Below are 127,277 nucleotides of genomic sequence, written 5' to 3' on the forward strand. Positions count from 1 at the left end.
CATACAGTCCCAATTGTGTTTGAGTTTGTGAAGTCAGTGCAAGTTACTGTTTCCTGAAGGGTGCCTGTACCTGGTGTAGGAGCCCAAGCAGGGCCTGTAGAGACCCCTAGCACCAGCCCAGGAGGAATGGGTCCCACCTGGTGCTGTATCAGACCCCTGGAGCTTAGGTGGAGATTTTGTCAAGTAGCAGCTGCGTTCAAGGGGGCCCAAAGTCCTCACAGGCTGCCTCTTTCCTTTCCCAATGTTTTTCTCCACAGCTGGATCAAGCACAGAGCCTGGCACAGTGGTAATCTTGAAACTCACCTAACAGCCTTTTCCTCCTCTGCCAACTTGTTGTGATCTCTGTACCCCTACCATGGTGCCAGCTGCAGAGGGATGGTGTGGGCAGAGGGCGAGGAGCACAGGGCACTGCTGAGCAGCCCTACAATTGTATACAGCTCAGAGCAGAAAGCATTTCAGCTCAAAAGCGTTTTCAAGTCAGTGCTTTTAGAGACTAGGATCTACTTCCACTTCTTTCCCCACTGGCCATTCAGTCCACGGCCTTAATTCTTGAACCTTTCCTCCCGTCATGACAAACTGATTTTTAATAAACCAGGCAAATAAGAACTTGGCAACGCATCAGAACGTTTCAGGAACAGAAACAAAAAGCCCACACTTTCTCCTTAGCACTTAATTTCTCCTTCCCTTTCCACTCAGGCACCTTTAGTTTAAGAATTTGAACCTGGCTGTCTCCAGTTGGTAATAGTACTTTTTACATCCTGGAAGAAGAGAAGAGTGGTTGATTAATACAGAATAAAACATAGACAAGTTTGCCATGAAAAAACTCATCACATTTATTTGATTAAACAAAAATAAAATAAACTGCATAGGAACATTTTAAAGTCCAGAGAGACACTGACTTTGTTTTAAGGCTGCCAGTAGCTGATACATCATCTCCTTGCTACATCCTTCAGCCTTCCCTATGGACCACAGAGATACATTCAGAAGCCTCCATTAACACAAAAAGAGTTCTAAATTTTGCTCACTTACTCTACATAAAAGTTTGCACATAACCTGTCGTGCTTTCCTCTCTGCAGTACTCAACATCCCACATCCAGGAATGTTGCTTTTTGTCCAAGTAGAAATGTGATGCCCTTCCTGGAGCATGGCAGTTCTTGTCACAGCCTGTTTCATTATCAATTAGATATAGAAGCTCTGAGCAGCTCATTAAAAGCAAAGCACTGTCTGTCCTGCTGAGACATTTTTATTATTATTAGGAGAGCAGCATGATTAATCACTAAAGAGAAACAACTGCAGCAGAACAGGAAACTACAAAACCAATTGTCTCAAGATGCCCAACATCCAAGGGCTGACAAAATCATTCTGGATCCCGATGTGAGCCTGCATTGAGGCAACACCAGTTATACACTAGTAATGAAGTTTTATTGGATGGGGCCATACATATACAGTCAATTAAATGAGGGGAGAAAATCCAAGTTTGTCGCACCGGTTTCAAGTGCGCGACCTCCATCTTGTCACAGGCTTCCAATTTCTACTTGACCAAGGCCAGAGCGCCTCACACTGCAGGCATGTGTTTGACACCCTTGCTGCGCCGACGGATGGCGCGCCAACCCAGCAGCACTTGACAGGTAATGCACAGCACGAACAAGAGTCACGTACAGTAAGATACCCCCACCAACTTAGGTGACTAACCACACCTTACAACCTAGTTAAAAGCTTCAGTCATTTTAGAAAAGAAACTAAAAACAAAACCCAGAAACAGACATATCTCCCTCTGAAGGAAAAAACTACTACGTCGTCTGAAAAGTACTCTACAAACCTATAAAAGGACTTTTTTTTTTTAAACTAGTCTGGTAGCTCAAAAGGAAGTTACTTAACTACATCACTACACAGACACTTAACATTCAGTCAGTAAGGCTCCATGAAAAGAGCTTAAAAAATTATCTACCTGAGTTTGTAAGTTGATACAATCATTTAATAGAAGGTCTAAGACCATGCAGGTACACAAAGCATTTTTAGAACCATTATTGGTTAAACAATGATGGAAAAAAGATGCCACTCTGGCTTGTTAACCCGTAAGATCACTTAGAGACATCAATGTACATTTTCCACCATAACATTTACCAAACCCAACACAGCCTATCATTATTAGGGAGTCTCTGTACCCGCTTCTGTCACCCCTGAACGTGGGGAGGAAAAAAGATCTTTCAATACAGTGATCTGAAAATGTGCTTCTGCAACTTTACTCCACAGGTAAAACAAGGGGCACGTTGCGTGTTGCCATTAAAGTTGCGTAAAAACCCAACACACTGGTTTTAAACTGCCTCTCCTGAGAATATCTGAACTTAAACCGCCCTCCAGGAATAGGAACTTGGTTGCCTTGTCATGGTGGAAAAAATCCCATTGTGTCAAGAAAGCTACTAATACAATCACCAAGTCAAAAAATCAGTATCTTATTCCCTTCAAGCATTTGGTACAGCATTGTGTTTACAGCAATCATAACATTAGTCTTTCCACACAGGAACAGGACATACTTGTAGGCATGCATAAAAGTTTCTCTTGTAGAGAGAAGACCTTTAGGTCTTATCGACATAAGAACACTGCAAATAAATGTGAAGTATGTCAGCTAGTAGTGTCATAATACTGAAAGGAGGTTACATTTCCATACTTCGTAGTGAAAACGGATCAAACTCAAGTGTTTCAGGTATCTCAGTCCTGTTTGCCAGAGTATATGAACATTTGGTTTTATTTACAGATTCTCTAGCAAGGGCAGCTTAGTATTTCCATGGGCAGGCAGAAAAAAAAAACAAAAGCAAGCCACCATATTGTACACATTTAATATCTGTTTCAGTTAAATGCTTGTCCGAAAAGCAGGATGAATCCTTCCCCCAGGCAGATTCTCAAGTATTTTTTCAAACCTGTCTGATGCTAAATTGAGGTAGATGATTAACTTCTGCAAAGTGAGGTAGAACTTCAAGAAAAAGATAGTGGCATCTTTAGTTGTGCATTTTGTACCACAAACTGGGTTTCAAACTCCCAAGGACAAAGACCAAAGGTACAATATTTGTCTAACGCAAGTACCAGTGTTCATTTTTTATACAGCTCCAAACTGTGTCTAAATATCTCTATTTTTAAATACCCTCTTACCTTTTGGCACCATTTGGCTTACACTCCTTTAAAAAAACAAACAAAACACTTTGGCACAATTTCTTTTAAACCAGAACTGAACAGAAGTCTTATGATCAAAGACATGGCCAGATAAGCCTATAAACCTGCTCTCTTCCAAAATTAATTTTGGTTTAACTGTAACAAAACAGACCGAGCCCATTTTCCTGCAATTACAAAGGAAGGCCACATCCAAGTCACCTTGTTCTTCTTTCTCCCAGCTTGGTTATGTCTGGCCCCAATATGCATTAGTTTTCAAGTGTTGTCCTCATTCACTAAATTTCTTTGTAGTTTGGGTTTATGGGCTTCAAGTTACTTAAAGGTACTAAATAAAAGGAGTGAATTATCTGAAGGACCTGCATTATCAAGTACTGTGTCTGCTGCGGTTTGGGACTGAAGTTCCTGCTTAACTGAGAAGGGACAAGATTGTTTCATAGGCTGAACCTGGAACAGCCAAACTGACCGCTGATAACATTGTCAAGCAAAAAGTTTGCTTGAGAGCCACTGTTTTAACCTGGTGTAGTGAAATTCCTTTGGGAGTTCTAGCAGACAGGTCTGTTACCCACATCTCATTTGCCAATGCTAGAGCTAAGAGAAAGAGGCACAAGCTCACCTTACCCTTTCTCCAGGCCATCATCTCCACTGGTTCAGAAGATTACTCTGACCACTTAGGCTTGTTTGGTTTGCAATCAAGCTTCAAAGCCTTGCTTTTTTTCCCTCTGTACACTTTCACCATGTATATTATGATACCGGGCCATTAACCTTAGAACATTCATAGCATGAGAACATGTATGGGAAAAACAGGACAAGGTTTGAATCTTGTTAATTAGCTACATATTACCCTATAAGGAACTTTAAAAAAGTGTCTGATGTTGGCATTGAACTTGTATATTATCGCTACTCATTCTCATTGCATATAAAACACTCCATTTTATAAGCTACACTACTGCTTTTCAGTGAGACCAAGTGTGCTTAGCACTATCTATGACAAAGATAAGGAATTAGTTTGGGTAGCTAAATAGTAGTGTTTTTAAAACAAAAAAAGCTCCCCAACACGTGAAGTCAAACGCTTGAGGCCTAATGGTTTGGTTTGTGAGCAAGTCCACCGAATTATGTAGACAACAACTTAAAAGTTAGCTATTCTCCCTGACAGAGCTGGACTGGTGGTTTGTGCAATGGCTCCACACCAAATAGCAGAGGGCAACTTCTGTGTGTCACCTTCTACACAGTGCAGGCTGGAAAAAGGCAAGAATATTTCTGTTCAACAATGCTGAACATACGCTTAGCCTTTTTTTTTTTTTTTTTAAGGCCTGGATAACAACTCCCTTCTCCCAGCCCCATAGAAGAAACCCAGTAAGCACTAAAGCAAAAGAGCATTTCTAGCACACTAACGTCAACAGCCACTCAGGTCAAGATATCAATACACCTGGCATTTTTATTAAGACATGATAGGTTAAATGCAAGGACACAGCAAACTAAACATTAAAGCTTTTAAAACCAATTTTCTTTGGTATCTAGATCCTGCAGATATTACTTTTCACAGCCCAAAATTGCAAATAACTCTTGGACTGAATAATATGAAGCAAACACTGACATCTGCCGTAAATGTTGGCCACCCCCAAGACAGGAGTCACGTACACAAGTAGAACTTGAAGTTGAAGGTAAACTAGGTTTCTCTCATACCCATATGATGAGTGGCCACACAAGCTTAATGACAGACATCTGTATAAAAGATTATCCTTTTGAAGACTGTTTTTAAAACATGCTATCCTAAGATTAAGCCCAGCTGAAACATACTGCCTTGAAGAGTTTGCTTCCTTGAGGCTTTGGCTGAAAGGCAGCACAGTTATTTAATTTAGGTGTTTTTCCTCACCCTTCTTTTAAAAGGTTTTGCCATCTCATTGAATTTGTCTGTTTCTTTCTGGTCTTTTAGTTTAAGCCTCCTCTAAGTGGAGGAAGTCTATATGCAACACATCAGGATTTCTACAAAACCCAGAAAGTTAACACTCCTTGGAGGGGAAAAGCAGCAAGAAGGAAAGTGCACCTTGTGATTTCTCACAAATTTATAGAGAGCCTTTCAATCTCAGGTTACTTTTGTGCATGATAGTTGGCAAAGGGATGAACCCTTTCCTCAGAGGATGGTAAAGGCCCTTCAGACATTGACCATGCTTATGCTTCAGAGATCTTCTCTTGCAAACAGTAATATAAATCCCATAGCATTTCCAAGGCAAAGACTACTGATACATGAATCCTTCTGTCACTGAGTGACAGAAAAGCCCTGTGCTCCCTAACTTTAACCATTGCCACTAAGTGCCTTATCCAGAGGATAAAGCAACAACTCCAGAGACCATACCTGCACTAACAGCTATATGTGAACTGAAAAATTTGAATAAAACTAAAGCTTCCAGGGCCTCAAAGTCCCTCATTTATTAGAAAGATATCTATTGTCCCAGAAAGTTTCTGCTTCTCAAAAAAGCATTTTTTTATATCCCTGAAAGGGCTAATTTCCCCCTGCCTCCAAGCTTTTAAGGATCATTAGTTTATTTTTTTTTTTTTTACACAGAATTCTTTGGTACTGCCCTGGAAAAAAAAAAAGTTTCATCTTGATACAGTTTGCCTTAGGCTGGAACGGGTAACTTTTCATTTGGATCTGTAGCAAGAGCTACATGGAGCTACAGGCTCACCCCACCTGAAATACTGAAGTAGAGCTTCTGGACTTTTCCAGTCCAGCTCCCTGGGAAAGCCAGAGGATGAAAAAAAGTTTCATCACTGATAGTTATTGCAATCCTCTAAATACAAGAGACTTGATTTTTCCAAAACTCACCCTGAATCTCCAAAGCTGTGCTTATTTCTTACTTTTGGAAATAGGTACCACTTCTAACAAATCCATTGAACTTTTTCCCCCTTAAAGTCTCTCTATGGGGAGGGCCAAAAAAAAAAAAAAGCTAGTCATTTCACAAAAAATTAAATCAAGGGCTTGATTTTTCCCTGTTTCAATGCTCCTCATAACTTCTTATCCAGATCAGGCATACATACTGATAAAAGAAAAAAAGAAAAAACTTTAAAACTAACTTAACTTTCAGATGAAAAGAATAAAAAGAAATACTCAAGGACAAGTTACACTAAAGGAAGCCTTGCTTTGTCTAAACTTTTTGACAACTGAACTAAGCCACTAAAATGAACAATTTGGTTTCAACTCAAAAGAATTTTTGTGCATTTTCATCAGCTTCTCTTTGTGCTGTTGGATTACTGTGTTTCAGAAAAGTACACAGAAATGCCAAAAAGATGCAAACTTGCTCTTCCTGGCAAGTGAATCCCACTCACTTTCACAAAAAGTTCAAAGTCTCCTGGGAACAAGACACTGTGCTCACCAGTAAATCAAACACACTGAGGTATAAAAAGGAGAACAGGAAAAAGTTCTCTGCTGCAGCAGCAATTCAAAAAAAAAATCCCCCTCCCGTGTCCCCACCCACAGAACTGCAGTATGGTCAAGAACACAAATTCTCTACAAATACCTACTACCATTTTCTCCATTAAAAAAACTTATAGCGCCTTTTTGGCTTAGCCTACAGAATATACCACACAAACCACCTAATGTGCACAGCAACATGTTTGTGCATGAAACCCCATGGGGGGAGAGGTAAAAATTTTCTGAACTGTGAGTGTGTTGGGACGGGGAGGAGGAGAGAAACTGGGGATGGAAGGGAGGACAATGAGGTAGATAGAATTTAACTTTACAGGCTCACTCCCTGCAGAAAAGATAAGTACATTCATCTGTAAAAAAATTAAAGATGAGGTAGGTTTGAATTAACGTTGTATTTTTTCATTTTCTCTTAGAAGAATTTCCCTGAGACAGTTTCTTCCTAATTCAAACACAGATTAGAAGATGAGAATTCGATTGTTTCCAAAGTCGACCACAACAATCATGCCATCAGGGGTGACGGCTATACCTGAAGGACGGTCCATCTGACCGAAGCCGCTTCCCTGAGTGCCAAACTTGCATAAAAAGCTACCATTTGACTCAAATATCTGCACCCGGTGGTTCCTGGAATCGGCCACAATGATGCGCCCCTCTTGATCCACCGCCACTCCCTGCGGGCGCAGGAACTGGCCGTTCCCGCTGCCCTCTGAGCCCAGAAAGCGTGCTGACTGGCAATCTGCGTGGATGACCAGGAGGCGATGGTTGTTGAAGTCTGTCACGACCAAGTGGCCCTCGTGATTGAAAGTCACACCTCTGGGGGAATCAAAGTGCTTCCAGAGTGCCCCTTCAAAGCCATACTTGTTAAGAAATGCACCATCAGGCCCAAACAGCTGAACGCGATGGTTCCTTGTGTCAGAGACCAGGATCTTGCCCTCTGCATTGACAGCCACATCCCATGGGTAATTGAATTGTCCGTTCTTTGTTCCTTTCTCCCCAAACTTCAGAATGAACTGCCCTTCGAATGTGAAGATCTGGATGCGATGATTGTCCTTGTCAGCCACGACGATCCTACGCGAGATGTCACAGGCCACACCAGCAGGCCGATCGAACTGGCCAGGCCGGGAGCCCAGCGTGCCAAACTTGTGGTGAAAAGTCCCGCACGGTTTGAACACCTGGATGCGGTTATTGCTGCGGTCAGCCACAATGATGTAGCCTTCTTTGTCTACACTAACCCCCCAGGGGCGACAGAGTTTGCCATCGCTATCTCCCTCACTGCCAAACGAGAGCCCAGGTAGCCCGATACCTATGTAGCTGCGCCCAGATTTCACCATGACTTTGAAGGGACTGTTCTCAATGTGTTGGTTGCACATCATCACGGATACCAGATGCTCTCCCTCTAGCTGTGGACGGTAGCTGACCAGGTAGGTCCCATTCTGTTGATCACTGACATCTGCCCCAAAAAGGTTTCCATCTGGACCCATCACCACTGCAGAGATCATGTCACCTCCTGAAAGGCGAGGCTCACCATCGTGGTCATAGCCTATCACTGTGAAAGAGGCTACTTTGCCCTGCAGTGCGCGCTTGAGGCCTTCCCCAGTGGCTTTGGTCAGAGGAGCAAAAGCCCCACTGCTAACAAAGCCCATTGATTTAATGGCCATATACAAGGCCTGGTCAGGGGGCGTGAACATGATCCTGTCATCCTCCTGTGGCTGGAGAAGGCCCCTCACATTCTTCAGCTCCTGCACCTGAGCCAGCATACGGTCCCGGGCCAGAAGAATATCCATGGTACGACCTTCCTCCAGGACCTGCTGAACAGCACTAATGGTGTTGTCCAGCTTATTTAGGTTCTGACGTAACTTTTCAACTTGCAGGTAGAGTGACTTAGCCTTGACTTGACGAATCTTTTCCACCTTAGGGGAGGAAGGGGGAAGAAAAGCACACTTATCAGGGAAAGACAACCCATGACACCCAAACACTTCCTAATGTTACTTCTACGTAAACAGTTATGTAGTTATTGCAGGATGCTGACACAGGATGTGATAAGATGAACTGTAGAACAAGCCTTTAGAAACTATGGCGCAAAAGAACAGAAGTGAGGAAAAGCAACTATTTATCCAAATTCAGATGATTGTTTTCTCCAGTCCTCCAGTTAAAATCATACATTCTTGCTCTATGGAACTGCTGCATCAGTATTCTATTTGTTCTATTTGAAAGATTTGCTTCTTTAGTAGCTAATGACGACTTGCTTCCTTAAAAGCTATTCTACCCCCTACCTGCAAGGTACTTGACAGATCATCAGAAGGCACATCTTATTTAGATTCTGAATACTGAAGTTACTGCAGCTCTCCATAAAGAGCAGAGTCCAAGGCATCTCCAAGAGGAGAATGGAGAAGAATTTCAGAGTGTGGGCTGTTATCACACAAGGCTGATGCTGAGTCGGCATCAGCTAATGGATATGGGCTCTCCTCATTCCCTTGCCTGCCCAAACTGTTTCCATGGGACTGGATAATATCAGACACCTATCTCCAGGAATTTTTAGGATCCAATTATTTTAATATTTTCTTCCAAATACTGGCAGTCACGCTGAGCTACTACTTTACAACAGGATGCCATAACATCACTTCAAAGGACAGACAGTTGCTGCCAGCCCCCACTTGGGCTGGAAGCTCAACCAACAATAGTTAGTTGTTTTTAAAAAACATGCTCATGTTTGTCTTTACTTGTCAAAATCACTTTTGACATCTGGCAAATACACCTGCCTTGTAAAATTAATGAAATAATTGCTTTATTGTTGCAAAAATGTATTTCTTTATGCCTGATACGTGTGTGGCTGCAGAACAATACCAGTGTATCTTGGTGAGGGACAAGTCAGTGTATAATGAGTCTTCAGACTTCACAAAATGAGCAGTTAACAGATGTACAAACACGCCATTTCATTTAAAATTAAGGGATAAATGTTTTTACATAACTGCTTCCAAAAAAGTATCAAATATGACTGGTAATCTTTTGGAAACTGGTGACTTTAGTGAGATATTGGAGGAAGCATAAGTACTTTGACCTCAGCTTCGGTACCTAGAATTATTCACTACCACTCTTCACATCAAGCCTAAATATGCATTCTGCTTTTTCTTTTTTGCTAGAATCATTTCTCACACCAGTATGCTATCAAGACCCATTTTTCCTTCATAAAAAGAAAACACTGTTTTTACAACTCAAAGAGAACTTGTTCTCAGTGCAGGCTTTTTTTTTTTTTTCCAATGCACGTATGCTGGGATACAAACAGCCTAGGAGCATCTCTTACTTCTGTACTAGTAATACCTCAAAAGAAAAGGCTGCCAAGTTTCTTGGGAAAGGCCAAGAGTGGAAAGTGAACTTATCTCCCTCAATCCAAGTATCTCAAGAAAGCAGCCTTCAGACAGTAACTATCAAGTTTGTTTCTATAAGAATGTCTAAAACCAAGAGAACTACAAAAACACAAACCTCTCCTTTATGAGATTAATCTCACTGTGCCTCACTGTACAGCCAAGAAATAACCCTTACCATTAGAGTGGTCATTTTGCAGGCAACAGATTAAACCAGAAAATTACTGTTCCAGTCTGTTGCAGGAGAAGAGGCAGGGCAGAAATAATTTAGCAGAATGTCACTGCCTCTTGACATCCAGTACCTCAACCATGTGTACAGGCCATCCTGGCCTGCACATGCTAATACAGGCAGTGGCCACACAGGACTTTTTTTTTTTTTTTTTACTATACTTCATCCAGTGCACCTGCTGGTTTACACTAGCACTTGAAATTTACTTGTAAGCTTTCCCACCTCTTTGCCACACATATTTGCTCCTTCCCCTGTACCAATTTCAGCAATCTTGCTGTCACAGAGAAGTTCGTTTGACTGGCTGGTCTAAAAGAACTAAGCCAACAGCAGAAAGAGCGGGTTTGGTTTCTGCTCAGTTCTGCATTGGGACCCAAAGGACCACTGCTGAACACTAAAAAAGCATGACCACTAAGTTACCTTTCTGGGTACTTCCCCCGTTGTTGTGTTCCCCCACCGTCCCACCCTGCACATTTATCACAGCTGAAGTGAATGCAGGAGTCTGAGATTACTCAAAGTACTTGAGTGCAGATACTGTTGCTGGGAAATATTTTTATTCTGCTAGTAAAAAAAACAAAACCCTGCCATATTACCTAGTTTCATTAATCAGAGGGGCAGCTACACTTTTTATACAATAAAGCAAATTCTTGGGTGTGTTGAGAAAGCCAGTCTTGCCAAATTTATACTAATCTGTTTCTAAGGACACAGCATATACAGCTTTACTCCTTTCCTTTGTGTTTGAGAAGTGGATCCTTCTATAAGAACGCCCATATACTACGTACTTAGTTATACAGAAACCTCTAAAATGTTTTAAAGGGACATTCATTAAACGAAGTGTGAAGGACATTCTATTTGTTATTCAGCACTGGAGATGTGATGTATTGCTGCTGAGCCAGCAGGGGGGGGTGCCCACCTTACTTGTGACGCTGAGCTTGCCTCAGGATATAGTAGTTCCTACCAAAAAACAAGTTTAAGAGATATCTCCAAAATAAAATCAACCAGTGCCAGAATCCAGCATCCTGCTTCCTAGAAAACAGTATTTCAATTGAAGTGGTATTTCAATTCAGTGTTCCAAGGAAAGATATTTGAATCTAGCCCTGTACTGTTAAAGAACACATTTCCAATTTCAAGTGTACGAAGCACAAATGTTTAAGTACATACCTTCCAGAGCAGCTCGCACTCCCGCTCTTCCAAGGCCTTCTTGTGTCTAGTTGTCACTGCTTTAACTTCAGACTGTACCACCTTAGCTTTCATCTCAACTTGCTCTGCCACCGCCTGGGCCTGTTCAATACTCAACTGGAAAGAAAAAGACACATTTAGGGAACAACCAAACCTGTAAGAACTGACATTTAACTACACCTTCAGGAGAAGGCACAAAGTGACACTTCTAAAGTTTTACCAGGCCTTCACCCATTTTGCACTTCAAAGCCTGAAAACAGATGTGATCTTTTTCTTTTAATAAATTTATTAGGCTCCAATGTCCTCCTTGTGCTGGGGGTCCCGGAGCTGAATGCAGTGCTCCAGGTAGGGTCCCACAGGAACAGAGCAGAGGGGGAGAATCCCCTCCCTTGCCCTGCTGGCCATGCTTCTTTGGGTGCAGCCCAGGATACGGCTGGCTTTGTGGGCTGCAAGTTCACATTACTAGCTCATGCTGGGCTTCTCATCAACCAACACCTCCAAATCCATCCTCCACCCAGCCTGTATTTGTGCTTGAGATTGCCCCGACCCAGGTGCAGGACCTTGCACTTGGCCTTGTTGAACCTCATGAGGCTCGCACAGGCCCACCTCTCAAGCCTGCCCAGGTCCCTCTGGATGGCATCCCTTCCCTCCAGTGCGTTGACAGCACTGCATAGTTGGTGTCAAAGTTGCTGAGGTAGCACTCAATCCCACTGTCCATGTTACTGACAAAGATGTTAAAATTGACATACACAAAAAATCCAGCGCCCTACCAACAATACACACCACTGTGATGGCTTGACAAGGAAGAATTTTACTTGTTGGCAGATGAGAAAACTCAACTTCATTTTCCACATTGCATACTGAAAGCCATGGAAACATCCATGACTATTTGTTTTTGAATGCGGAATTCTGATAGATTTTATGATTCCTTTTCCTCACTTTGGTTTGAAAGACTGGTACATTTCAGAACTTCCCTAAGCTATTTCAGACTAGGTGGCAAGGGAATGCTCTGGCAGAAAAATTTAAGTTGTACTTTGTGTGTAGTGTTACTCAAGATACCTTCTGAAATGCAGTCTTGATAGTTGATAAAGAGAACAAATGTAATTTAAGGGCTTCACATCTAGGGTCTTACAGAAAAGATCTTCAGTTTGATCAGTACACATGCACTTTCGGAATTAAACTGATACAATAATCCGTGAACTACCTGGTTCCAGCTTTGCCTATAAAGTTAGACAGGGCTTTTTGTTATCCTTTATGTAAAGCAGAGTTACTGGTATTTTCAGAGTCTGAACGGGCAAATTAACGGCATCTAATTTACACCAACAACAGGAGTATTACCTGTCAAACAAAAATAAAAAGTGTTTCCTCATTCCAGGTAATTACTCTAGAACAAGTTTGAGTTATTGAATTAAGTGTATGTTTCCAGGTCGTGTAGAAATACAGAACTGAAAGGAAAATGAAGACTAACTTCAGGTCATTAGCCCCTAGAGAAAAGAAGATGAAGACAAGCCTAAGAAAACAAGAGGACAACACAAGAGGACAACAGTTCTGATCTTTAATGAGGAGTCTCTTGCAAACTGCCAGAGGAAGACTGAAATGCTACTCTACAGCTCCTCTGCAGGACAGGGCTCAGGAAGAGAAGCATGCCGCATCTGTTCTGCCTTCATGCAGCTCTGGGTTAGAATCACCTGGGTTGTTCCCTGCTTCTTTTTTTTCCCCTCCAAATTAGAGAATTGAATTACCATTCAAGAACTCCATCACAACAGAACAACAGGAGATGCTGATTTTTCATCCATAGGAACCGGTTACAGTTTGGCAAAGCATCCTCACAATGCTTTCTGTAAGAACTGCACTCTATAGCATGAAATTGTCTACCAACAACTCATGGCATGTGGATTTGTTATTAGTCTGAGCCTAAACAGTTCAAAGCAGCTAAGGATGGCAAAGATGCTACAGCTTTAGCATTGTCCAGAACACTAGTTTTGTCTGGAACACTAACAAAGCTTTAGAAAATTCACATGATCCCATAACACTCTACCCAAACAGGCTGTAACAGCCTAGGAAGGCTAACCAGCCTAGGGCAGCAGGTAGTGGTATGTTGGAGAAGAGCAACAGGCAAATTACCTGCCTAAAGCAGGAACTAGAAGCTTTAAGGATAACTTTTGAGAGCCTTCACTACGTGGAAATCCCTCGCACTTTCTAGTTACTGTAAGGCATCTAGTTACTGTAAGGCATCACAACTCTGTCACAGTAAATCTCTCCTTTTGTTTAGCAGGCATTTTTATGCAGAACTTGTCCTCAGAGGGGTCAGATTGTTAGGAACAATGTTGAGAAGCAGCATTTCTTGTTCTGATCAGGCACATGATCTTTTTACAAATCCTTTTAAAGAGCACCCTGTACGCCATGCTTCATAGCATAATTATTCCAGTGCTTGTGAATGCAACGGTTAACAAGTTCACATGCTTCAGAAACTGGAGACAAGGACTGTGTTTAGGAGACCATCCACCAGTTCAGTTATCCATCACAAATTCAGTTACAACTACCATGGCTTCTGCTGTTGGTAGATACAGTAAGTTGCCTAATTGCAGCTTGCACTCACGTGAGTACCCAGGGGCCAAGGTAACATGACCAAGATATTTCCCATTCTGTTACAGATGTCACCAATGCCTTTTGTTGCTTAAAATAAAATTAAAGAAAGGACTTTGCAATGTATCTTGCAAACTTCAGACTGAAACTAGTACTTCCAATTTGTCATATTAAAATTCAAGTAATGACGGAGTGTGTTTAAGAGCCACAACAAATGGAAGCCTTGCAAATCAAGGTTCCAGGGGGGCAGACAAGCATGCTTTCACGATAGAATGCAATTCAACCCTGCAAACATCCATCACTGGATGCTGTTACCAACCCATTTCAGAATTTCTTGTTCTTCTCTATAAACCTACCCAAAAAGCAACACAGAACACATTCAGCGGAATAGGACAATGGCATGCAGTTCTACCTGTACTTTCAGATTACAAAGCATTTAATGAGGATTATTAAGTGCACAAGTCTCCTGGTCTCCGGACATTTTGTACAAGCTGAAAAAGACAACTCCATTGAACCCTCAAGGTAGCTATACCTATCAATTCATACAGCATTTTACATCATATTAGTCCTGGCTCTGCACAAACACATCAGTGACAAGTGTCACTGGCAGCCAGGGTGCCAGACCTGCATACAAACTGCTAATTCAAACATTCCTTTTCAGGGCTAAACTGGAAACACTAGAAACCCAGATGTGCCTGGCTAGTTTCTATATGCTCCAACCTGTCCTGAGTAAAAAGGCAAAAACAGTTGTTTTGAATCCCTGGTGCCCTTTAGGACACCTCTGCGAGCTCCCCTTTAGCTACATCTAACAACCCGCAAAAAACTTCCAGTAATGATCTTGCTACAGCGGTTCTGATGTGACAACTGGTTCTGCAGCACAAAGTCACGAGGAGCTGACTGCAGGAGTCAGAAGCAGAGAAGTAGTATGAGAACTCGATTGCGTTTCTGGATATCTGGGCTGACTGTGGAGGGCCCCAAAGCAGGATTTGCCATTTTCTGTTTTCAGCAGTTCTCCAGATTTCTTATCTTCTATTGTACATTAAGAATTGGTTCCACCAGGAATCAGAGCCTAATGTTAATGAAAAGCCTTCTGGAATTTCATCTTTGCTTAACTTAAGTTTTCCTATAACACATTTAGAAGTATTTTTCTAGAAATCACTGCTAAAGTTTTCACTAGTGCCACTTTTTAAAAGTTATGGCCAGAAGTGTGCAACACTCAGTGAGAACCCTCACTGTATGAGTTTCTGCAGCCTGCTACCCTAGTTATCTGGGTACACTCACAATTAGGTCCGCACAGTACACAATTAATCAAAGAGGCCAACCTAGGTCTCAAACAGAAGAGCCTCTTAATCCAGATGCTTAGCCATGATGTTGCATCTGATCAGTTCAGAAAGTTATCTGTTTGAACACAGCTGTACAACACTGCACTGTGTAGAACACGACTGTGGCAACACCATGCAACATGTAAAGGAGGTTTATGGTAATTGAATTGCTAACCATCAACGCTAAGCTTGCATGAGTGTTTAAAAGGTCCTTTCACAGATAGTGGATAAAGAACCTTAAATACCCACCTCAATATGGAAGACTTAAACCTTAAACACTAAGGAACTTAAGAGCAAGTTTATCCTACTTAAAGGATGGGGGGGAGGGGCTTTTTTCTTGGGAAGAAAAGCTTTGAGATACTCTGGCAAACCCTCTCTAAACTTTAAAAGCAACTTAAAAAAACCTAGGGAAGTCTTTCTGCATAACTCAGGGTAGCCCTCTTCTACCACACGCTAAGGGTGTTCCACCCATAAATATTTTTTGTTACCACAAGGAAGTGAAAACAGATAGAGGGCTGGTTTTACAGGATTTTTCCAATTGCTTAGGCCATAACAGCCAGCTTTCTCCATCAAGAACTGGATATAAGCTTCCTAGTGTTCCTCTACTACAGAAACTAACTGGAGATCTTATACAAAGTATAGCTACAGTAAGAATGTTAAGATAAATAGGCTTTGCAGTTGCTTTGAAGTAATATTGGTGTGGCCATAGCGCAAATCAGTTATTGGGCCAATTTTAAAGTTCATCGTGAGAAGCGTGAACGAACTAAGATATTCTCACTTAAAGGGGTTAAGGAATCTGAAAGAGTTTTGACACAGGGAGGGCTAGAGCCTCATGTTGCTGAGGTTAGCTCATGGCAGACAAACTAAACCACTTCAGTTGTAACGGGATTTTTGCCTAAACTTTAAAGGTAGAGCAGTAGCATGGACTTACAATGTAAAGTACCATGGACTTAAAACGTGAAAGTCTGTCTTCCCTGGTAACTATCTTCTTGTATATTAAACTAAGAAAGTCACTAAAACAATGTGCAAAATAACGAGTACCTAAAGAAATTCAGCCTCTTGATATAAAGGCTAGATTTACATTAAGGACTTAACTGACCATTTGTGAAATTGTATTCTGTTCTATATTTCCTTTCATCTGGGCTGCTGGAAAGAGTCAATTGTGCTTTTCTGTTTTGTTTGCTAGGCTTCATTTTTAGATTCTCCACCTGGCAAGCCTGAGTTCAAAGCCATGCACTGGGGTGTTTGAGCTTACTCAGTGTGATAACACCAAAAGGATGCCTTGCAGCACAGCAGTGCCATCCTTCTCAGCTATCGGCCTCCCAGCAGCAGCACAGATTCCATATGGGAACCCACAGGGAAGCTCCCACTGAAGGACAGAGACTCAGGATAACAGATCAGCTTCCTCCTCTGAAGGACCAAGTTTCCTAGTTACATCTCTCCCCCCTTCTCTGGAGGGAAGGTGCTCAAGGTCCACTTCATCTATTTCATACCACCTCCCCCTAATTTATTCCTGCAAGAAGAGACACTGCCTTAATGGCTGGCCCTCCTTACCAAATATCAAGCGTTTGATGCTGGAAGGCAAGTCACTTCCTTCCACGCTCTGCTAATGACCAGTCCCATGGCAGGCTTCCACATTTAAATTAAAGCATTGCCAAATACCCCAGCAAACACAGCCATAGGCTCAGCTACAATTAAAAAAAATAGCTATTTTTAAGACAGCTGACATACAAAGATCAAACTGTATTTTAACATGTTCACCTGGAAATTAACCCTAAATGGGAGCAAGCACTCAATGCTTTACTGTTACTCAAGTGCATTAAATTACACACATACATACGTATATACAATTACACATGTATAGATGTATTTTAAGAACATGACATTTTGAAGAAGCCATCTATCTATCATCATAACAGATTTACGTTCAGTTTGTGGCCCACTCCTTGGAAAAAATTCTGAAAGAAGACAGCTAAGTGTGCACTCTGATAAGGTAAAAGCAAGTCAGCAGGACAAGCTGATGGGTATCAAAAGGGAACAGTCCAGTGTGACACCCCCACCCCATTAATCTGATGTCAGCTTCAGCTTTCAGACCCTTATATGAATCAAGTCACTGAAAATGCTAGAAAATTATCTCTGCAAGGCGGATAGCTTTCTGATGAGATATGCCTGCTCAGAAAGAGGTCCTACAAGCAACAGGGCTGGGGGGTTCTGCTCTACTCCTGGCATCATCAGTCCCTGTAGCACTGTAGTGAACCAGCCTAGGGAGCTGACTCAGCCAAAAGAGTAATCCTACCGAAAGGTTATCCTCTCAGCTGGATCGGCTCACCACTCAGTTACACATGCACAAGTTCTTGTGTTGCGGATGGGCTTAGAAATGTACGCTCCAAGCCAGGACCAGGGCAGCACCAGGCGAGCAGCTTTCCTTTGCTGCAGAATCAATAAGGGGGGGGAAAAAAAGCAAGCCTCATGTTGCCAGGCTTACTGCTTGTTTTGGAGAAATTTGAATCCTTTGAGGAGTCAGGTTTGTTCTTTTCAGCATCTTGATTCACTGAAGCTTGATCTGGTCAGTCAGTCCTGAAATGTATCCTAACTCACAGCAATTCCCCCCACCCCACCCCCCCAAGTCTGAAAAACAATCTTTCCTCCAAAGCCACAGGAAGAGTTTAAATAAACATTTCTTCCTAAAAGCCTTCAACTTTGGTTAACCAGATACTCTCCAGCCAGTTGACTCCTGGCTTGATTTCCCCTCTCCTGCAAGGCCCTTAAGAGTCCACCTTTTTGCCTTTCCTCCCAGCCACCCCTCTTCATCCATCCTCAACACTGCATGTCCAAGAGGTATCACTTTCCTAGCCTATTAGAAAAGTTACTAATACAGCATTATGAAACAATCCCACTAAGAAGTGTTACTGCACCATATTACTTTTCAACCTGCCTTAGAACACCAGTCTGTTCCTCATATTGCAGCTTATATTGGCACTTAGTTCTACAGACTGCTTCCAAGCTTTAAGAAAAGCATTCAAGCCAATTTATTTTAATTTAGAGTCTAGTTAGTTCAGGGTTTGTCCTAAATTCATGCTGACATGCTGTCTCCTCCCTGGGATAAACACATAGCTTCACAGCCCTACTGTCCCAAGAACAAGGAAAGCTCTGCTCTGTAAAATTGCCTTGTGTAGCAGGCTCACTGCACCAGCCCTTGAGTCAGACACCTCTGCCTTTAACTGTGTCACAGTTCTAGTGGCTGCTGCTGTCACTTAGGTAGCAATACCAGAGTTGTAGTCTTCCCACATTCACTCAGATTACTACCTCAACTTTGTCACAGATATGCTCACTCAGTACCCCTTTTTTTCTCTGCAGAGTGGTCCAGATTAAAAGGACCACTGCATTAATAAGTCAGTTACTGAAAAACATCGTTTATTTCACAGAATTTTTCATACAAATCGCACAGTTAGCACTTCCAAGATGCCTCTTAACCTGCATGGACAGCATCTGGACCATGGCAAAACTAGACAAGCGTAATTCAGCTGAGCTATTTGCTTGAGTTACATGAGCAGTGTTATGGCCACCCACCCTTTACCTGTGCCATCATAAAGCAGTCAGCTCATCACAATAGCAGAAGCCTCCAACAGAAAAGCCAGAAGAGAACTGGGAAGAAAGGAGGAGAGTAAACCCAGTAGGAAGCGCGGAGGCACAACATCATGCCTGCAATACTAGCAGAGTGATACTCAGTGTTATTCTGCTAGTGTGTACTCCAAGAGACAGTCACTACTTAGATGATTTATCCAGACCAGTTAAATGATTAAGAGCCCGGGAGGTCAAAAGCAGTAATTTAATTACTAACAGACAAGCCCTTGTCCAGGACAGCCTGGAGAAATTTAAAACACTACACTACTGAGGTTCTTTAAACTAGTATAATCCCTTCCTTCTTGCTCATTCTGGGGACATGCTAAATGTTTCAGTATGGATTCTGCTTAAGAGCCTTACAATTCAGTTTAAAACAAGTCTTGGAAGGTAAGGTTTGCAGGATTCTGTGTTGACATGCAGTTTTAAATTAGCCATTCAGTTCCAAAACTTTTGCATTTGCTGTTCTGGTGTATGTAAGCTGTTAACACCAAAAGTTGAAGGGAGGTATCAACAGTTTAAAATCTATACCATCACAATACTTATTTCATCCCACAGGTACAAATTACAGAAAGTTTAGCTGCTCCTGATCCACTGAACAAGCTTCCCTAGAAAAGGTTATAGCTATATGACAGGATAAAACTTCGGGTTTATTCTTACTTATCAGCGAGGCAGGAAATTATCGTCTCACATCACAGAAAGGGATCCCAACTTCAGAACAGCCAGCCCTCTAGACACACAAGTCCTACACCTGCCCAGAGTACGCAGGAACTCTGTAGCACCACAAAAGAGCTCAGGAACACTGCTATTAGCAGTGACCACTCCCTTCAGAGGATGAGATTTAACAGATTTAGTAAAAAAATTTAAAAAGACCCACCCAAATACTCGTCTACTGGAAATAAGCAGTGATGAATGGAAAGCTTTTTCCTGTACCATGTATTTGCAAGGAAAGCACATCCAGTTGAGAATGCTTACTTCCTTCTGGTAGCGTTTACTCAAAGAAAAGGTCTTGATGGTTAAATCTCACATAGAAGTGTTGAGTATCCAGCTCAAAATTAAAGCATTTAAGGCTGACAGAACTAGATGGTAGTAGAGCAGAGAGTAGCATCACACTAAGCCTACCCTGTCCAAAGCCTCTTCTTGCAAAGAAAACTACTGATAACATTACAATTACTAGATACTACACAGCACAAGTTAGTTATCCACATATCCTCAGCAGGTTAATTCCCTGTGTAAATTCCTTCTGTAGACTGAAGCACTGTGCTATGATCCTTCTGGTTCTCACTCAGTATTTATATTTGCATTGTAAAATAGCCGAGGTAGGATGCAGTATGCACCTGTGTAGTCAGAGCAGTCCTTGTATAGAGATAACCAACCCCTTCCCCAGGCAGATTAGAAGTTCCACACTAATCCAAACAGCTGATTAGTACTTTACATTTGGTGGCAACATGAACACACATCAGACTTACAGGTAGTTACAGTACAGATGCCATACAGACAAGACAGACATCTGAAAATAAGCCTCAACTGTAAAAACAAAAACACGCTCAGCACTGCTACGTAAGATCAGAACTTGGTTCAAAATGCTTCATGCTCAAGTGTGTTTGGACAGATCTTCATATATGTTATGATTTGCATGACAGGATTACGCTGCAAGAATGCAAAATTCTTAACAGCACTTTTTTCACCTACACAGCAACTTCTGTCAGTTCTGGGAGAACAGAAGGGGTGAGAAGACTGACAGAAGAAGCAGAGAGCTTTTTGCCTGACACCTTGCCCTGTAACAAACAAGCTGTGGGGGAATAGAAGAGAAAAATCAAGCACTTCAGTTGGGAGTATCTTACCTGAATAGCTTGTCGTCCTTGCTGAGCATCTGCCAGGAGCTGGATGGTAAGAGTCCTGGAGTCCTGAAGAGCATCTTGGAGGTAGATAAAGCTGTGACCCACATGTCGTCCCATGGTACATTCCCGACATATGGGGACAGAGCAAGTATCACAGTAGAAATGCAGTACCTAGAAGAGAAAAACCTGTATCACTGTCTGATGAAGACTTGAAGGCAAAAAAAGGGACAGGAAAAAAAAACAGACAATTTAAAAAAGGTGGTTGAAGGCAGTAGCAATGGGCAAAGACTTCACAATAGTTTCTCCACAGAGGAAGAGCAATCCCTCCTAGTAAGCTCCAAATTGTACTTTAACAGTTAGATGGAAGTGTCATTGTTTTCTTTGCAATACAATACTAGGAAGAATGTCCACATCAGCTCCTCTTAAGAACGGAAGCCATCTGCCAACACTTACAGATTGGAGATGTCATCTATGGCAAGTTTCAGATGAAGACTTTTCCTGCATACACAACACTACATTCTCTGAAGTGGTCACAATAATCGCTGCGATGGAGAATAAATAGAGCATCCCCACCTTTCCCCCTCCCAGTGGAAAAACATTACGCATGCCAAGAACCATCCTCTGTTTTCTGAAAACATGTAAACCACTTCTACATACTCAGGGCAGCGACAGTATTAGGCAGAACTCCCTCCTGCCACAGTATTTCTACACTAGTGATACTTGGAGATGCTTGAGTTGGAGGAGAACAAGACAAGACAGTAGCGTGCCCAGAGCATTTTTGTGTTACGGGGAACTCAGGGTAATAACTAAATCCCATTCTACTCACAAAGCACTTAAAAAGTATTTTGAATTCACAATGAAAGTCTTACACAGGACATCAGCCCAGCCTAATAGGTGGATCCATTCACCAGCCATAACAGTTTCCATTCCATCCAGTAGAGGGAAGCAGCACACAAAAATAGCATCTTCCATGGAACTGTTTTCTTAGAAGAAAACATCAGCTGGTTTGTTTCCGAAGACACAAGTAAGGAAATACAAAACTTCAACACAAGAAAGTCTCTAAGAAAGTGTATGTTGCTAGGAGTAAGACTTTGAATAGTGTTAGAAAAATCTAGGCTACCACAGAAGAGTCAGAAAACCACTATGAAACCTTATTTGCCACTGTACAGTACAAATAATTTTTCCATCACCAGCTATTTAAGGTCTACCTCACAAAAGGCAGCAAGAGTAGAACAAAGCCTGGGCAAGTATTCGATATGCCTGTCTCCTCACAGCTGTCATCCAACCCCTCTGACTCCAGCTAACAGCCTGTGATACAGCGCATGACATCCCCATTTCCCTTCTCCCACAAAAGAAAGGGGGAAGGGGGACAGGTGATTCCCTCAGATTTCCTGTGTTGCATGAACTGCCATTTTAAGCTCCTGTAAGTGCAACAGCTGAAGTGGTATATGGATTAATTTCTCAAAGGGGTATGTGTGCATTTGTGCACGTGTCAGATTTTACTAAAATCCTTTTCTTGAAAGTTAAGTTTTGCTGTAGGGAAATTGGAACAGACTTCATTTTGCTTCTGTTCAAATACTAAACCCTTAAGCAGCGTCTCAGATCCTCTGTCTTTAAGGATGTAAAAGCCGCCTCGGTTCTGGAATGCATTTTTCTATATACATCTTCCTCAACTACAGGGTTCCTTGTCTTTACACTGTGGTTGTCTAAATCTGTATACAATGTTCACTTGCTCATGCCGTTCTGTAATTTTGCTGTTGAAATTACAGGGAATGTTTATTACATGTTGCTGAATGACTCCACTTAAGCAACTGAGAAGTTGAGAGAGAATGAAAACCAAGACAGGGTATCAAGTTAAGTCATATGAATCCGATATACTTTAAAAACATACAAGAGGGATTTGGGGCCTCAATCAAGCAGAGCAGCTGAAAGGAAAATGGTGACCATATGAACAGAAGTCCAAAAGCAATTTAAATCTGTTGTGAGCCCTCCAAAGTAGGCAACACCAGAAGCAAAAGCTAGGGTAAACACCACAGACCTGTCCCGCCAGCCAGGCATTCCTGTAAGGTGACCACGTCCACTGCAAAGAATCATCCTGCTGTTCAAGCCAAAGAGAAACTCAATTTAATGTTTACAGTTGCCTCTTGCCACCCACCATCATGTGGTGGAGAACATCCCTCTTCAATTTAGAACGAGGAGTGACAAGAGCCATAATTTCATTTCAGAAGTGTCCAGACTATGTAGGATGTGGGTTACAGTATTTTCGGTAAACACTACAAAGTCACTGACAAAGCCTCCTGTTTGTTTCTTTGTAAGTAGAAAATTTGTAAATAGAAAATGGTGAAATTACTTAGATTTAAGTCTGGGAGCAAAGGAGTTAACAAGAATCGGTAGAGAGAAGGGGAAGAAGCAGACAGATGGACTGATCTCCATCAGTATACTGTTGTTTAAAACAGTTCTTAAATACACATGTGAGAAAAAACAATTGCCTAATATCCCTAGGGCACTCAGTGGGGAATGAAGCTGGTCACCAAAAGACTGGAAGAGTCCCTCAACTCCTAGATGAACTAGGAACTGCCCAGAAGCTCCCCTCTGGAGGCACCAACCCCAAATGAGAAAACAACAACAGGAGCACCCAATAGGATGCACATCGGCTCTACCAAGCAGAAGGACTCTCAGCAATCCAGAGTTAAATTGGGAAGTACTCAGTTGTGCAGGGAGAAGGGGGATCTATGCCAGTCAGACCAACAGAGCTTGGAGCACAGCATCCAGTTTGTCTATGCTCACATCCACAGCCGCTCATTTATTGTTACACTCGAGTCTTTTCGCATCCCAGTCCCTAGGTCACGGAACAAAGGTTGGGTACTGTTAGGTAAAGCTTCTATGCATGCTTCAAAGTAGAAGGGGGAGAAAAGCAAAAACACAAACAAGCAACCTATCCAAAAACCAGTATACTGATTTTGTATTTTCTTGATATTGGTATTAGGACAATACAGGACTCCGCTCTCAATTCAGCCTCAGTGCATTTGCAGTGTACCTAGAAGCTGGCAAAGCCTCCCCTTCTGCCCATCTCAGCAGCAAGGCCACCCTGAATTTCACTTGCGCTGTTAATACAGCAACATACAGCTCCTTCTATGCCCAGATCACCACCTTTAAAACAGCGAGAAGAGTCTTGAACTGTGGTTGGGTGGGGGTAGTGGAAGGGAAGAGTACTACAGCCAAGTGCTCCAAAACAGGATCTGCTTATGACACACAGCCTGGAAAACAGCACTTAGAGCAAAGACGAAAAATCCCCCCCTCCACCTGAAGAGGCAGGGACAATACTAAGCAAGCTAAGGAGAAAGATCTAAACTAAGCAACCATCACCCTGTTAATTTCAGCATTTTCCTGAATGTATGAAAACATTTTGAGAGTGAAGCCTTCAACCATACTTTTTTTCCTCTAACACGAGTGTTCTGATAGGAAGGAAATAAGCGAGGAGAAAGCAGAAACGGATTGCTTTCAAAGAATTTCTGAATTGTGCTAGTTGTTTTTTTTTTTTCTTCTCCTATATAATTACCACAATTGTTTTTAGGAGAAAACTTACCTTATCAACACTCATTTCAGTAAAGCTTTCCAGTAAGATGCATAAGCAAGTTTAGTATATTTTAAAAGAGCTGTTTTGTTACATTAAATAGTATTTTAGAGTTTCATCAAAATTAAATGAAGAGGTAAAAGTCAGAAGCAAAAACAGAATAGTTTCAGAGATAGTTAAAAGTGATTTATTTTAAAGTAAATCAGCTATGGGTTGATTATTTCCCAAACAGGAAATATTTCCTGAATTGGTGGCACACAATTTTAGACACAAAACAATAAAGGGAGCCTACTTCAATTTAAACAGAATCAGTGAACCATATTACAGGGCTATTCATCTTTTACAGCCACAGCAGCCCAAGAAATACAACAGCAAGGCCATAAATGTGATTGCTTCAGGAAAGGCTGTACAGTGCACCGTAAAAACATTTTACAACAGCAGGAATTCCTGGGTGTCGCTCTCCCCATTTTTTGGTCCATCTGCTTTCAAAGGGGGCAGGGGGATGGGCGGAGATGTTGTTAAACGTCCCCTGGGACTGCACAGCAATCAATCATCATCTGATGAATGGCCACTAAAGTTAAACCCTGACCCCACTCCACAATTCCCACACCAGCGCTCCTCTCCTCGCTGCTGACCAGCTTCCAGCGCGCCCCCCCGCCCCCACCTTCCAGCCCTCACCAAAATTTCCCAAATACCAAGGCCAGACAAAAGCAGTGGAATGTAGTAGGCACCGGGACAGAAGAAAATGCAGCAAAAACAGCAGTTGAGGAGGCTTATCCTTAACCTGCATTTAAATAAACGGCCTCGCAGCGATCCTGCCGGTGCCGTTCATCCCCCTGCTTGCGAACACTTGATTTCTCTCATTTTAGAGCCCCTAAGAGCATGTATGCACACAATTGTCGGCAAAACATGTGGAATATGGCTGCATTGCACAAAAACACGCCGTCACGACATTTCAGAGCCCTGACAAGATTTTCTTTAAGCCTCCAGTGTTAGGAATTAGCACAAGGCAGCAACACACGAGGCTATGTTTTAAAGCACAAATGAAGTCTGATGCTCTGAAAGCTACCCTGTAATCTTAAACAAAAAACCCTACAGACAAAACAGTAGCCTCTTGGTTTTACCTTTTGGAAAAAGTAGCCAGTCTGAAATTTTCCATTAGTAAAGGTGTTTTATTATTTAATTCCCTTGACAATAACTCAAACACCAGTGGCTTTGTTAGGTACTATGCGAGGCTTTGAGCATTATGAATTTAGCATAAACTCGTTTTCCAGTGAATTTCAGTCCTTCTCTTCCACTATTTTTTTTTCCAGAAGATCTAGAAAAAAACTGTTGCCCCACATCATTCAAGCAGCAATATATATACATACATATAAAATACACACAGGCTTTCACAGCATAAATACATCACTCAGGAGAACTGGATCAGAGCCTGATGCAGACAATTGTTGCGGAGTTTAAGTGGAAAGAGGTAATATTGTTCACATTGCACAAAAACCTGGTTCTTAGTTCCCATTTTAATGGCAACTTTGGAGAATGGACCTGCAACAAATGCAAAAATTAGCTTGTGTCACACCACGGTCGGAGTAGCATTTTAGGTACCTTAGCTTCTCCACTAATAACGCCTGAAATTTGAATACTAAATATAAATACTGAAGATTAGCGTATCAAATAACTTGCTCATTTCCCCGCTGCATTTGGGATAATTAGCTTTCAGAGAGGTTTTTAAGAATTATGTATGCGTACCAGTGAACGAACAACAGCATGATTAGTGAACAAATACACAGGTAGCTCTTGTGGCCCAGCACACGAGGGGGAAGACCGAGCCCTGCCTAACCAGCAGTCCTCCCGGTGTGGAGCCGCAGCTCAGGGCTGTTTCACCCTACAATTACACCGCCCTGGTAGCTGGCAGCCGCTGTAAGAGGAAGCCCTGTACCTCCTGCATTCTCCTTTACCTCCACCCCCCTTCACCGCTCATGCCTTCCATCTCAGTTAAGAGATGAGGGGATCTTTATAAGCGGCAGAAAACTAGTTTTAGAAACTGGTTTATTCAATCTGACCTTGTGAACTTGAGATGAACACGAGCTAACCAGATTTGAGTCTGACAAACTAAGAGGTTTTAAAACCAAACGTATTACCGTGCCCCTACACGTCATGATTTTTACCTTTTCCAGTCTTGCTACTGTGTCTTGAAGCCAGTAAAAACAGCTGCATATTTTAGAGAGAGCCGATGTGACAATGTTGGTAGTTAAATCACTTACATTAAAAGGTTTTTTGGAAGATGCATAGTTCCACTAACCAAGGTCAGAAAAATCCATTGGTATTAATAGTCAGCTGGGAGTAAACAAAGACCATTTAAGTCGTCTTTGTGGTGGAAACCAGCATTTGCAAATTCAAAGTGTTAGAAGCAACAACCAAGTTCCACTTTGAAGGGCACATCCTCAGTGGCACAACAACGGTCTGCACAAGGAGGCAGCAAGTCACGCCCTTGGCAAAGCCAGTTTAAGGATCCGCTGGCTCCAGCACGCTACAAAATTTAATCCTGTGTTTCAGACCAAAATCTTACAACTAGAACTTAGTTACAGCCACCCGCCTGAAGCCCTGGAACCGCAGCATCCCAAGCACCTCACAGCAGCGCCTCTGCCAGCTGCAGGACCCCGGTCATCCACTCCAAACATGGGCAGCACCACACCACTTGCCTGGTATCTGTCTGGCATTTGGAGATTAACATCTCATCACCTAGCTTCCTTAAAGCCCTTGGGTGCAGGTTAACTGGGACATCTGAGCCAACATACTGCCTCTGAGATTCTGGTCATCGATAGACTGGAAAGAACATTTCACATCCGCCTTAAACTCTTTGCTCCAATTCTTCCTAAACAGGGATAAGCTAGGCTTAAAGTTGTTCTAATATTAATACTGAAATGGCACAGGTACAATTATCACAGTGGGTTATCAGTGTGTAACAGTAAATCTACATTCCAGAATTTTCTTCTGAAGAAATTGTTTGGGGTAAGAAAACTCCGTTTCTTTTGTCTTAAAAAAAGTCACGGCATCTGCTTCGGCAGTAAAGCAGGTAAAGTAGCCAGTCTGTGGGCAAATGCAATAGTATCAATAGCTAGTAGATTATGCAGCCAGTGATAAGTCAGCTCTTTTAGAGCTTTCAATAGGGTAGACCAGCCTGTGCTTCAGCATGCAACTCATTAGCTGTTTAAATGCAGCTTCTATGCCAAATCTACATGACACGAGTAGCAGCAGGGTGGTCTTGGCACAGGGGACAGTGGGCGGATCTAAATATTCAACAGTTCAAGAAAGCACATTAATAGTGCCTGCTGTGGACGCAGATATTAGAGTGGGTCAGAACCCAGTTCCACTTCAAGTCTGTTTTGCCCAAGCCACTGTCATGAGTCCCTACAGGTCACTCACTCAGCATCCCTGCCTCTTCAGCTCTCTAAAAAGAGAGCCTTGTTCTCTGCCAAAGCTTGCCCACGATTTCAGTGATGCTTTAAGTTGCAATGGATTGACAATTATTCTTTTACTATCACACATGAAGCTTTTTTTTTTTTTAAGAGAAAACCCACAAATCTCAACATCCCTATGAACTTAACACACTTCCCTCTTCTCATGCACAACTCAACATCAGAGCTTTTCAAGTTCTCCTCCATGCCCAGGAAGAGCTAGAAATAGGAGTCAAGATATGCTGGAGCTCCCAATTCCTTACCTGTGGGTAACATCAGTAAAGTTCTCACCCCTTCACATCTGTGTTCCTCAGCTCTGTCCTGCTCCTTGCCTTACAGAGAACACCACCTCCATTCAGGTCCTTGGCAGCTGTTGGCCATTATGGAGGGCCGACAGCAAGGATGCTATTATATGCCTTGCAAACAAATAGGTAGAAAGCTTTGTCTCGATGTACTAGAGAAACACCTTACCCCTTTTAATTTGATGGAGATGATGAGAAGACAAACTCCAAAGTTCCCAGCTTTCCTTCAAAGGCCAGCCCTTCCTCATGCAAGAGACAAGCCAATTGGGGAACATCTTAAGCTGATGGACTGTGCACAGCTTGCCAGAGCAGTTTCCCAGACCCAGCACAAACAGGTCTTTTGCAGGGTTTTCTTACAGAGCGAGCCTGTAGTCAAACCACTGCTACCTAAGAAAATTCTTTGGTGAGCTAAGTCTTATTTACACAACAGATTCCCATTAATATTTTTAGTGGGCTTCACTGGGGGGGTGGGCACACATGGCAGAGAACCTACCAGGCTAGACTTCTTAATTTCATAATGCTCAATTGTTAGGTAGTTGAGGAAACCAGCTGAGGGAAAAGAACATTTATCCAGAGAAACTGTGGCTTTGCAGATTTTTTATTTTCTAAAATACTGACAAAGATCCACACCATTTTTTTAAATAAGCAGTACTAGGAGTCTTGATTCAGAAGTGCATTTAGAACACAAATTTGTGTTTTCTCTTTCACACTGTAACGCTTCAACTACAGCATATAATATTTGTTGCAAGACAGAATATTGTAGTGCATATTTGAAAAATCCAACTGTTTAAACACCACATGAATTTAACCTTTAACTCAAACTACAGCAGCTATGGAATACTAGAAAACTATGCAACTATAAATTCCCATCTCCAGTTGAATTCTTAGCCTCCTTTGTGGCTTTATAGTCTAGTGGTTCCCCCCTCTTTGCTTGTATGGCAATAACGAGCAAGAGAACCCAGAGTCAAAACAACTAAGAACAGATATCCAAAGTAACAAATTTCAGAGATGACATTTCCATATAGAAGTGACATTGAAAAATAATCTAAGTATCAACATCTTTAATTTCTATCTTGAAATTTCTCTCTCCCAATTGGAGGGAGATTTGTCTGTTCCAGTTTCTTAAAAAATATTTTTAATAATATTATGTAATCTCTAGAGAATTCAAAAAGCATCTCTGTGCCTTTTTAAAAGGAGGATTTTTAAAAAGAGGATTTCTGCTAGGATGGAAGGAAAAATGTGTCAACTTTTAGGCTAGCTAACCTCAAAGCCGTTTTAACAAAGAGGACTGCTGATATAAATTTAGCAAAATGAAGCAATTCTGCTATCTAACACCACCACTACTAAACTCTGCTAAGAGTAACAGCCTTGTAGGCAGTATCAGCCCACATACTTGTGGACGACACTGTCCCTTCCCCCTTTTCCACTATCAGCTCTCCAACAGATTTACCTAGCATTATGCAAGCTAATATCACTACAGAGATAGCAATTACTGAAGGGATTAGGCTGCTTGCAATGACGCCTTGTGGTAAGACTCAAACACTTTTGCATATACAAGAAAGAAATACCTCCATCAGCTTAAATTTACAAACAACACCCTATTGCTACCCTATGACAATTTAAGCTGTGCTGAGTAAAAAACAAAGAGCAGCACTACTGATTTATGCTTTAGGGCATAAGCTGATCACCTGGATATTAGGAAGGAATTCCTCCTGCCTCTCACATTCTCAGAGAGAAACTGCCTGGTTGGCCAAGTGTGCACATGTTTGAGGTGGACAGGGGAAGGGGAAGTCTCACCCTTCTCTTCTTCTCAGCATTAGGCATTGTCTGCTACTGCAGATTGGACACCTGATGGGGAACAACAATTTGGCTGCTCCTCCTGCTTCTGCCTTCCAGCTCGGCTCTCTTTAGAGGAAAGCTGTAACAAGAATGGCCGTGGTACTGAACTCACACACAGCAGGAGCTGTTAATTTTTTTCTTTAATTGTGAAACAATCCATGCCTATTAAACAAGTCCAGTTACCTCCAAGTGCCATATGCACATCAAACTCAGGTCGAAGCAAATATGACCGACTGTAGCCTTTTATTAGGAAATACAGGCAAGACTTGTCTGGGAAAACTGACATATAAACCCATTCCAAGTGTTTTATACTGCAATGTTTTTAGTTACTGCTTATGTGGAACAGGTTTTGTGGAAAGCACAAAGGCAGCACTGAATTGGCCCACTCTTCTGTTCTTTGCCTTCTCTGCTCCTCTTGCCTCACACTGTCCCAATCACTATTTTTATAACTGTATACCCACATACAAAAAGTCCTTATTGGATGAGGTCTTTAAAGAAACTTACTGTTCTTCGCTGAAACCTAAAAATTGCTAACATGAACATTTGGAAGAAATCTTCTTTAAAAGCATTCAGTCTCTCCCTCTCTACCATCATCCTTCCAAACGCTCACACTAAAAATATGCAAGTGTAAAAACTTTACTAGCTTACGTACACATGTTTCAGAGCAGGAAGAAAGATTACAACATGTTGAGGTTTTGGTTGGGATTCCTCATAAATGAGGAAACTTAATTAAGCAAAAACAAATTTGGACTGCGTTGAAAGAAAAAAGTGGTGAGTCGCAGAGCCAGGCAGTAGCTTCTAACAGCATATTATATAGGCACCGTATCGGGGTTCCTCGGCTAATGCCATCTAATTGTACCATCCACGTCAAAATAATCATTATCTGCTCTCAGCATATGACTTGGCACATGTCTGTGTATCTTATTCAGAGAAATGATGTTGAACTTGAGGATCAAAGCTTTGCTGCTAGTAGTAGAATGCCAAGACCAAATTTATCAGATGAGCATGCTTGTTACAATTCCCCTTAATTTTAGAGAGGATTATACAATCACGTTTTATGAAAGACTCCTCACAAAAGCGTTACCCTTTGGGTGCTAGCGCACTATTACTTCCAAATGAACTCTAGTATTTAGTGTTTGTTTTGGAAGACCTAGCTGTCTTAACAGCCACAGGGCATTTCAATAATCATATAACAAACATTACTGCAGGTTACTCTTTAATCCCTTGTGAGTGAATGAGTAAATTCTTGTCCATCTATCATATAATGACACAGCTCTGCAGTTGCTGCCAAAAAGGTACTGTAAATCATAAAAGAAAAACAGATCTAAGAATAAGTAGATCTGTTCCTAGAAGGCAGATGTGTTTACTCAGAATAATTTTATCTCCATTACAGAACTGTAAGAACCGAAACCTTTGCTTACAAGCTGTTAACACAGAATTCAACATATTTCTTTCTGAAGGCTTCAGACAAGCCCTGATAGAGAATTCAAGCATGTCTTTATATTCCTCTAGCCGCTTGTCTCTCCAGTGACAGAGCAGAAGCAAGACCTCAGAAGTTTCAGAACTCTAAATTAATCACTTACCTGCCCTACTCTTCTTTCCAAACTGGTGAAATACAGGAACAAACAAGTTCAAATCCTATGGCTTCCCTTCCCCCCTCCAAGTTTTTTTTTCTTTGACTAAAGAGACAACTATGACAGAAGGACAGAAAGTAAGTACTGCAATTTTATTTTTATTTGCCCTCATGGAGAGGGTTAAGAATGCTTTCTTTTTGAATTTGGGAAATGAGGATAGAGACGTATCCCAAGATGAATATGATTAAACAATGGAAGGAAAGCAGAATAACACATTCAAACTACAGAGAAGATTTGAATTGAAGTGCTTACAAACAGTAAACAAATAATTGTGTTTTGTCATTGTGTCACAGATACGGTACTGAGTAGTATGTTCAGTCTGGGGAGACCAAAGACAAGCCTCTGTCCCACTCAAGGTTTAAGTTATGATTCACACACTATTTTTAACCCATTCCATGAGGCTCTCATGGATCAAATATGTAAGTGTAGTATGTAGTGTATATGTTCAAACTGCTGCCAAATAAATTGTTATAGAGAATTATCGTTTTGGCCTAACCAAGCTAAAATTGGTTTAGGGCCACCCTGGCATACTTCAGCAATATACCTCAGACTAAGAATTTGAAAGCATTTTGGTTTTCTAAAATGCTTAAATACTTTGAAACCTTAAGTGAAAGCATCGACCTTCTCAATAGCAACATCGACCTTCTCAATAGCAACATCGGCTGTTCCACATAACACTTACTAGCTTTAGATTGCTTCTGTATTGTTCAGGCAAGTTAACCTTATCTAAACTTCAACTGTAGCCTTGTTTGAGCTTTAAATCAGGATGAATGTAAATATAGAAGGTTTGTTCAATAGGCGACAGTAAAAACAAAAGAAAAGCTATCCAGGCAGAACTAGGGAGGAGAGTCAGATGCGGCTCAAAGGAAGAGGGGAGAAGGGATAACTGACACGGTTAACTCCTTGCTCAAGCCTGGGAAGAGAACAGAGGTAGTAGTCTTAACTCAAAAAAAAAGCTATGTTATGATGAAAATGTTATCTAACATACTCTTAAAAGGCCTTTTCTACTGAGCAAAGACGTGGAAGATGTGGAAGCACAACATCCACATTATGTCAAATATACTATTTCTGACAAGCACCAGGAGTTCAACTGCATTTGGGGTACCCAGTTTCACCAAAAGACTGGGTTTACACAAAGTAGGGTTTTGTCCTGTGGGGGAACCAGATAGGCAATGCTGAATAATTTTTAAAGACTGAGCACAATCAAGTGGGAAGTCTTTACAAATGCTCACGTACACACATCATGCACTACAGCCAGGCATAGCTGGCATTCAGTTACAAAGATTTTGACAAATGCATCAATTTGTAAAACACAAGTTAAGCAAAAGCCAGGATTCTGTTTTTGTAGTGTATTGCCAAGCTAGCCCTACATGTACCCTGCCTGCTAAGAAGAAAATTTCAGGGGATAGATTAGATTTTGTACAAAGATTTTCTGCAATCCTGGCAGAAGAACAAAACGTGTTTAACCACATTTCCAAGCACAGGTAAATTAATTTACTAAATTAAGTCTGCTTGGTTAAAAGACTCAAGGAAGCTACCTGCCTTCCTCTGCTTTAGCTTATTCATCTGTTTAATCAAGTCTAGCACAGGAACTCCTAAAGACAGCATGCTGATGAAAGAAAGGAGGAAGGGAAAGCTCCAGGGTTTTTTGACAGGGTCCTCATGCAGCTCTTTCACAGCAACTTTGTGCATTAAGCACTCTGCTGTGATTCCTCAGTCAGTTCTGAGGTTAATTTAAGACAAAAGGCTTATTGGGACAGTGTAATGGGGGTGCGTGATCAAAAGTGTGGGGGAGAATTTAAACTCTGTAAATTAACAGATGCTCACAATAGGTATTTCAGGAAACGCTGCGCCTCTACCTTTGTCCCCTACCAAGAGGTTAACTTGCTGCACCCTGCATACCACCTTCACCGTAATCAAAGTAATGGAGCAACTTTAAGAGCCACACACACAGGCAAGTACCTCTGGTAGCTTAGTACCAAGACAGACCTACTGCATCAGGAACATCGCTTCCTGTAACTCCCCTTTCAAGTAATAACCAGACCACTGATTCACTTAGGATTTAATGAGATTACAGCTTGAGGTGATTTGACTGGAGACCATAAAAGTTTTAGGAGCCCATCTGCTCTGCAAAACTAACCTCTCACACACAAGGCCGGGTACGAACCGACCTCTGAAAGCTGTGCTGTAAGCTCAGGCAAGAAGCAAGTCCTGGTACCTGATGGGCAGCCGGGTCAGGCAAAAAGGATTGCTGAGTGCTTGATGGAAATTCCTCTTTTCAATAAAAGACTAGTCAATTCAGGGTACTTTCCCCAACATTATCACACCATTAATAGCAAATTCAAACTGTGCCCGGTGCGGTGGTTGTAAAGAAACAGTGCAATTTTCACCTCACCATATACACCAGAAATCCATGACAAAGCACTGATACTTGATCAAGCATTGCCGTGCTTTGAAAAAAGGAAATTCCTAATCAGTAAAAGCAAAGTCATCACTGCCTTCCATCTCACACTTTCCCCCCCATCAAAAAACAGCACACACGTTTTCATGAGCCTACTGGTTTCTCGTGCTTCCCACTATCAGATCAAACATTGATTTTTCTTCCAATAAATATCATGAAGAAAAAAAACGATTTGAAGAGATTGAGAACAGAATGGGAAAGAGCTACTGTTTTTATTGTTACCTTTTACAGAGCTGTAAAAAGTGGCTTTTTAGAGACTGCAGTTAAAATACTTTTGGTCTAGATGCAAATGCTGGACAAATATTCACATTTTGTTATGACAAACCCGACTCTTCTACAGCCAGCAACGTCAAGCCTCACTGGGCAGCTGTATTTTGTAGTTTAAAAGAACTTAGGTGCTGTTATTTTTCCTTCCCCTTTTAGGCTGAGATGTTTTGTTGTTTTGTTCTCACTTCAGTAACAGGCCTCAATATGCAAGTTACATCTGGAAACAGACAAAAGCCAACTGCCCAGCAGTATTGGAAAATTAAAACATTGGGTCAGGCTCAAACGGACTAGGAAGCCAAAGGTCAAAGCAGCATTAAATCATTAGTTTCCCAGCTGCCACCAAGGCATGGAGTTGACCTTTGATTTTGTAAGAAGTGGTCCAAGCAATTTTCTGGTGGCAATATGGGCAATCTGGCACAGTGGAATATTATCCTTGAGAGGGGTGGGGGTGGAAAGGAGTTTACATCTTGCAGGCAAAGATTAAACAAACCCTTCCATCTCTCCAGACAAAATTTGCTCTGCTAAGCTGTAAGAGCAATTACAAAATTTTCAAACTTTAAGGCAAAGACAGTCAAGCATTTGAATCATTCAAGTAGCTTGTATTCATCTAGTAGGGAGAGCAAGGAGAGAGAGCAAGGAGAAATTAAAACCGCAATTAATACATTTTAGAGAATATCAGAATATCGCATTTCTTTCCTGGAATGATTTAAGTTCAGAAGTCACAGATTAAAGTCATTTACTTGGCTATGTATTGCTTAAAAATACATTTGTGGCCAACCATGGTTCTTTGGACTGAAGAACTAGAACACTTCATTTAACACAGCTAAAGTAGCAAAGATAGAAACAAAGGCTATCATCTCTCTCTAGTATCCAAAACCTTAAATTTTATCTGCTACTGCCCCCTCTGGTAAGAGGTCCCAACCTGGTCCTTACACACAGCCTCACTGAACACCAAGGCTGTGCACGCTCAGCTCTGGTCTGTCAGCTTCCAAGTTCCTAGAATGGGGTTGGTGCTACTGCTGCTTGGCAAAGGGCAGCACAGGTATTAAAAGGGGTTTCTGACACACCCGAGGTATATTTGAAAAGCATATTTGATTCTCCATTAGCAGCTGAGCACGTGCACACATACAAAACACTTTGCAGGCAATCAATTGTTAATATGTCTACACATTGCACAGTTTTAAAGCAAGATCAATCAATTTTAGTCTAGAAGGCCACACAGCCCAAACCCTAGTTCTTACGGTTGTCATAATAAAAGCTATTGCTTTCCTCTGTTCTAGGGAGCAGCAAGTTGTCCAAACAAAACAGCCCTCTCCCCAGCATTTGGGGATCAGCCACTGCCAACTCTTCCCACGAGAACCTAAGAGTCACAGCAGTGTCTCTAGGCATGGACTGAATCATATCCACAACCCTTAATGGCATGGGAGAAATATTTTCAGAAAACTGCAAGTAGGCACTAATGACTTGAGTGAAAATATACCCTTTGCTGCTAGCTACCTTGGTCTTTTTGGCAGTGAAAATACTGATTGCAACGGGAAAAGCACACCACCTGAGCAACTAAGGGTAGGCACATCAACCCCTCTGCTCACACTATTTCTAGGAAAGGTTCACTTTCAGACAGCCAGCATGCATATAACTGGTTCTGAACGCAGGTTTGTGTATGCAGGTCACACAGCTCATCACAGGAAATGAGACTTCTATCCAAACCTACTGTTAACTTTCTTAAGTCTGCTTTAGTAACAAATCCTACCAGAACAGAACGCAGGAAGACCATACCAGTAATTTCTTAAACAACTTCAAAGTTCATCCAGCTGGTAAATTAAAGAGCTACAGATGGGCTGTTTATCTTTTAAACCTTTTTGCAGGTACCCAATTTGGGTAGCACTGAAGGAACAGAATACCACAACAGATGTCTCCTACACAGAGGCTTGAGGGGACAACTTTGTCAAGACATCTCAGAGAAAGGTCATCTGAGATTCTTACTTGGTCAGCACTCCGGTTTAACCACATTAGCACATGCTCCAACCCACTCCTGAGACACCATGGTAGGCTGTTTGAAGTGAGTGAAACATGCACCCACTGTTTGCTAGAGGGAGAATAGGTTTACCACCACTGCTTTCCTTTTAAGAGGGACAGAGCAAGGTTTACATCAGGTCTGCAAGCTACAGCAGAAACAAGAGCTAACTCCTATGGCTGTTGCTGCACTGCCTTCCTGTGCCATGGTCCTGAGAAGAGTGTAAGATAAGCAAAGCTAGAAAAGGCCTTGCTAAAAGTAGCCATTCCCCACTTTTCTAGCTTTCCAACTTGTAGTCCTCTTGTAGTTAAGTTTTCTTGTATAAAGAGGTCAGATTATGTTAATGTAGGACTGGATAATACAGCTATTTTAGAATTGTAATTCTGGAAGTGGGTACCATATTGTGATGCAGCTTCTGATCAGCCCTGAGGAGAAGGACCTGGGGGTGCTGGTTGATGAGAAGCTCAACACAAGACAGCAATGCATACTTGCAGCCCAGAAAGCCAACTATCCTGGGCTGCACCAGAAGCAGCGTGGCCAACACGGCAAGGGAGGTGATTCTCCTCCTCTGCTCTGTTCCCGTAAGACCCCACCTGGAGCACTGCATTCAGCCCTGGGGCCCCCAGCACAAGAAGGGCATGGACCTGTTGGAGCAAGTCCAGAGGAGAACCACAAGGATGATCAGAGGGCTGGAGCACCTCTCCTGTGAAGACAGGCTGAGGGAGTTGGGGTTGTTCAGCCTGGAGAAGAGAAGGCTCCAGGGAGATCTTAGAGCAGCCTTCCAGTACCTATAGGGGGCTACAGAAAAGCTGGGGAGTGACAGTTTGTCAGTGAGTGTAAGCATAGGGCAAGAAGTAACGGCTTTAAATTAAGAGACAAGTTTATATTAGGTATAAGGAAGACATTCTTCACTCAGAGGGTGGTGAGGCACTGGCACAGGCTGCCCAGAGAAGCTGTGGATGCCCCATCCCTGGAGGTGTTCAAGGCCAGGCTGGATGGGGCTTTGGGCAACCTGGTCTGGTGGGGGGTGTCCCTGCCCATGGCAGGAGGTTGTAATGAGGTGATCTTTACGGTCCCTTCCAGTCCCCAAACCACTGATTCTACAGTTCTGTAAAAACCTACGGAATCCAGCTACTTAATATACTTTCCTGAGAAGGCCCTTCTATTTGAGCTAGATACAAGACAAAACTATACCGAAGAGCTCTCCAGGGACTGCTCTCCAGGGACTCAGGTATGCCTTGTGGACCACAAGGAGCAGCCTAACACTACAGGCAGCCATTTGCTCTTAAACAGAAGGTGCTATGGGAATGCAATGAGATGGTAGTCATCCAGGTGACTGACTGCCCTGACCTTACCTCAGCCCTATTCTGGCTGCTATGTGAAAGATAACTTTTCTACTTATACTAGAAAGATTTGCTTTCCATTACACCTCCATTCTCATCTCTACAAAGGGATCAGAGACAGTATTTCAAGATAGTTTCAAGTTCACATTTCAAGTTTACAGTGGGAGAAAACACCCTAAAACTCAAGACCATCCACAAGGAACTCCCAGAGAACCAGTAATATGACTTTGCTCAAGCACTCAGTCTGAAGGATGAAAATAATCTATGCATACCCCTACAGAAGTTGCTCTGAAAGAAAAAAAATAGAAAAGCCAATAGGAAATTCTTAGATTCTTAGATTGACTGATGATAGTAATGACTGCCAATACAGGCCATCGAGATAACACATGATAAGGGCACAATGTTATGCAGTATCCCCATGCCCTCCTCAGCTGAAGCAGTCCATTATCACCGAATTACAATGAAGGACCTTGTAGCCTTCTACAGGAGAAGAAAGGGAGAAGACAGACAGGCCTGTGGGAGTTAGACCAGGGGTGACCAAAGAGGCCCCCTTTCTGCAACTGCATGTTCCTCTTTGCTACTATGCCTCTTATCACTAGAGCCAGATACCGGGGAGCTGCTGGAGAGAACAACAGGCAGCAGAAGCCGGGGACAATAGCCTGGATGTTTGGGTGTGGTGGCCAACAGCAACCAAAACCAACTATTTACGCAAAGTCTTGGGCATGGCTGAAAGCACCCTCCACTCACACTCTTAACAGCTTCTGCAAGAAGCAGGAAAGGTGCAGCTCCCCCAGAGCTCCTATGCACAGTGATCAGCCTGAACTCCCCTTCAGTGCAGGTAGCTTGTTTTACTTGGGCTACTACCAAGCAGGCAGCAGGCCCACTTCCTCCTCCACAGAGGTGCTTTTATGAAAGGACCTCTTACCTCTAACTCCTTTGTGAATGCACACAAAGCAACAAAAAATTTGTTTTTGTAATGTGGTCTTTTTGCTTGGTCTGAACACGCTGCTTGTTTGGAAAGGAGAAGACAGTTTTTTGGGTTTTGTTTTTTACTCGAAGGACGATCCCATAACCCTACCTCAGGGCAGGAACCAAATTGGAATTCAGAGATTCCTCCAAAACAAATGGTTAATAAAAGCTAATAACCCCCACAGTTTCAGGAACACAGGGCTATTGTCTCAGCCTCAGCAGACTCCATGGGCTTAGAGGATGGGCTTTCTAGTCACACTGACCTCTCTTGCTCCATGGGAGTAACAGTTTCACTAGAGACAGAGTTTACAGTCTGTTTTTATTAGAACCACACTGAGTTACTTCTCAACTCATGATCCACTTCGGGCACGCTCATTTCCAACATTCAGAAGTGTATCTTCAGGTATATGCTTTGTCACATTTTCTTCTGGAGCCACTCCCCTGAGGAGGCCAAACTGGAGTGCCAAGACTGATCCCCACATAGTCCGGGCAGCACAAAGTGGTCCTGGGAGTGGCACTGGCATTTAGCACTGCACTGATCTTATCAAGGCCATGAACTTAACAGCTTACCAGCTGGCATCACTATTCACAGAAACAGTGACTTATTTCCAGGAAGTGTTAAATCCTACCTTGCCTTCTTTCCTGCTTGGAGAAGAGCAAAGGCCAAGATGCTTTCACCTCAAAGGCTAAGAGTAGAAGACTACCTAGGACATTACAGCTGCACAAAGAGTTCTGATGAGAAGCAGAGCTTTGTTTTTAAACCACACCAGCTTTCTTCAAGCCTCTTTCTCTCCGTGAAGCTGCCATTAACACTTCAGACAGTGAGCTAGAACAGAACAACTAGCTCAGCCAAGAAGTCTTAAGCCTGAAGAGGACTGCTCCTGGGAGCTTGGTTTGGCCACCAGTAACAGGCAGTAGGGGAAGACAGGGACCCTTGGGCAGTATGAACAGAGCAAGTATTCCTTCCTGCTACTGATGTAATTGGGACTGGCTAGCAGCAGACCTTTGTATCTAAGTCAACAGCTCCCTTAAAGGCCTAACAGATGCCAGCAAAAACAAACATCGAATTTTCTGTTAGGAGGTACCCTATACGACCTCATTAATACCCTTCTCTGCTGGCATAAATAAAACAGAAATGAGTTACATGCAGTATTCTTGATGCTGGCTTACCTATGGTAGAAATACTGCAGATAGAGAACATTAACATAGTGCTCTAATCTGGTAGATCAGCAGTGGATAGCCTCAGCTAAGTGAAGTTTAACTGTGACCTTTATAAGCAAAGCTGATCTTGCAGGAAGTTGCATGCTCAGAAAACATAATTCTAGTGAAACAGAGGCACTCAAGATGCTTGAGATCTGGAGCTAATACAGACCAGGAAGGGATTTCTTTTCTTGGGGGAAGAAGGGAGGAGTCAAGAAAAAAGGAAAAAAGCTTACTAAGAATGTTAACAGCAGACATTATATCTAATTTCTTTGCATTCCTTCCCCCCCTCCTTTTCCTCCCATTTTTAAAAAACAGGAGCAAACTTGTGAGTTAAGGATTCTGATCAATGCAACATGTTGGGAAAAGAGAGCAGGAGGTCAAGAGGAAATGATTAATCCTGTGCAGAAGACTGGCAGGATGGGTCCTGGAATGGCTTACCAGAACAATGCCCCCACTAATAAAGCAGGTCAAAAGACCCTTACAGTGAACAGAAGCCCCAGTTACACTGTACATTAATATTCTTCCCTTATCCCAAAGTTACATTTGTTCATTAAAGCCTGTTTCAAAAAAATAAAACAAGTGTTGACTTAGACAGGTGAAAAGCTGTGGTGCCAGACAAACAACAAATCTAAAAGATAAAGGACAACAACTTAACAACTAAGCGTTAATAGCGACATTGTAAGACCTACTTACAGAGAGCCTATGTAAATGGACGAATGGGGGAAAACCCACCAGTATAGATTTCAGTTGTAACACTTCTGTTCATGCACTGGACCAATGCTGCTGCTTCATAAAGACTGAGCTTGTGTTAACTGCACAGCTTAATGTGGAAGAAAAAAGGCCAAGCAAATTCACTGCAGGCAATGCTTTGGATATGAAGGTGAATGCGGTTCAAGGTTTACTCTAAGAGATATTTTTTTACTCCTGTGGTTTTGTGGTGTCAAGCAGATCCAATGCAATCCTGAGTGATTCTCACCCCCTGGCAATTACCCCAGTCCCACAGTTTCTTCTGTCTAGTTTCGTCAGCATTGCAAGTTCCTAGGGCTGCTATGTAGAAGCAGTCAGGGAAGTCAGCTTTAATTTCAGAGATCATGAACCTATAAAACAACATTACTCTATTTCATGATGAAAGCATGACCTCAGATTTATGCTTGCAAATACACAGCTGAAGTTTCACAACTGTTTCAAGGTATGACTCTCCTATTAAAGAGCAGCCCCACAGTTCTTAGTGAATCCCCTCATGCAGGCATTAGCATATCGCAATGCCATCGAGGAACTGATCTGGCTGAAAGCTGCCCTGAATCTATGAGTTGCTGACAAGTCAGCTCAGTTCCCTGATATGGCTTGCTGTACTGATTGTTGGAAGTACTGGGGAATGCTATTACAGGTACAAAAAGCTGCCAGAGTAAAGGCAAGTTGTGTGAACAGGCAGCTAGGAGCCAGGGGGCCAGCCTGCCCTGCCCCTCCTCCCGCAGCAGCATGCGCTTCGCTCCGGCCACTGCAGAACCACAGCCTGAAGGAGCAAAGTGGTGGGGAGGGAACGCCCTCCGGCAGCATTGCTGATTGCCTTTGTATCAGCAAACAGCCTCCATTTTGAGGAGCTGGAGGCTTTGGGGGCAGCCTGGAGAGGCCAAACATCAGCTTTCAGTGGCTAGGAATACAAATGGCAGGTCCGTGTTCATGCTTCCCCACACGGGCTATCATTATTGCCAGGGGGGTTCTCTCCAGTCACACGCTGCCTCTGTGCACAGGGAACATTCACCCTGCAGGTCCACTTCTCCAGCAACCTGGGTGCTGAGCCCCTCCTCCCACCCCACACCAGAGGAAGAAGGCGGCACACAGGGCTAAGGGACAAGGAGAGCAGGATTTCTGCAGCCAGACCAGTCCTTACAGCATCCTCTTGCTAAGTCAGGAAACGCAAACATTACTAAATTGAAAATGAAAGCAAGTGCTAATCATTTTAATTTATACACACCATTCTAATCTGCACTCGCTACCCCATCCCACTATTTCTGCAGGGCAAAGCCACAGATTGTAAAACAGTGCACAAGTCTCAAACTGGGGAGGTCCTGGGGATTAACAGGTCGTTTCAGATGGGGAAATCCACTCCTCTTAAGAGCAGTCAAGACAAAGCTCCAGTTTATTTACAAGCATGTGTGACTCTGTGGGCTCCACAGGTCTCTTGGTCATGATAAAATCCAGGTAGTATACACATCAGTTTGTGCCAGCACCTGAATCCTGCCAGTTTGGTGGGCACAGCCTATTCTAGTTTGTGGCCTCTCAGGTCTGCTGAGAATTAGATGTCAGGCCACTAATTCTTATTAAATCAGTGAATTAAGTTGAAATTTACCCCTTCAAGTGAAAAGGCTGTTGACTCAGTTATTAAATCCTTTTTTTTCTTTTTGTGAATCGAATTCCCTATTTAATCCACATTTTATTAGGAAAACGTTTTAAAAAGCATTTTTATGCCTACACTACTGGTTTACAACATTCTGCACCATGTATTAGGAGAGGCTGCCTTTTTAAACACATTCCAGTCACAAGTTTCAGAGTCTGTTCACCAAAGCAAGAAGCCTCAGAGCAAGGTTAGGTTATTTAGGTTATGCACCAGCACAGAATCACAAGCTGTTTTTCAGCAACACACAGTAATGAAAGGTAAAGCACCTGTGAGCTGACCAGGTTATTTTTCCTACACCTAGTGTGCCAATACATAAGACAGCCTTGCACTGCTGGTTCAACACGCCAAATACACAGATGTTAAAAAGCCAAATTGTTATCTGAAGCTCGGTGCACGTGCTGAGTTCAGTGCAAACATCCATTTTGCTCTGCCTCCCCACACAAAAGCAGGGAAAGTGGATTCCAAAGTTCAAGCACTTACTACAGATGAAACCCAGAAGAGTCTCACCCTCGCAATGGTTTGCACAAAGTTTAAAGAACCAAGTAACACACAAACCATTTAGGCTGTATCTCCTAACCCTGTGTAATTTGTTCGTACTCCATGAGTAACACACTAACAAGTGACCCTAACCAAAAGCTAGCACCTCAGAAGAGTCAGACTAACGTGCAAGTTGGGAGGTAAATAAATGCCTGAGAGGCTTGTTATAAGACAACCTCCTATTTTATATGTAACAAGATTTTATATAGTCACAAAATGGGTTTGTTTTGTGACTATAACTACATTTCATGAAGATGCATTGCTGCCCCAACCCCAGCCATTTACCTTTAAAAAACAGCCCCCCCCCAGCCCAACATCTAACACCATTCTTGACTGCCACAGATTGTCATTGTCCCAGCCTTCATCCTCCGCTTCAAAAATCAGAAGACTCCCCCAAAAAGGAACCACGCTGTCCTCCATCAGCCCTCACTGTCCTCCATCAGCCCCTACAGTTATTTTCTTGACAGCCACTATCTTTCTTACAACACAACCCGCCACAAAACATCAAGCAGTGCTCATACCCAAAAATCATCTTTTAATCCAGCCCTTTTTGATGCCCTTACAAAAGCCCAGCCTACTGTTAAGTGCAAACATTCTGTGGAGTTCCAGACCTCCCAGTCCCACCCCACTCCGCTTTCAAGCTTTCCCCAATGCCTGTCTCAAAGAGAGCCCTTAAAAAGAGTTTATTTCATCCAATGCGAAGTGGTACAAGGGGAAATAGCCCTGTGAACACCACCATACTTAACTCGTTAGGATCTAAGTGTTTTGGAGTTTGAGAGAGGGAAGAGAAGGCATTTACCAGCCCTAGCTGTGATTGATTTAAAAACAGTTTAGGCAAACAGGCAGAAGCAAGTGCAGGGCTTCCTTTCAGATCTGAAAAGAAACATATCTCGTTGTTGGCCCTCTGGTCATGGTCTGTGCTGTTTTTCCTTATGACCATCTAAGCAAGACAGATGTAGCCAGTATCCGGGCAGCAGCTGAAGCCTAAACACTAGAAAGGCACTCTGGGGTGGGGGGTGGAAGGGGAAAGAGGGAGAAGAGAAGAGGAAGCCATTTGGCTATAAAAAGGATCTTTCTTTCCTGTTGAAATGCAGTGGGGTAAAGAGTGTCAGAATGGCTTAAGGGTGGGGAGGTCAAACGTGTTTTGAGATGTTAAAAAACTCTCAAGCTTTGCCAGAACACTGCAAAGAAATCTTAAGGTAGGTTTTTGTTCTTCCATTCAGAAGACTTGCCACCAGAATAGCTGCAAGCAATTCTGAAGTTTCTGTGGTCTGCTTACTTTCACAAATGAACCAGAATTACTCAGTTAAGATTTTATCCTAGTGAATTTCTCACTAGGAAAGCATTTCCAGAAAACTAGTTTTTAATGCAATTTTTGCCAATCCTCTCCCCAGTAAGCCTCCATTTCAAAAATCAGTCTATCCTGCTTACACAGTATGCCTGACTCAGCAATAATGCTGCTGGGAAATGCACACTGAACAGCAGTTTTTAAGGACATGGCAACAGTACTCTGCATAATGCACTTTTACTCTATGCCATCAAAACTTAACAATTCTGCTACTAAACACAATACAAATATGTTAGGAACCATTGGGACCATCATATGACTTACTATTTAAATCCAAGAATGAGATTTCAGAGCTCTCCTATACCTTATGACTCATGAAGACAGACAACTAAGCTCTTAATAAAAGTCAAGATGTGAGGGAAGGCTTAGTAGAACTTGGTATCTTTTACCCTTTACAATTTCCTCACTCTAAATCTGCAAAAAAAGCATACATCTTTGAGTGAAACCAAGTTTGCTATGGCCATAGGGTTTTTTAAATAGCAACTCCTGCATATTTTGTAGTTTTTTCTGTAGTAACATGCTTTTTGTTTAACTCCGGTTAAAGAATTTAATGATGTGAAATAAGAGCCACTGGAGCAGAGTGCCAACCTAGACACCCTCCTTTCCTTCTGGATAGAAAACCATGCTCATCCTTGCTCTCTTGGAGAAGTTCCTGAGGTTTTGCTCTACAGCACTGAAGATCTCCCACAAGAGACCCTGACACCACCTCAGAAATTAGACTAGAAAATTCATTCACAGAACAGGAAATTTGATTCATGCCTGTCCCATCTTTGACAAGTGCATGCAATAGGGATACAACAGAACAAAGCTACTTCTCCACCATGACCTCCCACCCACAAGCCCCACACACTTGAAGGGGGTGGGAGTGTAAGAAGGAGACCTGACTACCTTTGGGAGAGAGTTTTAAGATGCAACTTCTGAACAGATGCTGGAAACCCATACCCGCTATTCCCCATCCCAGAGCTTAAGTTACACATCAAGAAATTAATTCCATTTGCTAATACAGAAGTCAGGATGTTATTAGCAACCTGACAATCCCACTCCACCAGTGCTGTCCTCTCATGTTCTATAAGCACCTTGTCTCTTTCTCAAGTTTCTGCATTCCCCTAAGACTTCCTACATGGGGTGGGGATTGCGCTGACTGGTATAACAGCCTTCAAGCCTATTCCCTTTGGGATACAGGCATTACTGTTCTTTGCATAGAAGAACTAACATAGTAGAGTCCTCAGAAGTGGTATGTCATGCTTCTCCCTCACTTGGGCAAGCATTAAGTCTTCCCAGCACCCAGCTGGACTGGCTACTCAGGAAGAGCCAGTGTCGGCTGTTCCTCAAGGCTGATTTCAGATCTGGTAGATCGGCCTGAAGTCACCCTTCTCTATACATTTTCAGGAAGAAGGCTCACCACAACCAAACACTTGGGTCAGCACAACACTGGACACATACAGGAAAAGATGCTGCTGCTCACAGCAACAAAGGCATTTGGGTAGAAGTGCAGCTTCCCTCTCACTTAAGGAAACTTCAAGAATGAAGAGCCAATTATAACCCCACTCAACACATGCAATACTAGAAGTGTACTATACTTAACAGTTCAAGCAGTTCCAGTGAGGCTGGCCATAAGAAACAATTAGAATTTAACATGTGCCTCCTTCCCCAACTCTAAATAATTCAGAATTTAGTATGTGATCAACACTATTTGAATTTGGTGAAAACAAGATCACTGAAAAATATTTCTCCAATCCCTTTTTAGGGAATAGAGACCAGATCCCCTTATGCCCGACATCATTACTTTCAGATGCCAGCACTACTGCCCAAATTATTTGGTCATCTAATTTAACAAGAACACAGCCCATCCTCACCTAATGTTTTTAAAGGAGATAACAGGTATGTCAAAAGTTGAGTTGCTAGAGGTAACACTCCCTCTTTCCTTTTGTTCCATGGTAAGATTAGTGATTAAGATTTCCATACAAAATCTCAAGCCTGTAGTATATGTTAAGCCTTCCACAGTCATCCTCATCCAATTACTCAGAAATATCAGAAAACATTGCAAGAAATTAGAAAAAATATTTAAAAGGTTGGGACAAAGAATAGCCAAGAGATGGCAGTGTTTCTATCTGGTAAAGAAGAATACTAATTGTTGTTAGCATTCTAGTAGGTTAGGAAGGCCAGCTACATAATGCTGTGATTGAGCACATGAGGTGTGAGTTTTAAACTGCTCTTCTTCCCATTCTTTCACCTGCAGACCAGTTAACCAAGAACTGGGTGTAGAGCTTAAAGAGACTAGTCAGTTAAAAGCAATTGTTCATAGTGATATACTACTGCTACTACTTAAAACATCTAGGTTTATAGTAACTGGATGCTTCTAGAGATGGCAGTGATATTTTAAGTTTGTGTGTACCAATAAATTAGGGCTACAGAAGGCTGTCAGTGTAGTTTAACATGACAAAATTCTGTTTTATAGTAATCAGATTTTAGCTTTTTCATTTTTGACTTGGTTACAAAAAAGAAAGAGGAACTGTATAAATCGGTACTTAAATTTCACTCGGCATTTAAGCTAGCCTAAGGAAATCCCAAGACTGCCTCACCTCTGAATTTTTAACACGGTTATTGAACACTGGAAGATGAAGTTTCAGTTCACATGTTCAGTGCAAAGGTCACAAGCTCTGCAAGACCATGATCAGAAACATTCCAGGGCAGTGTTGCTTAATTCATGGCAACAGCTTTATTTAACAAAAGCACTCAAGGAATGGTTTCCCTCCGTAACTCCATATGGGATCAAACATGAAACAAGTCAGCTTACTCCAAGAAGTGGCATCTTTGACCACATGAGCACTGGGTGTTTTGAGAATTTATTTGGTTGGTTTTGATTTTTTTTTTATTTGTTTAAACTTTGATTTATAAAGATATTTCATGCTAAAAAAATTTATACATACCTAATCATAATAAAAAAGCCATGCCATACATATTCGGCAGGAATTTCTCCCCTGCTTGGAGAAAAACAGATACCTGGAATAGGGAAAAACAACCCACGCACCATGATATTCTAACTCTCACCAATTTAGGAGAGTATCTTTCAACAACAGCCATTTGCTCTTAGTGAACTGTTGGCAGCAGTTTGCCTGGGTCAGACAGGGGTCTCTGAAGACAGGAGTTTCCTTTCTTAGATTGCATGTGTAGTATTTTATATCTTTTCACATCATACTGCTCAAGAGGCACATGCTACTTCACTAGAATACATGCACCCAAACCAAGTAACTAGATCTACAGCTGTGGAAGTCACCTTGGTTATTTCCCCTTCTTTAAGGGCAAGGAACTATATAGCTGTCTATCAAACCCAGTCTCTGCCACAGGAGCCGACTGGAAAATTGCCAGTACATTTCTAAAATGAGAGTCCACTAATACAGGTGGCAACTATTTCTTTACACAAACAAACCTTTAGTTTTCAAGAAAATCATAAGCCACAACATAGAATGCAATTTTTCTTCAAAGCAAGGAATAAACCAAGTTGTCAGGACTGACAGAGTATATTTTCATTACAATGAGTAGTTTGGCAGACTTTCATGCCAAGGTAAGCCATATCCAAATGCACATGAATTTCAGGAAGGCAGTAACTGCTCTTTCATATGCTAAGGAATACCTGGAAGAATAAATGATTTCCAAGACAGCATAGCATTTCAGTGAATCTCTCTCACCTGCTGATAGTATATTTGGATAGCACATAGTCATCTCAGCTGGGAAGCATCTCTCTACTCATTCTTTATTTTGGTGTTTGTTTTTAAATACAACACTTCCTCTTTCCAATCTACCCCCTAGCTTATGAGAAATGTTCCAGTTTGTTTCCACCTTACGTGGCATTAAAAGGAATTTAAATTTCAAAGGAATTTAAATTTCAAAGTAAAAACAGATGAAAATGCTGTCTTCTAGAGAAGATAAAGTTTCGTTTGCTGTATGGTATTTTCAGTTGAGACTATGTTTTTTGCTATTGCTCAGAAAACTGATACAAAAGACTTTCCAATGTTAATTTAGGATACAAATAAGTTACAACAGAAGGACGCCTTGTGAACTATTTACTTTAGAACTGTATACTTCACAGCTTCCCATATTTTCTTCTGAAGCATCTGCATTGAAGATTTAAGACAGAAGAATGGTTCTAACAGGACTCTGGTTCAATATGCTACTCTTAGATTGATTAACTATCAAATTTTATCTTTTAAGAAAAATCAGCCTGCCTTACTATGCTAGCCAAATCCTCATAAATACTATATAAAATATTTATATAGGTATACTGATAATATACAATCAAGACAGATTAACAAAAGCATGTTACTAAATAGAAGTGGTGTGTTCCATGTTTAGACAGTGCCCAGCACAAGCAGCAGTGAGATACTTGATCACACTTCATAATAAAAGGCAAGTTACCGCTTTCAACAAAAATCCATGCAAAATATATTAGTTATTTAATTCAATTTCAATATTTGGGTGGCTAGACTCATGGAAGAGCCAGGGAAGAAGAGCAAGTTTGGACAAGAGACAAGGGGCAATTTCAGTACGTGTTTGTCCTGCTTCCATACCACATTTACAGCTGCAGGGTTTTCCTACCTCTGTTGTCCAGTGAGTTCAGTCAGCCTGGCGTTTGCTTCCTTCCTCCTAGTTTTGAGCCAGCTCACCCTGCTGCTTTTTGCCAATGAATGGGTAAAGGGATCAGATACAGGATATACAGACTGAAAGAGGCTGAAGCACAGGAAGTTCAGATTTAGATGACAGGAGATACCTGTGCCAAGTGAGGCAACTGGCTGGTTCTGTGTTGGCCTTCTTGCTTTGCCTGCATATTAAACACCAATTCACTTTTTCCTCCCCAGAAAATACACAGCTTCCTCTTCCCACACTCCTCTTGGAGTCCACTCACCGGATGGTTTCATCAGCTTGAACGCCTCAGCAGTCCTATTCTTTGCTGAATACATACACTGGTACTAAGAATAGATTTCCAAAATGTTGTCATTTAGAGAATGAAGATATCCTCGTTGTTTTTACCAACAAAATGAAGCTATTAAGTTATTTAACATAATGACTTCTTGAACTAAAATATGGTCCTTTCTGCCAATACAAGACATTCAATTACTGTGCAGCATTTATGAACTGAGATATAAAAGCAAAACTATTAACTGAAAGAGTGGTTCAAGGTGAATTTGTGTTCTAACGACAAAAAGCATACTTTTGCAACACCTGTACTTATAAAACTAAGGTTCTCCCCTTTCTGCTCAGTGTCACAAGGTTTTTTGGCATCATTGCCAGGAGACCAAGCTATGAGGAACACCAGTAAGTATCTGGAGTTGAAGTACTCTATGATTACAGACTTTGCTAGCTCAGACAGCAGAGCAGTAATGAGAGAACAGACAGGGAAGTGATCAGGTAGAAGAGCAGCCTTTGGATCTGATCCAAACCTGAGTGTATAGTATGCCACTACAAGCTTCAGTGGCCAGAGAACCCAACTACTCAAGTCTTCACAAAGACATCCCCACCCTACCTATATCCAGTTGATGCCAAGGGCTCATGCAAGGGAAAACAAATGTGTGCACTGTTAATTCAGTGCTATACAGTTTCCAGCAGATTCTCTAACATTCCTTTGAAGGCTTATCATCTTGGATTGTACAGGAATTATTATAACAGCACCACTCAGTTAAAACCTAAAACCTACAATCACTCCTTGAAAAATATTTCACACCAAAGTGACTCCCTCCCATCTAGTTCAGCTGTTTGAGTGACAAAGATGTAAGATGCCAGCACTGGTAATTCTCAGGCTGCTAAGTGTTTTTGTGGTGACTGGTTACCTTCAACCTAAGCAAGGACAAAAAGAGCTAAGTAAGGAGAAGAGCAGGTGCCAGACATAGTTAGCTAGACATACCTTGCAAGCAAACCCCAAGGATTTAGTCACCTTGTTTCACCTTAAGACTGCAGCAATTCCTGCCACAAGCAGCTCTTCCCTCCCTTCAAGCCCACATGGAGGAGAGATTTCCTACCCTTGGTACAAAGACATAACTTACTACTGCGTGTCTGATCACTTACGCTGGCTCGACTCAACTGCTACAGTTAGCAGTTCAAATTCAGAGGTGCTTACTGAACTACTTTGACAAGATGCAAAAATGAGATATCACATTTACTAGGAAGGCAACAATATGAAGATAAATTATGTTTATTTTGACAAGTGACAGTTGTCCAAAACCTATCCCAGCAAGTATATCAAATTCATAGGCATCTGTATGCAGTTTCTCCCTGGCAAAAGTAGACCTTAAGAGCGGCCTGAGGTTTGGAGCAGATGGCCATCCAGCAGCATGCCAGATGTGCATAAAGAGTCAGTTCAAGACCCTCCAGACTTGTTTCCATTCACAGCAGCCTGCCTAGGCTGCCTGCTAACATCTATACTAGCCCTTCCACCTACAGCTATACAGCACACCTCAAGTAAAGGAGCCATGCCTCACACCAGAGAGCTCAAGGGTCATACACATCAGTTATCAGTTATTTCCGCTCTGGTAAGAGACCCACACTCCTTGAGAAAACAGGTGATGCTAGAACTACCACAAAACAGTATTGCTAGTTAAAATATACATCGTCTAGAATGTAAAAAGCAGCAGACACCTCAGCTCTAAGGAAGGGCACGCAGTTACCTTTCTGGACATTGTGAACAGCCCCTGCTTTAACCTTGACCTAACGCTTAATCCTTGGTACCTCCACAATACTCCAAAGGGAGGAGGAAGGGAAGCAAGAAAGTATTACAGTCCATCCCCACCCATCCTCAGTTGCCATTTTATTATGTAAAAGAGAAGCACTGGAAAAGACAGGGATCTCACTGTTCCAGTAGTTCATTCTTATTTCATTGTCTACAATTTTAAGATTGCCTGTTGTTAGTTTGATTATTTCTTTGAGAAATTCATCTACTCCAGACCACCGCCAGATCTCCAGTTCTGCTTTAGAGTTTGTTTTTTTAAATAACAGTCCCTCCCTTCTCTTCCAAAAATATTTGTCCATCCACTTAAACCCCTGTAGCAGAAGTTGACACCAAATGCATTGTGTCGGGACACCTTTGTCATGTTGCAGCTTCTTCTACAAGAACTGGAAATTATATTTGCCATTCCTTTGGTCTTTTATTCAGTTGATTCAATATAACTCAGGAGAATTTCTGTGTAACAATTTCTGTTACTTGCAAACATGTCAGTGGCAGAAGCAGTTTTTATTACCCCTACAAATAATGACCTCTCTGCAGAGATGGTTCTCACCGGAGTTTTGGCGGTCCTACCTATCAGTCACCAGTTACAGAAAGCTCGGCTGCCAAGCTGCCCACGTAGCCAGAGGAACGCTGCATCTGACACACTCGGGCAGCTCCTTTGGCAACCCGTTTCTTACAGAGAAGTGCCTTTCTCAAGTAACATCCTTGTATGGATCAAGTATTCCTGAAATCTGAGTGACTTTGTCTAGCAGGCTGCAGACCCCCTTCACGCTCCGACTTCAATGTATTAAATCCCCAGCGCCTTTGGGCACACCATATATAGCGGTGGGGGCGGGGGCGCTGCTGGGGGAGCTTAACCCTTCACCAGCAGGCCTTGGGAAGGGAAGGGGCGGCTCGGAGGCGTGAGGAGTCCTTTTGTTCTCTGAGGTTCTTCCTCAAAGGAACAGATGCACTCTGCTCCGTGCGCCTACGTGCTTACTAGGACATTTTAGAGCTCAATAGTTGACTTCCAAACGACAAAGACACAGCAAAATGCTGGAAGCTACCTGATCTTTATCTTGCACCCCCCATCACCCGATGTGGCATTACTCAATGTTAGGGAAGATCAGGATTAGTTACCTGGTCAGCTGACAGGGACCGGTACCAGCTAGTTCCCAGTCCAGCTACCAGCCCTCACCTAGGAGGGCAGCATCCTCTCGCTCCTTGGTGCGACACTGGGTTGGGTTCCGAAGCTTAAAGGCATCTACAGAGCAGACAGCTTTCAAGCTTTGCTTGCACTGAACATTCAGGCCTAGGGATTTTATGTTGTACACTTCAGTGACGGTATGGATGGCATGAGTAACAAGAAGCCATGAAATGAAGGGAAGGGGTGTGTTCTCCTAAATAACAGTTTGCCTTTTGTTCACCAAGATCAGCTGAAGAAAAAGCTGTATAAAAAAAAAGTCTTCTAGCATATGCCTGCCACTCTGGACAACAAGTACCCGAGTGTGCTAACAGAACCCAAGATGGCACAGGACAAAGGGAAGATACAGCAACAAGCTGGAACATTAAACTGGTGGCATTATAAGATGGTAGTTTCTGAATCAGAAGTCCCCGACAGTCCTTTAACCCAGCCAAACATCCTCTAGTAGTTAGGTATGTTGACAACACCTTAACCAGGGAAAGGAAATATTTACAGTGAATTATAGTTTATAACAACACTGCCTACCCACAAAATGTATGGGATGAACATTTAAGACCAACAGAAAACCATAAGGCTTAGCAAACTTGACAAAATACCTTTAAATATTTTGGTTATGCACACAGGCCAACATTAAAGGGAAAGTGATGCAACACAAGCTTATCTATTACCTTTAGCTCACCAGAGCTATCACCAGAGAGCATACACTTTCTTCTTCCCAGAGCACCAAGACCCTTGCAAGGGCTGGCAGTTGCTACTTGGCAGTCCTGGACAACACCGGGACCAGCCTTGGTGGTGATGGCGTGAACTTGGTGAGGATCATACCACACGGTAACCGACAGGAGGAAGACTACTGAGGTAGCTACAGGAATGCAGCAGCCTTTGACTATTCATTTGCTGCTTATTTCAGAAAAGATTTTTCCACATTTTTCCACATTTCTTTGGTTAGAAGAGACTATTTTCACAACAGTACTGATGGCATACCTCACCCTTCCCCAGATTTTAAGTATTCAGCCCTGAAATGTTATTTTTGCCTATTGCTAGTGACACAAGTTTAGAGCTTGCCTCAGGTAGGTGGAAAAGCCTACGTAGGTGGAAAGCAAGCCGTTTTCTGAGTTGCACCAAAGCAAATGCATAGCACAAAGCAAGCAGAATCATTTAATGAGAAGTTTCTCATTTAAAGTTTCCAGCTGAAGTCTTAGTCACTTCAAAAAAATTCACCTACTTTGAAGACTGCTGACTGGATATATCATCCTATCCATGCTCACCATCTGAGATTTTAGAAATGCATGCTATACACTCAAGTGAAACAGAGGGCTGGAGCTCTTATTTCCTGCAGCTGAACATATAACTATGAATTAATTGTTCTGAAGTGTCAGTATTGTCCACATAGCCAAAATGTAGCACAGCAATACAACACAGAACATACATTCATAAGCCTCATCTGTGGGTACCAAGTTTTTCACTCCTTTTCACACTGAAGAACTAAGGCATTCAAAACTGTTCGGCATTTTTAATTCACAAATGAAGTGATTAGCTATAGATGCCATAGTTGATAAATTATTTGAAGGTTGGTAAAGGAAAAAAGGGAGAAGTAACTTAGACTCAGCAAAAGGACTACTGTACGCACTACATACAATTTGTCTTTAAATTGAGAAAAGGAAGAAGGAAGAACAAAACTAAAATTGTCCAATATCATATTGCACTGTAAAGAAGCTTTTGAACTCCAGTTAGAAGTCAGACAGCATCACTGATTCTTTAGTAATCTTTCTTCTATTTCTGTGACTTGCGAAGTTGATTTGGATGCACAAACAACTTATTACACAAGAGGACAATACCATCCCTTCCCCATAGCCCTTCAGCAAGCACAGGAATGGAAATTAGAGAGCAGGTCAATGGATTTGTACATGCACTTGGCTGCAGCTCCTTCCATGTACAACACGGACATACTCTAAATGTTTTAGAATCAGGGATGTCCATTCTTTAAATTTAAAGAGTTCTTGCATTACCAAGCAGTATTTCCATTCCCATCCAGTATTTCTACACTTTAAAACTTAGTGACAGTGTACAAGCATTTCTAAGAATTATGTACTACATATTTATGATCCAAGATTATATTTTTAATTACTCTGTTGAACATGGATTACAAGTAAAGACAATAACCCTGTGAAATCTTATCTTTGGTAACAGTCCTATGTTCAGCACATCATTCATACAAATTAAGATCTGTGCTCTCAACACATCAAGATCCTTTGGAAAGACACAAACAGCTTTGCAGGAAGGAAGGGAGCATGGCAGGAGAACTAGGAAGAAACAGGGTCAAGACAGTATGGAAAGAAGAGTGATACCTTCTTAACTTTAAAAGAGATAACTAGGTAGTTTTCCTCTAAGGAAGCATGGTCTGGCACGCATGTTTACACGCTGAAAGGATACTCCTAAGCATGCTACAAGATTTGTTTGCCAAACTGATACAAAATTCAGATGCTCTTGAAGTTACAAGATACTGTAACCATGATGTCTCCAAGGGTGAAAATGAAATTACAAAAGGAATTTTCCCCTCAGTATAGAGAAGATTAGTTTCATGCCATTCTATATGCACGCATCCAGCCATACTTTCTAAAGTAAGTTATTATAACCTCATAAATCTATGCTGTAGTCTGTATGCAAGCTTCTACTGTACTGATACTGTTGGTTTCTGAGAAGTTTTCCAAGTAAAAACAGCTCATGAAAGTCCCTCAAACAGACAAGGCATTTATATTTATTCCAGTTAACTCACTGGAAAACATCTGAAGTCATGCTTAATTAGGCCAGGAACATAATGGTATCAGATTATCACCAGGAAAGGCTTCACTGTATTTTCCCTAAATGTTGTGGGTATTTGAATGTCAGTTGTACCAAAGTAGAGGAGAAGAAGGTAGGTTTTATTCTGTCCCATATGGTATTGCTAACTTTACTGGCTATGAAATAGGAATTACATTCTCTTACAAAGAAAACAGTTGAAGAAAATACCTTTTCATACAGGGAAGAGACAGAAGTTGAGTGCTTACTGAGGGAAAGTGCAACTGGAAGGAAAGCAAGGCAATTTAAGAGGTGAGCTGCTTAGCACCATGTATCTGAACACTGTCTGGAAGTAAAAAAAATAGGTACATGTCAATAGCTGTGTCAAATTAGAATTTTTAAAGCCCTTCAACATCCAGAAGATATTATGTCCCCATTACGTGGGCCATGTATGAACAAAGTAACTCAGGCATGTTCTGCTTTCTTTACTAGGAAAAAAAGAATAGGAAAACAAGTGTCAGGAATTTAATCTAAATTATTATCTTTAGATGGACACTTGCACATGCATTTGATATTTGAAGAGATGCAGCAAATATGATAAATGAAGGGTGCAGCAATATATAAAGTCTGTGCACAATTTATATAGTGGAAATACACATTTCTCTAGGTCATGTAGGAGTTGTCCTATAAAGCTAAAGGTACAGCAGGCACTACTATAAAGTACATACTAAAACTGATGCCTCCAGGATGTACTCTTAAGAGTTTAATTATTTGTTAGGAGGTAAAAAAAATCCCAATGATCAGCAAAAAACGGACAGGAAGATCCTGCATTTGAATCACATACTGCAGTTCCATACAAATAGACTTTGAGAGAGAAGTGGGGGGACAGGCATATTTCCCTTTATGCCAGCCATTCTGGTGAGACATGAGGGTGGACAACAAAGAGTGCCACAGAGCAAAGCTCAGTAGTGTTGGCAGCAATGGCAAACCACTACAAAGGGGGACCATATCTAACCTACACTTCCTTCCCAGGATCACTCTTCCTCCTTTTCCCTTGTAAAGTTTCAGTTTTAGCCAGATTCTTCTGTGATTCAAATTTGAAGTAATGCTAGAAGGAGGAAGACAAGTTTTCTACCACGTTAATCAGCTAAACTAGCTCAGACTCACCTGCTGAGCACATATAACCAAGCCTGGTGGGAAGAGGAAGAAATGAGATTCTCTTTGAGCAACCACGAGATGTTCTGACACAGCTCGATCTTGTTGTGGAATCAGAGAAGTACACTAATAAGAGCAGCTTAGGTATGAATTCAATCAGCAATTTTAACCAAGGTACCAGACTTTCAGCCGAGATGACAGTTGTTTGTATTCCTTCCCCTAGGCATACACAAATTCTCAAAATTTTCTTTTACAACCTGCAGAACAATAAATGTAATTCTTTGTTGTCTAAAGAGACAAATTTTGAATATACGCAACTCTAGGATTCAAAATAGCTGCCTAATTTCAGCCAGTCTTGCCCAAGAGCACTGATATCCCCATGAATCCATTTCAACTCACTGAACTGATAAGAAACTGCTAATGAGTTTGTGAATTAATCCAAATCATTAAAGAACCTGACCGAAACCATAACTGATGAACAGCGAAACCATAACTGATGCAAGCAAAAAGAAGGAACAGCATGGCTAAATAAAAGGGGAAAAAAATTGAAATCCTTTCTTGATGCAGGGGTAAGCCATGGTGCTACAAGGTTTTACCCTATGGTCTCTGAACCACTTCAGAGATTGAACCTGTAAAGCAATATGAGAACCATGGGGTCACAGACCATTAAGTTGACTGAATTTAGCCACTCTGCACTTTCCCTAGAAAGTGTTAGAAGTCTGCTATTGCAGTCTTTTGACCAAGCACCAAGTGATACTAACTAAACCATGTAACACAGCTGAGGACTGGCATAAAGGAAACTCCGCATCATTGGACTTGATACTTGCTGTGTCTTTCACTCTTTGCAATAGTGAAGTCATTTGAATCCACTTTTTCATCTTAAGAAGCCAAACGTCCTATAGCAATTCCAGCATTTTCTAAGCACCTAGTTTGGTTTGCAGTCTCATTGATAATTCTACAAAAAGAAAAATAGATGTGATCTTTCATGCCAAGATATGAGACAATCAGGTACACTGAAAACCAATCAGCTTATTTGATTTAATTATGGATTAGATTGAGGTAGAACCTTTTTCAAGGTAAAGTCCTATTCTACTGGCTTTTATCACATCATCCAGTTACTACTGCAACAGTTTTATCCACACAAACATGATCACACAGAAGAAAGCTTCAGGGCTGCAACAGAAGTATTGCCACCTTTGTAGAATGCCTTGAAATATCTGACCGAAATTAAGTATTCCCCTTGCTGTCCCAAAAGCATTTTATACCAGGCAATGAGGTTCCAAGTGTTAACTAGCCCAACTGGACCAGGTATCAACAGAAGCTCTGTTAACAAACACAGAAAGACTGGCCTTTACTTTTTCCCCAGGAACACAGTTCACTTTCCTTTCATGCATCTCTAGTATTTACAGGCACTATCCACCTTGAAAGCAGTGCCTGGAGTTTTGTTTTACTTAAGGAAAACAAAATATTTGCCTCCTAACAATAAGTTGTTACTGTTACTATTGTTGTGAGTGAAGTTGAGCTGTTAACTCATGTTCTGTGAGTGCCTGCAGTCACTTAGAATTTACTGACAAGTAAGAGCTGAAATCTTCATCTTTCTGCACTGAAAGGATAAGCAACTATGTTGATTTTGTCTAGTAAATGTGTATTGGTAGCCTTGTTCTGAGACTTGGAACACACCCAGCAAGCAGCCATCGACAGTGCTGTTTCCCTCCTTTCACTTGAGGGGGTCTCAAAATGGGGATATGGGAAGCAGGGAGGATTGGAACTACACAGAACTTCCCAGGAGAAGGGGAGGAAAAAACACTGAAGACTAGAACCAAAAGGTGACAAGTGATATACTGATGTTGGAAGGACAGAGGAATATCACGTTAAGAGAGGAAGAAGATAAGGGAGCCAGCTGCTTTGGCCCAGAGAAGCTGCAGGAACAGGGTCAGAGTCAAACTCTTTGCAAATTATCTCAAATAGGATGAGAAGGATATATCCTAGGGAAGCAGCACTCTACATCTGAGAACTACTGTTCTAGCAGCTTACAGATTAGATTGCCTGTGCCTAAACTTACCTGCAGGACACACATCTTTGAGGGAATATCCTGCTCTGTCACCAGCTTTTTCTACTTGCATACCAAGTAGAACCACAGTTCATAGCTACTGAGACCAACACTTCAAGCTACCATTCCAGCCTCGCATTTTAGGTTTGCTTTTACTTTGTTTGGCTGTCTAATAGTGCGTTTAGTGCATCACTTAAGCACTCTCTTGGAAGGCTGCCTTTCTATTTATCATACCTTTTATGAGGCTGTAAATAGCATTCTTTGAATTAAACAAGCAATAACCCTCACTGTTTTGCAGCCACCCTCTCTCAAAAGTTGTACATCTTGCATCCCAGATTTTTTTAAAAAAGAGTGAGAAAGATTTACAGTATAAACTGTTCTCATAGTCCCTCCCAAATGTTTCCCCTTGAGTTAATAATACTGGCAAATACTAATCAGGCACACCCACATTAAGAAACCACCAAAACTCACCAATCAAGAACAGCCATAGATCATTAATTTGCAGAATAAAAGGTTCTCAACAGGGGCTGAAGGCTTGAAAACATTCACTTGTTTTAAAACAATTTCTCGGTCTACAGGACACAAGGACACCCAAGACCAGTCTTGACACATGTACTCTTCTCCAAGCACACTTTTGAAAATAAAGTTACATAAAAGTTAACAAGCCTCCTTAGAAGTCTCTTCTAGTTAAGCTGTACAGTTTGAAGCCAGCCTAGGATGTCTTCCCTTTGGTGTTTATGCTTAAGAAGTCTACAAAATAACTTGGAGCTCCTGCCCCTGCCACTTTTTTGTTGGGTGGTAAGGACTATTCAACATCTACTCTAGGAGCTGCACACTTGTGATACAGCCACAGCTCATGCTCCAGCATGTCACTTCACACACTCCAACAAGAAGTTTTGGGTTCTGCAAACACAAGAACGAAAAGTTTTTAGCCCAAAGCTGCAGTCCAAAATGAAGGTAAACTGCAACTTTTTTTTAGCTTATTAAGAACCCTGTGTCCCTTCATTCCAGCATTCCCTATTACATATAGTTCCTTAGGAAATCCACTGCCAGAAAGATGCCACAAAAAGCTGTAAAAGCAGTCCAGTGGCCAGTAAGCTGGTTTTTGAAAACAAAACCTAAAAAGTTTCCTTGCCCCTCAAGCATGCCCTCTACCCCCAGTGCTATTTTAAGTTTTTTCCCCTTTCTCCAGTAAAATCCTACTTTCCCTCCTCAGTCACTGGGAGCTTTAACAAACAAGAAGAGGTCTTCCAGAGCTTTCTAGAAAGTTCAAGATACAGGAGCATTAGAGGAGTTAGAAGTGCCTCTGCTTTCAGTTTGCCCTTAAGGACATCACCACTTTTCACTACATTAAATGCTTTTGAGCATTTATTAAACAAGCATCCCACAGAAAACTCTTATACCTCTCATACTAGCCTGTCTTCAGCCAGGCTTCCCCTCTGAAGCAGCTTGTTGTGCTGATCCTGTACCAGGAGGAAAACCACTTCTCGCGCTGAAACGACTGGAAAATTCTAGCAAAGCCCCCCATCTTGACCCCCCCACCCCCCCAAATCAGAGGGGGGGACAGCAAACTACTATTTTCCACTTTGAGAAGAAAACCAAGTTGCAAATTATCGCAGCGACAAACCACATCCCAAGGAGACTTAACACACTTCCAGCACATTTTGAAGAAGCAGCGGCATTAGAGTGCTTAAAATCATTTGGAGGGCAGCTTTCAGGCAAAGCGCTTTAAGGAGCGACCACATAAAGCAAGCTCCCATTTTTACACAAGAAAACTCTCCTGTTAACCACCAGCGGGAGACGGAGGTGGGATGCACAGCGACGGACAACTTTGAGTCAAAAAATACGAACGACTTTACTAACTTCACAAGGAAAATACATTTTTTTTTTTTGACTCAAAGGGTTACCGTCCCCTCTTCACCCTCTCGGTTAGGATGTGCTCCGTGCCCACCGCCCCCCGAGGGGCTCGGGGAGGCTCCGCGGCCATTTTCCCCACCCCTCCCTTCCTCCCTCCCTGCGCGCCCACCCGGTGCCCCCACCACACACCCCGCGGGCCCCGTAACGTCCATTAACGGCTCTTAGCGCCCCGGGGGGGGCCCCCTGCGGCCGGCCTCACCTCGTCGTCGTGGTGCTGGCAGTAGCTGGCCCGGTCGGGGAAGACGGAGAGGATGTTGTAGGGCGAGGCGGGGTAGGGCGGGCTGAGGGCGAGCGGCGCGGCCGGCCCGGCGGCAGCGGCGGCGGAGGGGGGCGGCCCGGCGGCGAAGCGCTCGATGAAGTGGTCCTTGGTGAGGCGGACCCGCTGGTGCGCCCGCACGCAGTTGTCGCACAGGTGCTCCTGGCAGTCGAGGCAGCGGGAGCTGGCGGCGTTGCCCTCGTCGCAGGAGCTGCAGCGCGGCTCGCCCTGCCGGCTGTGCGGCCGCCGCAGCAGGAGCGCGGCCGAGGAGCCGCCGCCCGACGAGGAGGAGGACGTCGAGGAAGGCGCGGCGGAGGACGAGGAGGAGGACGAGGAGGAGGCGGCGGCAGGCGAGGAGCCCGGCGCGGCGGCTCGGTGCGGCGGGGGGCGGCCGTGGTGCCGGTTGTTGCCGCCGCCCACCCCCGGTGCCGCCCCGGCGGCGGGCCCGGTGCCGGCGGGGCGCCCGTTCTTGTGCTCGTCGGCGGCCGCCGCCACCACCACGACGTCCAGCAGGTTGCTGAGGAGGAAGTTGGAGGAGGGCAGCGCGTCCATGCCCGACGGCTCCGAGATCACCACCTTCTGGTCGCAGATGGGGCAGCGCAGCTTGAGCGCGTCCCCCGCGCCGGGGTGCCGCTGCGCCTCCAGGCACTGGCGGCAGAAGGCGTGCAGGCAGGGCAGGACGTGCAGCCGCCGCGGAGGGCCCCCGCAGGACGAGCCGCCGCCGCCGCCGCCCCCCCCGGAGGAGCTGGAGGTCTGCGAGGAGGACGACGACGTGGAGGAGTTGGAGGAGAGGGGAGCCGGCGAGCCGCACATCTCCTTGCACAGCGGGCAGATCTGGAAGTCGGACTCCGGGAACGAAGCCATTTGCGAGGGGCCTGATCCGGATGGAATTAAGGGGGAGAAAAGCCTATCTCCCCTCACACACACGCAAAAAAAAAAATAATAATAATAAAAGGAAAAGTGAGGCGGGGGGCGTGCCGAAGGTAGTTTTGCAAACGGCTTACGAGCAAGCTGGCATCGATCAGTCGTTTTGCCAAGTGGGATCGATTGGCCGGGTTTGCAAATAGGGTGTCATCGATCTGGCGGTCCGCAGGGAGCTGCTGGATCCTCGCCTCGTACCTCGCCGCCGGGGGGGTATTTTTGGTATCAAGGTGTAGCCGTCCCGCTCTCCCTCAGCAAATGGATCCTCTCTTCCCTTCCATGTACTTAACCCCCGATCCCCCGCTGCATTAGACAAATTGTATCGATCCCCAGAGCAGTCAATACCTCACGCAGTCTTCTCATTTCCCCCTCGGGTCAGCAGTTTGACAAGGCGCTTTGGTTACCCGTCTTCTCCCTCAACGGAAAGTGCATGGGCGCCGGGCGCCAGGTCCCCCCGCGGCCGCCGGGGCCCGGGCTCAGCTCTGCTTTGCTCTGCTCTGTCCGCTGCGGCTCCCTCCGGGCTGGGGGCAGCGGGGCTTACCGCGAGTTTCGCTCTTTCTTCTTGGGGCGTTGGGTTTTGTCCTCTTTTCCTTTAAACCTGTGCTTGGCGGGGGGGAAGGGGAAATTTCGTTTCAGTTCCCCCCTCCACTTTTGCAATCCAGAGCAGCTCTAGGAGAGAGAGAGGCACTGAAACAGAGCGGCCGGGCAGACTTCTCCGGCTCCAGTCCTCCCCCGCCGACGCCTGCTCCGCCACCGCATGACTGGGGGTGGGGATGGAGGGCGGCCTCGGTGCCCACCCCACCGGCGGGACCCAGAGGAGGAGGAGATGGATGGGGCAGGGAGGAAGAAAAAAAAAGGCTCCGGGGACGGCGAGGGAACAGGATCCGGCGGCTGCTCGGAGCCCCGGCTCCCGCTGGACCCTGCCTGCCTCCTTCCCTCCTTCCTTCCCAGCGGGGCTCCCCCGCGGAGGGCAGCGGCGAGCCCCCACGCGGTGCCCGGCCCCCGCTCAGCACCGCGGGCTGGGCTCGGCTCGCACACGCCGCGGCCGGGCAGAGGAGCAGCGGCAGGTCCCCGCCGGCCGCCCTGAATTATTCATGGGGGGTGGATTATATTCGCTCGCACAAATTGGAGCCGCTGTGCAATGCTATCCGAGAGCGCTCCGCTCGCCCCCTCCTCCTCCTCCTCGGTTCTCGCTCGCTCGGAGCCCCTGCAGCGCCTGGGATCACGTTTCCTTTGTCATCTCGCCTCTTCGCGTGGGGTTTTATTGAGAAAACAAAAATAATATAAAACCCGGGCAAAGGGAGGGAAGAGGAGGAGGGGGAGAAAAAAAAAAAAAACAGCCAACCCCCCCCCCCCCCCAAGCCCACCTCCCCCCGCAAAACGCCGGGCCGGAGCCCGGCGGCCCCGGGGGGCGAATTAGCAGCAATTACTCACTGATGCGGCGGCACCGTCCCGGCAGCCGGGGAGAGCCATCGCGCCGGGCGCCTTCCCCGGCCCGGCGGGGGTGCGGCGGGGCTGAGCCCGGCCCCGGCGGGCGGCTGGGAGGTGGGGAAGGGTCCGGGGAGAGGGGGGGGGGCGGCTCAGGGCGGGGGGCAGCGCATGGCCCGGCCTCGGCAGGGCTGGCGGCGCTGCCTCTGGCCCCGCTGCGGCCGCCGGCACTGGGGCGGCGCGGCGTGCGGGAGCCTTTTAAGCTCCGACGGCGCGGGCTGACTTCCGCCCGGCTCCGGGGGGCGGCCGGGGGGCGGCGGCGGCGGGCAGGAAACATTCGCCCTCCTCCTCCTCCTCCTCCTCCTCCTCCTCCTCCTCCTGCTGCTGCTGCTGCTGCTGCCGCCGCCCGACCTGCCCCCATCCGCCCTGCCGGACCCCCCGCCCTTTGCCATCGCTCCTTTCGGAGCCGGGAACCCCCAGCCGCGGTCGCCCCCCAGCCCTTTTTTCCCCTCTTTCCTTTTATTTTACGTATTTCTTTTCGTCTGGGGCTTTGCGAAGGCATCGGGGCGTTAAAGTGGCTTCAAACCTGCCACATCGCTCGGTCCATCCTTGCGCCCAGCCCGTTCTGCGCTGCTGCGGCCAGCCCCGGCTCTGCTGCTGGCCGGGGAGCGGCGTTTCCCCTCCCGACGCCGACCCGACGAAGCTAGCAAAAAATCAGCGTCCACCCCCCTTGCACCGCCGCGAAATCCCGGCCGTGACAGCAGCGGGGCGAGGGGGAGTTGCGCCCATCCCGGCTGGCTGCCGGGGCGTCGCGCCCCTCGCCAGGGGAAGCTCGGGCACGTGAAACCGGCCGAGGGTTGGAGAGCGAAGAGCTGAGGGTGGGAAGGGTACGCACAGGATTGCGGATGGAAGAGGTGGTAAAACAAACGAGAAAAAGGAAAATGAACTCAAAGCAAATGCGCGCCGAGCAGTGATAATAAATAAGGAAAAAAAGAGCGAAAAGGAAAACAGTCTATCAAACTACACGGAATGCCGTTCCTCCTCTCTTTAGGCCTTAGACATACAGAAAACGAGGCACTGACTGAAACTGTCTACTTAGAAATAAAAACGCCTTTTGTCTTTTACTGACAGGTCCTAAACACAGCATTGAGCCATGCCTGCGAGCATCTCCAAAAGCTCTTCAGAGACCCGAGAAACTCAAGAGCACAGTGTCCTTATGCCAGACCGTGCACTGGGAATCGCTGAAGAAGTCCACGGGGCAACTCCCATGCATTAGGTTATAAACAAGCATGAATATTTATCATGCCCCTCAGTAGTGTATGCAGCTGGGAACTTGCGTTATTTATCAGTAAAGGATTCGGCTCGGGGGCTCTGTTCTTTGTATCCCGTATCCATATGTTCACAGTGGAGCGTGCAGGTGAAACCCACCACGGCTTTGACTAGCAGAGGTTAAAAAATCATTGAGCCTTGACTCGACTCTGTTTATTTGTACTGTGGTTGACGCAGAGGATTATGATGCTGTGGAGCTTGTCCTTTTCCAGATGAAGCCAGTTAGTTGCGAAGAGCAGTAAGTCCCCGAACAACAAATGCCCAGCCAGTCTGTTTGGGTTTCCCAGATAGTGCCTTCCGCTAGCCCCCTCGGTTGAAATCCTCGCCTTTTGCATTCAGAAATATTTTAATTGGGCAGAAATCCCCAGATGCGTGTCTCCAGGCATATCTGACACCCCTGCCTTCCTCGGTGACAGCTGTTTGCTTTTCAGCTAGCCGGCTGAAGGGGGAAATTCTGTGCCTCCATGCTTCAAATGGCTCCTGCGGGTTCACGAGGCTACCTGCGTGTGGAAGGTCCTTTTCGCTGACAGGATCCACTGTGCTTGCGCCAAAGCTCCAGCACCTCGTGTACCGCTTAAACCCTCCCCGAGCTTGTAAAAATCTATAAGCAAATCCCTGTCCCCAGACAGTGGGTCCTTATTCCCCGACTGTCATCCTCGTGTTTGGGCACCTCTGTCTTTCTAGATCTAAGTCCCTCTTTTCTCCTCCTTCCACCACCCCCGAAGGAATGCAGTGTTTTGAGGCTTCTTTTGAGTATGGATGCCTTTCTATTTTCGTTATGAAAAGCACTGAAATAAAGGAATACACCACCTCATACTCGCTTCTGAAACATCAGCTGCTGGAGCACTTGTGTGCTCAGCGTCACTGCAGACAGCGCTGAGCATTTTTCTGCTTAGTGCATTGACTCGATGCTTTTCAATCCTATTAACTTCTTCTACTATAAAAAAACCCTTGGCTCTCCTCAGACAGAGCAAGGCCTCAATATATTTCATTTGTTTTCTAAGCCGACAAACACGGGGGTGAGTAACAGCGCGAGGGCCATAGGTGAAGTACGAGGGTCCTCTGGTTCCTCGGTAGACAGCAGGATGAGAACTTATTTTTATGATTTTTCCCTGGGAATCTCATGCTTCGCATCTACCCTTTTTGTTTCCTAAAAACAAAAGAACAATAGCTATCCTGGTTAGCAGGGCTATTGTCCCTCCGTGCCAAATAAATGAAATCTTACTGCTTACGTGAGTGTCTGAGGCATTTCTTGGCATTCTGCTCATTCTCCTTTGTGTCACTCTGCTGAGGTTTCTCGCATTTCTTCCCTTCTCTCCTGTATTTTTCACGCCCGTTTCTCCCATCTTTCTTTTGTCCCCCATTCATACACTGTTGCCATCTGAATTTGAAACGGCGTAGCTTGTTCTCGGGGCAAGTCCATCACTTAGACTGCATTGAAATCACAATTCTGCTGTGATCGCATCGGAGCTGTGTTAAGATATGAAATGTTAAAACGTTCTGACAATGTGAAAATCTGGGGACTGCTGGCCAGATCTTCAGAGACACCTACCTAGCCTCAAAATAGCTCTAAGGATTTTGGCCAACTTCTGCCTAATTGGAAAATCTCTATTTGGCAACATTTTTCTGCCTTTGACTAAGTGCCCAGCCACTGCAGCTGACCTATGCATTAAAAATACTTTTTTTTTTTTTCCTTTTCCCCTTTTATTTCAGAAGAAAATAAGACTTTAGGATGGAAGACTGCACCTGAATCATTCCCTAGCATCTGCTTCAAATGTCGGGATGTGCTTTCCACACTGTCCGTGCTTGGAAACTTTGTCTACTTGAAGGAAAGCATCTGCTTTCTGCCAGCAGCACGACAGGACAAACAGAACAGTGTTCCTGCCAAAAGCAATACAGCTGGAAAAGCCAGGGGTCTGAAGGTTAAAAGCTTTGTTAAATAGAACCAGGTACAGTAATTGTGGGTTTGGGGATATTTTACTGTAATTTTAGAGGCAAACATTCACATAAGGAGCTCTCCCCTATACCACCTGCGTGAAACGGTCCAGCAGCCGGGCGGTTTTTGCCCTGCTGTGTTGAGCACTACGGCAGCACGCAAGCTCAAAGCTCATTATGGCATGTGAACAGAAGAGGATGAGTAGCTGGTGAAAGTCCCTGAACACGTACACATAATAATAATAAACGTATAGAACCAAGCTTCTCTGTCATTGTGGCTTTTTTTGCACCTAAGGACCTGGAAAACATTTCTATCCCTGATATTGCTATACCAAAGGACTACACAGACATAAAAAGCCAAGCCAGTAGTTCATCACTTTAAGTGTTGTGTAAGATTTTCTAGGGATTATAAAAGCCTAAAACTCTCCCTGTCCTGGTGCACCTGAGAATCCCCTTCCTTCTTCATTTGTTAACAGTGACGAAGAGGTAAGAGACACAGTGCTGCATCCTCCATGGATCTTTGCCTCCTGCGCTCAATCCAGGTGTGAGGGGGTCACTTTCAGCAGATCTATGCCAGTAAAGGCTTCGGCAAGGCTTTGATGCTGCCTTCGTCTTCGAGGATTTCACATTTGTCAAATAGTCCCAAATAAGTGAAAGGGGAAGGGTTTGCTGTTGTTCCTTAGCTCACTGTTAGCAGCTTTTTCATTACACTCAGAGGAATACCCATCCTTTTTTTTTGGCTTTCACCATGACGGTATTCCATGGACAACTGTGCCACTTATATCCAGCCACTTTAGCACTGATTTGTGCTTTTTTTTCCCCCCCTTTCCTCATTTTTCCTCTTGCAAGCACAAACTTCTAAATTTGCCTCAGATTCCAAATTTGCCATGCCTGCTCTTGCACACTGACTCTCGCTCAACCATATATCTGTCATTGGATCCATTAGTAAGTACAGTAGTAAGTTCAACTTTCTGCATGTGTTGCTGAGCTTCCTGTATGGTATGCTGGGTCTTGAGCAGGGTGGAGGGCTGGGGAGTAAAGAAGCGGTAAAGTGTTGTCCCCACGGTATAAATCACTGGGAACTGGCTTGCGCAGCAATTTAATTCAAGCTCTTGATGCCCCCTCCTCCACCCATCCATCTCCCCTACAGCAGGGTCACCTTGAGTTTAAGGATGTGCTTGTTGGGATGCGGTAGGATCCAGAGGGGAACAGAGAGCCTCCCCTGTTCACATGTGCCAGTGACATTTCTAGATCTTGTTGGTGTGCATGCAACTTTGCGTCTCTGCACCCTTCAAGGGCTGTTGGGAAGCAGGGATATTGTGCTCGAGCAGCTGACAATGCTTTTAACCCCAGACACAACCAGGTTAGGGGATCGATGTTCTTCTCTCCATTCCCGAGAGCAGTAAGGCCCTACTGTCATGCCTGAGAGCACAGAGCCGATGAAAAGGTGTCATTTTTGCATTTGATAAAAGAAGTTTTTTCCACTTGCGTTGATAGTCTCACCTTTTATGCTTAGCTCTCCTGCTACTCGGTAGGAACCTGAAAACATTTTTTTTCCCCATGCATTCTGATTCCTTTCTTCTTCCTTTCAGAAATTCTCGCTGAAAATCATATATTTCTAACCACTCAAAGGGATTTACATACCAAGGACTTTTAGCACCTTTTTCTCCGAATAACTGCGTCTCAAAAACTAGTTTCCTCTTCCAGACCTCTCAAATCTCTCTGTATTCACCATCTGTTCAATCAGATCCCTTGCTCCACTGAGTACCTGCATTGGTTTTAATCTCATGCTGACAGCACAACTATTGCCCTCCAGGATGGGCTCAAGGCCAGAAGATGAAAATGTCTGTTCTCACCCTAGCCCTGCCCTAATCCTGTCATGGTTTTCAAAGGTGATGCTTGCCATTAAGAATGGTCTAAATCCAGGTTTGGGTGCACAAGAAAGTGACTGGATGTTGGACTATATAAAACATGCACAGAAACTGATGCTGAAGTGGTATTAAAACGGCTTCTCAACTCACCTTCAAAGAAAAGTCCCATTGGGTCCCCTTTCCCTTCAGGAAAATCTTGGCAGAATAGACACGTCTTGTAAACACGCTCTGCAGGTCAAGGAACACAAGCTCCGCGCAGCTGGGGGTAGAAAGCAGGTGCCAACATTACGGGCTAATAATTGCAAACGTTTCGTTATTAGTCTCCTGTTTCATGACAGCGCCGCTGCCCCGATACCTCCCTCAGAGTTTATCCTCTCTGCGTGCTTAACTCGGCTGTAACTCCCAACTCAGCCCCACCTTCACTCTCCTGCATGTCCCAAGGACCCTTCTACCGGGCTGGGGGAACACTTTCAGCTGCATGGGGTGGTACACACTGCTGCTCGGGGGAGAATGGCTTGCCAGCTGCTAACACTTCCACGCAGCTGTGTAAACTCAGGGTGCAAGCAGCTGCTCCCTCCAGACCTGCCGGCAGGAGCTGGGATGCTTGGGCACCTCGATTCTTTGCTACCAGCCCCCGATTTGGCCCCAAACACCCCGCAGCACTGCCACAGCCAGCCCTGTGCAGGGCAGGATGCGGCCCTTGTGCAGCCTGCTCAGGGGGATGCTCCCATCTTCGGTCTCTCCAGCTGTCTGCAAAGAGACATCCCCTACATCTCCAGGATAACTGAGATAGAGTGCTGCAAATCCCCTTACACCTCCTCATCATTCCCCAGGGACCACAATTCCTGGAGCATGGGTGGACCACGACCTGTGTAAACACCCGTGGCACCGATCCTGACCCCACTCTACCACAGGAGGAACTCTGACCAAGGCGGGTCTGTTGCAGAGGTGTGAATTGGATGCTGAGAGAGAAAAACGGAGGCGTTTTTGCAGTGTCCTTAGCAGAAAAATAGTCTTAGAGCTAACCCAGACCTCAAATGTTTAGGGTTTTATGTGTTGAAACCAACTGGTCAGTGACAGTACAGCAATGGTAACATGCTCCTTTACCAGAGGGAACGAACAAGCCGGCAGCCCCGCAGAGTGATAATCGAAGTTTCTGCTTCACTCGAGTATTGTAATTGGCTATAATTGCATTTCCTGTAGGGAAAGCCGTAAGATGGGCTCAGAGGAAGCTTTTGCTACCTTGCATCATGCGGTTCCTCCAGACTCAGGTTACACGATGAGGCTCTTGTGCACCCGTGGGACGTGTGAGAGGTTCGAGTCTCAGACCCCAATTCCACTGGGAAGGCTCCGACGCCTCAGGGGAGGCAGCTCCCCTCCTCACAGCCCTGTGAGGCTGCCAAGGAGGGAGAAGCTCTTGCTCAGACAGCTCTCCCTGGCCATGGGAAGCTCTTGGGGTGGTTCCTCTCCTACGTGGGACCCTGACAGCACTCATACGGTCCTTCATAAATGCCTTTCTTGCATGCTGATGGTGAAACACCCAAATTAGTCCCTTTTTTGCTACACCCTCCTTCCCAAAAACGTGCCCTGAGGAGCCTCTGGTTTCTTGGAGGCTCTCTGGTGTCCCTTTGCAGTGCGCCTCGTGTCCGCACACAGAGGGGCATGTTGGTGTAAATCCTTCCCAGTATACCTCCATCACGGGAGCTATAAATAGGCCGGGGGATAAGACAAAGGGAAGCTTTCTTCAAGCAGAGGATGCCACAGAAACTGTTTGCAAGAGCGGGAACTTTAAAGGGAAGGTGGCGACTCGGGGAAATTTTAGAGCCGTTGAGCCAGGACGCCAGGACTTGGCTGATGCTGAAGGTCTCACACAGGGGAACTCCACAGCTCTGAGTATCTTTTTCCTTTTTTTGCTCTGCTGAAGCAGGGTGTTGTCTCTCCTTCCAAATAAAACCCACGTACGTTAGGATGATGGATGGCTGCTGGGAAGAGAAGCTTGTGTGTCTTCTGTTTGCTCGCCACGGAGCGCTGGAGTTGTGTTGAGGCTGACAGCCCCTTTTGTGAGCCACTGCCTCGCCGTACAGATGCTCATTTGTTTAAATAAAAGCAGCCAAGGGGCTTGTGTGGTCTCTGCGGTGCGGACCCTACCCTTCCTCAGCATTTCAGAGCTACCAGCCTCTGGATGCTACCGCGAGGCGGAGAGGTAAAAATAAGGAAGGAGGGAGCGAGCCTCAGGAAGCCAAATCAAACGGCGGAGGCAGCATCTCAGGAAGCTCTCCCAAGGCGGTGGGGTGCAGGGCAGGTGAAGAAGATCAGAAGCGTAGGAAATCAGGGAAACAGATGTGGCCGTGCCAGGCTTAGGGGATGGAGCTCCTGAGATGCGGGGACGGCATTCCCATGCCTTCCCATCTGGCGGCGAAGGAAATTATGTAAAGTGGAGGGGCGAGGGGCCCCCTTTCTTTTTTTTTTTTTTTCCTTTTTTTTTCTCCCAATTCTTTTCTCCCCTCACTTCCCATGATGCAATTAAACATCCATTGCTGACATCACCATGTATGCACGCTGAATGCAGCCATTGTGTCTCGGCCGCGGCGCTGTACTATATATAGATTAGTTGCCAATCTCTGCTATGTATCAGCAGGGAAGACACCCAAGGAATTAAGCGAGCGGTTGCACTGGAGGGCTCCTGGCTTCTGTCCCGTGCCCTCAAGACACGATGGACTGCACGGTGGAACTAGAAATAATCAAAGATAAGTGATTTGGAGGCTGCGCCAGGAAACTTTTTCGAATGATTGATTTGCAGCAGCTCTTCTGTGGTGGTAGGAAGGCAGCCTTCAAGGTGGCGGTGCAGGAAGCAGAAAGACAGTTTGACCTGCAGGTAAAAGTAAATGGTTTGTCAGTAATCTCCCCTGGCCAGTCGCTATGCCAGGCGTCAATACGTAGTTGCAGATCCTGTTTCCTCGATGCCAGGTGGATGGAGGAAAACCAGCTGCCTGGGGATTCGCAGGAGGTGACAGGAGGTGGAGGGCTGAGGTCCTGGGCTGGGGTCCCTGAGCCACGCAGCCCCTCCCTGCTCAGCAGTGAGCTGTTAGATTGACATACATTGGCGGCAGACAACTCCAAGGTGTAAATTGACCCTGAGAGGAAAGCTTTGATGTTGGGGGTTTTATTTCTTCTTTCTTGTTGACTTCACTCCAGGCCAAATTCCAGCTATGCTGTGGCCAGTAGCAGCTTTCTCCATCGTTTCGTAAAGTCCCATTCCAAGGTGATGAGACCGAGTGTTGTCTCAGCCCTAGGCACTCACCTTCCTGCCCTCGTGCCACCCTTGGGCCAGTCACAGCTTCTCCATTCCCCAGAGGTGTTCAGCTCGTCACTCGGTAAATGGCACTTTTTGTTGCTCTGCTCTGGCTACGCGTTTAAGAATAAGCTGGGTAAAAATGTTTGCTTCTTGTAGTCCCTGGAAGAGTGGTGTTACTTTGGTAGCAGGCAGAGAAAAAGCTATGGGGGCGGGGGGGGGGTTGAAAATCTCCGTTACAGAAGTCCCCAACCTCTCTGCCCCCTGCTGCCTCCCCTCCACCAACACAGAATTTTTCCTTATGTCCAGGCGTGATTTCCTTCCCTGCAGCTCGTGACCGCTGCCTCTCGTCCTTCCAGTCTTTTCAGGCGATGCAGACCCAGCTCCCTTGCCTTTCCTTCACACATCATGCCCCAGTCCTCTAACCACCTCAGAGACCCCTTGCTCCCCTGAGCCTGTATCTTTTTTTTTTGTACTGGGAGCCCCAAACTGGACATGGTACCCACTTGCAGTTTCACTAATGCTGAAAACAGGGAAAGGATCACTTCCCTTGACATGCTTGCCAATCCACCAAGTATGGAGTTAGCTTTCATCATTGTGCAGGTTTTTGGTGATGGTGGTATAAAGTGGTTCTGGCCCATGGCTCATACCTGGCTGCCTGATGGACTCTGAACCACTGACAACTCCCTCTGGAGCCCAGTTTTTTGTTCACCTTGTAGTCTATCCAGGCAGCCCATACTACCTTGGTTTGGCTACAAGGAAGCTATGGGAGACCATGGTGAAAGCCTTGCTAAAGCTGAAGAAATCTACCTTCACTGCCTCCTCTACCACACAGATGGGTCACATTTTCCATCATGAGGGCAGGCAGGCTGCTCCCTCACACTTTCCTTTTGAAGAACCCAAGCTGGCAGTTCCTAGTCACTCTCCTGTCCTCCACGACATGGAAAGAGTCCCTCAGAGCTTGCTTCATAATCTTCCTTGGCACAGGGATGAGGCTTATCGGCTGTTCCTTCCCCACATTCTCCTTTCTGCCTTTCGTTTGAAGGCAGGCATCTTTCTCTGGTCATCAGGGACCTTTCCTGGTTGCCATGACCTTCCAGATATAAGAGAGTGGTCTCGCAGCAACATTGACCAACTTCCCCAGCATTTCAGGTGCATGCCATATGTCCCATGGACATATGTGCATCCAGCTTGCTTCTTTGGTGCTTAGCTTGACCATTCTCCAGTGTGGGGAGTGCTCCTCTCCCCTGTCTGTGGCACTGAGCTCAGACCTTGCCAGTAAAGGCAAGGAAAAGAAAGTATTGAATTAGTTTTTTTCCAAATCCATTGTCAGATGGCATCTAGGTAGGAAGCCATGTGCCTGGACACATCACAGCTTGGTGGGGTTGGTCCTCGCTCCATATGAAAGCCAAAAAATTAGATGTAATTTAAATACAAAGTAACTCACTGGAGTTCTTGCCTGAAAGGTGAACTCTGCCTTTCTCTTAGATGGTAGTTAAAGCTGCTACTGAGGAATAAAAACGTCTCATATATGGGCTGAGGGCATTCCTACTGCAAGCTGGTATGGCACCAGGGGATTCATTGCTTGGGTCTCACCCCAGCACCCAGCCCCCTCTTGCTGTGTGCTTCAGATGCTGGGACATAGCAGAGTGCTCCCCAGTTTAACTCCAAGCTATGGTGACAGCGAATGACTGCAGTTAAAATGGCAGAACTTTGCAGGGAACTCTCTATGACCAATCCACCGTGCCGCAGTCTATTTGTCAAACAAACACTTGAGAAAATCACCACATATATTACAGAGTGAGAGACACAAATTTGGACATGAGAAGCTGGTCTAGTTTAAGCCCCTGGGATGTGACCACCTTCACCCCTCAAAACAAAGGCAGCATCAGAGCAGACGGAGAGCACCGCGGTATTTCTGGAGGTACCAGGGAATGCTTTGTATTTCCTGGATGCAAAGACTATTTTTACTCAGCTATAGCAATACGGGAACCAACCTTTCTTTCATTGTCTATTTTAAACCCCAGATATGACAAACTTAAATTCTTTTTGTATTTTGTCTCAACACTGCTTGACACAGCACCCTGAGAGCTTCCACCTAACTGGGGAGCTACTTTTTGTTTTTAAGATGGAAATGTTTTAAGTTTTAAACTTCCTGCAATGTTAAGCACCTCCCAAAGATACTTTGAATATTGGTCAAAGGCCTGGCTGGGGGATGGCTGACTACGTGACTGTCAAAATAAAACTCCCCGTGCCCCTGGGAACCTGTGCAACTCAGAAAAATTAAAACTTCCAAGCCCCGCAGCAGTAGCTGAGAGTCCTGGCAGTTTCTGCCCTGTCCTTACTGCCCTTGGGCATCTTGCCATGGTGGCCGTGGCATGGAGCTGCTCTGAACTGAATTCACATATTTGTCGTTTATGATGAAGTTTTGTTGGACTTCTATCACTGTGTGGATCCAAACTGCAGCAGAAACCCCAGTACAAGAGGTGGTTCCTCAGTGGCTAAAGAGAAAAGCCCTACCTTTTAGCAAAGCCTGAAGTGCTGATTCTCTCCTGACATGATAGACTGGGGCTGTCTCAAGATAAGGTAAATAATTATCTGATCCCAGAACCAGTGATCTGCAAGGTTCTGAAGCCATCTCTGCTTTACAGGTTTCTGATAAAAGCACATTGTGTAATACCCCTGGCTCTCAGGTATAGGAACCGTGGCCAGCCCGTGAGGCTGAATGCGTATCTTATCCACCTTGAGGCCAAAATAGCCTGACCTTTAGATGATCTTCGGAAGATGATGAATAATGTATTGCATCTCCCAGAAGGCTGGTTCCTGCCCATACACTAACTGGCAGTTTTCCTGACATCAACCAAGCATGTCAACTTGTATCTTGTCAAAAAGGGTTCTGAGATTACTGAGGGGAAAAACCTGTATGGAGGGGGAGGACCACAGCAAAAAGAAGTCAAAAACTACCGCAGTTATAAAGCAGGAGTGAGTCTCGGGGCAGCCTTGCTGTTATGCAGCATCTGCAGAGCTGGGATTCTCCTGAGTACAGTAAAATCTATCAAAAGACCATCAGCAGGTCTAGAGAGAGATGGCAGGAACGGAGGGCTACGAGAGCACTTTGGAGAAGTTAATTAGTCTTCTGTTTGTGTTTGTGGCTGAGCAGACCTGTGAGTAAGGGTACTGATGAGATCAAGTAGAAACTCCCGTTGGCAAATGATGGCACTAAGCCACTGCTGACAAACCTACTAGCTGCTACAAAGGGTAATTTAGATGCCAGCCGTTCCAGAGAAGATAACTCTATGAGGTAAAGTCCGAGTCCCATGGTTCAAGGCGACCTCCAGAGCTGCTTCATCCTCTCATCATCAACCTTTTCCTGCTGAGGCCAAGCCTGTGCCCAGGAGCCTCAGCATGCCTGGGACAAGAGAAATGTGTCCGTGTGAGGGAACATCCCTGCGGGTGGTGGACGAGCACCCTCCCGAGCCAGGCGAGGCTCCTTCCCTGGGCTGCCACTAGCAGGGTCCAGGAACAGAGGCTTCCTGTCACGAGTCAAATTCTCAAAAGCACCAAAGTGACTTTTAAGCCTAGAGGAACTTTCAAAGTGATTTAATGCTTAGAAGTTTACACCTGTTCAGGGTACGGGTAAAGTTCCTAAGCCTCACTTTGGTGCTTTTGAAAGTGTTGTGCCATGCCAATTAGCCACAGACGTGTTTGCAGGGTAAGAAAGACGCTGCTGGAGTTTCACCTGCTTCTCCGGGCTAGACAACTTCCTGCAAAATGCCTGAGCTCTCGCCCTCAAAGCATGGGGGATGTTGTGGTGGCAGGAAAGGACATGGTTTGGGGGCACTGCAGCCCATTGATGCTCTGCCCTGCTCCCCTTGCCATCTCTCATGGTGCTCATCGCTGCTCCTCACGCTTCCACAACCAGCTCTTCCACCACCAGCCCTGCCAGGCTGTCCCTGTGGAGCCTTGTGCTTGCAGTGGGGGCATCTTAAAGGCTTTTAATAGTGGGTGGCTGCAGCGAGATGTGGCTGGTTCTCCAAGGGCATCAGCTGCAGTCAGAGCAGCACTTGTGAATGTAGTGACACAACCCCGGTGTGCAGCTCAGCGTTCACCTCTACAGTTAAAATACATACTTAGACCTGGAAAATGTCTTAGCAAAGGGGCATTTTGGGGAACAGCTACATTGCAGGGAGCCACATTTTCTGTCAGTATAACTTCACTGAAGGCAATGCAATAATTTATCCTAAAAAAGCCTGTGTGCCGGGGCTTGTATCCATCAGCAGGACTGGAACTACTTGGAAGTGATAGCAGTCTTCTTTCAAACAGTAATAAAAAGAATGCTTCTCTGTGACTTATTACATGTTCCTTTTGCCTAAGCTGACAACACTCATGATCCTTATGCGCTTTGCTCAATTACCATCTTAAGCACTTGCATGATTTTAAGCACCTGGAGAGCTTGGCTGGCTTCACTGGGTGGTGTTTGTGTTTAACGCAACGCCTCGGTTATGCTGCTGACATGCTACAGTCCAGCCAAGTCAAACTACTGGTTTTGACTCGAGCGTAGGTGGTCTCTTACTTCTCTTGGGGCTTTATCTTCCAGCATGGCTCTCTGAACTGAGCATCGCTCCAAGGACTTCTCCACGCCTTTGGAAGATAACATCCATCCTGCTGGGACTTGCTGCTCGGGCTGTGTGGGAATGAAGGGCCATCTGCCCCAGGGCTGCTGCCATCCCTCAGCACAGCAGCTTGGGTGACAAAACAAGAGCTCCCGGGGTGTCCCATGTCTGTGCTGCTCTGCAGAGAAGTGAAATGAGTAACTGGAGCAAAGTGGGCACCAGGGAGCTGGGAGGGCAGAGTCTCACCTCCGAGGCTGGTGGGCAGGAGGACAGCCCCAGAAATAAGGCTCTGAGTATGATGAGCAGTGATGGCAGAAGGTCGCTGAATGGGCTGGGGTAAAGCACACTTTGGGGAGGAGGTAAGGTGGACACAAACCTGCTTGCAGCCACTCTTCAGCCAGCACCTTCCATCACAAGGAAAGATGACAAATAGTTTGTTAAATTATTTAAGATGTTGCTGACTGGTTATGAATTATTCAAGTGTTTATTACTTACCATTGGGATGGCAACTCGGCCCAGAAAATCACAAGTCGTTCAAGAAACCTGAGGCTGGCCATGGCTTGCCAGGCCTCGCGGGGGTGGCCTGAGGTGGTCGGCACAGCAGTGTCGGCGTGAGGAAAGGCATGGCTGACGCCTGGAGCGTGTTGCAGCCTGCGCTGCTGCAGCAGGCTCTGCTGCAGTCTCACAACCTCCCACCACTCCTCCCAATGCTATTTTTATGTAATATTCACATGATGGCAGTGCTAGGAGCCAAGAGCCCATGGCACCATGTGCCATATACCACAGAGGCAATCCTTGTTCAATAGTTAGCTTCTATTACTGTGATTTTCTTCCAAAATTATCTTGAGGGAAGAGAGGCGCTAAAGCAAGAGTATGCTAATTCCCACCCTTAAATGCATATGTTTGTCTTACGTTTCTGCTCCGTTGAAGGTATTTGAAGTTTTTTATACTGGCCCTTTTTCCTCCCTTTCCACCCTCCCCCATGTTTTGGGCTCTTCCTTTCTCTTTTAGTTTTCTCCTTGCTTGAAACTGTAATCATGTGCTGGCCATTACAACTTCTGTTCAATGCATACTTATCCTTTGTGGTCACCATTCAAGAGAAGGAGATTACTGATCAAAGAAAGAGTGTACCTTATCTTCCAATGTTATTTTGAGAAAGACAAAGCAAGGAGATAAATGCAGCCCATTTTGACTCGCAGCTCTGCTTAACAATACCCTCCCGTCAGTGTTGAGACAGAAAGGATTGGGCATGTGGTTAAAATATAACTCTTTGGAACAAAAATTCTGCTAATGAGTTCTGACTACACAACACGGCTGTTAAATAATGAGAAGAGGTTCACAATTACACTTGTGAATGAGCAACACAAGTTTGATTTGCAGGGACACACACATCATGGCATCCAGCATCCACAATATAGTCAGCGATGGCTGGAAATCTCTGAAAGTGCTTGTGACTACAGTCAGCTTAATATGTTTGTCCTTGAAACGCACTGTTTCTTATTTAGTATCCTGTGTTCATTTTTCCTCCCTTGCAAACATTTCAGTCATTCAGCCCAGGAACTGATTAAACCTCCCAATAAACACAGTACAGATGTCAAAGTGAAAAATTCACAAGCTATTCATAACAAGCCATCTGCTGAAAATAATTTGTCTAAACTATTTGGTGAAAATTGACAAAGTAATGAAAATGCTCAGAGATATTTGGGAAGATTCTAATTACCAAAAATCGATAGAAGGCCTAATTACTTGTTTTGGATATGACTGAAATCTTCACAGCTTTTTGCAGGAGTTTGGATAATTATTACTCTTCGGCCTGCCTTGCTAGTTTTGCAGTTTTGAAGCAGATAAGTGCATTTCAAGTTCATGCTTATCCTATGAGAACGAGCAGTTTAGGTGTAGTCCATGGTCTGATTTATTGTCCCAGGGCAATAAAAGGCAGAACTCCCACTCATGCTCTATTTGGACTATTTGGTAAATACAGTCTTCAGAAATTCAGACAACCCAAACAATAGCATTCATTTTTCCTCAAGAAAAGGAATACCTAATCTTCAATATACTTTATTCTTCTCATTATCATTATTCAGGTAAATAATTTCTTCTGTGGTCTTTCAAACTGTTTTTGGTGGTGCTTTCCCTAATGCCATGTCCTGGCTTTCAGAGCTCTGTGCTGAGCCCCAGAGGTGGGCTCTTTCGTCTGCCTTGGCTCCAGGAACACATTTTTTTAGTTCTCTGCATCTCTTCTTTTACCCTGGTTTACATACTGGTGCTTTGACAAACACCTGAGATAGCTAAAGTGTTTTTTGTGGGTGAAGTGCAGATTCTGGCCACTGTGAGATGTATTTGTTGGTAGATCAGAGATCTCACATTAAAATCACAAGAAAATTCCTGAAGAAGGCTTAAAGTGAAATATGGCAAGAAAAAAAGGAGAAAGATCGGTGTCTTCAGGAGGCAACATTTTCCAGCACATTGCTTAAACCCTCCTCTCCCCCATAGGGGCTGACTAGAGATTAATTTCACAGCATATGAAATCCCATACAATCCACATTCCCTCAATATTCACATTTCCAGGAGGGATTCATCTGACTGAGCATAGCCCGCAGACACACAGAAAGGTGTCTCAGAGTTTAATGATTAGAAGTCAGTGGAGACCTAGGTCCATCCATCTCCAGTAGTCATAAAAGCAACACGGGGACACTGCCGTGAGGACATTGCTGCGGGCTATGGGGACCCTGCTGCTGTGCACGTGTGGGATGGGGGCTTCCTTTGTGGGGGATCATGCGGCACAAGAAGAAAGACTGCTCTGAAAGCCTGCATGAAGAGGTAGTTGTCAGGGCTTTCACTCTGGGATTAATAGTCTTGGGGTCAAACAGAGAGGTAGGTAGGTACCAATGAATTTTTCAGTAGATGTTAAATCTGAAATCTGTACTTACAGAGTCATTCCCATGTCCTGTTTCTTTTCTTTTTCTTTTTTTTTTTTTTTTTTTTCTTTTCAACCATCAGTGTAAATATCCTAAATAATCTGAAATTTCTGTGTATACTGCTGGTAGGCATAGAACTTAACAATAATTACCACAAGACATTTTATTTGACAGTTGCAGTAAGCACTTGCTTCCCATTTTTTATGTGAATTCTGATATTGTAGTCTCAGTTATGTACTTTCAGTAGGAACTGTGGGTGCTGTATGGAAAACAAGAGGTGCAAACCTGACAGTGCTCTCAGCTTGACGAGACGATGTCCACCCCACACAGCAAAACAGACAGTGGGTGCATCGCAGACTGCAGTCTGTGCATCCTTGTGAGAAGACAAAGAGGTTTTTTACCCATTTGTGCAGATTTATTAGCTACGACAGAGCACGTAGCTGCTCCCCAGTCCGGACACCACAGCCCTGACCACACGAGAGCCCTTTGGGACGGTGGTCGCAGGAATCTCCTCAAGGAAAGCATCACCTGGTGGCCTACGCCTCGGCACCTCACGTCCCTCATGGACAGGCCCGCCGCCCGCTCCCTGCCAGCCCAAGGAGAAGAAAGTGCCTCCATCCATGCCTTGCCAACCCACACCCGGTGGGCATGGCGGCCTCGAGAAGCTGCTTTTGGGGTTTTCCTCCTCCTCGGCAGCTGTTCCGGCGGGGTTTGGTAGGACAAGAGTGGCACCCAGTGGCTGGTTCCTCCATCACACTGATCTTCCCCTCAGCCTCTCCAGGCGGTGGGCGAGGGGGGACCACCGTTGCGAACACCAGAAAGAGAGGTTTTCCCAGCCTTTGGTTTTGTTCTGAGGAAACCCATGCGAGACGGGGACATGGGATTGCAAGACACAAACCGAAATTTTGTCTGCCAACAAGAGAAATGGAAGAGGAGGTAGTTGCAAAGAAACTCTGTCAGACTTCACCCCAACTCCTGATCCTCATCAGGAGCTGCCAATCCTGTCAGAGTGCCTGCGCTGAGACTGCTGCCTTTAAGAACAGATGTTTGGCAAAAATCATGTAACCCGTTGCCTTAGAGTAACAAAGACCACATTAATCATGCCTAGCAAGCAATGGTCTGCAAGTCCACGTGAACCAGCCCCAAAGCCTGCAGCAAGCACTGGTGGTATCTGCTGGAGGTGTGGAAAACAGCCAGAGCAACGCAGCCGCGGGAGCCCATGGGCCACCGAGCCCAGGCAGGAGGGAGAGCAGGATCTGGCCCATCACTCGTCTTCCTCTGTGGGTCTGATCCATAAGACAGCTCCAACAGAAACACTGCCAAATTCTGCCTTTTTTAATTCCTGCTGAACTCATAGGGTGAGCAGACCTCAGCCCTACCCCTATTTAGTGCACAGGATGTTGCTGTATTTGTAAGGACAGACTCTTGACAAGGATGATCTGGCTGTGTTGTTAGAAACGTGATAAATAAATGGTGCTCAAATGGCTGCATTTCAATACAAGTGGGGTTTGGTGGAAAAAATGTTTTAAGAAAAACTATATTTATTATTGGTTTTAATCTTTTTAGCATGACTACAGAGCAGCAGACAATCTACTTTTCTTGTGGTGTAAGAGAATCCTCCTAAATGAATAAAATATGGGGTATGTTAGAACTCAGCTTAAAAACTAGAGAACAGAGCAAAGGAAAAAGAAGAGAGAACACAGTCAGGTCCCTGTCTCAGTTCTCATTGCCATCTGAGAATTCATGGCTGGAATCCTATGAAAGAACAACCCCTGGTGGGACAAGAATTAAAATTAGAAGAAGAAGAAAAAAAAATACAAAGTGACCCATGAAACCTAGCACAGAAACAAGGAGGGCCACCAGAGGAAATGAAGTTAAGGATATGTTTGGAGGGAGTTTGTTTTCTCAAAGCCTTCCGTTTCACTGCAGCTGATTTAATGCGAGGGTTGTGTTTCAGCAGAACCACTTGTAGGAGGGCAAGAGGGGAGCCTGCCACCTCGGCCTCCGCCGGCACGCGTTGCACGTAGCTCTTTCTGGGACTAGGCTCAGAAGGTGTTCCTGGGACCAGACCCAGAGCAAAAGCTGCTCCAGCGGGTTTCATCGCCTGCAGAAATGTCCGTGAGCACAGCAATTTGAGCTGCACAGAAACCCAAACAGATTTCACGTGCCTGAGGAGCTGGTGCCAGCCGTTGAAACCTCTCACGTGATAAATGCTGTCTTGCCACTCATCGTCTCAGCTTCGTCCCTCCCAGATTAATGGTCTCACACATGTGCCCATGTGCTTATTTAATGAAGGTATTGGATGAAGGCATGGTGGTGCCTGCTGCCACGTCATGATGCAGGGACCTTTGTTTGCTTGTCCATGGCTCTGCTCCTGCCCCAGGCTCCAGCCCTTCTTGGGGGCATGATGGGGGTCCTAGCGGTGGAGGTTGCTGACACCACTAAGCAAACACATTTCAAGGGATGGTTTAAATCATAGATAAATTATGGGGAACTTTCTGCTTAACAAGGATCTTTACACTTGAAATACCGGTACTAACTGGGTCTGAAAATAGCAGCGTGGATGGGGAAAAGTAAATTACGCTCTCAGAAGCCGAGCTGAGTAAATGCTGCAGTGGGGATGTTTCAAGTTCATTAGCTCTTTACAAAACCATACTTATATTGAACAGAGTAGAAAAATATCTCCAGCGAAGGGCACAATCCTGCCAGTGTCATCTAGGGACCCAAGAGCCTGGTCGTCCCTCGCCACAGCACAGGTGCCTGGGTGCTGAGCGTTCGCTTTGCCTCCAGAGTACAACATCTTACTGCATGTCATGGCTGAGGACACTTTATTGCTTTCTGTCAACACCCTAGCACCGAGCTAGGAAGTAATATGTGCTTCTAGTGATGCGATCCCTCAGATGACATTTTAAATCAAGCTCCTGTCTGCAGGGAGGCATGAAAGATCCCATGGCACCATTTTTATTTCAAGAAGAATAAAGGCATTCATCTCTGCAACATTGGCGAGATTCACTGTGTTATCCCAATAGGGCATCTTCACATAAACACTTGAATTAAACTGCAGTCTGGAATAGCAGTCAGGGGTAGGAAGCGGGCTGTATCAGGCCAGAAACTCATGAACTAATTTTACCTCTTCACTAAAACTGTCTGTGTTTTATTACTCTGAAGGAGGGCAACTGGCAGTTTTTGGTACAGCTTCCAAATAATGGTTGCATTTTTCCTTGGACTCCAGAGTCATTTTTATTTGAATGTGGATGGCTGGTATTTATGTTTTCAAACCCAGCTGTGGCCAGGAGTGTGAGAAGAAAATCAAATGCAAGCTCCAACCCTTGTTTTCAAGGAATCTGGCCAAGTTGTGAAGGTCAAATTGCAGTTTAGAGCTTTGAAATGCAGTTTTAGTTCTAAAAGGAGAAAGATTACACCCAGGCAGCTTAAAGATGTGATAACGATTCTAATACCAGTGGAGACAGCTGATTTTACTTAAGCTTTTTCTCTCAAGGGAGAGACAACAGCCCTTATAAGGCCCACATCTCCCAGTAGTGGAGCTTCTCATGACCATTAATAGTCACTATCCTCCCAATAGCCATGCAAACTTTGAAAGCGTTACCCCCATTTTACAGCTCTGGAACAGTGGCCCAGGACCTCCCGAGGACACTCAGCAGTCCTGCAGCTGAGCCAGCAGTGAAACTCAGGGGAGTTGCTCCCATGCCCTGCTCCCTTGTCCTTGCCCTCCACGAGCATCTTCTGAAACTCACATCCTACCTCTCGGGCTGCTCAGCACTCCCAGCTAGTGAAGACTGCTTTGTGCCAGGGCAGAAGAACCAGAAAGCTTATTTGGCCTGGCTGATTTCAGTCTCCAAACAGCAGAAACCAAAAATGAGGAGGAAAAAGAAATCAGTGTGAAAGTTAGAAAGCAAAGTTGTTGAAGGATGTAGATATGTATGCTAACCACAGTCTATGGAGTACTTAAATAATGTAGCAAAGATTTAAAAAAACACAATCTTGATTCTATTATTTTGAAAGTAAGCATCACTTGTGAACATATGGCTGGATGAGTTAATCATTTTGTGTTATTTTTAGTTCTTTGAGTTGTTTATACGTTTTTAAAGATGTTTCAGCCTCAGTGGGTCTAAACAACTCAAGAGGACAGGGAAATGCAAAGCACATTATTCTTAGATCTATTCTTTAAAATTTTGCATTGGTTGACTAATTTTTTGTTTCAGGTCAATTGATATTGCTGTTAGTTTGGGTCTGCATGTGTGCATCCCCACATTATAAAGATCCAAAGCAGCGATCCACTGCTCTACAAGCCTACATTTAAGAACCACTTGGAGTTTTTTCATCTCGCCTTTTCATGGACTCATCAATTTCCCTAACTGTTGGCAGCAACTGGGGAAAAACATCTCCAGATGAACTGCACACAGCATGGCCTGCCCCATTCCCTGCATGGGACAGGGCTTCCCTGCCTTCCTCCTCTGTGCTGGGTGCTCAGGACATCGTGTTCCTCCTGGAACCCAGGAGGTCCAACCTTTGGGGTGCAGGAGACCTCTCCTTTGCGCCACCGCTTTTCCCCTCTCCCAAGCAATGCTTCTGGAGGGAAACAGAGGTTTAGCATCCCCCACCTGGCACCAAGGAGAGATGCTTACATGAAATATTCCCTCTCCATTCTTCCAGAAAGCCGCATCCCTCCCTCCCCAGGTCCGTGGTGGCCCCCAGGAGCAGAAACCCAACCCTGGGGCGCCGGTCCCGCAGAAACCGTACCTTGCCGGAGACGAGCGCTGCAGATCGCAGCTGTCGGAGCCAACTGGGAAGCAGCCGCCGGCCCCCACACGCCAGCCCCGCGTCTCAGGTGTCCTCAGGAAGGAGAGAATTAGCCAGGACTTTAATGCTGGATTAGGCTGCCCCAAGTCTTCCCGTCCTCTCCTACCGCCGGCTCAGGCCGGGAAAGCGAGCAGGCGGTCTCCGGTGTGGGTTACAGCCTGGGGCAGCCCCTCGGGCTGGCCACGTCCTCTCCTTGACCTGAGGCCCCGGCTCTCTGAGCAGCAGGAGGTGGCTGATATGAGGGGACCTGTGCTCGGCCCTGCAGAGCTGGCGGGGAACGTTTTGGGAAGGGGTCCTCCCCACTTTGTATGTGGGGTGAACATCAGCTGGGGCCCAAGTGCCCGACCAGACAAACTATCCTCCCTGGCATTTTCAGGCATTTCCCTTCCCTACAAAAATCTTAGGGATGTTTAGCCCAGCTGCAGCGATCCCTGCAGCCATTAATGGTCCTTCAGCCCCCGAGGACGGAGCAACACGAGGCTGCGGCCTTGCTCTCACACCGCAGAGGAACACGCGCCGTTCAGCCTGTGGTCACTGTCGCAACCATTCATATAACCACTAGGAAGCTGGAGTTAGAGTGACTTGTTGAGTGGTGTCTCGTGAGCTTCCTGGCTGGATTTGGGTAGCCTGGCAGGCTGCCCTCTCACAGCAGTCATGTGGCAAGCCGCACAGAAGATCTGGCTATTGCGATAATGCCGTATTTCTGAAAAGCCTGCTCAGTGGCTGAATGAGCTCATGTGGATTCGGGACAAAAATCCCACATTCATGCATCACAGAAACAAGAATTAGAGAAGATCTCATATATATGATTTTCCCCTGGCACTCACAGCTTTGCCAAAAGCACTGTGTGCCGAAAGCTGGGAGGACGTATAAGGAGAAGATCACTTTGCATTTACCCTGCTTCTCATCTTTCCTTAAACATCTGCTACTCGTTGTTGCTAGAGAGAGGGTTGGGGTGAGGAGACACATCAGATCTGTCCCACAGTCACCACTCTTGCTTTCTGCTATGTATTCTTCATGTTTTACCCCGATTCACTTTCTGAGAACAGCCAGATGAGATGTTTTCTTCCAGGTAATTCATCAGCATTCCTAAAAGGTAATTAAAGAGCTTTTGTTAAAATATGCCAGGTCTGTCTTGCGGGACTGAACAAACATTAGAGGTATTAATTTGTTGCACTGTGGCTTGCAAAACATATCCATGTCAAACAAATGGAGCATGATGACCTTGCTTTTGCTCAGGAAGAGCAAAATATCCAAAGTGGATATTTCCCTGATTCCTCTCCTAAACGCCCTTCACTACTGGATTCTTTTCAGCTCAATTCCTCTGATCAGGTCCAACATGCGGACCAAGGTACACCCAGCCCCATTTTAATTTGCTGAGCAAGGGTCTATGCCCATGGTAAAGCCAAATTGCCTTCAGGAGGGCATGGAAACAGAGGCAAAGCACCCATACAGGCATGGGCCGTACTCTGTGCCACACCACCCAGCTGCTAAAGGGTGAAGTTTCTCAAGGACAACCAGTGCAAGACACATAGCTTGGCAAGCTGGTGGAGCTTAAGGAGCTCATGCCAAAATGCCATGAGGAATCAGTGCTGTTCACGGCAAACAGACGTTTCCAAGTGCGCCCAATTCCCCTTTAGCTGGTGTGGTTTATCTCTGATCCCACACCACGACCATTCCCCATCTTGTCTAAACCAGGCTTCTCTTGGGAGGATTTTATTTCCAGCATTCACTCTCTTCATAGAAAGAGAATGAGGAGGTAGGGAAGCCTCATGGTACAAGCCCTGGCCTAAGCTGCAGGATACAGGAATCAACTGGTAGCTCGGGCAACAGCGCCTGTCTGTGCAACTGTGCCACTTGGAGCAGAAATTCACAGCAGGTGTGGCACAAACATGTTGGACATGTGCTGGGTGTGCCAAAAGCCCCGATGTAGCATTGACACCGGTGTGTGCCACCATGGCGTGCCAGAACCCACTGCACCACCCGCTGCCATCTCTTTGCCCCCTGCCACGTGTTGTCTTTGGTGCTGCTGTTTGCGGGTGAGCACCGGGGGCCCAGACGAGGCCAGCCAGCCCTGGGGAAAAAGCCTCGAGAGAAGCATCCCGAGCTCAGTTCCCCTCATGGCTCCTCATCGGCCTGCAGAGGTCATGTCACGCGTCCTGAGGTTTGGGTCTGGCCTCCTCACGTCGGCTCTGTGTCCATGTTTGAGCTGCCCAAGGTGCTCAAATGGGGCAGACACAGAGGGATTTTTCCTTGCATGAGTAAGTCAGAGTTGGGAGGAAGTTTTCCTCAGCTTTCAGGAAATGTTGCAGTCTATGCTTGTATAGATCCACTTTTTTTGGGGGGGCTGAACACATGGTAGCCCTGTGACTGCCACAGCACCGTGCACTTCAGCCATCACGTGGCCAATACGATGCAGTTTTGTGGGTGCCTGCTGACACCAGCTGGAAATGAGAGCCTATGGCAGCCCCATCAGCTTGCTGAAAGCAGGATTTCAACGCTAAAATGGCATTTCCTGCTAACCAGCAGTATGGGGCCACCAGGACATGGTAATCCAACACACAGGAGAGCTCAAGGGCATCAAGGCAGCAGCCAAAGTCTTCCTGCAGGCAGCCCAGGGCACTGCTGTCCCTGGGGGACCGTGGGGACTGGCAGGGTCTGGTTTTGGGAGTCCCTGCGTGGCTAAGGAGGGGCGTGAGCCCCTGTGGCACCCTGAGCCCCACGTCCCTCCTTAGGCCTGTGCCTGCTCCGGCACTGGTTTTGTTTCTGGTTGCTCAGAGGCGCATCTGAGCGAGCAGGGGAGAGGGCAGCAGCAAAACGCGTAATGCCATGAACGAGCATTCAGAAATAATTACAGAAATTAGAAGAACAACGCTGCCTTTCTGGCTGGTGCTGGTCCCTGGCCCACAAGGCTTCAACATGACTGCACACACGCCAGATTTCAGCACGTGCTGAGCGAGGACCTTTGTGGGGAGGCTGAGGGAAGACTTTGGTGCAACAGGTCTCGTAAAGAGGCCCTCAGTCACTCAGGATGCCCAGCAGTTCCCCACGGGATTTCACCAGGCACAGGCAGTGGCAAGGCCACATGTGAGCCCCCGGCAAGGGCAGGGGTTTTGCAGCCCCACAGAGCTCACCATGATCCTGGGTTTGAGCATGCCCACGGCCTCACGTCACACTTAACCACAGCGCCAAAAGCTCTTGCCACCCGCCTGGTCTCCAGGCTGACACTCTCCAGGTGTCAGCTGAAGTGACACTGCCTCCTACAGAAATTTTTGTTACCAGTTTGCACGGCAGATCCCATCAGGGCCAGTGGAGCTTCCCACTAGAAGGGATTGGCTTTGTAAATTTTTTTTTTTTTTTAAAGCAGCTCTTCGATTTATTTGCAGAGCTGAAGTCTTTCCAGGACCCTGAGGCAAATCGCGCCTCAGATGGTGGATCCTGGTTTTGCAGAGGAAGCAAATAAACATAAAAATGACACGCACCAAGTTTTCCACACATCATTACAGATACAGGCACGTGCCCAGAATAGATTTAAAATGTACAGAAGCAGAAAAATGCAGAACTGCAGCTTTCAGCCGATGAATGTTTTACGCAGAGACTATGCCCGCTTAGTAGATATTTCCTCTTGTGTGAATAAAAAGGGATATTACTCTGAATATGGTATTTCAGAGTGATTTTGCAGTGTTAACATTGTGAATTTTAAACAAGTATTGACCATCTAGTTGATATATGTGATATGTATGTTGATCTACTGTATCCACACAATCACAATGCAGTTGAAGAGCACAAGGCGCCACGCTGGTCCTGGGAAAGTTTTTTCTCCTGTACGCCGGCCACCACCTCCCTGTGTGGCTCGGTTATTTTGGGCGAGGATGGGTGGACTGGCACGGAGACGCCTGTCTTTGAAATCCTCCGCCGTGTTTTACAGGAAAGGATCGCAGGTATGCAGGATGCGGGAGGAGGCTGGACACAGGCAAGCGAGAGCGGAGCGCCGGGAATGTGGCGGCCGGAGCTTTTAGGACAAAGCAAGGGACAAGGACAAAGCGAGGGGACAGCAAAGCACTGAAGGTACAGTGCAACAGCTGAGTAGTTCACATGGTTACGATAACCATCCAGACCATTCAGACCTCAGAAATACTCCTGCTGCAGTAAAATCAAACCATGGAGTAAAACGCTAGCAGATGTGAAGATCTGCAAACGAAAAAAAAAAGCAACGTCCTGTGTTTTTGTTACTATGCCATCCTGCTGTGCACCAATAGATGGTTAAATACTGTCTTCTGCTGCTACTTTTGTGCATGCAGACTGGGGCTGGTGACTCTCGGAAGCACCGAAGTGTTCCCTGCCCTGTCCCCGTGCCCTTTCCCCAGCCACCCAGGACTCACTGCTGGTGGAGGCAGAGGATGGGCTAAGCGGCTCTTTGCTTGGACCCAGGCGGTGGCTGCTGTGCTCCTCCCTGCTCTGCTGCAGAAGGAAACACACAGCAAAGCATGTTAAAAAAAAATCACCCCAAAAGTTTAGAAGTTATTTTAGCAGGGAAAAAGCCAAGAAGGATGAAGGTATTTCTCACCAGCTGGGAAAAACAAGGCCGCAGTTGCCAAGACACTGTCCTCCGCATTCCCCATGCTGGGTCCTGAGTTCCCAGCACAAAACACGCCGCTTTAGTATTTTATGACTTAAACAAAGCCTGTTGGAGCAGCATGGCTGCACAGGCACACTCAGCCATCTGACCCTATAAATGGATGGGCTGGCTTTAGGAACCTGTTGCTTGTGTGCTTGCAAAGGGAAAAACCCCACATGGCGCGGGGCTCCAGCGCCCCAAAAAAACCCAACCGGCTCCAGCAGGGCTGGGTTGCAGCTGCGGGCAAGGAAGGACAGGCTGCAGGAGGCAGGAAAGCGGATGGGGAGCTGGGGAAAGGGGGATAAAAAGGAGGAAGCCCCTGGCCAGAGGCCACTGCTGACGGCCGTGCCCAGGGCATGCAGCTCGGCCACTTCTGGTCCGGAAACAGTGCCGGGAGGCCCAGCGGAGGAGAGCCAGGGCGGGAGAAAAGCAGCCTTGGAGCATGCCTGAGGTCACGACACTTGACCCGTTCGCTTCGCTTCCTCTTTGAAACCTGATTATGTCTATTTTTAGGCCCGTGCTCTGGGAAGGAGGGGGCCAGGGTGGCTGGACCCTGCCCGGCAGTGCGGCTGGCCTGGCGTCCCTCCCCTGCAGGTGCCCCCAGTTGCATGCCGAGCATCTCCGAGCCCGGGGGCACTCCCGGACCGGCGGCCGTCTCGTACAGGCCACGCAGTGCTGCACCCTGCCTTCCCTGCAGCTGCGGCCAGAAACAAGCCGGGACCAGTGCAGGTGGGGATCAGGGCTGTGGGCTTTGCAGAGCTTTGTGCTGTTTTGTAAATCGGGGTTTTGAAAAAAAAAAAAAAAGCTCAACACCCCTTTGGTGTTGCTGGTTGGGAGAGGAGCGGCTTGGTTCTCAGGGCTTCAGTCCTTGTGACTGTCACAGGTTTTCAGGCAAAGGCAAAAATCACATCCTAAAGGGACCCTTCAAACCCAAGAAATTGCTGTTTACCCTCACTGACATGACAGAGTCTCTCTCTGGCTCTTTCTCTCCATCCTTACTTTTATTTTAAAGCACAGGTTATTCTGTCTGCCTGAGACCTGGCATCACCCATGCAGTAGCACCTCCCAAACACATTCACCAAAAAAAACCAAATCACAGTTCTTCAAGCTAACACAACATTTACATGTTATTTAACATGCTCCTAACACGTGCACGTGCACACACAAACACACACAAAGCTTTCTGTTTTTTTTTTTTTTTTTTTTTTAAAAAAAAGGACAAGGGTATGGTCAACCAATTCTCTTGGCTGCTTAGCAACAGGCAATTGAAACTGCCTATCAATTCTCAGTTTATAATAACCTGAGGCAGACCTAGATTTTTGTTTTCCCTTGAGCTTTTGTCTTCCCGTCCCTCCGTAATAAATACCAGAAATCTATGGGCAGCGTGTGTCAGAGACGCCCTGGTGGAATATCTTTCATCGCGCTCGCTGGGCTGCTTCTCCAGCAGGACACAGCTCTGGTCTCAAGCGCCGCTCCCTTTGTTAAAGCATTTGAAAGGTTCGTTCTGCACTGGACCTCTAAGTAGATTTATGTTCAAAATAGATAAATAAATGTTAAAAATATATATTTTTTTTACTTTGTATTAAAGAAAAAAAAAGACCCAAGGAGTTCATCTGTAGAAGCAGACTGAATGCAATCCTCAGTCACCGGGATATACAGATAATCCAGGTATTTCTCTTTTTGATTGCACCATAAAAAGAGTCAGAATATAACTCATTTTACCAGCTGATGGAGCCACACTTGTCCCTAGGCAGTGTCCCTGCAGTGGGGCTGGTCTGGCTGTGCTCCTGGGCAATGCAGAGGTGGTGGCAGGCAAAGGCAGGAGGAGCAATGTGGAACAGCTCCACAGAAGTTAGCAGGGAACCTGCCACCTGAGACATTACTTTGCTGCCTGTGTTGGCCCCGAAACTGAGCTGAACTCGGTCCACACTCTCTGCTAGGAGGTAGAAAATAAAAACTTAAATAATAAAAGACTCCCAGTTCAACCCTGCTAGTGAACCAGGTGCTTATGGGGATGGTGAGAAGCTCTGTCCTGCAGGCAGATGCTGATCATTGCCTGCTCTCTGCTGTACGCTGCAGGACCAAGGGCTGTTACTCCCCAGAGCTTACGGCCCGAACGATGGTCAGAAACCCAATGGCTTTGCTTTCTTGATCGTTCTGTACAGATCAATGGGTACTTCAAATGCTGGGTCATGCTCTCCCTGGAGGCGACAGAGGTGAAAGATGAGGGAGACTGGGAAATCCAATAATATGCACGAATCTCCTCCCGCAAGGACCAGACTGAAGGATCATCAAAACCTTCCCCTTGCAGCAAGAACAGAGGGAAGGGCCAAGGTTTTTGATCCATTTGCAAAGCTGAAAGGGACTAAGACTGGCCAGGAATATTGAAAACTCCTCCCCAATTTGAAAATATACACATGGAAAGTAGGAAGACTGTGTGGGCAGTAGGTCATCTTGAGCCATACTAACTTCTAATATGAATCTGGATCAGTAAGAAAGTATGAGGTCTACAAATCTAGAGCTTCTTCCAGGAATACTGTGGGGGCAGGTGCTCAGCCCTGGCACTAGAAAGCATCAAACATCATGTTTGCTGAGGGGAAAAACCCATGGAGGTCATCTAAGATGTATGCAGAGGTTACGCTGTGCATGTATTCCTCTGGATCACAAACTCAAGCAGGGCTTGGTCACTGCAGCCAGACTGCCTCCAATCTTAACCTCTTTAATGAGTTCATCTGCACCAGGCCCAGTAGCGTTTGTCCTCTGGTTGGTTTGTCCTGGAAGTTATCCTCAACGCACCCTAGGAGTCTCCTGGATTGCGTACAGCCTGCTGTGTAGCTTTTCCCGCAGACGCCTGGGTGGTTGAACTCCCCCAATGAGAATGAGAGTGTGCAAGCACGATGCTTCTCGTAGCTGAAACAAGAAGGACTCAAGAAGCAAAAAGCTCTGAGTTCCCAGCTCGTCCAGCTTAAAAGTTGGGAGCTTGCCAGTAGGCAATGCTCTGGGGGGAAGTGCAGTGCAGCCTCTGTCACCTCCTGCAGAGCACGCCTCTCTTTTGGTCCCCTTGGGCTGCACAGCCCGTGCATTATCACCTTGCCGCTATTGATCTGCAGATGCTGTGGCGAAGGAGGTGGATAAAAGCAAATCCGCAGGAGAAATGAAAGGCCAGCTGTGCCAGCCTCCACTTCTGCCTCCGGCAGCCTGAGGCTCACCCCGGCGGCACCTTGCATCGACCCAGCCCTCCTGCCTCCTTCCCGATGGAGACCCCGCTGATCTGCTCCCCCAGGCCAGCGCTAAGATGTCACCAGGCTGTCACCTTATGGCACCAGGAGAGGAGCAGGCGAGCAGCAGCAGGGCCGCGGTTCAGCTGGGTTTGGACGCATCAGCTTTCAGCTGAGCACTGAGCAAATACCCAGAGGAGACGTAAAGGGAGGGGGCTCAGCGGGCTGAGCTCTGCTCTTGTGGCAGCAGCTATCCCTGGCAATGTGAACGGCAAAGACCTTGTGTGGCAGCCCTGCAGGAAAGCTGCACTGAAGCACTAAGGGCCAGGGTCAAGCGACAGTGGAGTTTCCTAATGATGATACTCGCCTTCGCAGGGGGAGCTCACTGGTGTGAAGTTCAGGGTACGGTGCTCTCCTCTGAACCTTGCTGAAGTGGGAGGGAAAGGTCACTTCTGTGGAAGGTCCAGTAATAAGTGTGTTGAGAATTGTACCAATCTGTGCACGCCCTCCATTAGGGCAGTAAAATCACAGGGAGAAAGCGCTACCCTACAAAATAAGAGGTTAATATATATACATATATATATATATATATATATATATCACAAAATTTGTGCGTCAGATCTGCTTGTAGCAGGAATTACAAATCTTTTAGATTAAAAAAAAAAATCTATGAAGAGAAATCCGGGATATTTGGTGTTGTATTGTTTGAGCAGAGATTGCTGAATTCGAAGCATCCAAGGGGGATCATAGAAGCACTGCACTCTAATGCCACACTTGAGGAATGGGGAAGTATTTTAAAACACATCAGCTGTGGTGTAAATCAAACACCTTCGCTGAAGCCACATAAGGGCTCATCTAAGCAAAATTTACAGCATTTTAAGTGTACGTTTAACTTCTGATAACTCTAGTGCAGTTCTGCCTGGGAACAGCGTTAGAGCAGTTAATACTTTTTCAGCTTAGTTATGACAAAATGTATATGTTTAAGGAAATACAGCAACAAAAAAAAAAATACCAGAGCAAGTATCCACACGAAGTTTTACTGGTTTGGCTATCCTGAATTCAACCTTGGCTCTCAAAACCTTTTTCCCAGATAAACCCTTCCTATAGACCCCCCTTTGCACCTGTACCTCCGGCAAACCAGGTGGAACAAGGCCCCTTCCCGGGGTGAAGATGCAGCACCAGCAGCTCCATAATTAAACAGCTTCCTTGAGGAAAACAGGTTTGCTTTTTAAAGCAGTCTCAACAACAACAGTGTCTAAACCAGAACAACACTGAAGATAGAAGAAACATAATTAGCAGTGCAAAGAGACGAGGAAATGGCTCTAGTGCACAAGAAAATGATTCATAACGATGCTGGGTAATTTGTGTTGAACTATTTATTATGCTCACACACATGGTGATATATTAAAATTCTTGTTGGCAAAATGTCCTTTCAAAATTAAATGATGCTTTAGCCTCACCACCAGGATTTTTCTCATCCCAAGTCATGTTTGTAATAAACTTTATTAAATGTGATAAAATATTACACAGTTCAAACAGAGAAACCCAATGGGGAAATCATGTCCATTTCTGTGAAACTAAGTAGCGGAGCTTTGTTGCTGGCATTAGGAGAACAGCTTTGTGCTTTGCTAGAGATATGTTCTAGAAAATCCCCATAGTTCTCCATGAATAATTGAAGACAATATATAACTGAGATGCTTGTTTGCTACCTCCAGAGTTGGATCCTCGAGGACCATTAAATTAATTTTTAATAACGTACGCTACGGCTAAAGTTATGGGACACAAAATTTCACTCTAAATATGTTCATCGTAAAAAAAAAATAAAATTAAATCTCAAGGTTACAACCTGGGTAGCAGGAGGTTTACAATGACTAATAAAGCAGAAAGGGAGACATTAGGAGAGCTTACTGTTACTCCAATTTGTTTCTCACATCTCATTTGTTATGCCTTAGGTAAGAGGTACGCGTCTAAAGACTTATTCCACAACTTTAGCAGTGCAGCACGACAGTAACACTCAAATTTTCCAGCCCTCTTCACTTACACAGTCAGTTTTTAATTTTTTCCCCCCAGAAGCAAGGAATCGTGCAGGCCTTTCAAGTGTGCCGGGCGCCTGCACGATCCCATCCGTTTGAGTTATTTGTCATACACGGTCAGCGACAAGGCAATTTCTGCCAGCGCCTCGGGGCGATGCTGAAAACGTTTCAGAAATTCATTAACCAAGAAGAACTCAGTATAATAAATTGTCTGCAGAATAAATTTGCACAGAACAAAATAACCATTAGGAAACCCAGCCCACTTAAAGTAGTTGCTAACTGCACCTAGACTGCCATTAATCGCTGCATAATAGCATTTCACCTAGTATTAACTCCACCCTCAAGAAAGGCTGGTTTATCTTTGGAAAGAAATGTAATAAAGCAAAGTAACAAGGAAAAATGGCAAAGCAGCACGATCTTTGGAACAAAAAGAGAACTTTTCAAACACCCTGTGTCACGGATAAATCAGTATTTCTACAGACTTTCTACAGAGTACCACTAACAGCAGAAAAGTGCTGGGATGTATTTAAACACAAGCACATTTTGTTAAGCTATGGTGGAGTTTTCTGATGTTATTTGAGCATGAGGTTTTAAGGCGCAGGATGACAGCCTGTACCCAGAGCAGCTTTTATTTCACCAGAAGCAGAAAGCAATTCTGGAAACTGCAATTTCTCGACACTCTTTGTTCCAGGCGATGGTCCCTGTTCACTCAAGAGAGAAGCCTTTGCCCAGCAGCACCAGTGCTGAAGGAGGCAAATGGAGGGGTAGAGGAAGGAGCAAGACAGAGACGTGCTCAACACCTAATCCCTTCCTCTCTATTCTTAAACATTGCTCTGTTTGAACATACATATTTAGAGCAAACTGGTGCATTACCAGTACCTCCCAAGAATAATCTGAGGGAGAAAACCAGCACCCACACGCCTGGTCAGAACTGTGCTTCTTTTCTCCAGAAGGAATTTCTAGAACCCACCAGGTCTGCATATACAGTAAGTTCATTATATATTCTAGTGCTTTACTTGATGAGAGGATCTTTTCAAAAGTGACCTTTGAAATTAAGACATAATTAAGTTTTAAGGCTTCTCGGGGGGATCTGTGAGCAGGGAAGGTCTGTGAGGACTTGTTCAAGACATCTGAAGATACTTCCAAAGGCAGTAAGGTCTCTGCGACTGCTAGAGGGCTGGCCACCCAGGTAGCATCACCAAGAACAACCATGTTTCTTTGGAAAGCCCTACCTATAGCACATGGCCCCATGGCCAACCAGTGACCAGATGAATGGAGATTACTAGCCAAGAGGAGGGAAACGTATACGTGGAAACACACAGATAAAAGCTTGATTCAGTTATCACTAGATATAATCTGGGATGAATTCATCTTTCTATTTGTGATCTTCTTGATGTCTCTTGTAGTTCTGTCTATTTTCATGCCATGTCTTTCTCAACTTATTATGTACCTGTATCTTTAATTTAAATAATGCCTCATAACAACACTTCGAGTAAAAGCTTTAAGAAGTTTTTAGAAGCCTCTTGTCCAGATGGGTATTAGGCTGATGAATTTACAGAACATAAATAATTTGTTGGAGATAGATCTGGTCTCAGGCAAAAATGCAAAAACCAAGAAACTAACAGCCATAACAAAGAACAATTTTTTTCTTCTAATGCATTATAATGTTGTCAATTTCAATATATTTACCTTTGAATATTAATGTGTTAATACACAAGTCAACAACAAGCTACCCGTATTTGCTGGTTGAGATACCAATAACAATGGGTATTTCAATTGACAATTTCATTTTTATTTGTCCAGGAAGGTGTCAGACCAGCAAGGCCTTTTGGTCCACCATTTGGTTTCATCATTTCAAAATTGAGATATGGGATTTTTGGCTTCTGCACAGATTTCTGGCCAAAACCAGAATGCATGTACACCCTGATTTATAGCACAGCTTATTTTTACTCCAAAATCTGTCATATCAGGACAGCAAAAACACATTTGCAAACACAGGCTTTTAAAGTCTGGTCCATTAATTTGATTTTTCTGATAACACAGGGTCTAAGAGACCCAGCTCTTACAGACTATCACCTCACTGCTCCAGGCATCATACGAATACAGTCCAAGACAAGATTCCCTCTTGCTTTGTAAACTGGTTAGTCGTATTTAAATTAAAGCTTCATGACCTTTACAGAAAGGTCTCACAAACTCAAAGATTAAACAGAGAAGAATATGCACGCGATCACGCAATACACCAACTGCCCTGTGTTTAAATACCACCTGTTAGAGGGATTGTCCATTTTGATAGCATCACCCAGCAATCTGCCCTTATTTGAAGTGCACGAAATTGCACCAGAGAATTGGCTCATAACACGATGAACTGTTACCTTCTCAACACTGCTACAAAACCAGAAATTTTCAGAATGGCCACTCCTCACTTTTTTTTTAATTTATATTTTTTAATGGGCCAGGTTCTTCAGACCACTCCACCAGGGAGGTTGCTGCAACTGGGTCTGCTCCCCAGAGCTGCGTAGGCAGTCCTGATGAAGACAGCATTAACTCACCTTTGGTAGCTCTGGGCCAACATTACCTTTGCAGATCCCTGCTAGCAAGGTGAGGCCCAAATCCTGTGGATTCTGTGCAGTGCTCCTCTAGTTACAGATTAACGAGAGAAATCAAATTAACGCTACCTGTAGTGCTCCCCATTAAGCACTTTCTAGTAATTTTAGTTAACTGTGAAATTTATGGATTTGCATTTACTCTTAAAATTTTTTATTTTTATTTTTAAGCATTCTTTGTGTAGAAGTCACAGCTCCAGCTCGATGGACTGTCTGAAATCAATGCAAGTGGAAAACTGGAGTCATCTATGCCCTTAGGTTACAAAACAAGTGCAATTCAAAAACAGCCTAGAACTATGACCCACTGACTTAACGAACTAGAAACATGACATTAAAAAAACAGCCCCGAATGAGAGGTTCCCTGGAGAATGACAAACCGATGGGTAAAACAACGTGCGGGTTGGACAAAGCGCTATCAAGGAAATGCCTTGATCTTGAACTGTGGCTGTCAGATCACAGGGCGGTCTTGAGGGAGGACATCGGGTTCTCATCCGATTGCTGCTTTTAGTAAATGGTCCCAGAATATCCAGTTACAGGCTGAGGGTGTACACAGCTACCACAGGCACGAGCTGACTGCTCAGCTATGGCCCTACAACAATCAAGCAGCAAAGCAGATGATGAAAGAGAATTAATCAAAAAGAAATTAAACTGACTGTGATCTTAAGCTACGTCAAATTGCCTTTTGTTCTCCACAGCAGCTAGGTGGGGATGTTGGAAACGAATTAACAAGAAAATTATAACCCTGCTCTTTTATCTAACCTCAACATTAAACATCATTTCACGTTGCTGTTGCAGCCAGCACACCTTTGGCGAAACGCTGGCCTCTGCCACAGTTCCAAAACCTTTTTTCTTCTGCTGTAGAAATCCAAGAGAAGTTTGCAAGGGGGTTAGCAGCTCAGTCTGGGGGGAGTAGGGCTATAGTTAGCACAATCCACAGCACAGATAGAGCCAGTCTAAACCTGTTCTCTTTTGATAAACACATTAGGAAAAGAAAAAGTGTTCAAAAAATATTTAAACTTACCAATATATGGAAACACACAACATCCAAAAGCTATGGAAACAAGACTGCAAGGAGACTTTCAGAATGTAAAAGCTAGCAAGAAAATATTAAATTTCAGCTCTACTGAATAAAATATCGTCAAACGCCTTTTTTTTTTTTTTTTTTTTTTTTTTTTTTTTTAAGACATTACTGAGATCCCAATCAATCAGTCTGGCTACTTAGACATACAGCGCCCCATCAGAGGATTTAGCAAAAATGAAGTACTAAATTATTCAGTATTTAAGCAATCATGTAAGGAATATGTAGCTGTAAAGGACAAACTGCAAAAGAAGATTATTTTCCCTGTTACTTCAATTTATACTGCAGTTTTAACAGGGCCTTCCAGGTAAAAATCTAAACATTTTTTCCATGCACAGAATTTAGATCCCAATTTAGCCACATATTTCAGTCAAATTCTTTCTGTATTTATATGCAACAGAAGAGCACAATCTGTATCTCTGAATTTAACTTATTATTTTTACTGTATTTACAGCTACGCTCTCTCACAGCTGTGTTGCATTTGATTTTTATTTATTTATTTTAAGCCTCCTCTGCTACAAACTCCCACACTTTTAAGGTTCTAAAGAAATACTAGGGAAGTCTTGTCTTTGGATACATGTACTATAAACATACAGTATATGTGTAAGCCCAAGGAATCACAAAAATAACGCTGTTCAGATGCACACTGTATTCTCAGAATGACAATTTTAAATGAATAAGCTTTAAAATTTCACCTTTTCCTCAAAAAAAGCTTTTTAGCTATAATGTACGCAAACTAGATCAGAACCATTCATGCTCTCCAAGAAAAGCTCTGATGCATTTTGAAACATGCTTAAATACATCAGCTCTAACCTTCTGCAATATTTACCATTTTAAGTCTTTTTCAAGATTCATAATCAACATTTTGAATGTCTGGTAGAATGTGCATACAAGCCAATCAGTCCCTGAAAGTGTATCACAGCAATTAATAGCCAGAATAACAGTGACCAGATGGGTATTATTTCACTTATTTCATCCAATTTTTATATATAGCTCAGAGAATCAAAATTGCATATTAAGCTGTTAAAATACATGTAGGAAACTTTAACACTGGAATTCATACAGAACTGATACCATAAAATGTTAAGCATACACCTGACAAAATGGAAATTGATGTTTGCCACTGCATGCATCTCCAGATCAAAGTATTAAACAGCATCAAAATAACGCATTAAAAGTGATTTTATTTTTTTCTTAAGTCCCCATGTCTTTTATTCTAGCACTAAATTTTTGAATTTCCTTCTGGCAACTGCGCTAAAACAATAAACCTTCCTGAGAGGCTGAATGACATGATCTGAGCATCGTGGTTTATTAACTCATGACGGATGACCAGCACACGTTTCAAGTCTTTGATCACTGGGAAAGATTTTTACTTATCTTTCAAACGTTTATTGCGAATTTCTAAACAGGAGGAGGAGAACTCAAATTAAGCCAAACATTAATGACTAAAACAGCAAGACATCAACTCCACCTAATTTGATATTAGAATTTGTTTTTAAAACAAACACTTCTTGAAACTTCATACTGAGCATGTTTTCAGTTGTTGGTCACAGAGCAAGCAGGAATTCTGTACCAAAAAACACCATGGTAGATGTTAATACTCATTTAAAACTATCACCACAACGAGCTGATAGCATACAGTCTGTTGAGCAGAATGCAAGGTGTTCTGCCCCATTTAAAAGCAGGTCAAAGTTTCAAATTCCCATTTCCACTCTGCCATTGTGATGAAAGGCTTTCAGAATTCTAGCCCCCTTTTTCTCCCCCTCATTAAAATACTGTAACATAAAATATAATTCTGACAGATTTAAACCATACACAGCTACCTAAACAGACAGTTCTGTTACTTTCAGGACAGTGTTCAAAATAAATCAAACTTGTCAAAAATAAAATAATACCTATAACATGCACGTTAAGTTCTTTTTTTTCCCCACTGCTTTTCTACATATATTTAAGAAAAAAAGGTTGTGAGGACAGTACGTTTGTAAACTCAACTCAACCGTTCTGCAGTAAAATTGAACTACAGAAAGCGTGCTACAAAATAATTCAGCTAAGATACAGAACTTACAATGTTGAATTACTGAACTAGAAAGAATCTTAATTTTGCCGTTGCTCAATTTTTGAGCAGTTTTTAGAGATTTTAGCATGCAGCCCCCTTCTCTGGGAGGATAGCAGCAGAACTGTGACTGGCTTATTGCACAAACACAAGAACTCAGCCAGGCAGTAAGCATCCAAGAAGCAGGCTGCCAGCCTTTTGGGGGCTGACACGTTTTGTCAGAGGATTTTAGCTACTTCCCTGCTAGAAGGAATGGTGAGACTCATGAGATCTATTCCAGACTGGAAGCGTCTAATTGCAATTATTTTCATTACTTCCACATTTAAACTCCATCATCCCATTCCCTCTCGCCTGTCCTTGCCTACTCCTATCACTGTGCCAGGCCAGGGTCCTGACAGACCCTTTAAACTTGCTGAAAGATCCCACATTATTTCATAAGGGCTCTTTACAGCTTACTTCTCCTTCTCCAGCCAGTTCTAGCTGCCATCTTTAAGGCTCAAAGAGAAGGTCCCTAAGTCTAGTCACTGCTTTTCTATGACATTAATGTCAGCCCTCACTCAATCCCTAGCAGGATTCCTGTCACAATCACATCAGGATCTTGATCGAGTCTACTAACCTTCCCTCATCAAACATTTTCTCTCTTCTACAGAGATTGGAGAGCTGCTTCCTGCCTGAATGCCTGTAAAGGGGCATTCAATTCAAGGGAGAAAAAATTGCTACACAGCTTTTATTACTGAAGCCACCCTACTTTCAAAGAGCTACAAGGAGTATTGCGAGGCTACAGGTGACAGGACTGGCTCATTTGCTTAGTTCAACTGGGACACAAACATTATTGTCAATACTAGGTGGACAGAGGGGGAAGTGTCATGCAATAGAAATTAACTGTTTAGTCAGAAGAAACTATCAACTGAACTTTATAACCTATACAGGAATTGCTAAAAATTTGGCTGAACTAAAGGCCCAAGAAACTCCAGTTCTGCCTCTCCATTTTAAAACAGACGCATTTGAGATCACAGTGTTTTTTTTTTGTTGTTGTTGTTGTTGAAGTTTGCAACATCATAATTTGAAATTGAACCTTTCAACTGAAAAACTGGAGAACCCAATAATTTCCTTCCTCAGTACAGGTGTAAATATAAGGCAGGTAAACATCAGACAAATCCTTTTTTTTTTTTTTTTGCCAGTTGTTATAGGTGAAGTCCATAAACATTAAGCTGTTGGATTCTCCTCAAAGGAAGTTTTGCAAAGTAGTAACCCAGATACAAAATACATCTTGGCATGTATTACAATGAAAAAGTGTCGACAAATTCACACACTTTCATTTTGTTTAAGCAATAAAGTACCAGTAAAGACACACGTTTGCTCTACAGAGCCTTACTGCAAGCTCCCTGCTCTCACTGAGAAGTACTTACACTTGCAGACAATCCCACTCAAATCAATGCTTCCTTTCCTTAGACGTCACATTAAACTACTCAGGCAGTAAGTGCCGTGAATGGGATTTGCAAACTGTTAGTAGTGTACAGAAAGATAAGTCTTCACAAAATTTGAATTGTATTTGCTTCACAAATACAGGAAAACAAAAATAGAATGACATCTCCTCTACAGTAAGCGCAGACAGTACAACTGGTGTATTTTGAAATTCTAAGGCAACAATATTGGACCAGCATATGAAACTGTACTACAGAGACCAAGTTAATGTACTGCTTTCTTCTGCAGAATAGAAGTACTTTTTTTTTTTTTAATTCATTAAGAGGTAGCAATATGAAATGCCAATATTGCCACCAGATAACTTATATACTCAATTTCTGCATTGAAAAAATCCATTAAGGTGATATGTAGTGTCTGGTTTGAGTAGTATACTCTATATTCAAGGAAGTCTGTCTGGCAATATTCGTGTGTATTAAAAACACACATGCACATTTTTGCAGACTTGCAATTTAATATCTTTTCACCGTTAACTACAAAAATGCAGTTTGACAACTGCTTTCATACACTGGGACTCCTACAGTAGTACAGAGAACATACAGCTACCTTACCTAGAACTTGCAATACTGCGCATTGTGCAAACTGTCTAGGACTCCAATCCTTTCTGAGCAGCAGTTAGAAGAAAATTTGAGGGTTGAGCACAGATATCAAAATACAGATTTAAATAATTTACTCTTAAAAACATTCATATTTATAGCCTCTTACAGAAAATAAACAATTCATCTGATTATCAGATATGTCCTCAACTTTTCCAGTTCCAGGGTATACACAGGTCTCCATCCTGCAGCACAGAGTAGAAGTGTGAAATGCAAAGGTGCATGCCTTGTAGGTAGGGTAACGATTCTTCCAGCAGTCGCTTACAGCAATTTATCATCTGTGCACTGGAAACGCTGGGTTCCTTATACAGCCGATCCAAAGAAAATTTTTCAGTGGAAGTACCAATTAGCTCTTTTTCTGTAATCATCATCCTAGCAAATGAAGACAACATACAGGGACAAAATAAGAATTTTCAAAAATCATTAACTTGAACCAAACTTTGAGTAACTACATTTACAGATTATACACATGTAAACAAAGGTAACGCTTCCTCATGTACAGGTATGGTACTGCTGTAATTTTTGTGCAGGTCAATACCCACATCTGCCTCAGAAGCTAAATTGCATATGCTTCCATGACCATGGGCAACAGCATGCCTACACACTTGAAAGCCCGCATCATTAATTTTTTTTGCTAACAAGGTAGTCATAAAAATACCAAAAGAAAAATTCTGTGAGGTCTATTTTTAATATAAGGCATGGAAGCACTCAAATAACCTACAAAGTATGAAGTTTAAGAGTAAAACTATGTTAATAACTACTCTTCTTAAGAACAGTACTCTGCATGCCATCAAATCTAATGGACGACAGGTACAGTCACTTGATGTGTATTAAATGTGCTAATAACTTACTAATTGTAGGAAGTATACAGAATATCAAATTCATAGCTTGCAGATGATTATTTCCATTCACTCCAAACAAAGAGTACTAAGACAGATCACACAGCAAAATTCAAGCTCCTCAGAAGTAAAGTTAATTTGCAGAATGAATTAAGATCACTGAAACTATGGATTGTATGATGCAGATTCAGATCGGATTCAGCAGGACTTACTAGCTCAGGCAGTATGCCACATTCGCATAGTTAAACTTCTTTCAGAGCCAGCTTGGTTGTAAGAGCAGCACCACTGCTGCCCTACAACTCGGACTCTGAGCTAATAGGCCTCTGTGCTGAACCTGGAAATGGAGAAGGACTGGAGAGTGTTGCTGCAGTTGTGCTGCACCTGGATCAGCTTGGGTACTGGCTAGGTCTGACAGTGCCAGCTGCAGAGGTGGGATGACTCTGTACCTGTTTGGTGAGGCTACATATTCCAGAAGGGATGAAGCTGGACACTACCACAAAAAGGCAGATTTGACAGACCCGGAGCAAGCCTGCCCACTCCACTGAGCATATCTGCACCACTCTCCTGAGCATGTTCTCTAATACCTGTGAGCCAAGCTTTCCTGTTCTGCAGAACCCCAAGCTCCCTTGAAGGATATAAAGTCAGCTGCACGTAATGACAACCGCAGGCTTATTTTTAGTCACTTCCACAAGGAGGCTTATACCTCTACCACAATACGAAACAGATACTTTCTGAAAGGGAGGAAGTGGATTCATACTAGAAGACTGACATTATCCACACAGGTAACACAATTCTGTAGAACAGCAATGTCCAAACTCTCCAGCATATCAGGTCATAGAGAATTCCAACTACACTATGCCATTTACTGCATGTAAAACAATCACCTGCATGTACAAAGTATATCCAGTACATCTCAAAACATTTTCCTTTATCTCAGATCCCCTTTACAACCACAGGATGCTAAGGAAAATCAGAAGTACAGAAAGGGTTCTGTTCAAGGAACCATTAAAAGGAAAAAGCAGTTTTCAGCTTCAATAAAAGGACACTAACAGAGAAATATGACATATCCACACACTAAAAGAACAGGTGATAAATACAGAGTGACTGTTTTCTATCACCTACAGCATAAGAACAAGAATGCCAAATGAAATCATCAGGCCATGGTCTATAAAATAAAGAATACCTCTTCCCTCCTTCAATATACACGTGGTAAACCTAATTCAACTCTGCAATTTGCTGCCACAGGATATTTTGAAGCCACAAAGTGTAAGCTGGCTCAAAAAATAATTAGACAATTAAGAAGGGAATAAAGATCTAGTGAATGCTTTTAACATGAGATAACACTTCCAGCTTCAATTACTTAGTCAAGTACAGACTGTTAGAAACTGGAGAGGAGTACAGAGTAAAAAGAACACCATAATTTTGCCCCATTCACATAGCCTTTCCACAAGCTAACAGATGAGGGGGTTTCAACAGACCTTTGATATGACCGAGTATAGCTGTTCTCAACTATTTCATACAAACCAGCAATCATCCAACACACAGAAGAGCTGAGATATTTAGCTTGCCTCTTACATTGTTACAACACAGCTGCTTATACTCTGAGGGGAGCCCCACAGTTCTTTCACTGTTAACCTAAAGATGTCATTATTCCTGGATGAGTGTCTTTATGATGTGGGGTAACATGAGGGTTTTGGGGGGAGTGAGTTACCAGATGCAAATGCATACATTTGCAACAACATCCCTCCCAACCTCTATAGACAACACTTTTCCAGCTGTCACATACAGAAAGCTGGATAGAGAGCTACTCAACAGTTATCACTGGCAAAAATAACCAACCCTTCATAGCTGTGCTTGGATTATGGAAAAACTCCAAAGAACCTCCATGCTTTACCAAAGTCCTCCCAGATGAGTCCTCCCAAGGAATGAGATCTTAACAGAACTAAAACCATAAAGTTTTCAGTAATGCTTATGCCTAAAATAACCTTCATAAAACTAGCTGGATCTTCTAGATCATAGATGTGCTCACAACAAAGTGTGAGGTTTCAACAATTCATTAAAAGCAGAAGGATAAGCTTGCAGTAATGACCTGTAAAAGGATAGTAACACCCAGTTATCCATCACAGTGTTTTATTCAAAATAAAATCAGCATCTCTACTTCACACTCTTCTTAATCCTCAAAGACACACAGAACATACAAGGTCAACAACAAAATTTACAAGTGTGCTGGATATTACATGTTATGGACTTAATATTAAGTGCTGGTACTGAGACTCACTGTAGTCACTCTCATCTCACAAGCATCTGTGAAAAAGTACCAAGGAGGTATTTTTTTCCATCATTCTATCCCTAGTTTTTCTCTTCCCCTTATTATGTGCTACCTAATCTTTTTCTCATCTGACTGACAAACAACTAGATATAATAACTCTCTAGTCAGTCCCAGCTGTTTTTAGTTTTATTTTATTGTTTTCTTGTTGCAATTTAAGTAACATTAGTAGAAGTATGTTGCTTTTCTTACTCTATAGAAAAGAGTAAGAGTTTTTCTTTGTTAAAAAAAAAAAAGAAAAACTCTTCTTTTGGGATGTCATTAAAAAATTGTCTTGTAGGCAAGGATCTGAATTTCTGAATAAAATTTCTGAACAAAGTACAATTTCTGAATAAAGTACAACTATTTCTACCAGCTGAAGGATGGGTATTTTCTGACAACTGTTTGTGTTCACAGAACACTTGAATTTTTAACTTAGTAAAGCAGGTAAGCACAGCTTTACTTTAGAAACAGAAGTTGGTTTTCCACCAGAAGAGCACAAATACTTTCTTCAAAGTTCTACAACAGCTACAAGTATACAAAGATTTTCATAAGCTAAAAGTACCAAGTCATATAAACACTTACTCTTCCTTTCTTTTCAGGTTCTCTCTTGCTTCCTGTGCTTTGGCAACAATAAACCATTGAAGGGTTGCTGGATCACAGACTGTTGGGATAGTAAAATGTCCAAATTCATGTAAGCTTGGTGTATATCTATCACTGTAATGAAACATGATGGAAATAAAAACCAAGGTATTTTTTTCATATTAGTATTGACATGAATTACTTTCAGAATGAATTCTAACTATGAGTAAGAATATCACTAAATCACATTCAGAATAGCTGGTAAAAAACAAATCAAGTTTGGCTTATGAGAATATAGAAGCATCATACATAAACCTTTTCATTACTTTTCATAAGCAACTCAGTCAAAAAACATCAAAAAATACACACCAACACCTTTATATGTAACTGTGTGTTGTTCTGACTGCACAAAACCTTTTATTGGTGGAATTACTCTTTATGTGAGAGAGCAACTGGAATGTATGGAGCTCTACCTCGGGGTGGATTACGAGTGAGTTGAGAGCTTGAAGGTAAGGAAACAAGGGCAGGCTAACATGGGTGACACTATTGTGGGTGTTTACTACAGGCCACATGATCAGGAAGAGGAAGTCACCAAGACTTCTACAGACAGCTGGAGATAGCCTCACAATCACAGGCTCTGGTTCTCCCAGGAGACTTCAACCACCCTGACATCTGCTGGAAAGACAACACAGCTAGGCACAAACAGTCCAGGAGGTTCCTTCAGAGCACTGATGTCAACTGATCTATGTGTGGTGGATGAGCCAACGATAGAGGTGTGCTGCTGCTCCTTGTAACTAACAAAAGACAAGTTGGAGACGTAAAGGTTGGTGGCAGCCTTGGCTGCAGTGGCCATGAGATGGGGGGGAGTTCAGGATCCTGTGTGGAGGAAGCAAGACAAGAAGTAGGATTGCAACTCTGGACTTCAGGAGAGCAAACTTTGACCTCTTCAGGAACCTACTTGGAGGAATCCCACTGGTTAGGGCCCTAGAAGAAAGGCGGGTGCAAGAGAGCTGGTTAATATTCAAGTGTAACTTCCTCCATGCTCAAGATTGCTGCATCCCTATGAGTAAAAAGCCAAGCAAAGTGGGCAGGAGACCTGCACGGATGAGCAAGGAGCTCCTGGCAAAACTCAAACAGAAAAAGGAAGTACACAGTGTGTGGTAAAAAGGGACAGGCCACTTGGGAGGAATATAGGAATGTTGTCAGGGTACGCAGGGATGCAGTGAGGAAGGCTAAGGCCCATTTCATTTGGAGTTAAATCTGGCAAGGGATGTCAAGAAGAAGGGCTTCTTCAAATACATCAGTAGCAAGAGGAAGACCAGGGAACCCTAGAGACAAGAAAGACAGACTGTAGAAAGAAAGATTTTCCTTTAGTTGAGGAAGATGGCGTTAGAAATCATTTAGGCAAAACTGATACCCACAAATCCATAGGCCTGGATGGGATGCACCCATGAGCGCTGAGGGACCTGGCTGATGTTATTGCGAGGCCACTCTCCATCACATTTGAAAAGTAATGGAGAACAGGAGAGGTGCCTGGGGACTGGAAAAAAGCCAGTGTCGCTCCAGTCTTCAAAAAGTGCAAGGAGGATGACCCACAAAACTACAGGCCAGTCAGCCTCACCTCTATCCACAGAAAGGTGATAGAACAGCTCATCCTGATGTCATCTCTAAGCATAGGGAAGAAAGAAGGTGATCAGGATTAGTCAGCAGGGATTCATGAAAGGGCAAATCATGCTTAACCAACCTGATAGCCTTCTATGATAGAACGACTGGCTGGGTAGATGAGGGGAAAGCAGGTGGATGTTGTCTACCTTGACTTCAGCAAGGCTTTTGACATGGTCTTCCACAACATCCTCATAGGCAAGCTCAGAAAGCATGGGTTAGATGAGTGGACAAATGAGGTGGACTGAGAACTCGCCGGATGGCAGAGCTCAGAGGGTTGCGACCAGTGGCATGGAGTCTAGGGCGAGGCCAGTAGCTAGTGGTACCAGTCTTGTTCAACTTATTTATCAGTGACCTGGATGAAGGGACAGAGTGCGGTCTCAACAAGTTTACTGACACAAAACTGGGAGAAGTGGCTGATACACCAGAGGGCCGTGCTGCCATTCAGAGGGACCTGGACAGGCTGTAGACTTGGGTGGAGAGCAACCTCGTGAAGTTCAACAAAGGCAAGTGCAGGGTCCTGCACCCAGGGAGGAATAACCCCGTGCAGTAGTGCAGGCTGGGTTGAACCTGCTGGAAAACAGCTCTGTGGAGAAGGACGTGGGAGTCCTGGTGGACGACAAGTTAACCGTGAGAGCCAGCAATGAGCCCTTGTGGCCAGGAAGGCCAGTGGTATACTTGGGTGCATTAGGAAGAGTGTTGCCAGCAGGTTGAGAGGTGATCCTCCACTCTACTTAGCCCTTGGTGAGGTCACACCTGGAGTACTGTGTCCAGTTCTGGTCTCCCCAGAACAAGAGAGACATGGAGCTCCTGGAGACAGAACAGCAGAGGGCTACAAAGATGATCAACAGACTGGAGCACCTGTCATATGAGAAGAGGCTAGGAGAGATGGGCCTGCTCATCCTGGAGAAAAAAAGTCTGAGAATTGATCTTATCAATGTATATAAATATCTTAAGGAAGGGTGTCAAGACGATGGGGGTCATATTCTTTGCAGTGGTGACCAGTGACAAGACGAGAAGCAAGAAGCACAAATTGAAACACAGGAAGTTCCAACTGAATATAAGGAAAAACTTCCTTACTGTGAGGGTGATAGCGCACCAGAACAGGTTGCTCAGAGAGGTTGTGGAGTCTCCTTCTCTGGAGATATTTAAAACCTATCTGGATGTGAATCTGGTGCAATGTGTTCTAGATGACCCTGCTTGAGCAGGGGGGTTGGACTAGATCTCCAGTGATCACTTCCAACCTCAACCATTCTGTCATTTAAACCAGCACAACACTGTAAGATAAAAACTCTAATTTTGATTCTTAAGTTGATTAAAACATGCAGAATGTCTTTCAGTCTAACTCCTTCTGAACCCAGAAAAAGGCACACAAAACCTTGAGAAATAAAAAGACTGACATCATGAAAATCTGAAATTTAGTTTTCTTCTTAGTGAAAGCAATAATCAGTTTAACAACAACAAAAAAACCCAAACAAACAGTAAAAGCTCTAGAAGGAAGAAATCTTCCCTATAAATACCTACCTTTCTAGAATCATTTGCAAGCCTCGCAGACTGTGAGGATGAAAACGTAGCCTACTGTCAAGTAATTTATTATAGAAAGAGTCCAGCGTCTCGTAGTACTCTTCTAGAGTCAACAGGGGTTGCAGCTCTTCTATGTATATAACTTGTATGCCTCCCAGAAGTTGGCTTATCTGATCTTCCAAAAACAGCAGCCTTTTCTGAAGTTTATAGTAATTTGGCAGTCTTTCAAAAATCTGTACAGGCACACACACAAACAAACATTTCCTACGTTACACAGCACATTACAACTGTAAGAATGAAAAAATTAACAAGAAACTATAAAAGGAGACACTGAACAGTGCAAACATACAACCCAAGGGAAAAATTAATCAAAGGATATAAGAAATCAGAAATATCACATATATACATTTTGGTACAAGATATAATGGAAAAGGTTTGTAAGTATTTTCAATATTTACACTATAAAGGCACCAAAGGCCATAACAAGATAGATGGATGTCCTTTATCTCTCTATCTATGGAAATTAATAGTCCCAGATCCCTAAACAACTATAATTTAAGGCCTATGTAAAATGTTTATTACCACAGTTACAGTGGTAGAGGTATTCTACATACTGTCAACAAGAGTGGTTCTGACAGACTGATTTATGTCAGTTCTAAAAAAAGGCAGTCTCTATTGCAGGAACAAGCACTTTCTAAGGATTTGGTTGATAACATAGTTTGTCTGGAGTCTGAAGGGAGGGGAGGGAAGGATGAGGCCTCTGATTTACACATCTACACCAGAAAAGATTAACAAATGTTCAGAATTGTGAGTCAAGACACAGAAGGTAGGCGACAGGGCGAAGGCTGGAACAGGGAAGAAAGTGAAAAAGGGAAGTCCGTAGCAGTCACTTCCTACCACCTACCCAATTATTACTAGAATGCCACTTTTCATACAAAAAAAAATACTGCCACTTGTGAAATTGTTCCAATCTCTCTAGAAATGACAGAGTAGTAGAATCCAAGTAGCTTTTGGCATAACTTCCACTGGCTCAGCATTTGCAGTTGTATGGAAAAACTGCAAAAATACTCTAGTTATCATTATCTATGATAAACCATTTTACGGACTGACATGGACACTATTCTATTACTTTCTTTTTTTAATAATTCCTAAATAAAGCACTTGAACTGAGGAATGCTTCCTAAAATGGGTTAGAATGCAACATAAGTTTCTACTCTCTAAAAACCAAGTAGCTAACCAGTCTCATGAAGATCTTCATCAACAGGAGGGCTACGAAGATGGTGAAGGGCCTGGAGGGGAAGACGTACGAGGAACGGCTGAGGTCACTGGGCCTGTTCAGCCTGGAGAAGAGGAGGCTGAGGGGAGACCTCATCACAGTCTACAACTTCCTCGTAAGGGGGTGTCGAGAGGCAGGAGACCTTTTCTCCATTAACACCAGTGACAGGACCCGCGGGAAGGGGGTTAAGCTGAGGCAGGGGAAATTTAGGCTCGACATCAGGAGGGGGTTCTTCACAGAGAGGGTGGTTGCACACTGGAACAGGCTCCCCAGGGAAGTGGTCACTGCACCAAGCCTGTCTGAATTTAAGAAGAGATTGGACTGTGCACTTAGTCACATGGTCTGAACTTTTGGGTAGACCTGTGCGGTATCAAGAGTTGGACTTGATGATCCTTAAGGGTCCCTTCCAACTCAGGATATTCTATGATTCTATGATTCTAACTTTTTCTGTGTATCGTTTAATCTTCAGTGCGCTTTAAAATCAAAAGCCCTTGTTTTCAGGTTTGAATACAGACCTCTTTGACTTCCAAAGCGAATACCATCACCACGTTTGTTTTGCATAACAAATTAGTTTGATTTACATCTAATCAGGAATACGACTGGTTTGTTAACAGGAGCAGCGGTAAAGATCTGACAGAGATTGTTAGTAAGAACACATCACAGGATTATATTTGGGATGCAATATACACAGTTATGCTAAACATAGCAGCTGCGTTATTTCCTTTAAATTACTCATCAGTGATCTGCAACAATTAATATTTTGGTTACAGTTTAAGAAAAGGATGTCAGAGCAGACAGTATCACTTGCTTTGAAATCTTACTTTGGTCCAGTGATGGTGAACATCCATGGTCCCCAGCATTATGTGGCCTGCCGCACTCATACCTGAACGGTCTGTGAATACCACTGTGCGCCCTGAAGAGCGAAGAAAGCTCTTTACTAAGTTTGGTTATTGTAATTATTCCCACAATTATTTAAGGTTTAGCCACGTATGTCATAAGCAACGCGTTTTCACTGCACAAAAATAAACGGGTGCTTTCCTTCTGCTCAAAATCTGAAAAAGTGATTCTTGAAAACTCTGCTTCCAGAATTTTTCCGTACCAACCTCAACTAGCTTTTATCTTTTCCCAATTTAAACAGATAGATTTGATAGATTTTTAGTTAACCAGACTTTTTCTTACAAAGACAGTTCTTAAAAAAAGAAAATTGCAGCAGACTGCATCTTCAAAGAACCTGTACAAATAATATATACCCAAAGAAATATATATGCTGTATACTTAAAGTATGTGGAAAAGGTTGGTCGAAGAACTATTAGCACAACCATTCAACACTATTTCCACAAAGCTGTCTACAGCATTCAAGCCATCAGGAATGCCTTCATATTAGGTTTTTTATTGGTTTGCTTTTAAGAAAGAATAAAAGCAACATAAAAGTCTAATGCTATTTTTAAGTGTAGCACAAAGATTCTCAAGTATTCTCGAGGGTAACAGCACAGGCAACTATTTACCAAAATAAGCTTCCAACAAAAGTCTTCAGTGTGATATATTAGTCTACAAGATAAGGCTTAAATAGAAGATCTGGAATGTACCAGACACCAAACCTAAAGAGCGCAAAAACCAAAACCAAATAAAACCACTTAACTTCACTGCAGTAAAACAACAGATGACAATTTCTAAGTTATGCAGCATTAACACTACATGGTTGGAAATGTCTAAAAGCACTAAATAAAATGCTGGATGCTGAACAAGCCGTAAGTTAAAGTAATGCTACCAGTAACTCCACAATAACTAATTCTTGAGATCAAAAGGGCAGGTGTTGTCTTTGTAAGGAATCATACTGGGTAACTGTAAAAAGGGAGCATCATTCCATCTTTGATGTTAAGCTCCACAAGAACTACAAGGATGAGATTGAAATAATTAGGCATCTCTAAGACAGGAAAAATCAGACAAAGAATAGAACATAATGGCTTCCAATTATGAGACCAGTTATTACTCTTCAAGAGTCTAGATGGAAAAGGCAGCTAATTATGTTGAAAACGTACCTAGGGGAAGAAAAAAAGCTTCTCTTGAACTCGCCTCTCTACCTCAGCATACAGACACTTGAACGTGCTCTCAGCAATCATGTTTCCAAAATACTTAAGAGCGAGCAACACTGACTTCTAGACATCTAGTCCATCCTCTTACCCCAAGGCAAGACCAACTGTACTTTTAGGTACTCGCTATTATTTGTCCAGTATATTATTAAAAACATTCGAAAATGGAGTCTACAACCAGGTCACAGGACAGACCTCTCTAGCACTTTACATCTTTACCATGCTTAGGTAAAGAAACTAATTTGAAATTTGATACAGTTTATACTTATTGTCCTACTCACTCTGTCTTTTGACAAAGGATTAAGTGAACCCTCAAATGAAAGCCACTCAAAACTGAGTATCTGGAAACAGGCAAAAAATGTGGAGTTACAATTATAGCAAACAGCTACTGCCAAGGCCAAAACAGCTGTATCAGAATAACAGTATGTCAGATTTACAGAATATTTTACTTTTTTCTGAGAAGAGACTTAATTGTGAGTGTTTTATTGAACACGCATGATCAGAGAAGCTAATACAATTTTAAAGAGATTCTATTAAGCACTCCTTATATTGAATGTTTAGAGAACCACTAGCATTTTTGTCTTGAATTTACTATGAGTAACAACATGTTGCTACTCACTATCTTTTCAAAGACACAGTCTGGATTTTTTGCATTTGTTTTTAGTACTTAGTCTTGTGCCCTCACCTCACTCCTCTTGCATTTATCAAGTAAAAAAGCTGAGTGTAGAGAATACATTGTAAGGAAGGGTCACTAAAAACAGAAAGTAGCTTAAAATGTAAATTCTCACCAGCTTTTTAGTAAGCTTGCAAGTTTTTTTTGCAGTTATCAGAAGCACTCATGAAAAATACTACAGCTCCCTTTTCACAGAAGAGTCATGCTAACCTTTGAATCAATACTCTATTAGGATATATGAAACAAATAGTGGAGATATACCTTTAACATTCTTTAATACTTCAGGTCTCTGTTGGACTAAGCGACCCAGACTGTGCAGTTGGCTACAGCGATGAGCAATACCCCAGCTTCTCTGCCACCTGGATAAAAACACAAATGAGAGCATTTCATTTTCAACTTTATAAAAAAAAGAAACACAGAACAACAACACACAAGCTGAGATACAGACAAGAACCTTATAAGTCAAATGATTCGAAGTAACACTTCTTTGACAGTAATAAAAGCAAAGACCTATCGAAAAGCTGTCCATGTCACGCTATTTGAAGAGATAAAAGTCTAAATAAAATTTCACAATCTCTCTTGAAATAAGTGCCAAGAACAATATAGGATAAAAACAGATAAGAGTAAACTTGTCTAAGAAAAATAAATATAAAAGCTGGTGGACAGAACAGAATTTGAAAATTAAACCTCTTGCCCAATAAGAAGGGGGTTAGTAAGCAAATAGCAACATACTAGCCAGGATTTGGTCCACTCATGTGGCATGCTGTTTCTGTTTGCACACTGTGTAATGTTTGTCTAGAGCAGCAAATATTGTATATAAAGGAAGCTGTCTTTTAAGTTCCTAGCTCAAAGTATCATGATTCTAGCAGTAAGTTGCCTTTTTTTTTTTTTAAACAAACAAACAAACATATTTTAGAGTGGAGTAAGTTTTGTTTCTATAACATCATCTTTGTTAAACCACTCAGTAGCCAGGTGTTACATTAGTGACTTTAATAAATGTAGTTTTGATTTGACTTAAAAACGTAGTTTTGATTTTGAATTTTGATTTTCTTGATCAGGAAGAAGAGACAAGCTATTAATTAAATTTCAGAAAGTGTTTAAATTAAAAAGTCGTCAGTCTATCAAAAAACGATGTTTTTCATCTTTGGAAGAATTGCTGGCTGATATTGAACTGTCTCGAAATGTGAAAGTGGCATTCCAGTATTGTGCTGTGCCTGGCTGGGATGGATTTCCTTATCTTCATAGCAGCCCTGCGCTTTGGATTTTTGACTAAGACCAAGGACAACGTGCTGATGTTTTGGCTATTGCTGTGTAGTGCTGGCACAGCGCTGAGGTTCTTTTTCTTCCACTCTGCCCCTGTCGGGGAGCAGACTGGGGGTGGGCAAGACACTGGAAGGAAACAGCCAGGACAGATGACTCCAAATGAGCAGAGGGACATGGCCATTTCTGGTTATGGCATTTGTCTTCCCAAGCAACCATTATGAGTGCTGAGGTTTGCGCTCCAGGAAGTGGCTAAACACCTGCCTGTCAATGGGAAGTAGTGCATTAATTCCTCATTTTGCCTTGCTTGCAAACACAGCTTTGCTAAACTTTTATCTTGATCCATAGATCTCACTTTTCCTCTTCTTATTCTCTTCCTCCCATCCCACTGGTCGTCTATGAGCGAGCAGCCGCCTGCATGCTTAGCTTATTTACTGTTACCCAACAATACCATTTTGGCTTTCAGTAGCACCAGACAAAGATATAAGATAGAATCTGTAAGCCACCTTTTTAACTCCATCTGTCCTAAACTTATACATGGAATAAAGCTAACAATCTCATTCAACCTCTGAACACAGGCATTAGGCTGGAGGATCACAAATAGTAGCTTCATATTAATACATTTATTTTTCAGATTCCTGATACTTGAATTCTTTTCTAAATGATGGAAGTCTAATATAAACCCTGGAAGGTGCATAACTCCTCAAAACATAGCAAACCTATGTATTTAGTTACAAATGTTAGGTCTTTTGGAGCAGATTGTAACAAGGAACTTCTGTCCTGCTACAATTCTTCTGGAGAAATCTTATTCAATGCAATAACAGTATCATACATGAAATACAGCTGCTGTGCCAGAATAGGCCTTTAAAACTCATGGCATGGTATTACACAATGCCTTGGTTTGGCTGTCTTAATAGAAGTAATTTATTAATAGAAGGTAATTTATTACCTGATATCTGAGAGCTGGAGTTGATGAGAAAGTTCATTTTTTAAACGTTCAAGTTCTTTTCTAAGTGGCAAACTCTTCTTTAGCTTTTTAACTGCACTTGCTTCATTATCATCTAGCCAGGATCTAAAAAAAAAAAAAAAAAAGGAAAAAGGAAAAAAGTAGAATGTTGAATTTTCTCTCTCATGCAAACAGTACATCTAACTGAATTCTTACTGCTAACATCGATGTTTTATTTCAAGTTACAAGGTAAAGAGATTTTTTCTTTTTTAAAGTAGAGGTCAGAAACTGAAACCACTAACTGCTTCCCATTAAAATATTTACAAAGGTAAACCTGGTGCTCTCTATCTTCAGGGGGACTAGGCAATCAGATTGAATGGAAAGACTTTGACAACGTTACAACTATAAAACTTTGAGAGGCGTGAAAGGTGTAGAGCAGCAGATTAGTGCTATTTATTTAGGGGAGCTGCTTCAGACGTCAGTGCTTTAATGAAAGAAGTTCCCAGTCATCTGTCTTTAATAAATAAATTATCCTAACAGACTGTCAAATAAAGGAGGTGGTACTAAAGGGCCAAGTTACACAACTCTTACAGAGCTGGAATGAGCACAGATTATACAGGTCAAAGTTTTACCGTTCTTTTGTCAGTAATCACAACCCTGGAAACACGACTTACAGAGCACATCTAAGGCCTTGAATAAACAGTTCATTCTATTTTTAGGAGAAAGCTACTCTTTAAGAGATTTAGCCTTGGCTGATAGCATGAGCTTATTCTCACACACTCGTTTTTACAAACGAATACTTCAATTCTTACAAAGTATTCTAAGGGAATACAGCAAACAAAAAAGGAGCCCAGCGCCAAATGGCTAGGTATTAAAACCAGACTGTTAATAGATAACCGTTCGTGTCATTTCTTGTCAATGTGTAAAAATAAGTAGAAATGTTGTCTACTTCCTAAATCCCAGTTGAATGTTTTACAGTAGTATGTAGTATAGTGATTTTCTTTGTGAAATGCTAGGTAGGGTAACGGGTTATTTTTTGCTCAGAAGATACCACCACCATAATGCTGCGTTTATTTCAAATGACAGAAGAGTCTCGTTATAAAAAAAAAGTTTTTGATATGCTAATTTTAACCCTTCCCCCAAAAGGAGCACATAAATACAGTTTATACAGTTTATAAACAACCAACTTCTAAATCATAACATGCTACATATAACACAAGTTTAGTATTTATAATTGATGGTACCTTTAGAAGCACAATGCTATGCCATCTGGCAACTTAAAACATTCTGACCTTAATTTTCATGTATTATCTTTCTTCATGTATTACTAGGTTACAAAAATAAAATCAAATACAAGCCTTACATACGTTAAAGTAGTTTCCACTCTTTGGGCTTGTTCTAGGTCTTCCTCAGGATCCTTGAATCCAGTAAACGAATAGTAAGTTTTATCCCATTTGATCGGTCTGTTCTGTGTGCTTTTTGCTTCCTTGTGGGGCTGAGAGTTCACATTCAAACTCTGAATATGCTCCGTAGATAAACTGCAGGAGTTGAGAATATCTAATACTGTGCTCAGGAGATCCCTAGTGTGTAGTGTAAAACTGACAGCTCGAAACCCTACAAAATACAATTAGCATTATTTAATTAAATTACTTTAACTGCATTCACATTTCTCTCATCTTAAAAGAGCTAAAATGAGGATGTGCATAGGCAGAAATTATTGTGACATTGTTTTTTTCAATATTCACTGCAAAATTCAAAGCAATTTAACCTTTACAATTGACTGTTTTGAAAACTATAAACATTTTAAAGTATCTGAATCATTGGACAAATCGAAAACCTAGCCGCAGATGCAGCAAAATCCAAGAAAATATTATTTTGCTTTAGCAGTGGCAGTCCAACAAAGAATTCGTATTATTACTGATCATCAATTTGCATGGAATTTGCACTTACACACTGGCTAAAACTAAGGTCCAGTAGCTAAATGACTAGACTAACTACCCAATAAGAAAGCAAGCCAGTACTGGAGTCAAAAGCAGAATGCTGCTGATAGTTCAACTGGCATAAATAGACTGGACATACTGCTACGATTTTCTTGAAACACAGTACAATTTTGTTTTCTGGCACTAGGGTACCTGACAATTTGCTCAAGTTCTTTGACTAGCAGAATACAGAACATAAAACTCATCTGTTAGATAAGGCCTTCTGATTCATCAGAGACAAATATGTAAAACAAAATTAATCAAAACCTCTATTCCAAATTTGGCAATATTGACTGTAGTCTCAAAGCTAAGAGAACACGTGGTAAATTAAAGCTTTAGATATTACATATGGCATCTGCTTTCAGAAGAAATTCCTGCCGATCCTACAGGCACCCTGATATTGAGTACTACATATTGTCTGCAAAACAAGGACCCTGTTGTTGTTCGAGTTAAACATAAATAACGTATTTAAAGCACAACAATTATCACTTACATCAAAGTGCGTTTTTTTATTTCATCATACTGTAATTTGACCTCAACCTCAAATTCTCATTCTTTCAATACTTTTAAAAGTTCAAGATGTTTAATTATTTAAGATGGTCTTAACTGGTCTGATCTAATACATATTTTCATGGTTTGACAGTATTTTATTCAGTTGAAAAGTCATCATGACTGCACAAGGCATCAAAGACTGCACAATGGTCTTTCTTAAAGAATTTTAATACAGTAAGATACATTCTGCATGATATAAAAGCACCTGAAGTACTGAAGGATTCTTGAACATTAGAAGAGTTTGGTTCTCTTTCTCTTACGTAAAAAGTAAGCTGAGTTGGCTTAAAAGAGCGAAATCCTGGTTTCTGTAGATTCTCCAAGTAGCCATTTAACCTCTTCAGAGAGTTTTCATTTACTTCCTGTTAAAAAAATAACAAATATGGCCAGTTCTCATCTAAACCTTTTTAATCTCAAATGCAAAATTAGTGTTATTTTTTTTTAAACAATCTGCCAGCTGCTCTGAATGACACAGTTCATATTCTCAGCATAAATGAATAATTACCTTGCATGAACACACTGTATGATGTACATACTTGTACATTCCTGTAACAGATGCCCCAACCCCATTTTTAGGGCTTTCAGAAAAAGGGCTTAAGAAAATAATCCATTGATTTCAAATATGATGCACAGCATTTCAAGCAATATTATACGTTAAATGGGAAAGATTCCGTATTTTCTTTACAAAAATTGTATAGAAAATATGACTAATAAAAAAATGTTTAAGGATCTATCCTTGCTAAAAATAAATTAAGCAGTGCATCTTTTTGTTCTTTTGTAACTGCATTCAGTTATAATGCTACCCCACCCCCACCCCGAAAGCAAGGAAAACAGAACGCTTTCACCCTTGATGTATGCCACATTTACAAAGAAATCCCATTGTAAGATTTTTACCCTTTCTTTGGGATGCTGGCCAAAGAAATCTGGATGCACAGCAAAATAGAAAGGTCTGAGAGCATTGATGGCATCAGCTCCTGACAACGTTCTCGACTGAATAATGCATTGTAGCAAAATCTTCTCCAGACATAACCTAACAAAATAATAAAATGTTTATGTATGATGCAACCAATCAAGTGACAAACTGATATAAATTACACTAGAATGTGACAGAATGGAGTAAACATTCTCAATTGCAAGTATAATCATTTAAAAGTGTTATTAGAAGTCTGAGTGCTGTTTTTTTTTCCCCTTGGGACTCACAAAACTGCATTTATACAGAGCAAACCTAACAGGTTCCAGACATGGTGGATGCTAATGGCTGATTAAAGACATTTAAGTACAATAACATTTTCCTCTAAAGTAGGCTCAAATGATAATTTCCCAGTCAAGTAGTCAGAATGATAAAGACTGGCTTTAGTGGCATTTTTTGCAGCTGTTCCTGAAGCTGTTCCTGAAAACCAACCCTTACATACTTTTGAACCTCCAAGTTAAAAACCCAGCCCCGCTTTTTTTTCAAGCAGTGCCAAGGACTATTAAATTTTTCCCAGAAATAATAACCACAATTCAACCAAAAAGTTCTGCATTTGTTCGAGGGTCACAATCATGTCAATTTTGAAACAGATTCAATCTAATTTCCCCAAACATACTCCTTTATAGAAGACGTCTAGTAAGATGACAGTACTTTTTTGTCCTTTGATCTTCACTGAAAGAGAAGGACAAAAACGAATTTCAGTGGTAGGAAAAGAAGAGTGTTTCAAGTAAGACCAGAAAGAAAAGTCAAATTAAAGTTCTAGGAAGCAGAGAAAGTGCAAAAGATTGAATACCTCCAATTATGCATAAATTAAACAACAGTTCTGCAAACAGCACATTTGTGTAACAGAAGACTGAAATGGAAGAAAAAACAAGATCTGAATTAAAGACCACCACCATTTCCTGCCGTAGCTTAAAGTTGATATTCAAGTCAGCATACATTACAGTGTATTTAAAAATGGCAAGAAGAGGCAAAGTGTGAATATTGAATGATTTCCTTTACCTAAAAAAGGTAAAAAAAAATTCAACTGACCAATCATTTCATCTGTGATTAACATTAATTTTATTTTGCAACTCTGAAAGGTAGGGATTCTGCTCTCTTAAGCAATATAATACTGTTTCACTCCTCACAGTAACATTCATTCAAACTGCAGGCAGTAAGCAATATATGGAAGGTAAGAAACAAAGCTGCTTCCAATTCACATAAAAAAAACCCAACTATATTAGTAATAGTAAGCAAGACTGCACAGAGAGCTATCTGCTCAGCATCCTACACCAGGAAATCATCTTTGGACACAGAAACATGTGAGACTGTTTCTGACTGCTATCATTAATTAAAACCCACCCCCCAAAAACCCTAAGCCTGTGCTCAGATGGTATTTCTCATACTGGCAAATGAAAACAGCCGAGTTGCTAAGCTGATGCTATGACCCTTACTTTACCTTTCTTCTGTCAACCTTTCCAGCTCTTCAATTAGAAACATAAAGCAGTTAAAGCTAATGGTTTCTGCCTCTAAAAGGAAGGCAAATATTGAATTAGCAGGTCTTAAAAGTCAGCTTGCTGAAAACAGGAAAAGAGTGTGTAGAGAAGTGGGAAGGAAAACCTGTAACGTAAGAAGAGTGATGAAATTTCCAACTGCTATGACTAAAGATAATTTTTGTGAATGCAATTTAAATGGAAGACAAAAGTCTGTCATTTATTACTGGCAAACATTTCTACCTCCTTGCTGGACACGTCTGAGGAAGGCTCTAAGACTACTCATCGCTATAGCTCACGACCCTACTCAAAATAGCAGGAGATGGTGAAGCACTATGGCAATATCGTGTTTTTATGGAGAGCGAAAGCTATCAATAACAAGAACGTGCCAGAGGTGCTCAGTGACAGAGGAAAAAACCTCTGCCTGCCCTGGCAAGAAAGGCAACAAAGCACACCAGATGGAAAGTCCACTTGGTCATATGCTTTATTATTTTGAACGCAGAAAGACAAATACAACTGTTTTGCTGAGAAAAAAAAAAGTTTTCTTCATATTTGTCTTCTGTAGCAAGTGGACGCAACAGCGAAAAAAATTATTTCCAGCAACAACAAAAAAGTAAATTCAGCCAGTTACCTATCCGATGGCAGCTTTTGATTAACACCCACGTAAGAAACCCACATCCTACTAGGCCCGGCTGCTGGGAAGAAAGAAGCAAGGGGTTCAGTTCTCTCTTCACCTTGTTTGTACACTATATCCCACGTTTACCCTCCAGCTACATTGCATGCTGTGTCCAGTAGTTTGGGGAAAAGTTCCAGTGCACCTGGAAATTATTAATCATTTCCATCTGCTATTCTACAAGAAAAATGTCCAAGTATGGACACCTTCAGTGCACTTGTTTTGTATCTAAACAACTCTGTCATGCTAGTATGAAGGCTCAGGATGCCAGCCAAAAGTCTATTTTGAACTTGCTTAAAAGAGAAACGCTCAAAGGCCAAAATTAGTCTGCGTGACAGAAGGAAGAATTCATTCACCGAAAATGAAAGACAGAACTCTGAGGCATCCTTCAAGTGAAGTGACAAAATATATGAATTGAAATGAAATTAGGGAGAGAAAATGCAAGGAAGATGCTTATGGCTTCTTTCAGAAGGGACAACAGATTGTTTCGAGAGCTTCATGCTGATTTGAAGAGCAGAGAAAGGCTTCATGTTAAAATCAAGGTCATAACCACTTCGAGGGCAGCCGTCTCCACTCCGTGAAAGATGTGAAACACAATCTCTCTTAGAATATATTATGCAATCGTACTCTAGGGCAGATTTAATTTATTGATTAATTCCCTTCAGCTTTCTTTTTACTTTTTCTTTACATCTCCCTGAAGTTTAACTTTTTGCACTGAAAAGCTTTGTTAAATTAAGCTCACTACTACAGATATATTCGCTCACTTTTAAACACTGAGCTTTAATAACTCAGTAATACAGTAACATATTGGATATCGTATTCAGGTTTAGAACACCACTTTCTCATAATTAAGCTATTTTCAAGGCCTTGCTTTGTTTAGAGCCTTTTTAGCATCTTGCTTGAGGACAAGCATATAGCTTTTGGGGATTTTCAACTCTGGATGCTCTGTTGATAGCTTCAAGCTGTACAGATGAAAAAGCCAAAGAAATAAGGATTAAAGAAAAAATACCTCATCGATGTTACATACATGCAAGTCATAAGCAAACTCCTAAACACACGCTTATTAAGTCAGCAACATGCCTTACCTTCTCACGACTCTCAAGCAGCAAAACATTTCAACGACTCAATGCTCAAGAAAGTTTTTGGCCATCCACTCACTTAAAAAAATAAAAGAAAAAAACTGTTTAGTAGCGGAGATGAGTATATACCGGTATTTCTCTAAATCTTGGGTGATAACTTTTAAAGTCAGAATAGCAATACAAAATTGAGAAATCGCACAAAAAAAGTTTCACAGAGAACAGTTTCCTGTTTTCTCTGCAAACAGACTGCAAGGAGTCTAACAAACATCAAGAGTTTCTACTATGTTTTGATTAGAAGATGAATATTTAAAGATGTTCTAGTTAGGGGAAAAAAAAACAGAAAAAAATCTGTATTGGAAGTGTATCCCATTTCTCCTGATGTTCAGTTTTTGACATAAGTATGGAAAATAAAAAAAAATAAAGCTTTTCAAGCATTAGCACACACCAATTAATAGAATTCCAGGTTATTTTTCACTCCCCTAAGACCAAAACTTTCAAACAAGTGATAGTATTTTAAAACTTATATGCCAAGTATTTTATTGGACCATGACATGAAACCAAAGGGAAGGACTGTTACGCAATAACGCCTGTTAGTCTTTTGAAAAGTTTGCTGGCATTCACAATAATTAATCAGCATTTTCTACCAGAGAGAGGAGTTATTTCTGGACTATGCATCTGTAAATCGAGCGTTTTCAAGCAGGAGATAAAACACTTAGCTCGTCAGACTGCAGCCACGCGCCTAATTACTGGGGATCAAGGGGGAAGATCCATACGGCAATGCTTCCTCGTATGTTTTCGGTGCGCTTTTAAAAACACTTTATTTAAAAAACTCGGTTTTTACACTTTTCAGAATAGCGAGCACCCCAGGTGTGTTAGTTTGAGTCACCTGGGGTGAGCCGCTACCAGGCCGACGCCGCCCTGGTTTCCAACAGAGCGTGGAAGTTACTTTGACTGTTTTGCAAAACAGCTGAAGTTTGAGAAGTGCATCTTATTGAGACAAATATAGTTTATTAAGAGTGTATTATCACATGCAGGTAGAGGCAAAATATGTTGAGCTAAGATTTCTCCAGTTTTTAAATTGTCTCCTGATTTTCAACCAGGTGAGCGAGACAACGGTCCTTTCATTTTTTAGTGTCCCACCAATGGTATTAAGCGGGAACCTGCCCCAGGTGCATTAGCAGGCTCTCTGGTGCTGGGACAGCTTTCTCCCTGTAAGTTTAGCTCCAGTTATTCGGACAGGAGATGGAAAAAACCCCGAATCTCCCTAATCTGCGGCGACACTTTATATAACCAGACAAAAGCATCATTGTTTCTCGCTTCAAACGCCCCAGTAACTGCACACAAGTCGTTCCGGTCCTCGTTAGAGCCTCAGGCTCCTGAGGGAGCCTCACCCGCAGGACACCTCAGAAGCACGGAGCCCCCCACGCCACGCCGCAGCCCCCCGAGCAGGACGCCGGGGGGGTGGTCGCCGCCGCCGCCACCCCCCGTGTGGGGGCTTACCTGCGCCTGGCTCCTCGGGCAGCCTGCGGAGAGCCGGCAACGAGCAGGGGGCGAGGCGGCCCGGCTGCCGCTGCCCGCCCAGCCCCGGCCCTGCCCGCCCTGGCCCGGCCGCACGGCGCCCCCCGCTCCTGCCCCTGCCCACCCACCGCCCGCCGGGGCCCGGCCCCCATCGCCCGGCGCGGCCCCGGCCCCGGAAACGGCGCCAGGGGGCGGGGCCCGGCGGCCGCCCAGGGGGTTCCCGCTGAGGGCGGGAGCAGCGCATGCGCAGTGCGGCGGCTCTGAGGGGCGGCGATGGCTGCCCCGCCCCGGGGGGGGGGGGGGGGGCAAAGGGGCCTGAGGTGGGCGGGGGAAACGCCTGGTTTCGGCTGCTGGTTTTGAGTAAACGCACTGGAAACAAATGAAACAAGCGTTTTTCTTCCAGAAAACTAGAATGGTGTGAAATTTGGGGGTGGCGTTGGATGCTTTTACACAACAAGTTGGGACCAGGTGAAACCCACGCAAGGGTTATGGCGATCACGCTTCTCCTGGTGCTGGTGCCTTGGTCACAAACTGCATCCCACCCTGTAAACCTGAATAATAACACTCCATCCATTCCACCCCGTAACACACAATGTAAGGATGCCGTCCCTTTCAATGTGCAGCATGTCCCCAGCCCTCCATTTCCCATTGGAGGAATACCCCGAAATAAATCTGCTCTTTCCCAAAGAGCACGTAAGTGTTATCAAAGTACTCACGTGCACCTCCAATTTCCTTCATTCTGCAGGAAAACAATACCAAGTGGGCAAAGAATCAGCCACAAGCTCTGCAGTAACCAGAGGAAAATCAAAAGCTATTTTCCTGTGATTTCCAACAGCAGACACGTATGCACGTTTATACACCTATTTTGCTTCCAAGGTAGTTCATGTCGCTACAGAGACATTCAACCCCAAAGCAAAAACATCTGTGGCTGATGAGAGTATAAGAACAAAAAGAGATTAACTATTACGGATTGTCACTATTTCCATACAATCTATTGCATTTCTGGGCAGAAAAGGCTAAAAAGAGGGCTGACAAGGTTTAGGAACTATGTGTAGCTCAGTGAAGCTTTAAATCAAGTTAACACTCGCACAACCCTTGGGGGATTTGCATAATTTTCATAATGCGCAGCATGTTTTTGCCTCCTGATAGAAGCCATCAGTTATGTAAGCAAATTGGTTGCATAATTATGCAGATGGGAAAATAATTTTAATTGATTCAACAGAAAAGTGTGCTGTTCATTTGTTCATTTCACCTGGGACTTCTTTTTACTCAGTGAGGGAAAAAATAAATTGGGAGAGAGAATCAGGAGGTGACGCTGCCAGATACCAGCTCCGTTGCACAGGGTACCTATTTTCAAGCAGATCCAGGACAACAACCTCCTCCCACCTTTCTGAGCACAGGAACGAAATTCCTACTTTTTAGCCAGAAGGTCTCACTATATATTGTTTATGAATATTGTCACAATATCGCATGGGACTAATATTGGGGCTTTATCTGGTCTCATTCTCCTTTATAGGTTGGGCTTACCTGTCATTCTGCATAGTTCCTCCCACTGGCTCAGCAGTCCGTATTTACGGTCCGTAAATACAAATGGGTACTCTACACCTTCAAATAATTTCTATAAAGTGGCACACACATTTCTGAATGGAAAGGTTGCTTTACAACAAAGTTAATATCTGAAAGAGTATGTATTTTGACTACCTCTTGACCCGTAACAGAAGGAAACATAAGCATCACAATGTGAGAATTATGAGAAATGTGAGAATTAAAGTCATGTTTTTGCAGTGGAAAATTCCACTAGCCTTGCATATTCCAAAGTGATTGCGGAGGCATAAACAGTGGCATAGCAGTGGGGAGACAGTATGTTAAGCAGATAAGGGGACAGTAGAAGGTCCCACTGTCCCCAGATAAGGAGGACAGCTAGGAAAAACAAGACGAGCAGTGCAAAATTGGTAAAAACAAAAAATCACTGGCCCTCTAGTCACAAGAGAATGAGGAAAAAAAAAAAGGAAAAGGAGAAATAAAAAGTTGGTCAAATAAAATTGTACATATATGGAATAGTAATAAGCGTTGAGTAGTTTGTGAACCTGTGGTATTCAGCCAATAAGGAAATGGTAGGAATTAAGCATCAGGTAGTAAGGAACATAAGGTTATGATACACTTCTGCTGTGCACTCCTGCTTGCAGGACGCCCACCACTGCAATCATGAATAAAAATGCTAGTTCACTGAGATCCTCGCCTGAGCCTGTGTTACTGGCTGCAGATTGTTTCTCCCAACAATGAAGTCGCTATGAAGAGCAAAAGAGCCCTTCTCTCCTTGCTCCTTTATTTCTGTCCTCATCCTCAGTCTGCAGGGAAGTCGAAAAGTGGTGTCAGTTTCTCCAGTCCCATTACACGCAAAGCACAGAAGCTCTGAGGCCAGTAACGTCACTAGCAGTTTTTGATACTAGACATGATACCAGTCATTTTAGAGGAGATGCTCAATGATTAAAGCCTGAAAAACACAGACCTGCGATTTGCCACAAGACAAAGATACATCCAGAGAATGTGAAAGGACAAAAATGTGAACTAGCAATCGTTCTGAATGTGGCCATATTTTCCTACGCTGAGGAGTATGGCACTAAGATTTTGGTAATTAAATGCTTGATTGCTACACCAGAGACGTTTCATTTTACTCTCTCTCCTCACGTGAGAAGTCTCACTAGCATCCCATTAGAATTATTCAGTGAGCTGAGCGCAGCACACAGGCCGTTCCCCCAGATCCTCCACTCGAGCCTGCAGTTAAAACTGGAAGCTGGCCATGTCCACAGCTGGGAGCTTCAGCCCAATTTATTCATGAGCATTTGCTACATTATGTGCTATGGCATGGTGAAAAAATGCATAATCTGACTGATTTCACACATTCTTAACCTCTTCACACAGTGTATCATACTTGAGATCCTTGTAGTTGTTACTAGATATTAAAAACTCTCTAAGTCTACAGGCCATTGGCCTATCCTTTCACATTGCCATGAATATTAATTATAGAGATCTGAATGGAATTAAATATTTTAATGACAACACTGATTCACAGGTGTTTTGGATATTTCGCATAAAGAATAAAACAACATTTATTAACATCTTAACAATTCCTCCAAAATGATATCCCCCCTTTTACTACATCATAAAACATCGTAAAACTATCAAGCTTCTACCTCCAGCTTCTCACCTCCATCCAAGATGTGGGTTAAAAAACTCTCAAAACTATCAACGCTTCAAAATAAAATCGTTGCAAGTCTTCCAAACTACGTTATTCTGCTTTAGTTACAAGAAACTGTCCGTACCTAACAAAAGTCATCTTTCCAAGAGCATAGCTTGTCATCAGTGAAAATTGAAGATTTCCATGAAGAAAAAGGGCATTTCTCATACATCATTAACTAACAACATACTGAATAAGGATAGCTTTGTCTAGATTTAGCTATTGAGTGCAGCATAGGATTTTTTTTTTGAAGCACTGTCTCTATCTCCATACACCTAAGTATACCTTTTGTCTCCTATATATGGCAAAAAAAAAAATCTATCAAATGAGTTGCTTCTCTCTAACAGAGAAGTTCTTTCAGCTATTAAGAAACAGTAACTTGTATAAGGGGAAAAGCAAAAAGAGGGATATTTTCTATGGTGGCTAACTGCAAAAATGCATCTTCTCTGCTGTCCTTAACTTTCATCTTTGGAATATTTCTTCCTCTTTTCAGGAGCATTTCCATTCCACAACAAAGTTTTCCTCACTTGCTATGTCCTTTTAGCACATGGAATTTCTGTCACCAAAAGGGTACAAAGAACGCTGATCAAGAAACCTTTCTGAAATTTTGATACACAACAAAATGACCAGATTTGTACAGTATTTCAAAGACCCAGAAAGTATGGAAGTGTGAGATATAAGGCTTGCACTAAAGCTATTTAAATTGCCTACTGGTTTATCATGGTGATAGGGAGCTGTTTCTGTATTGACAGAAACAGCTGGATCCTGATGCACCCACTGCTTTTAACAGAACTTCTTAGCAGTGATGTGGGGAGGTTGCTTTGCCTGTTAATATAAAATATGACTGAGATTGCATCACATCAGCTGAAGATGATACTCAGGAGATGGAGCCAAAACATTGCACAAACTTTCCACAGTTCCAAGCTAACCTGGAAAGTCGATGGCTAATCTCTGAAGAATAAATCAACATTTGGATTTTTTTTTTTTTTCTGGGGCTGATCTAAGCAAAAATTCAACGTTACTTATAACGGAAAAATAATGCTGTCCCTAGAACATCCCAAACTTTGAAGCCATAAGGATTATTAAGAGAATTTTGTCCTCCTGCATCTCTCAAACAGTATTAGCCACATCTGGTACTGCTTACAGAAATGTGGGATTTAGCTGAGGTTCAGATAGCTTCTGACTAATTCCAAGGAAGATTAAGCTACAAAGGATCTTACAAGACGTAATTAGCAAAAATGACTTAGTTTCTCACTGTTGACTACACTGCCAGTTTTAATTTGTTGAAATCTCCAGAAATTGCTCTTGCCTGTAATGCTGGAGTGGCTGGAAGAACGGTCAGTTCAGATTTCTCATCTGAAACCCGATAGCTTCACATCCAGCAGTCAGCTACTAGGGAACAAAGCAGCAGAATGCTAGTGGATTTGACTAAGTGGACAGCCTTGCAAATGGGAGAGCCATCTCAGAGAATACCAAGTGGTAGAACCCAAAGTCTGTTTGAACTAGCACCAATTGTTTCTCAAGGACAAGGATTTTAAAGAAATGCCATCTGATTGTTACTACTGAACCTGCTAGTTTTTGTAAGGAAAGCAGGTGAGATCCCTACAGAAGCATGATAAGTTGCAAAAACTTAAGAGCTTCTATCCCTGTATTTTTCTGTACAGGTGGGACAGTGATCTCAGAGGTCATCAGACTCGAATCTTCCTTCC

General features: G+C 43.4%; 2 protein-coding genes across 3 annotated transcripts; both read right to left on the minus strand.

Annotated features, from left to right (window-relative positions):
- Window positions 1–808: 808 nt before the first annotated feature.
- Window positions 809–63,407, minus strand: TRIM71 (tripartite motif containing 71). Of its 2 annotated transcripts, none has more exons than XM_066991955.1 (5): window positions 62,477–63,407; window positions 60,065–61,640; window positions 20,727–20,894; window positions 11,336–11,470; window positions 809–8,496 (listed from the first exon to the last, which is right to left on the minus strand). In XM_066991955.1, exons 2-5 carry the CDS (start codon window positions 60,983–60,985, stop codon window positions 7,045–7,047), a joined length of 2,676 nt encoding a protein of 891 aa, XP_066848056.1. In that variant the 5' UTR covers window positions 60,986–61,640; window positions 62,477–63,407; the 3' UTR covers window positions 809–7,044. The 2 variants fall into 2 exon arrangements, with proteins under 2 accessions (XP_066848056.1, XP_066848055.1); XM_066991954.1 differs by having other exon boundaries at window positions 60,065–61,711.
- A 34,738-nt stretch (window positions 63,408–98,145) lies between these two features.
- Window positions 98,146–122,470, minus strand: TCAIM (T cell activation inhibitor, mitochondrial). The gene is made up of 11 exons (XM_013192742.3): window positions 122,313–122,470; window positions 120,819–120,890; window positions 117,510–117,645; window positions 116,824–116,977; window positions 115,455–115,701; window positions 114,091–114,213; window positions 112,143–112,240; window positions 109,940–110,031; window positions 107,843–108,075; window positions 104,660–104,791; window positions 98,146–101,302 (listed from the first exon to the last, which is right to left on the minus strand). The coding sequence occupies exons 2-11, from the start codon at window positions 120,845–120,847 to the stop codon at window positions 101,077–101,079; spliced, it is 1,470 nt and encodes a 489-aa protein (XP_013048196.1). The 5' UTR covers window positions 120,848–120,890; window positions 122,313–122,470; the 3' UTR covers window positions 98,146–101,076.
- Window positions 122,471–127,277: the final 4,807 nt, after the last annotated feature.

Source organism: Anser cygnoides, chromosome 2 (genome assembly GCF_040182565.1).
Source record: "Anser cygnoides isolate HZ-2024a breed goose chromosome 2, Taihu_goose_T2T_genome, whole genome shotgun sequence".
NCBI classification, from domain to species: domain Eukaryota; kingdom Metazoa; phylum Chordata; class Aves; order Anseriformes; family Anatidae; genus Anser; species Anser cygnoides.

What these genes read in the sequence shown, in the direction of transcription:
- TCAIM (XM_013192742.3), bottom strand. Translation starts at nt 120,847, where the DNA reads ATGTTTTGCTGCTTGAGAGTCGTGAGAAG. An exon ending in GCCAGCATCCCAAAGAAAGG is followed by an intron (nt 116,978 to 117,509) that starts GTAAAAATCTTA and finishes TTTTTTTAACAG; the next exon opens with GAAGTAAATGAAAACTCTCT. An exon ending in AACCTGAAAAGAAAGGAAGA is followed by an intron (nt 101,303 to 104,659) that starts GTAAGTGTTTAT and finishes TTCATTTGCTAG; the next exon opens with GATGATGATTACAGAAAAAG.
- TRIM71 (XM_066991955.1), bottom strand. Translation starts at nt 60,985, where the DNA reads ATGGCTTCGTTCCCGGAGTCCGACTTCCAGATCTGCCCGCTGTGCAAG. An exon ending in AAGGACGACAAGCTATTCAG is followed by an intron (nt 11,471 to 20,726) that starts GTAAGATACTCC and finishes TTTTCTTTCCAG; the next exon opens with TTGAGTATTGAACAGGCCCA. An exon ending in AGTGCGAGCTGCTCTGGAAG is followed by an intron (nt 8,497 to 11,335) that starts GTATGTACTTAA and finishes TCCTCCCCTAAG; the next exon opens with GTGGAAAAGATTCGTCAAGT.